This window comes from Adiantum capillus-veneris, chromosome 23, assembly GCF_014529385.1.
Source record: "Adiantum capillus-veneris isolate H3 chromosome 23, ASM1452938v2, whole genome shotgun sequence".
Taxonomy (NCBI): domain Eukaryota; kingdom Viridiplantae; phylum Streptophyta; class Polypodiopsida; order Polypodiales; family Pteridaceae; genus Adiantum; species Adiantum capillus-veneris.
The window spans coordinates 135,338,905-135,462,948 of record NC_140953.1 but is presented as its reverse complement, the minus strand read 5'-3'; the positions used below and the strand labels follow the sequence as shown (position 1 = coordinate 135,462,948).

The following is a 124,044-nucleotide window of genomic DNA, read 5'->3' as shown; positions in this document are numbered from 1 at the left end:
TGCATAAATGTCATAAAAAATTATAGTAAAATTATCCATAACAGGCACAACATTAGAAAGACGTGAAGGAGGAGTGACAAGAGAATGACCATACACAATTTCAAATGGAGATTTATATGTACCAGAGTGAGTGGTATTGTTATAGGAAAATTGTAAATACACAGGTAATCACCCCATTTCTTTGACTGAGAAAAACATAAGCTTGCAGTAAATCAATGATGGTACAATTGATTACTTCCATTTGACATTAGACTTAGGATGGAATGCAAAAGTAAAATCAAGTGTAGTACCAAGATTTTGAACAACTATAGTCTAAAAAGCACTACGAAATTTGAAATTTCGATCAGATATTATATCTTTCGACAAACCATGAGGTGGAAAGACAGCTTTTAAGAAGTGACGGGTTGATATTGAATGTTAGATTGAAAACATTGAGTGAAGGAGGCCCACTTAATATGCCTATTATCTGTTAAGGATTGCAATGATAAATACTTGATACTTGTTGATCAGTTTTGGTTATCAAAACACTCATTAAATAATGCTTTCAAAGATTTAAAGCATGTGCTACAACAATTAATTGTTTGTCGTATGTACTGAATTTTGATTCAAAAGGTTTAAACTTACGACTCTCAAAAGCGAGTGGATAGTTATCTTGCATAAGAACTGCACCGATATCTTATTCACTAGGATCAGTGATGACAACAAAGAATGGTCTATAAAAATCAGGCAGTTAAAGCAATTTCAAACGCAGTGAATGAGCTTTCTTGTAAATAATTCTATACATAATGAGTGTTTTTCTTCAACAAGAGAGTCAAAAAATGAGAGATAGAAGCAAAATTCAAAACAAAATTCCCACAATAATTGCAAAAACCAATAAAAGAACATTGCTCATGCACGTTTTTGGGTATAGGCCATGACTGGATAGCTTCAATTTTCTTTGGGTCTACATGAATTCCCTTTTTTGATAGTATGTGTCCCAAATATTTAATCTCAGATTGATAAAATGAACTTTCTTTGAGATTCAAATACAAGTGGTTTTGTGAAAGCAGATCAATCACGTGTTAAATGTTCTTTATGTTCTTGTTTAGATTTACTGAACACTAGAATATCATCAAAGAAGCCAATACCAAAATCATGATGGTCAATAAAAATTATATTCATCATACGTGTAAAAGTTGCTAGTGCATCTGTCAAACCAAATGGCATGACAAAAAATTTGTAGTGCTCAGTTTGTGTCCTGAATGTAGTTTTGGAAATATCTTCCTGAAACATTTTGACTTGATGATACCCCAATTCAAGATCAGTTTTACTAAAAAATGTTTGCCCCTCAGTTTGTCTAGTAGATCATCGACTCTTTGAAGAGGAAACTTATTCTAAATGGTGGTCTTGTTTAAAGCCTTGTTGTCTATATACATATGAAAGGTTCCATTTTTTTAATTATTAACAAGAAGTATTGGAGCTCCATATGGTGAACTACTAGGTTGTATAAGTTTTTGATCAAGGAAGTCAATGATTTGGTTTTGTATCTGCATGTGTACACTTTGGTTTACACAATAAGGTGCAATACAAGGAGATTCACAATCGCGATTGTGTCAATTTTATGGACTTCAAGACATGAAGATGAAATTCAAGGAGAGGAAAATTATGCATGCAACAATCCTTAAACTATGAGAGAAATTCATAACGTGAAGAGTGGTATGGAGTTTCAGTTTTAACAGACTGTGTCTTTACAAAACACTAGGTCCTGCTTTCTAATGGTTCGTTTGGCTTGAGTAAAGAAGTGGATTTTTTTCATGTTCACGTGTTGCTTGGATAGAGAAAGTTTTGTTTTCATGGATGAGAGTCAATGTGCATGTTTTGTAGTTAATTGGTGCGTTAAACTCATATTGGAAAGGCATTCCTAAAATCATATTAATACCATGCAGTGGTGCGACAGAAAATGTATGTGTCTGTGAAAATTTACCAATGCAAACTTCAATGGTGACTTGATTCTTATCGTTGAAATGTTGATTATTAAAAACAATCTTTGCTTTGTGGGGTGAAGTGTATTCAGAGAAAGAGAGAGCTGTTATGCTAATCATGCACCAATGAAATCATGACTACTGCTATCATTTAAGAGAATTGTGGTATCTTCAATCTTAAATGTGCCCTTGAATTTAAGTAAAGTGTGTGGAGACATAGAAATACATGAAGAAGGGTTGTCATTGACATCGTTGCCTTCATCGTAATTGCCTTCAACTTTATGGTCATCGGGGAGAGCATCTTCGATGAAGTTAATTGTTGCACCATTTGGGCGGTTGTTGTTGAAGGGCCTTTGGTTGGGATTACGTGTGACTCCATTTGGTTGGCCATTGTTTTTAGCAGTATTGTTTGGACACTTGCCTGCATAGTGACTAAACTAAAAACCTTTCAATCATTTCACCTTTTTGATATTATTGGAATGTTGAGCAGGATGTTGACAACAGTGCGAGAGAGAAGTGGCGATATAGAGAAGCCATTTCGGCTAGCGAGCAAGTAGAGGAAATCGTTCAGCAGTAAAGGGCGCCAACAAACCTGCCCGTGAACAGACCCTAACAAGGTGTGACTGGTGCCTTTTTATGGTCGCTAGCACGTGTCAAAAAGGATTGGAAGGAAGTGAAAATTAAGGCCAAACAATTGACACGTCAGCGCCTCCAATTTTCGCGTCGCATGTCGAGCTCTCTGCGCAAATCATCGCCATCTCCCTCAATTCTTGCAAGCGTTTTGCATCAGGATTTTTTTATCCTCTGCCTTTGAGCTGAACTGTGGGCTGATCGCAGATGATCATGAAAAGCTTGTAAATCCTCTGTGTATATTTCGTCTGAGATAACAACTGCGATGAAGGGAATTTTTAAGACCAAGCCGCGCACCCCTGCAGAGCTCGTTCGTAGCACACGGGAGCTTCTTGCATATATAGATATGCCAACTGCATCCCGTGATGGAAAGAAGGAAGAGAAGGTACGCCTATGGAGCTTTTTTCGTAGGTGCTGTGTGTGTGTGTGTGTGTGTGTGTGTGTGTGTGTGAGAGAGAGAGAGAGAGAGAGAGAGAGAGAGAGAGAGAGAGAGAGAGAGAGAGAGAGAGAGAGAGAGAGAGAGATTTTCGCTGGTTCCATCCTTACATGTCGGCCTCTTTTGAGTTAAAATCCTTTTTTAATGCTGTGGGTTCAGATGGCCGACTTAGGGAAGAATATAAGAGAGATGAAGGTTATCTTGTATGGGAACTCAGAATCTGAACCTGTTCCAGAAGCTTGTACTCAATTGACTCAGGAATTCTTCCGAGAAAATATAATGAGGCTCCTCATTGTGCTGCTTTCTAAGCTTGATTTGGAGGTATGAAAACCAAACAGTTTGTTGGTACCTACACCAAAGCGTGCCACATAATGTCTGGCATGTTTTTTTGGCAGACACGAAAGGACACTACACAGGTTATTGCAAACTTACAACGTCAGCAGGTCCATTCCCGCCTGATTGCAAGTGACTATTTAGACTCCAATAAAGATTTACTGGATATTCTTGTTGCAGGGTAAGTGGCATTTTTTAACAGACAATATGATACAATTTGGCTTGCAATTATTACAATTGTTGTTCTAATATTTTTGATTTGAAGGCGGATTCTTAATAGCGTCACAAGTGTCGTAGCTCAGCTAATATTTCTTAAATAAAAAAGGCAGCAATGATTGGAAAGAAAAAGCCAATACTGGGATAGTGAAAATGTGATAAGGACTTTATTGCACCGAATTCTTCAGGTAAGACTTGTGTTTCCCATGAAAGGGTCAGTAGTGTTGCAGGTTTGGGTTTAGGGTTTCTGCGTCTAGGTCATGTTAGAGTTTTGGAGATCATCTCCTGGGTTTCCCGACTAGATCTAGTTAGAGAGGGCTTCTTTGTGGCTGTGCCTGGCCTTGACTAGTGTTTAGGGGGATTTTACCCGGAATGTCCCTTGGTAGGCCATGTTACAGAGGGGCTCCTTTTTTTTGGTGGTGGTTTAATATTTACACCTTTTATTGATTGTGGGGAATTCGTGTGGAGTTGGGCAGCTATTGAGCACCTCTATCTTGGGGCGGGGGAGGGGGTGCCTGCATATGGTCGGTGTGCGCAGAGCATTTATACCTCTTTTATTGAGAGATTGCCCGCAGGGCTTGTGCACTCTTGAATTGCATATTGTCAGCCAGCACGTGGCTGCATTTTCATCACATAGACTCTTTTCTACCTTGTGTTTTTCATTGAGATGGGTTGACAGAGCTATGCTTTGATTTTGTCCTGAAGAACACTTCAGAACCTGCATTTTCAGCCCGTAGACAAGGGAGGAGTGCTGTTTTTCAGTGAGTAGTTAGACGAGTTTGTGGCTGCATCCTGAAGGAAAAAGGGGTTTTGTGTGTGGTGGTTCCTTGGTACCTTTGTTCTTTTCAACCAGCCAGCAAGAGCGTTTTGTGCGGCAGGGGGGACTAATCTTGGATCAATTTCAGCCTAGTCTATCGGTCCCTTGTAGAGGAGGTTGTGGATCTCTTCAAAGGTGGTTGCTTGCAGCCTTGAGCATGTTGTGTAGTCGTCTATGGAGGATTCTCTTTTGACGTTGGAGCGTCTTGATCGGGGATGAAGAGACGGATGTTGGAGAGGTCTTTTGGTGGAAACAAAACAATTGATGACACGTTGAATGATTCTTTGGAGCATTTGAGATCTACTCATGATACGGAGCTACATGAGTTACTTGGCAGGAAGGTTCCGTGGTGCCAGTGTTTGTAAAGGATCAAAACCTTGATACCCCCAACTACGAAGATTGGAAAGTGCTTATGGAGGCACTGTTGGAGACCTATGACCTTATTTTGATGGTAAATGACGAGATTGATCGACCAAAGGCTCCTATGGGCTTAACCCTCTCTGCAAAGGAGTTTGTCACAAACTGCTAACGTGTCAAGTTACTGAAGACCTCTAGGGCTAGGCTCCCTGAGCCTAACCCTAGCCAACTTGACGATTCTGGCCGAGGGGCCTAAACCCTAGCAAGATGAGCAGAAGCAAAAGAAGAAGAAGAAGAAAGTTTTCCCAATTTATGACACCCCATGGCATGGCATGGCAGTGTACGGACACTCGAATTTTGTGTCTACTACTGGCATGGCTGTGAGGGCCATGCAAGGACCGCCGACTGCACAACCTTCAAATGGATACACCATGATCCCTGACATTCCTCCCGCTTGAGACCGACACCAAGACGGGACGACTCCTGCTCTTTGATGCAAACTCAAGGGGGTGATAACATTCATTCTTTTCTCATATGGAACGCTTAACCCTCCATTGATTCAACTTTCAAATCAAAGCCACAATACTAATTTTGAACTCTACCTTCCAAGTCAACTGGTGAGAGTTCTCTAATTGACCCTTGGTTCAAGGTCACTGACGCTTTTTTCCCGGTTATGACCGAGCACAACCGTCATTACGTTCCCCTAAGATGAGTGTATTTACTAATTACATGAATTCCTCGTTCCCAAAGTTTGAATAGATCGAAATCCTTTTCCTCGTTATTGACGTAACTTAATGGACAACAGAAAATTGGGTTTAACTTTCCGGCCAACAAATTAACCTTCCGGAATCCACCCTCTTACCGAACCGTTTGATAAATGCACCTTTCCAAGGTAGAACTATAATATTAGAAAACAGTATCCTAAACATGTTGAACAAGAATAAATTTCAAGCATTTGAAAGCAACATACGAACTATTGCATACCTTTGTAAGTAAGCTTTGTGGCAGGCTGGAGTGTAGGTCGCCTCTCCTGCATCACTATCATCCTACTGGTGGAAGATAGCTCAAACTGAAGTACCGGGCCCGTGAGGGTGGACCAAGCCTGTTAGGTGCAGCGGAATGAATGTTGTATTTTCTCAAGATTAGTGATCTTTATTGCTCAAGGTTCCTTTTAGTTCTTAGGGAAGGAGAGAGCCTTCCGTCTTTATGGAGAGTGCTATGATCACGAACAAAGTGAGTTGATATTGTGCGTGCAAGTGAATGAGACTGAGAGAGAGAAGAGATACGACACCCGAGAGGTTGTAAAACCCTCCTCTGAAGGCCCCACTCTCGTCGGCGAGAGTGGTCTACTTTGATTGCACAAAGGTGTACAATGTGTATGCAATGGACTGATGCAAGTTGGACTATGCCGATGACGACGACGGTGGTGATGACGGCGATTTGATGGCTGAAATCTGTGATCTTCTAATCGCTGAAATTCATGGCTGTTTCGGTGTCTGAAAATGACTGTTTTGGCTGCGTTTTTATGGCTGAAAATGGGGGAACATCTGCAACCAATCTGGGGCTGATTTGCTACTGTGTCATAGGCTGAAAACACTGTGGTTCTGATGCGGTAAGGGGCTGAAACTGAAAACGCTGATGAGTCCTGCCGCTAGCCAAAAACGCTAGGCTGATCTGAATCTACAACTCAAAAATGCTGATGGGCTGATGTGGAAAAACGCTAGCAATGCTGAGGAATCTGTTGGCGATCACAGGGATCTGCAAACGCTAGGGTGCTGCTGTTGATGGCGATAGCCTGTTGTGGAAGGGAGCGCCAATGATGGGGTGAGGATGCAAAAACGCTAGAGGGTCATGAGGGGGGGTACTGCTGAGAAGTTGCCTGTTGAGCGGGAAGCTCCTGCTGCCTCTTCTGCAAGAAAGTGCTAACTTGGGTTTGCTTATATATTAACTTAGCAAAATTGCCCTACCTACTTTTGTTGGAAAGTCACTTAAAAATAATAAGTGAAAGTAACCAAAAATAGGGAAATAGGCTAAATGCACTGGAAAATTCTCCTAACTGAATCTGATAGATCCTGAAGGGAATATTGATGATCATGCTGTGTGCAACCGGAGGATATGCATCTATGCTAAGTGACTGGGCATGCACGGTCTACGAATAGACTCACAAAAGTGCCAGATCACTGCTAAATCTAGACTGACTGGACTGAGTGAACCCTGTTGTGGTGTAGCTTGTCCACGGACACATAGGGTTGGGATGTGTCACGTGACATCCCCTCCTTTTCAAAGTGAGGTACTGGTACCGAACTGTATGGCGTCGAGGGAGATCGCCAACAACATCCGGAATCCTTGAAGGGACTCTTTGCCGGCTCACTCTGCTGTGGGTCGAGCGGTACTTGAACTTCATAAAGGTCTGCAATGCTTGCTTCTTTGGGCCGCGCCGAAAGCGACACAAGGTCTTCTGAATCTCCTTCGTTGCTTCAACTTCTTCTAGAGTCCGGCTTCTTCCGTCTTCAAGAATCTCCATGGTTGAAAATTCTTGAAACCATCTCCAACACAAAACCATGAACATACCCATTCCATGTAAAGTGAAGGAAAAAAATCTTGTCTTGTCTAAAGACTGTGTATGCAATGTAGATGAACATAGAGACGGAGTGACAACTCGTTCATCAAACACATGCAAACAATGCGGTCGAATCTTGTCTGTTTGATCGAAATTAATCAACTGTGGCAAATCACAATAAAAATGCCCATGCTTGGTGCTCATACTATCATGTGATCTTTTGGAAACTGTGTCATGCCAAGGAAGAGACATGGAATGTGACTTCCTGACATATAAACTCTTCAGCTTTTCATGAACAATCCGCATACATTCGTGTTCATCCATGAGAGAAACGTGCTTAACATACAATACGTCATGCCTAGGAAAAGGGATCACATAACGATGTTAACTAAAATACAGGAAACGGTCACGAATGGAACATTCGAACAATGCGTGCATATCAATCATGCGAACACATAATACTTCCTGTGAGGGTTCTTTGGACCTAGGCTGGAGAGCAAAGATTGATTCTTCCTGATTGATCGAATCGTCCTGTGGGGGTTCTTTGGACCTCGACTCCAAAGCCAAGATCGGTTCTTCGTGATTGATCGAATCTACAACGAGGTTAGCTTCGCTAGAAAAAGCATCCACTAACACATCATCCTTGTGAACAATCACATCTTCTTCATGCAACTCATCATGCTTATGAGAAATCACATCTTGATCATGCAAATCATCATGCTTGTCATTGTCATCCAAATCATTATGCAAATCATTGGCATCCAAATCCTCATGCAAATCATTATCGCTTATCATTGTCGTTCAAAACATCATCATCATGCTTCACACAATCATGCAAATTTGTGTGTCATGCTTTGGAGAAGAAGAGACTGAGAGAGTCTCCTTTTCCCGAATCTCTTGCATCGATGACTGCACTTGAGAAAAGAGTCGCAACATCTCTTGCAGTCGTGCTTTGTTCTCGCGATAAAATTCTGCTTGTCTTGCTTGGTTCTCTGCGTGTCCGCGTTTCATTTCTGCTTTTCTTTCTCTGAATTGATGATCCAATGTGGCTTGTCGTTCTTTGGCTTCCAAGCGTGCTTGCTCACGCTCACGCGCTATGGCTGCCATTCTTACTGCATTTCTTGCTTTGCGTTGTAAATTTTGTTCCATAAACAACAGCTTAAACTCCTCCATTGGAGTTAGTGCAATCGGTGTCATAGATGGGGAAGGGGTCAGAAAAACCTCCTGGTGGGGAAAATTCTTCTTCGCCTCTCTCATGCTCATCACCTCCAGGCAAAGTATCCATTCCGCTTTGAGTGATGACCATTCTGCAATTGTGGGTTCTTGTGGGTTCTTGGGGTCTTGGGTTCTTAAGTCCACGAGGAACTTGGGTTCTTGGGGGTCTTGAGGTTCTTGAGATCCTTGATTCGTGAGAATCTTGGGTTCTTGAGGATCTTGAGGTTCTTGAGGTGTTCTTTTGCTTGCAAATCGCGTTGGAGAAGGATCTTCTCTTTACCCGAGTTCTACTCTTTTTTGCGGGCGCACCCCTTGGCGGCCTTGCGCTCACACCAAGGTTGCTTTTTCCCACCTCACGTCGATTGGCCGGCCGCTAAGTGCACGGTCCGCTCTCAATGAGTGAAAAGAGACACATGGGGAGGCTGGACAAGCCCTTTTTTCTTGGGATTCCTGTCACTCTTCAACAAAACACGATAAGGAATCGCCACGCCCAAGTAAACTTGGGTTCGTGCGATCGCAACAAGCAAAAAAATTCTTGTGGTTCTTTCCTTGAGTAATGCAGAACACTTCCAAAGCTCTGATACCAATGTTAGGTGCAGCGGAATGAATGTTGTATTTTCTCAAGATTAGTGATCTCTATTGCTCAAGGTTCCTTTTAGTTCTTAGGGAAGGAGAGAGCCTTCCGTCTTTATGGAGAGTGCTATGATCACGAACAAAGTGAGTGGATATTGTGCATGCAAGTGAATGAGACTGAGAGAAGGAGAGAGAAGAGATACGACACCCGAGAGGTTGTAAAACCCTCCTCTGAAGGCCCCACTCTCGTCGGCGAGAGTGGTCTACTTTGATTGCACAAAGGTGTGCAATGTGTATGCAATGGACTGATGCAAGTTGGACTATGCCGATGACGACGACGGTGGTGATGACGGCGATTTGATGGCTGAAATCTGTGATCTTCTAATCGCTGAAATTCATGGCTGTTTCGGTGTCTGAAAATGACTGTTTTGGCTGCGTTTTTATGGCTGAAAATGGGGGAACATCTGCAACCAATCTGGGGCTGATTTGCTACTGTGTCATAGGCTGAAAACACTGTGGTTCTGATGCGGTAAGGGGCTGAAACTGAAAACGCTGATGAGTCCTGCCGCTAGCCAAAAACGCTAGGCTGATCTGAATCTACAACTCAAAAATGCTGATGGGCTGATGTGGAAAAACGCTAGCAATGCTGAGGAATCTGTTGGCGATCACAGGGATCTGCAAACGCTAGGGTGCTGCTGTTGATGGCGATAGCCTGTTGTGGAAGGGAGCGCCAATGATGGGGTGAGGATGCAAAAACGCTAGAGGGTCATGAGGGGGGGTACTGCTGAGAAGTTGCCTGTTGAGCGGGAAGCTCCTGCTGCCTCTTCTGCAAGAAAGTGCTAACTTGGGTTTGCTTATATATTAACTTAGCAAAATTGCCCTACCTACTTTTGTTGGAAAGTCACTTAAAAATAATAAGTGAAATTAACCAAAAATAGGGAAATAGGCTAAATGCACTGGAAAATTCTCCTAACTGAATCTGATAGATCCTGAAGGGAATATTGATGATCATGCTGTGTGCAACCGGAGGATATGCATCTATGCTAAGTGACTGGGCATGCACGGTCTACGAATAGACTCACAAAAGTGCCAGATCACTGCTAAATCTAGACTGATTGGATTGAGTGAACCCTGTTGTGGTGTAGCTTGTCAACGGACACATAGGGTTGGGATGTGTCACGTGACAAAGCCGCTGCTCCCAAAGTGTACTATCGAGCCGTGGAAAGAGCAGGCATCAGCCGAAGAACTCGAAGCCACACCTGCTGTGCCGAAGGGCAGTCCCAAAGACAGTGACGCTGACTCTCCACAAGATGGTCACAAGCTGCACATGCGGTCGAGAGACCACTATGTACTAGCCAGCTCCCAACTGCTGTAGCTCTGTGTGCGACCAGCCACTGAAACAAGGTGACTCGCCTCGGCTGTCTGGAGTCCCACAACCTCTCCCAGAAGGCTGCCAAGAACTCAGCTGTGAGACCCTCCTCTTGCCAATGAGGTGCTGCAGTGGGGCGGGCCTATCTCTGTGCTGCTAGTATATGACGTCCCAGTCGAACAATGTACTGAAGGAACGGGACACCTGGGTGGTCTGCAGAAGAGAAGGGGTCCCTCCAGAGCCACTCACCAGGATCCCACTGTACTCGTGCCAGTGGACAGCACTCCCAAGCCCACAGCCTCCAGTGTCCAGTCTCAAGAGCTGTTGGGACGGGATCGACGAGACAAGTCCTCCCATAGATGTCCACTACTCGGATCCTCTGAAAATGACACTGCCACCTGCGGGGCCTCTACTGCAACTCGTAAGCGTCCCCCACCCTGAAGCTCGAAGAAAAGGGATGGAATAGTCTCTGAGCAGGCCCTGACTGAGATGAGAACCTCCAGTTGTGTGAAGGCTCCCATCCACTTGGGTGCTACTGGCTCAAGAGGCGTGAGCCACTCAGCTGGAATTGCCTCTAAGATGTCCTGGCACATACTCTGCACCCCTCTCATGCCCTGTAGCTGGAGACCTTGCACCTCCTCTGACAAGCTTGTGAACTCTAACCAGTCACCTAAAGAGCGCGCTGGACCTGCTGCCATGGGACCCCAGGAAACATAAGGCCGACTACCAACCAAGGGGTTCCAGACAAGGGGTTGCCATAGGCGCTCCTCCGTGCAAGTAGGCTGTCTCTGCTCCAGGCCTCGCCGCAAGAGCTCCCAAGATCGAAGCAAACTCACAGCGAAGCGGTCCTCCAGTCTCTTGCTCAAACCAACTCTGCGCATCTCTGTTAAGATCCATCTGGTCGAAGGTCGCCAGGGGCCTCCAGCCTGAGGCACCCTAGCACGAAGCCGCTGTAGCAAGAACTCCTTCCAGGGCTCCTCACCTGGAAGAAGTCCTCTGACTATGAACTTTTCCAAGAAGGGCTCTGCTCTGCTGTGCTGGGTCAATGATCTCAAGCCCTCCCTATGAACAAGGAAGAGTGATGACCTGCCAAGCTACTTTGGCTCGGGCTATCTGAGTGTCACGTCCTGACCAAAGGAAGTTCCTGACCAGCCTCTCTACCTGGCTGATACAAGAAGTGATGTACCACATAGTCGCCAACAACACCTGGTTGGCCACTATTGCTCTGCCAGCCAAAGAAAGTCGTGCTGAGCTCCAGTGTAACAACTTCCTCCTGATAGACAGGAGGAGAGGAGCAATCTGTTGCTCGAGGGACAAGTCTAAACCAACGTGACAGCCCAAGTACTGAACTGCAGTCCTTGGGGGAATCCACCTAAAGCCCTAAGAGCCGTGTGCAACTCCTCAAGCTGAAGTGGCAACTCAAGCTTCTAATGCATCTCCTCTGTCACAAGACAAGGCATTTGGCCCAAACCTGCTCCCTGCATGCATCCTGACGCTCTGATTGAGGCTTTGCAGACAACAACTCACGGTAAAAGTCAGTAGCAACTGCACGCATATCCTCAGGCTCAGAAGCAACTGACCCGTAAGGCCTATGCAATGGATTGACCTTGGCATGCGAATGCCGAGGTCCCACTGCCTCAAAGAAAGCAACAATCACTCTGTCGCCCACCTGTGTCCACTGAGATGCCTGTCGGTGGAAAGCAAACTCGTGTCGCCTCTCCTCTGTGCTAATAAGCTCCTGTCGAGCTTGCTGTAGCTGCTCCTCCAACCAAGGACTGTCTGGATGCTACTCCTGCATTGTCTGTAACGAAGCAATGCCCCGTCTGAGGCGTTGCTCCTCCTCTCTCACTGCAGCCCGGCGAGCCAAAGACTCCTGGAGAAAGAAACGGCTAATCTGAGCTAGTCCTGAGGCCACTCTGTTAGCAGGAGAATCCTGCCTGTCCAAGCTCTCTGTCCAGAGAGCCTCTACTCGCTCTTTGAGTGCAGAGTCCAACAAGACCCTCTCTGGGATGCAAAGCATCATGCTCCCTCTCCTCTGCCTGTCTGCCACTGTGAGGATCACTGGTGCATGGTCTGAGAAGGAAGTCCCTACCAGAATGCCAACTGTCCCTCCCAAGTCACTGAAGTGGTCACCAGTGTAGAAGCGATCTATGATCTATCCGCGATAGATTCACTCCTCTCACTCTGCGGTCCGAACGAGAGAAGGCAAGGCTATCTGGGGGCCTCACAAAACTAGAGTGTTGCCAAGCATCCGAGACCCTCAGAGTCATACAAAACCTCTCCCAAGCTGCCAGCTCAACCCCATGCACAATAGCATGGCTACCACCAATCTTGTCAGAAGGGTCCTCCAACATGTTGAAGTCTCCCCCTATACACCAGTGTTGCCTCAACTATCTGTGACCAAAATTCTGCACGAGCACTCGCCACATTGGGCGCATAGATGTTCAGGAAGCCCACAAGGGAACCTTGAACCTGCATAGTAATCCACTGAGCCCTGCCTGGCACAATAATCCCTCTGCCCACAATGGCCTGCTGCAAAGAGTCCGCAATAGTCATACATACCCCACCCTGGATACCTCCAGGTCCAAAAGCAGCTGACCAAAAAGTATCATATCGTCCACGCAAGAGCTGACCACAACGTCTAATGCGGCTCTCACACAGATGGTGCTCCTGAAGCATGAGGAGATCAATCTCTCCTCCCACAAGGCAGCGCTGAAGCTCCTGACGTAGTCGGCCCCGCTGTCGCTGGAACTGGGGCCCACCAAGTCCCTCCACGTTCCATGAGACGATCCTCATGGGGAGCGAGAGAGAACAGATGCTGCCGTAGCAGCTAAACGGGCTATCTTCGAGGCTGGCTTGGATGGGGAGTAATCCGCATCCGAGCGTCCTCTAGATAGACGTGACTGCAATGAGTGCCTGGCCCAAGCCCAAGCAGAGTGAGCGTACGCAAAGCAACCTTCTCTGTCCAGGAGTCCTCATGAATGTGCACATAGCATGGCAAACATTGTGTATCGGCAAAGAAGTAAACCACAATGTGTCTACATCCTGCTGTATTTGGAGGTGTCACCGCAAACTTGGCCAATGGCCACAAAGTCTGAAGCATGTCTGTGACTCCTAGTTCTCCCATGTGGTGAGAGAACTCTAGGACCTGTGTGTGCAACCATCCCAACACTGAGTCGAGAGTCCACTCAGTCTGGTCCCTGCCGCAAAGGGGAAAGGAGAAGCCAACTGCTGAGTCTAAGGCCTCTGTTCCCCTAGTTGCAAGGAACAAAACATGGACCCTGAAGCAGGCTGCCTCATGGTCTGCTGAGGGGTCGCCGAGAAAACGAGTAAAGCCGAGAAAACGAGTAAAGTCGTAGTCGAAGAAGTCCCATCGGCGCTGGATGTCGATGCTTGTCAGACCACGAGGGATAGCTGCAAGGGGAGACGTCTCTACCTGTAGAGGGGGTCGCAAGAAAGGCCGTCCCTCTCTCGCCAGGCGACTCGTGGCAAAGGCACTGCCAAGAGATCTCCTAGCAGCCGGAGAGGGCCCTGCCCCCTGGGTCAACTGTGGAACTGGAGCGGGAGGGGGGGGGAGGAGCAAGGGGGAGCGGTGGAGAAGAGGGGCAGGGGGGAGCGGCAGAGGTAGAGGGGCGGGGGGAAGAGGCGGCGGGAGCAGGAGGCGTGGGGGAGGATGATGAGGAGGGGGGGAACTCTAGGGGAGGAGGGGTTGTCGAGGGTGAGGCTGGGGTGGGGGCTGGAGCAGGGACCTCATCCTGCTCAAGAGGACTGAACCGGCTCCCCGTCGGAACCCACTGCTGTTGGGTAGGCGCCTGAGGACCACTCTGAGTGCCAGGCTGTCGCTGTGGCCCCTGCCGTCGTCGACCATGGGCCTGCTGTCATCCCTCCTCCGTTGGAGCCCCAGGCTCAGAGGGCAGCTCTGCGTGTGTGTGCTGTGTCTCTGTCTATGGCTGCTGGCTGGCCCTTGCAGGCTGGGGCTGAGTCTGTGGTGTAGGTCGAGGTCTCCTCCGTGGACAGGCCTTCGCAAGATGGCCCATCTGTCGACAAATGAAGCACTGGTTCGGGAGGCGCGAATACTCCACTGTCACGTGACACATCCCAACCCTATGTGTCCGTGGACAAGCTACACCATAGCAAGGTTCCCGTCAGTCAAGTCAGTTTAGATTAGCAGTGATCTGGCACTTTTGTGAGTCTATTCGTAGACCGTGCATGCCCAGTCACTTAGCATAGATGTATATCCTCCGGTTGCACACAGCATGATCATCGAAGTTCCCATTTGAATCCATTAGCATTAGTTAGGGGAAATTTTCATTGCATTTAGCCTATTTTCCTATTTATTGGTATTTTCACTTATTATTTTTAAGTGACTTTCCAACAAAAGTAGGTAGGGCAATTTTGCTAAGTTAATATATAAGCAAACCCAAGTTAGCACTTTCTGGCAGAAGAGGCAGCAGGAGCTTCCCGCTCAACATGCAACTTCTCAGCAGTAACCGAAGGGGGAGGGACCAAAAACGCCAGCATAAGGCTGATTTGAAAACGCTATGATGGGGCTGATCTGCAGGTGGGTAAAACGCCACAAGGTGGAAGCTTCAAGGCGATGTATCTGCTGCTAGAGAAGGAAACCCCAAGGGAGGGGTGGTGATGGCGATGGATCTGATGCTGAGGGGGGTTAGCGTTTTTGTCAAGCAACCACTAACGCTAGGACTGCTGCCTTGCAGCGTTTTTCAGCCTTGAATAGCCCTGCCGTTGCAGCGTTTTCAGCAGGTACAACAGCCCCTAAAAACACAGATTTCAGCCATTGACAAACACACATTCCCAGCAGATGAACAGTAGCAGATCAGCCCCCCGTTGGTTGTAGAAGTCCCCCCAACTTTAGCCCAAGAAAACGCAGCCAAAACAGTCATTTTCAGCCACCAAAACAGTCCCCTAATTCAGCGATTAGGAGATCACAGATTTCAGCCATCAAGTCGTCATCGTCATCGGCATAGTCCAACTTGCATCAGTCCATTGCATACGCATTGTACACCTTTGTGCAATCAAAGTAGACCACTCTCGCCGACGAGAGTGGGGCCTTCGGAGGAGGGTTTTACAACCTCTCGGGTGTCGTATCTCTTCTCTCTCCTTCTCTCAGTCTCATTCACTTGCACGCACAATATCCACTCACTTTGTTCGTGAACACAACACTCTACAAGACAGAAAGCTCTCTCTTTCCCTAAGAACTAAAAGGAACCTTGAGCAATAAAGATCACTAATCTTGAAAAAATACAACATTCATTCCGCTGCACCTTACATCCACACTCTATCTAAACCAACCCCCACTCACCCGAGGCAGAAGAATGACCTTCGGGAGCGTGTGTGTCTCTGACCAAAACGCGAACCGAGGGAATGCCAGTCGCCTTGGCAGCTACTGAGGCTGCCGTGCGAGGTGTCTCCAGGACAGTCCCAATGCCTGAGCCTATCATGGACAAAAGTGGTAAGTACTCCCTCCGCAAGCCCGGCAAGCAGACGGAGATGGGGATGTCTGCCTCCTCTACTAGAACATCCGAGGTAGGGTCGAAACCATGTCTCCACTGTCGAAAGTGGGCTCGTGCTGCTTAGATGGTCAGTGGACTCATGGCGATGACCTTGGATGCCATCTCGGAGGTCTCAAACTCGATCTAATAGTAACCTCGTGCGAGTATCTGTACGTCCAAGATCTTGCCCACCTCTGCGAGAAGGCGGGCCTGGAGAAGGTCACGCAGCTCTCCTCTGCTAGGTCGGGTGCCGAAAATCTTGCAGATGACAGAAGTCGCCTGCAAGCGCTCTACCTCTGCGGCAAGGCTCGCTTGCTCTGTCGGTGAAAGAGCAAGTCGAATGGTGGGCTCAGCGGGGTCGAGCGAGAGGGCTTCGGACGAGTCTCTTTGCGGCGGAGCTGGAGCCTCCATCTGCGTCTACTGCTGTGGCGAAGAAGCGAACGAAGAACAAACCTCTGCAACCGAGCGCGCCGAGCACTGTCCAAAGAAACAATGCCGCCAGAGCCAATTGCAAGGAGACTTCGGGAAAGAGGAAGGCGGGGGGGGGTGGGGATAAGGTGGGTTGGGGGGTGGCAGTTCAATAGGCAGCGGACGGAGGGGTGGCGGCGCGAGAGGGCAGCGGGGGGGGGGGGGGGGGGGGGGGGGGGTGGGGGTGGGCAGCGCGAGAGGGTAGCATGCGGGCTGGGCTGCCGCGCGCGAGGACAGGCGGGAGGGGGCAGCAGCGCGAGGGTAGCAAGAGAGGGGGGGCAGGCGAGGGCAGCGAGGGAGGGGGGGGGGGGGGGGGGGGAGGGGTTTAGCAGTAGCGAGCAACTCGATAGGTTATCAAGTTATCTTTCAAGCAGTCATATATACTTTTTCAAGCATATTGCTATCCTTGTCTCAGGACTCGGGTATCCTATCTCCTCCGCTATGCGTGGAGGCGGCACCTTCACATAATTTTCAATTTTATTTGTCTTTATCTTGTTTGGGAAAGGCTTACAAAATTAATCTACCATAAGTTCTTTTAGATAAGTATTTCGAAAAGCAAAGCAAAGGTCCTGCTGATGAGGACAATTGCGGAATAGTTAATTTAGGTTCTTAGCCTTCCAAGGTTTCCCTTTACCAAACAATTAGAAGAATTCCTTAATTAAATCACATCTTCCTCCCATATCCGATCCTTTCTTGGATCCATTTTTATTCGTTTTTTTTCCATCAACATTAGGTCTACCCAGATTAGGCCGATTTCCAGACGCATTTGTGGGTCTCACCACCCGGTCGGCACTCATTCCCATCCAATCTCAATTCCAGGATATTGAATGAACCCGAGTTCAAAGTATAGACCAACGGGTATCAATCCTAGCCAGAAAGCACCATCCCTCGTTGCATCCCACAAGTAAACACCTGCGCCGGCCATTTTCCAAACATATAAGACAAATTTCACACTTTTGACTTCTATGCTATGCTAGGGCTATCCGCGTCAAATCTTCTCGGTAAAGTTTTTAATTCTAATTGAATTTAGATTAGGATCATTCAAGTTATAATACCTTAGTTCTTATTTTCTTTTAATTTTTACTCAACAAGACCTTAAAAAAACGAGTCTCTTGGAAGTTAAGGTTTTGTCTTAACATAAGTTTCAAATTAACTCCGTCTTATACGAATCCCATTTGTTTTTTTTGCATCATTTGCCATCCACGAAGCATCTCTATGAGGTGATGGTAGTTTTTATGTTCAAGCAACACGGTTGTTACTTCCGTGAAGCTATCCACTTACTCTCCCCTTCTTCGTAGTTGCACCCTTCTTCGTAGTTGCAAAACAAACTTGAAAGTAGACACTACAACGACCTTTGCTTAAGTGTGAACCAGGAGTAGTAAACACAAAACTTTAGAATGTATTAACTTGTAATCTTAAGGAAAATAATCTTAAAAGTTCCTTTGATTGAATATGTAAGAGTAAAGATTGATTATGCAAGAATAGAACCCTTCAGTGAATGGTAGTGCAAGAGTAAAAGTGCAAAACTCCTAGGAGTGAACATGTTAGTGTAGTGAGAAATGCGCATGCAATGAAGTATGAATGATTAACAAGTTCTTCTTTAAAATGGGATTTAGGCATACCTTACTACCGTGGAGAGGATTAATTCCATAGCTGTCATAGGCTTGGACACGACACACGAGAGAATCACTTAAAATACTTCACAATTTTAAAACTTGAGTCGACACGGCCCAACGGAGTTTCGTGTTCAAACTTCAAAGGTATTGGCCCCAAAACCTGGCTCCCCTGTCAGTATTTCTTTGTTATATTAATGTTTGAGCAAAGTAAAACGTTAGAAGGGGTGCTTTGGTCTCAGACTCTGTGTCTAGATGCTCTGTAGAGTGAGGCCCCTAAGGGTTCGTTTATTCTTACAAGGGATGCCAAAAGTAGAGCCCCAAAAGCATTCTAACTCAAAACAATTGATCCAAAAAGAACTGGCTCCAAAATCTGGCCCGAAAAGCCTTCAATTTGCGGAATTCTGTACAATTTGAGATGTCAACACCTTGTCAGCGCGTTTTATGGGCGTCCATACAGGCCGCTTGTCAACACGTTTCACAAGCAGTCCGTACATGTAGTGCGACGTCATCATGCCGTACTGTCCTGCTGCCACGTCAACGTTTGTATTGCCACGTCATCGGTTTGTGACAGTAGCTAGGAGTGATTTAAGGATTTGGGGTTTTCCAATTTGACAAGAGGGGAAGGAAGGATAACTCTACTTGGAAGGGAAATCTGTCACAAACTGATGACGTGGCATGACTACCCGAACAATACGGATGTTGACATGGATAGACAGCACGGACTTCCGTGATCTACGTTGACATGCTGACGTGGCTGCCGTACGGCTTCTCCGCAATTCGCGCTGACATGGTAACGTGGCCTGCAATACGGATTTTCACCGATTGTGTTGATTCTTTTGGGGACAATTGTAATTTCCATGGCAAGCATTTAAGGATACCCAACTCTGCCTGAAGTTGCTGTAACAAACTGGGACTCCCCAAGTCGAGATTCTACTGCGACACAACAGAGATTCACTTCAAAATAATTCACAGATCAAGAACCGCCTAATCCCTTTACCTTTTATCTTTCTGGCCAAAATCTGTTTTGGAACGAGTATCTCCTCGCTTTTCTCCACTTCGGGTTGCTCATCAAGCTCCCCATCAATTGGCACATCACCTTTAAAAGGCTTCAATAGACTCACATGGAATGCATTGTGAATCTTCCAAGTATCGTGCAGCTTGAGTCGAAAGGAGACATCATTTATCTTTTCTTTTATCTAGAAAGGGCCATAATACCTCATGCTAAGCTTTGGAAAAAGCCGCTCCTTTCCCTTTCGCTTTCTTAGGCGGGCCTTCTCAAAGCGTAAGAGCACCCAATTGTCGTCCTTTAATTTCAAATCTCGTCGATGTCGATCTGTTGCCTTCTTATGTCCTTCTTGAGATTTCGCTAAAGCCTCCCGAACCTTGGCAAAAGCAGTGTCCAAGTCCCTTGTGTACTGTTCGGCTTCAAAAATCTTATTTTTAGTGCTAAGGAAGGGTGGAACTTTCGGGGCACCTTCAAATAATCTCAAATGGCGTCTTCTCCATCGAAGAATAAACCGTGTTGTTGTAGGCAAATTTCACCAAAGGCAAATATTTTTCCCATTAAGTCTTTTAATCACAGATGTAAGACTTTAATAAATCCAAAACAATTGAATTTGCAATCTCAGATTGCCCATCTGTTTGCGGGTGGAATGATGACGAGAGCTGCAACAGTATGCCAATGTTCTCCCAAATAGCCTTCCAAAACAAACTCGTGAATCGAGGATCTCTGTTGGAGACTATTGTCTCAGGCATCCCATGTAGTCAAAAAATTTGTGCAATAAACAATCTCGCTAAATGATCCAGCTTGACTGTTTATGAAGTGAGCTTGCTTGCTAAATCTGTTGATGACAATCCAAATGCCATCATACCCACTTTGTGTCTTCGGGAGATCAAAAATGAAATCCATTGCAATACTTTCCCAGGGGCGTGTGGAAATGGGTAAAGGTTGTAGTAATCCCTGTGCCTTATGCCTGTCAAACTTGACCTTCTGGCATACTAAACAACTGCGAACAAAGTTGTCCACATCCTTCTTGAGTTGCGGCCATAAGAGGTAATGCTCCACATCTTTCAAGGTGGTGTCGATGCCACGGTGACCCGTAAAAGGTGGACAATGGCACTCAGTCAAAACCTTTTCCCTCAACGGGTGTGTGATGCACAACATCGTTTTCTTCATCAAGTAGCCATCCCGTATGGAATATCCTGCTACTACCTCCCCATTCTGTATTCGAGTGAATACATTGGAAAAATCCGAATCTGTGGCGTACTGATCAACCATATCCTTGAAGTTTTTATGATGAATCGCGGAAATAGCCAAGACTAGGGGCTTCCAAGACAATGCATCTGCCACCAATTTTTTTTGTCCTCGAACATGGACAATCTGAGAGTGAAACTGTGACAAGATGTTAGCCCACCGCGTCTGCTTTTCCCAAAACTGCTTTTGTGACAAGAAGTAGCGTAAATTCTGATGATTAGTAAAGACCGTGAAATCAGCTCTGAGTAGGTAATGTCGCCACTGAGTAAGAGCATGGATCACTGCCAATAGCTCTTTCTCATAAATCTGTGCTGTCAATTCTGGCCTTGAAAACAATTGGCTTTCATAGGCAATCACATGGCCTTCTTGCATTAAGACCGCTCCCAGACTACGACCACAAGCATCACAATTTACTTCGAATGACTTTTGGAAGTCTGACAAAGTTAACACTTGTCCAGTAGTCAAGAAGCTATCTCTGCAAACTTCCGAATGAACCGCCGATAGTAAGAACACAAGCCCAAGAAGCTTCTAACTTCGTGAACATTCTTCAAATCTGGCCAGTCACGTATAGTCTCAAGCTTGGCCGGGTTCATCTGTACTCTAGCTGCTGAGACGATGTGTTCCAGAAAGTGTATCTCCGGCAAGAAAAATTCACTCTTTTTGGCATTGATAACTAATTTGTGATCGCGCAATGCATGAAAGACATGTAGCAGATGTTGTCGATGTTCTGCTTCATCCTTGGAGAAAACTATAATATCATCAAAGAAAGTGCCCACAAAAGATCGATGCTCTTGGAAAATCCTATCCATCATTCGGTTGAAAGTTGCTGGTAAGGTCAAAAGGCATCACCAAAAATTCATATAAACCGAAACTTGTTCGAAAGGATGTCTTTTAGACATATCCCGGAGCGATTCTGATCTGATGATATCCGCGTTTCAAATCAATCCTGTTGAAGAAAGAGGATCCCTGAAGCTGGTCAAGAATATCATAGATCCTTGGAATCGAAAATCTGTTCTTGATAGTGATTTTATTGAGAGCTCTATAATCAATGCACATTCTCCAAGATCCGTCTTTCTTTAATACCAACACTACCGGAGAGCAGTAGGGTGAAGTACTCGATTGGATAAGACTCTTTTCAAGAGGGTTTGTCAAAAACGTAGGTTGGGGCAGAAAACGTGGATGGCAAAGAAGGGTATCTCCGGCGATGAAAAGATCCGAGGACGCCAGCGCTAGGTGCCAGATGACTGATTGCCCTTGGTGGGGGCAAAAACGGGGGTGGCTGAACAAGTCTCAAGACCATGAAAAAGCTCACTACTGATACCATGAGAGAGAGAGAGAGAGAGAGAGAGAGAGAGAGAGAGAGAGAGAGAGAGAGAGAGAGAGAGAGAGAGAGAGAGAGAGAGAGAGAGAGAGAGAGAGAGAGAGAGTGAGAAATGAAATGTATTGGGACCTAGGAGAGTGGCATTGGCCTCACCCTAAGCCCACCGGTGCACATGTATCATTCTTTGAGTACACTGTCAGAATTGGAAGATTCGCATTGATGAGATAGCAACCAGAGCAGCCCACTCGTATGCGTTTCTGGTTACATTCAGGTCTCTCCCATGCCTATCTACAACAGTTTTGGTCAGCCATCTGGGATCTACATGTGGCTCTCCGTATTTCTTTTTTCATGTGGATGATTGCACATGCAGGACTTCCAGTTGGGACTTGGCTAGCTTCTATGGGTCACAATCCGTTATGTACTCGCTGTCCTCTGCGACTCCCTGAGTCACCTGCACACTGTCTTTGGTCATGCTCGTCTTCTCATGTAGTGTGTCTAGCAGTTTGCTCTTTACTTAGCAGAGCTGGAGTTCAGCATGGATTTCTCACTTGGGGATCTGTCTCGTGGTTGATGCCGATGCCCGGACCGCATCTTTTCTACGAGGGCTCAGACACAGATCTAGCTCTTATGCTTAACTCGACTGGTTACCGGCGAGGGACTTTGGCTATGTTACCACAGATTGCTTAGCAGGGGGATCCTCAGACGCGTAATGAAATATTCTCAGTTATCACTAGCATTGCACTATGGAATGTTTGGAGAGCTCGTTGTCTTCACATTCTCAGTGCGGCTCCACAGCTCCTTCCGGATACCCTCACTGCCATTTGGCTGGACATCATTCACACCCTCATTTGGCAGTGGGATTCTTCCTCAGGTACATCTAGAGCAGCCGAGGCTCGTCGATTTGACTTCCTTCGGCGTTGGGCTCGATCTCCACTCTTCTTCACACTTACAGGTGGACAGATTACATGGCATTATACACCTCCTCAGTGGTTTCTCCTCCACTCATCATATAGACCACCATGAGATTGTTCTAGTAGAGTTGTCACTATAGTGGCTATCACCCTTACATTCAGCTTGTACACCCTACGTGATAGGCTTTTTCGGCATCCGCTGGGGATTATATTGTACTCAGTAATATACAGCCCTGATTTTTCCCAAAAAAAAAAAGAAAAAAAAAGAATGAAATGAAATGAAATGTTATATTAACGTCTTCAAAAGGCCAAAATGACCTATGAGACCAATGTGTTACAAAATGGTGAATCTAATACCATGTCTGGGTACAAAAGAACTAGATACTACTACTAGAATCCATCCTAATTTGCACTCTGGATATCGAGAGTATGGCTCGAATCCTCTGTTGTAGTCTCCGTCGATGCTGTGTAGCCCCTATCCTCAATCGTGGCCGTCTTGATCTTCGTAGCTCCAGTGCTCGGTCGATGAGAGTGCCGGTAGTGGCCAAATGAGTGTGGGCCGAGCTCTGCAATGATGACTGCTCCTCTGGCTGTACCATATCTAGTGAAAAGAAATTTGTAATCTGTCCCTGGGATTATTTCTCTCTATCTCTCCCCAGTAAAGTGTCTCAAGTAGATATGGCCGAAGACATCTCTGATCCTCATAACTCATGACTCTAGAGAAAGGACCGAAACCCTCTCTGAATAAGCAATGGAAACGGCCTCGTATCTCATAGTACACTGTGCAATGACATGTAATGTAGCTCTGTCTCTGGCTCTAACTGGCATAAGCGGCATATCCTACTGTCTGCTGATATCCCTCTAAATCTACCAGTCTCAATCTCCAGCTGATGTGAGGATGTGCGTATTTGACCAATGGCACACCGCAAACCATGAGACATATGTGTGTCCATGTAGCTTGGTCGAATCACAAACCCATCTCCCGTGAGGTGCCCAACTCCTGTGGCGGCTCTATCCATGTCCTCCTGGTATCCAGCTGGATCAGGTTTTGATGAATGAGTCTAGTAATCTCCACCCGTGTAAGAGACATCGAGGGTGCGTGAAGAGAGTACTGGAAAGGGGGCAGCTTGTCCATGGTGAAACCATGCATCTGAAACCATGATGTCATCTGTGCATACCAGCATGAAGTGTCCCCCTAAAGAGCTAATTGTCTGGAAGACTCAAGGGCCAGTCTAGCATATCTGTCTCTAGTAGTATCCCACAAGTTGTACACACAGGAGACTGATCTGGTAAGCGCCTCAATCTCCATAGGAGGGGCAGCTAGCTCTGCTCGAATGATAGTGTGGGGTACGGAGGCCTTGGCTTTGATCAGTCGAGAGATCATAGATACCAAGGGCCTCTCCATAGGTCTCCAACCATCCTGGCCTACAGAAGGTTCCCATGTCTGCACCCCATACAACATAGCTGAGGCTACTAAGGTATCAGAGAGCCATAACTTTGTCCAAGGTTCCTGGAACTGAACCTGCGAACACATCCTCTCCAAGCCTCCCAAGGCCGCAAAAGCTCTAGTCAGTCTAGTCTCTGCTGCTCTCCCCAAAGAAAACCTCGGCCCAGTGAAAACAACCCCAAGGTAAGTGTATGCATATGTATACTCTACAATCTCTTGACCATATGTGAAAGTCGGTGCTGATCTCCTGATCCACTGTGGTGTGGTGTTAAAACACCATAACCTTGGTTTTACCAAGGTTTACAGACAATCCACTATCCTCTGCAAATTTGTGTAATGCATCCACTTGTCGCTGCATACCCTCTAGATCAACACAATATTATCAGAATATAACAAGAATGGGATCCACGTCCCTGCCAGCTGGCCACCTCAATCACCCTCTCTATCAATGTAATGAGACACCTCATCAACACACATACCAAATAGAGTAGGAGACAATGGGCAACCCTGTTTCACCCCAATGGTGGAGTGAACTGAATCAGATATCCCCTTCGGAGTGCGTACATGTCTCATCATTGATCTGTATAGAGCCATAATCCCGCAAATCAACACTATGGGCACCCCCATCTCCCAGTCTGCGCATCAATCGAGCTCTTGGTACCATGTCAAATGCTTTTTGGAAATCCACAAAGCTACAATAAATCCGTCTCCCATGTGACCTGCCCTCCTCAATGATGCTCTGAGTGTCAGAATATGATCAAGAGTGGAGAAACCCCTCCTGAAACCGGCCTGGCCCTTTGCTCGGACACCCTCACCCTCTACCCAATTACTCAGCTGTTGCTTAAGAATGGATGCATACAACCGTGCCAATGTGTACCCAACCATAATAGGGTGGTAATTCCCAGGCTCTGTAGGATCACCTGCTTTGAAGATAGGCACAATAGTAGACAATCTCCAAGTCTTAGGTAACCCCTCACACATGGCACGATTGAACAACACTGCAAGAACCTCTACCAAGATATCTCTAGCATGTGTAAAGTGCTCTGCTACTAGACCATCATGATCATATACCCTGCTGGTTCTCATCCTATCAATGGCTCTCTTTACCATCTCAGTGGTAAAGAAGGTGCTGGTAGGTGGGCATGGCTCTGTAGGATTTGGAAGGGGGTCCTGTCCAGGAACCGTATATAACGATGAGGCATACTGGCCCCACACATAAGGAGAAGTAATCATTGGGGGAGGGGAGTGCTCATGAAAGAATCGCCATGCCTCTCCTTAGTCTCTACTAAAAAACAACTGATACAAGTTTTGCTCCATCTGGGCCAAGTAAGCTCGTTTCTTCCGTCCCACAAGGCGTCGGGAAGCAATCGGGGAGATTGTCTGTAAGTGATGACTCCTAAAAGAAGATCCCTCTGAAGCTGGGCTCTCATCTCTCTTCACTCCTCATCATACCAACTATTCTGGGGCATGCTCCCAGAATATCATCTCCGACCCGGCTGAGTGTGTGGGTATGCCTCTAATGCTGCACCATGCGGTGTCTCAGTCAGTAAAGTGGTGCACTCCTCCACTGAGAGGCCAAGACTAGTTGTGCATAGACCGCTATAGATCTCCTCTGTATAAACTGAGTCAGTCTCTGGTGTAAATGTATAACGGGTATGTGACCTACCTCCCGATGTCTGGGCTGTACTATACTGAAATGAAACGGAAAATGTCAAAAGTGCATGATCCACTGCTATGCCCACTGGTCTGGCTCCCACTATGAAATCCTAAATACAAGGAATAAAGCTCGGCTGTGCCATAACATAGTCCACTGTACTGGCCCCGTGTCTGTGTGGAAAGCATGTGAAACCGACTGCTCCAGGAAATCGCTGTAAGCCATTAAGAATGGCTAACCCATGTGCAGTCGTCATCTCCGTGAGGTATCTCCCATACTCCGTCTGCTCTCTATCATGTGAGCATCTGTCAAGCCCCAACTCACCCACATCCAGCTCTCTAAGCATCTCATCTGAAGTGTCGTAGAAGACTGTCTGAAAGTTGCCCGTTCGGGCATTGAAGTCGCCTAGGAGGATGATATCACAATCCCTAGAAAACTCCCATATATCATCATCTAGTATAGAGAAAGGTGACTGTCCTCTGGATGCAGCATATAGTGTCGTATTGGGGGGGAAGTAACATATGGCAATGTATAGAAAACGGCCTGTGTCAACTCTCAGCCTCACCCACATGTAACTAGCATGATCATCTCTCCGTACAATATGTAGTAGTGGCTGTGACTCCTCCCTAAATAGCACTGCTACTCCTCCTGAACCTCTACTCCCATGCTCAGATTTCGCGACTGTCCTGTGGGCTGTCTCTTATCTGTATCCCACCACATGTGGCATAAGCTGTCCGCGGGCGTGTTGCGTCTCTGGGAAGAAAACAATGTCCCTGTCTCTGAAACTGTCCTCAAAGGCACCAACGTCCAACCTCATAGATCCATTACAATTCCAAGTAGCCATCTTCAGTGTGGTCCCATAGGTCTCACATTGTCATGTAGACCGCCACTCTACAATCATCGCCCGACCATCTCTGTAAAAGGCCATCTTTCCCTTCTCCCTTGCCGCTGTAATCTCTGGCATTACCTCTCTCGTATGCGCAAGCTGTGAGAGAGTGAGATCATCACCGAGAAGAATACCTTTCTTCTTGAGAGTAGGCCTCTTTCTCAAGAATTTCTTCTTCTCTTCCAAGGACTCTCCATGCCTTTGTGTGTGAAGGCTTGTCCACCCCCATCATGGATGTGAGACTTGTGACCTCTTTTTCCACATTGTTTATGTCCTTGAGGCGGTTACCCTCACATGTAGAGCCCGCATCCTCCTCCTTTGTTCCTCTTCGAGAGTCATGTTAATAAGAGTGGGTGTACAAGGAGCTTCTTTACCTTTCCCTTTCTTGGCAACCTCAATCCATTTTTCGGCCTCCTCTACTTTCTTTTGTGCTACGGAGATGACCGCGCCCATGACTTCTTCTCCTCACCTTCCTTGATAACCCGTATTTCTTCTCTCATCGTATTCAATTCTTCCATCATGGATGGCTGAACTTCGCCTTCTTCGAGCTGCCCACTTTTTGCTTGTAGATTTCGGATGATGGAATCTTGGATGACCACTTTCTCCTCGAGCGAAGCGATCCTCCTACACATGCCATCTCTTTCTTTGGTCCATCTTTGAAGAATAGTGCTCCTCTCCTTCCTCCACTCTTCAACTTCGTTTTTCCATTCTCTCATTTCCTTCTCTATTGCAGACATCCTTTTCCCTGTTCGCATGAAAGAGGCTTTGTGGGCGGCCGGTGAGGGATGCGTCTTCTTACACGTGGGGAAAGCCGTTGGCACTTCTTCGACGCTTCCCATGATTGAGAGAGAGAGAGAGAGAGGAAGAAGAAGGAGAGAGTCTAAAACAACGAAAAATTATTGAAACCCTAAAAAACAGCAAGAAACGCTTGTGAAACCTTAAAAAAACAGCAAAACATAGATTTGAAACCCTAAAAAACAGCAAAAAATAGTGGCAAAACCCTAAAAAACAAGAAAAAAACAGTTTCGAAATCCTAAAAACAGCACAAAAATAGTGACAAAACCCTGAAAACAGCCAAAAGGCAATTTTGAACCCGTAAAAACAGCAAAGAAGTGGCGAAACCCTAAAAACAGTGAGAGATCCATGTGAGAGAGAAGATGATACACACATGATTGGGGGGAGAGAGAGAGAGAGAGAGAGAGATAAAACACAAAACGTTGGTGTGGGGGGGCACCCTAACTACCAGAGCATGAAAGACCTGTCAATACAATGTTAGTCTATATGAAGCCCCCTGGCCCCATATATATGAGTGCCCAAGGGGGGTCGAGCAGCCCATACTTAGGTGGGCGACCACCAAATTGGGCGGACGGACAAAAGTGCAACTTATACATGGGTGGCCAGCCCGGAGACATACAAGCCGTACAAGTATGCCGTAGACCTATGTGAAGCAACAGAGTGGTGTAGATCTAACACGTGAGAATGGTAAAGTGATGACCTGCTAGGACACTTTGACCCTGGCTAATTGGGTGTCGCGCCCTGACCACAAAAAGTTCTTGATCAGCCTCTCCAGCTGGCTGACACACGAGCTCGAAAAGATCCTGCAAGACGTGATGCACCACATAGTAGCCAAAAGCACCTGGTCGGCCAATACCACTCTACCAGCTAAAGAGAGCCGTGCCGAACTCCAATGAAGCAGCTTCCTCTTTATGGAGAGGAGGAGGGGAGGAGTCTATTGCTCCGGAGACAAATCCAAGCCAACCTGACAGCCAAGATAACGTACATAAGTCTATGGGGGGTTCCACCTGAAGCCTCCACCCGGTGACTAGTCTGGCGTAGGAGCACTGCCAACCCAAAAAGCCACAGTATTTCTCCAGTTGATTAGTGCCTCTGATGCACAACAAAACACCTCGAGAGCCTACTCAAACCTGTGCAGATTGGCCTCATGGCCCTCCAAGTACATGCCTGAGTCGTTAGCAAACTCAACGTCAACCAAACTCGTCTCCCCTAATCTCCTGTGAAGTGAAAAATCCTCTCATTGCCTCAGCATAGAAGAGAAAAAGGAAGGGGGCAAGAGCCCAACCCTGTCTAACCGAACGCGTGAGCATGAAGCGTTCCCCTCTCCCCCCTACCAAGAGCACCTGGTTGTGCGCACACCTGCAGAGAGCTGACACTCCTATGCTCCAAGTATTTGAAAAGCCCATCCTGCGCAGAGTGCCCTCCAGGAAGTGTAACAAACTGCTGACGTGTCAAAGCCTAAAGAATGGAGCCAACTTACAGATGTCGCCGAGGGGCCTAAACCCTAAGAAGAACAAGTAACAGAAGAAGTGTCACAAAGTGATGACGTGGCTGCCCGGGAGCAGAAACCCTAACCCTAATTTTTGCCAGAAATCCGAATTCTGAAAACCCTAACCCTAAAACCTGCAAACCCTAATTCTGAAAACCCTAACCCTAAAACCTGCAAACCTTAATTCTGGAAACCCTAACCCTAAAACTGAAAAACCCTAACCCTAACCCTAAGGGCAGCAAGGAGATTTTCGAAAACTGCGCTGGTTGATGACGTGGCGGCTGTACGGATTTCCGTGATTTACGCTGGCAGCTTTTTAGCTTTGCTTTTGGACCAGATGCTTTTAAGTTTGAAGGTTTTTCACTGTAATTGCTTTTTAGGCCAAGGGCCTTTAAATATGAGGTTAGGGCTCATTCTCTGGGATGTTTCCTGGAGAAGGTGCAGAGTCTCGAGTATCGGGTTGTACTGTGTTGATGCAATATAAAGAAATACCGAAAGGGGCGCCAAGGTTTGGGGCCAATACTCTCTGGGGTGGAATTCCGCCACTCCGTGCCGCGTGTCGTCTCTCTCTCTCTCTCAATTCAGTTTTTATTGAAGTGCTAAAGGTCTGTTCAGTCTGTTATTCTCTATTGGCATGTGGTGCCCGCCTTGTGACAATGGTATCAGAGCATCAAGCGCGTGCTTTTCTAAAAGCATACCGGTCCTACAAAAGAGCAGACAGAGCTATTGGAATTATTATGTGAGGTATCTTCGCCCTCCAACCCGGACTTATTAGCCACTCCCACCCTTACTTCATCGCGCATCGGGCGCGCTCTCGTCTTCACCGCTCATGTCTTACAGGGCATAAGCCAATTAAGATCACTTGCAAGAGAAGGATCCAGATTTGTTTCAAGTCATTGTTTTTTTTCTCTGAAGCAGTGCCATGCAGATGTTGATGTCTACAGCTACCAAGCAACATACTCTATGTACTTGGCAAGCTTTCAAGAAAAATTTTGCCCGAAGTTATATGGTTTCTGACATCTTCCTTCGAAGTGCAACTTCTGGCAGAATGGGGTATCCTGAAATGCTTGCCATGGAAACCCTAGCAGATTATAACTTGAAGTTTCTCGACATCTCCCAGTAGATGTCTCTTCACATCAAATGACCTTGGAGGTCTAGTGTGATTGCTATCTCTTGGGACTACCATCGCCGCCAAAGAAACACTGTTTGTCCAAGAGCTGATGGACCATGCTGTGCTCGGCTACGACTTCATGGAAGGAACCTAATCCTAATTTTTGGTGCAGGTTTTAGGATGGAAAGTCAGCCGACTTTTTGAGCTCGACTGATGTCGAGATTGCTTTTAAAGTTTGAGTTCTGTTTGATCTTGTTTGGTGATCTTGTTTGGGATTTGTTTGAAATGGACGGTATCTGTTTTGAACCTGTCTTGGTGCCGATTTGAATTGTTTGACTCTGGTTTTAATATTGGTTTCAATGATTGGTGATTTTACTTTTGGGTGGAGTAGTGAGAAATATACTGTTTTGGTATTGTTTGAACCTCGGAACGACGCAGGTCGATGCCTGGGGAGCATTTGGTCGTATACTTGTAAACTAATTGTTGTTGTGACTCCCGGCCTGGACCTGGATGGTTATGCGGGAGGAGGATTAAGAAGTCTGAGCAGTGGCTACTCTCAGCACCTCCAAACGACGTAGGCTGCGGTCTGGGGGGCGTTTGGTTGTAAAAGGCCTCTATATCTCCCGGCCCGGACCTTTTTAGGTTATGCGGGAGGAGTGATGGGGGAGTCATTGAATATCTCCTGGCCCGGACCTTGTTAGGTTATGCGGGAGGAGTGTTCATCGGCGGCTTTATGTTTCTATGTCTTGTAACTTGCATATGTGAGCATTTGTGTTGCATTGTGATGTGCCAATTACTGAATATTCCTAATTGGATGAGATTCCCTGGGTATGTAATTTTAGTGCATCGCCACCCGTGGATAATCAGTACGGTCTGGGTGTGATGGCTACTTTTACTATGCCGGAATATCAAGAGTTCCGATCTGGACGAAAGGAGAAGCTAACTCCTTGATCAAAACAGCCGAAAGGAGAAGCTAACTCCTTGATAAAAAGAGCAAACTGATTGTCCCTCGGAATGTCCCTTGGAAATTTTTGCTAACTTGAGTTGTTTTGCAGATATGCAGTAATTGTGGACGATTACTCTCTTTCAAGAAGGGGAGATGTAACAAACTGCTGATGTGTCAAAGCCTAAAGAATGGAGCCAACTTACAGATGTGGCGGAGGGGCCTAAATCCTTAGAGGAACAAGTAACAGAAGAAGTGTCACAAAGTGATGACGTGGCTGCCGAAGAGCAGAAACCCTAACCCTAATTTTTGCGAGAAACCCTAACTGCTGAAAACCCTAACTCTAAAACCTACAAACCCTAATTTTGGAAACCCTAACCCTAAAACTTGCAAACCCTAATTTTGGAAACCCTAACCCTAAAACTGCAAAAACCCTAACCCTAACCCTAACCCTAAGGGCAGGAAGGAGATTTTCGAAAATTGCGTTGGTTGATGACGTGGCAGGTTGTACGGATTTCTGTGATTTACGTTGGCAGCTTTTTGGATTTGCTTTTGGACCAGATGCTTTTAAGTTTGAAGGCTTTTCATTGTAATTGCTTTTTAGGCCAAGGGCCTTTAAATATGAGGTGAGGGCTTATTCTCTTGGATGCTTCCTGGAGAAGGTGCAGAGTCTCGAGTACCAGCTTGTACTGTGTTGATGCAATATAAAAGAAATACCGAAAGGGGCGCCAAGGTTTGGGGCCAATACTCTTTGGGGGTGGAATTCCACCACTCCGTGCCGCGTGTTGTCTCTCTCTCTCTCTCAATTCAGTTTTTTTGAAGTGCTAAAGGTCTGTTTAGTCTGTTCTTTTCTATTGGCACGTGGTGCCCGCATTGTGACAGGAATTGCCAATCAACTCTGTTGTACGCCTTCTCCAAATCGAGGAGTATCACAAGATTCTCTCCTCGAAGACGTGCAAGGGTAGATGCCTCCCAAAAGGTAAAGTTGTTGTCAAGGATACTGTGCTCCTTGACAAAACCTGTTTGAGTCTCATGTATAATAATCTCAAGTAGCGATTGAATTCTCAAACTCAGATCCTTTGCTAAGATTTTGTAGGCTGGGTTGAGAATAGTGATGGGCAGCCACTGTTGAATCTCATCCAAGGAGCCTCCCTCCTTGGGAATAAGGTAAATCAGACCCATTCATGCTGTGAGGCATCTCATCAAGAGCAAGATGTGCTGGTAGACGCTACAAAGATCCGAACAAAGTAGCTCCTAGTACTCCAAGAAAAAACTGGGAGTCAAACCATTCTCCCCTGGGCTCGGGGGAGTGCCCATGGGGCTCCTCTAGTTGGAGAGGCATCTCGAATCTCTCTGATACATCTCCTCAATAACTAGGCAAGGCATCTGTGCCCAAACCTGCTCTGTCAGCTGAAAGCAACTCACGATAAAAGTTAGTACCAACCGCACGCATATCCTGAGGCTCTGAAGCAACTGACCCATGAGGTCTTCTCAACTGGCTAACACTGGTATGCGCATGGCGAGGCCCCACAGTCTCAAATAACTCACCAGTAACTCTGTCGTCCATTTGGGCCCATTGAGATGCCTACCGATGAAAGGAAAACTTGTGACACCGCTCCTCAATGGTGGTCAGCTCCTATCGAACTTGCTGCATCTGCTCCTTTAACCAAGGACTTTCAGGGTGGCGCTCAAGCTTCCTACATCCATTGTAAGGAAGCAATGCCTCGTCTGAGCTGCTTCTCCTCCTCCTTGGCCGCAGCCAAGCAAGCTGTAGACTCATGAAGGAAGAAGCGACTAAGCTCAGCAGGTCTAGTGGCCATTCTGCTAGCAAGGGTGCCCGGAGTGCCCAAACTCTCTGTCCAAAGTGCCACCACCAACCCACTCTCTGAGCTCTGTCTCTAGCGAAATCCTGTCGGGGATGTGCAACATCGCATTCGCACTCCTTTGTCTATCATAGTAAGAATCACTGGCGCATGATATGAGAAAGTAGTCCCTGCTAGAATGCAAACTGATTCTGTCACAAACTGCTGACGTGTCAAAGCCTTGAAGAATGGAGCCAACTTGCAGATGCCGGCCGAGGGGCCTAAACCCTAAGAAGAAGAAGAAGTAACAGAAGAAGGAAGTCCCACCAACTTATGGGAACGCCGTCTGATGGGGCCTCAAGTGACATAAAGGATTAAAAAAAAGCAGGACCCGCACACATGCGTAGCAGCTAATGGTGTGGCAGTTTTTGGATTTTCCGTTGACAGTGCTGACGTGGCAGTTGTACGGAATTCCATGATTTACGCTGGCAGCTTTTTGGCATTGCTTTTGGACCAGAAGCTTTTGAGTTTGAAGGCTTTTCATGTAAACTGCTTTTCATAGGCCAAGGGCCTTTAAATATGTGCTAAGGGCTCATTCTCTGGCATGCTTCTTGGAGAAGGTGCAGAGTTTGGAGTACTGGCTTGTACTGTGTTGATGCAATATAAAGAAATACCGAAAGGGGCGCCAAGGTTTGAGGCCAATACTCTCTGGGGTGGAATTCTGCCACTCCGTGTCGTGTGTCATCTCTCTCTCTCTCTCTCTCTCTCTCTCTCTCTCTCTCTCGGGTTGTTATTGAAGTGCTAAAAGTCTGTTCAGTCTGTTTGAAACCGGCCCGTAGGGCGGTAGACTTTGGCTTTCACACGAAACTTTACTTTAACTTTACAAAAAAAGGAACTTCACGAATAAACCTGTGACTAGAATTCAACGCTTCAAGACATTTCACGACTTGGTAGCTAGAGCGCTACCAAGCAGACAACGACACTGTGTTGGCCCCAAAGACTGGCGCCCCTTTCGGTATTTCTGTGAAAAACGTGTAAACTTCTACAAGCTGCCCCACTTTTATTGGGCTTAAATTCCTCTACTCTAAACCGATGTCGGCAACATAACCACAATAGAAGTCTCCACGGACAAAATCCCAAGTAAACAGTGACTTTCCACGCACTTTAGAGCACTTTGCAAAACTTGGCGAGAAATTACAGCTCGCTTAATTCTCTGTTTTGGTCTTCGATTCGCGTGCCGATCACTTCTGTGGATAGCTCTCGAGCTCTCGCACGTGTAGGGTCACTTGCCCATTGAATTAGACGAGATTCCTCGCGGGACCTCTCTCTAAATTGTCTTGTACAAGCACCCAATGCTTTCCCGAGGCTCCCCTGGCAAATAAACGATCCGAACGCTTGCACCTAACCCTCACCAAGTGTCACAAACGGGAGCGCATAACAATATAAAATACATTCGGATAAATAGGATTTATCACTCATTACTGAAGCCAGAGGATATAGAGAGAAATAGATAGAGAGAGAGAGAGAGAGATAAAGAGTGAGAAGATTGACACATTACTGGGGACTAGAAGATGGGCTGGTCCCCTCCGTAATAGTATCTTTATTACTGAGGAGAAGTCCATACAAGCACTTGAACCGAACGTATTACCACGTTCGTTCTAGAATAAGACTTGATGGTTCCTGGAAGCCTTGGCTTCCTATTCCTAGGGCAAAGCCCTATTCGAAGGAACTTCCGTTCCTTATTCCAAATCCTCGAGAATCAAGGTTCTCGCCTCTGGACCTCACCGTCCAGACTCAGGGCATGGCATCCCTGCAACTCTTTTCTAACTCTATTTCCAAAGTCCTCTTCTCGCAGAACAACTCTGCTTTCCCGGACGCGAAGTCCTTACTTGGGAATCTGAACATCTGGATCACAACTCGAGAGACTACCTCTCTCCGATCCGTGGATCTACTTCCCAAACTTGGATACGAAACCCTTGGGTTGATCTGGCTCTAGTTCCTCAGAGCGCTTTTCTCCTGCAGAGGCTCATGCCTTCCTCTGCTCCTACTCCCTCACTAAGAGAAAGTACACCTGCAAACAAATACTCTTGAGTTCATAACATGAAAATTGTTACCTTCAAAGTCTCAACACTCGAAACGCAACTCGGTTCTCGAAAAGCAATTCCCCGGAAGAGATCTCTATGTAGAAAATCCTCTCTTCCAATCCTACACCCAAAAGAGGTGTGTTCTCGGGTTCCTTCTCGTAAATCAGCCCCGTCTACGACGTTTATGGGCTGAAAACAGAGAAAAACAGCAGCTTGTCGCGATGGAAACACGCTCCGTAGGCACTTCTTCGCGAGGGAACTCGCGCATTGGGTCTTGGTACATCTGGTACACTTGGGGCAGCCATGGATACCACCGGCAATCGTCTTCTTTGCGGTTGAAATCTGCAGCAGCATCTCCTCCTGCGAAAACTGACCTCTTCCTTTGAGTGAGGGCATATGATGCTTTTATAGCTCCTGGCCACGGGCACGAATAGCTGCTCGCGTAGAGCAGTTTTTTTTTTTTTTGGGCGCTGTTCTGCCAGAGAAAGAGAGAGAAAAATCGCTAGCTGGTTTTTATTGCTTTATTTAATCATAGGCTGCCCACTTATTAAGTGGGCGGCCGGTCACCTTTAAAAATGGTGTGAATCTGCCCAAAAAACTCAGTAAAACCTTATAAATTAAAAACAATGCTTTCACAGCACTTCCCAGGCGTCCCTGGATGCAATCACATGCACAGTTGCAATGCACACATAGACTTCCTCGCAGGAAAGCATCTGCTTTCTCGAAAAGCAATCCCGCTTTCTCAAAAAGCATCCGTTTTTCCTCAAAGTTTCCTTTGAACCCATCTTCATTTTAGTGCTCGCTTTTCTTAATTCTAACACAGTTCGGAATTTCCTCTCGACTATATAATCCCCTTTCCGATGCACCTGTCACCCACCTTGTGACGCATCAGGAATACACATCACCTGGTCACTTCCTACCGAACTTACGGTACAATTTCCTTCGCGATGCTCTATGTCACCCATCCTATGACGCATCAGAGATGTCCGTTCCCGGATGGTCGGATACTTCTTCCCAATGCTCCCTGTCACCCATCCGATGTGACGCATTAGAAGTACCCGTTCCTGGTGGCCTTACAGATATTCCCGTTCACAGTGCTCCCGTCATTACTCTGAATGACGCACTAGGAATACTCTGTACTCGGATGTCTCCAGTGAGAAAAACCCTCTCACTTAAAATTGCAATAATTCATTTAGAATTATTTTTCCTTTGTGCTCCAAGTGAGAAAACCCTCTCACTTATAAATCCAATAATTCATTTAGAATTATTTTTTTGTCAAATAAAGCCAATTTAGCAACGCCAAGCTGTCCAAACCTGTCCATGGCTGTAATTGCAGGTTTTTGACCCGATTTTGCCAGCATAACGGCGCAAAAATCCCTGTAGGTCAAAAGTACACGTCAAGGACAGTTACTCTTACGGTATGGAAGCTTTCGAGTGAGCTGCAGGTCAATTTCAGCATGCTGTAATTTTCTGTTTTGCCACTGCTAGGTGCCTATTGCCCTGTACACACATCCCAAGGCCTTTCCGAGGCTCCCCTCGCAATTCCTTGCAGTTTAGGTGCTAAACCCTAAACCTACAGAAAAAACACAGCAGGCTGTAATTCTCTGTTTTGGACCGTTTCGAGTAGAGCGAGCACGCCTACGCGTGTCTCAGGTGCTCCCGCACGCAATGGGACAGTTCCCCTGTAAATTGAACGAGTTTTCGCGCAAGAAAATTCTCCGTTTTTGCATTCCTTCGTGATGGAACTGTGCGTACCTGAAGGGGATTAGTAATTAGCTAATCCGGTTCGTGTGCATAAGGCTCTTGCCTTGGGAAACGTGCATAAAACCCCCAAAACTGCACATGGTCATCTGAGAAGCCCAACTAGTGGGGCATTACATATGTGCAAAGGGGGGAGAGAGATGCGCGAGAGCAAATCGTCGCTACATAGAGCAAGGGAGAAGGCAAGCTTTTTTTTTAAAGCTGTGAGCACTTGCAACCACTACTCACACACACTGTAGCTCTCACTTATGGGCTGAAATCAGCCCCCTCTCTTGAAATGGGCGTCCCTTCTTCATGCAAATCTGGCAGATGCATCAGGAGCCACCATGTGTCCCTTATATCTCTTTTGAGTTAATTTCCTAGTACCCACCAACTCATAAGTGTCGCGAGGGGCCTAAATGACTTTGAATTGAGCCTAGACATCCTTTTATTGCTCGGATTCCGGTGCCGATTGGCCCCACCAACTCGTGCTGACCCGCCCTTCCTGACTGCGGGTGAAACTCTCGGCCGTCGGCCGTTTCACACTGGCCATACAATGTCCGACCATTTGCAACTTCAAAAAGAGGGTCCCAAAAATTAATCAAAAATCATCGGAAAGAAACCAACAACTCAAGCTAGCAAATGCCACGTCCTCGTGACACTGTTCTTTCCTATTGGCACGTGGTGCTTGTCTTGTGACAGTGGTATCAAAGCATCAGGCGTGTGCTTTTTTGAAAGCATACGAGTCCTACAAAAAAACAGACAGAGCTACTGGAATTTTACTTGAAGTATCTTTGGGTCCCGACCCCATACTTAATAGCCACTCCCACCCTTCATACATCGTGCATCAGGCGCGCTCCCGTCTTCACCGCTCATATCTTACAGGGCATAAGCCAAAAAGATCACTTGCAAAGAAGGATCCAAGATTTGTTTCGAGTCAATGTTTTTCTCAAAAGCAGTGCTATGCAGATGTTGATGTCTACAGCTACCAAGCCGCACACTCCAAGGACTTGGCAAGCTTTCAAGAAAAATTTTGCCCAAAGCGATATGGTTTTTGATATCTTCCTTCGGAGTGCAACTTCTGGTAGAGTGGGGTATCTTAAAATGCTTGCCATGGAAACCCTAGCAGATTATAACTTGAAATTTCTCGACATCTCTTAGTAGATGTCTCTTCTCGAGCAGATAACCTTGGAGGTCCAGTGTGATTGCTATGTCTTCAGGCTACCATCGCCACCCAAAGGACCACTGTTTGTCTAAGAGCTGATGGACCATGCTATGCTCGGCTATGACCTTATGGAAGGAATCTAACCCTAACTTTTGGTGCAGGTTTTAGGATGGAAAGTTAGTCGACTTTTCGAGCTCGACTAATGTCGAGATTGCTTTTTAAGTTTGAATTCTGTTTGAACTTGTTTGGTGATCTTGTTTGAAAAATGGATAGTATCTATTTTGAACCTGTCTTGGTGCCGATTTGAATTGTCCGACTCTGGTTTTAATACTGGTTTCAATGATTGGTGATTTTACTCCCGGGTGGAGGGTGAGAAATGATGTTTGAGAATGCTTGTTCATACTCATGGCCCTGACCCTTGTGGTTATTTGTGGGGGAAGTATTAAATGATTGAAAAGTGCTGTTTTTACTCATGGCCCGGACCCTCGTGGTTATTTACGGGGGGAGTATTGTTGTTGTTACTCATGGCCTAGAACTGCATGGTTATTTAGGGGGGAGTATTAAGAAGTCTGAGCAGTGGTTACCTCCAAACGACGCAGACTGCTGTCCCGGGGGCGGTTGGTTGTAAAAGGCCTTTATATCTCATGGGCTTGGACCTTTTTAGGTTATTTGCAGGAGGAGTGATGAGGGAGTTGTTGAACAGCTCATGGCCCAGACCTTGATGGTTATTTGCGGGGGGATTGTTGATCAGCGGCTTTATGTTTCTATGTCTTGTAACATGTATATGTGAGCATTTGTGTTGCATTGTGATGTGCCAACCACTGAATATTCCTAATTGGATGAGATTGCTGGGGTATGTAATTTTAGTGCATCAAGACACCCGTGGAAGATCCGTGCGGTTTGGGTGTGATGGCTAATTTTACTACGCCGGAATATCAAGAGTTCCGATCTAGACGAAGGGACAAGCCAACTTCTTGATCAAAAGAGCCGAAAGGAGAAGCTAACTCCTTAACAAAAAGAGAAAACTGATTGTTCCTCTCGGAATGTCCCTCATAAATTTTTGAGCTAACTTAAGTTGTTTTGCAGATATGCTATAATCGCGGACGATTACTCTCTTTCAAGAAGGGGAGATGTCACAAACTGCTGATGTGTCAAAGCCTTGAAGAATGGAGCCAACTTGCAGATGCCGGCCGAGGGGCCTAAACCCTAAGAAGAAGAAGTAACAGAAGAAGAAGTCCTACCTACTTGTGGGGACCCCGTTCGATTGGGCCCCAAGGATTAAAATAAAGCAGGACCCGCACACATACGTAGCAGCCGATGACGTGGCAGTTTTCGGATTTTCCGTTGACAGTGCTGACGTGGCAGATTTCCGCAAAACGCACTGACAGTGCTAACGTGGTAGTTGTACGAAATTCTGTGATTTACGCTGGCAGCTTTTTGGCATTGCTTTTTATAGGCCAAGGGCCGTTAAATATGTGCTAAGGGCTCATTCTCTGGCATGCTTCTTGGAGAAGGTGCAGGGTTTGGAGTACCGGCTTGTACTGTGTTGATGCAGTGTAAAGAAATACCGAAAGGGGCGCCAAGATTTGGGGCCAATACTCTCTGGGGTGGAATTCCGCCACTTCGTGTGTCATCTCTCTCTCTCTCTCTCTCTCTCTCTCTCTCTCTCTCTGAGTTTAGTTGTTATTGAAGTGCTAAAAGTCTGTTCAGTCTGTTCTTTTCTATTGGCACGTGGTGCCTGTCTTGTGACAGATCCTCCCATGTCACAGATGCGATCACTTGCGTAGAAGTGATCTATCTGAGATAGATTCGCTCCAACTACTCTGAGGCCAGAGCGAGAGCGAGAAAAAGATAAGCTGGGCCGCACAAAGTCTGCGTGCTGCCAAACATCTGAAATCCCTCCCAAGTTACCAACTCAGCCCCGTGCACAGTAGCATGGCCTATCTGAGGAGTCCTCCAACATGTTGAAGTCTCACCGATACACCACTGCTTTGCATGAGGCAAAGGCAGTGCAATATGTGACCAAAAGTGTACTTGCCACATTGGGCGCATAGATGTTCAGGAAGCCCATGAGGCAGCCATGAACCTGCATAGTAATCCACTCGGCCTTGCCTGGCATAATACTACCTCTGCCCACAATGGTCTGTTGCCATGAGTCCGCAGTAATCATACTTACCCCTCCCTGAATGCCCCCTGACCCAAAAGTAGTTAATCAAAATGTCTCATAGCGGTCACACAGAATCTGACCTCATCGTCGAATGCAGCTCTCACAAAAGATGGTGCTCTTGGAGCATAAGAATATCAATCATACCACCCACAAGGCATCTCTGAAGCTCTTGACGCAAGCGGTCCCTCCGGCGCTGAAACTGGGGCCCACCTAAACCCTGCACATTCCATGAGACAATCCTCATGGGATCAGTGAGAAAAGACTGATGCTGCAACAACAGCCAACCTCGCTATATTCGAGGCCGGCTTGGATGGGGAGTAATCCACATCGGAGCGACCGGTAGACAGACGTGACTGTCCCACCCAGCCCCAAGCAAAGCGTGCAGTCCGTAGGGCTACCTCCTCTGTCCAAGAATCCTCATGTACAAATACATAGCAAGGATGGCTCTGAGTGTCAGCAAAAAAGTGAACCACAAGGTGTCTACATCCTGTTGCATCTGGTGGCGTCACACTGAACTTGGCTAGAGGCCAAAGTGTCTGTATCAAATCTGTCACCCCCAGGTCCCTGTGTGGTGTGAGAACTCTACTGCCTTGACCTGGAGGGAGTCAAGAACTGTGTGCAAGGTCCACTTTGTGTGATCCTTGCGACACAATGGAAAGGAGAAACTGTTGTATCCAAAGCCTTGGTGCCTCTGGCTGCTAGGAAGAGGACGTGAACTTTGAAGCAAGCTGCCTCAAGGTCGGGAAAGGATCACCGAGGAATTGGGTGAAGCTGTAGTCAAAGAAATTCGCCCCGTTGGCCAATGTCAAAACTGCTCAAATATTTGAAGTGTGTGTGTGGATGCATCATTGCTTAGTTGTTTGTTGTAAAATCAAAAGTTTCAATCGTTTAATAGAAATATCAACAACAGTGTCTTGACTCTTTTCTCACATTTCGTTTCAAACAAGTGTGGCTTCATCTTCACATACTTATCTTTCCAATGTATGCTGATGTTTGTTTCATGTGTGCGTTACATCTCTGAGAAAGGGTGTCCAAAGATGAGTGCGTAGAGGGGAGCAGAAGAGGTGCGAGGAGCTAGAGTTTTGAAAAGAGGGGGGGGGGGGGTTATTGGGAGGCCAAAGGGCGAGGCAAGGGGCAGGATAGAGTTGGGGAGGGAAGGGAAGGAGGGAAGTGGGGGGCTGTAGGGAGGATTGCAAACAGTCTTGGTCGCACATGGAGGTGGCGAGCAAGGTGAGGCAGGTGACGCAGCGGGATAGTGTAGCTAACTGACGTCTTTTGCATGTGTGTACTCTTGGACTGGCCTACTAGCATTTTTACCTGATGAAGGTTTGCTGAGGCTCTCATCTTCTGGATGTGACATCGACATTAATCAATTAGTATTTTATTGAACAATTTCATCAGACAAGGTTAGGCTAAGGTTATTTCAATGGGTTTTTAGCATGATGTAGAGACCTGTACAAAGGCTGCCGAGGAGAATGTGAAAAGATTGTTTGCTTATGAAAGAGTATGGTTAAGCTAGGATGTTTTGACGATGTTTCAGAAGAAAATGTTCTTAGGAAGAGCAAGAAGTTTCTTGGAACAGATACAAGGCTACCGCCAGTAAGGTGTGCGTGCACAACACATACTTTATGGTTGCCTGCATTGCTGGAGCTATTGTGTCAGGTATTCAAATGGGTTTTCACTCATTATGGGACAAGTATGTACTAGAGTGCCAAGGAGAGAGTCCACATTGGCTCACCTCTTGTTCTGCTCCAAAATAAATAAGCCTTTTATGTAAGAATAATTGGATGGCTGGTGCTTATTCTCTCTTATCAAATTGTTTCGTCCATTGAGCCTCATGAGAAGCTACGTTGAGGCTACAGCCCTGTTACTGTCAAAGATGTGTATTAAATGAGGTTAAAGCAAAAGTTTCTTTTGTTCTCACGCATCAATTTGTTCAAGGTGCTCATTCACTGTTCATGGGGTAAATTTCAGCTACGACAACACAGACATGGCATTGCACTATGGTACGATGCTTCGAGAGTGCATAAGACATCAAGTAGCAGCAAGGTATTTTTGTTGAGCTTCTTCAAAAACGTGCTGTAATTCTCGTGTGCCGTGCATGCATTTGGGTGGGTGTGCCTCACGGATTTTTGGGGGGCACATGCACTTGCCCATCACTCATGTGCTTGAAGCCAGTGGATTTGATCCTGTAGCTTGCATCGTTTTGGCGTAATGTTCGTGGTTAATGGTTGTGTTTTATGGGCTTTTATCAGGTACGTTTTAGAGTCTGAAAACTTGAGAAAGTTTTTTGGCTACCTGGAAATACCTAATTTCGAAGTTCAGTCTGATGCTGCCGCCACTTTTCGGGTAAGTAAAATACAGCACCAGTTCTCAGTGACGTTTCTTCTTCTACACGATCCGTGTTTTGTTTAGCTAATCAAAAGGTAGATTCATGAAGGCAAAGATGGTGCATGCTCACACATTTGCCCATGTCTGCCCTGTTGATTCAATGAGTGGGGACTGCGCGAGCTGCATCTGGACAGTTCCTCCTGTGCCTTATACGTTGGGTGCAGGACAGGTACAGCCTAAGCTACAAATGAAAGTATATACACCCTGCAGGACCTGATTATTCAGTTCATATCCTGAGCAGTGGCTCTTTTACTGTGGGCAGGGAACAGTCCCTGCCCAGTTCTGTTTGTGTGCCTACCAATTACAAGATTGTTTAGTTGAGCCCAGAGTGTAACCATGAACCACCCCATCACACACTTTTCAAGCTTTTTGATTACAGCCGGTCCGTCTGCAAAGTTTGTAACCAGCCCAAGTGTAACAAACTTGGACACTCCAAGTCAAGATTCTACCGCAACACAGCAGAGATTCACTTCAAAACAGTTCACAGTTCACAATTGATTTGACATGGCTCGGCGGAGTTCCGTGCCTAGAGATATTGGAATTTGGCCCCAAAGACTGGTGCCCCTTTCGGTATTTCTTTTTGTATTAAATCTGTGCTCAAAGTACAAGGGAGTGGGAGGGTTCTCACTCTCAGACTCTGCGTCCAGATGCTGTGCAGAGTGGGAGCCCTACCCACACTTATAAAGGTTTACAAGGGGTGCTAAAAGCAGAGCCCCAAAAGCTGCCAATTAAAAGCCTTTTTAAATAAAGCAATTCATCTCACAAGCTTCATAAAATAAAGCAATACTTCAAAAAGCTCTTTTTAACTTTGCGTAGGATTTTCAGCCATGCTTTGCGTAGCTTTTCGGTACACTGCCTGCCAGCGCTTTTTGCGACGTGATTTGCGGGGGTGCCCTGCCCACACTTTAAAGGTTTACAAGGGGTGCTAAAAGCAGAGCCCCAAAAGCTGCCAATTAAAAGCCTTTTTAAATAAAGCAATTCATCTCACAAGCTTCATAAAATAAAGCAAAACTTCAAAAAGCTCTTCCCAACTTTGCGTAGGATTTTCAGCCATGCTTTGCGTAATTTTTTCGTACACTGCCTGCCAGCACTTTTTGCGGCGTGATTTGCGGGGGTCCGTACGGTAGTGCCACGTCAGCCTGCAGTGCGAATTCCGGGTCTGCTGCCACGTCACTGCCACGTCAGCCAGCCGGGGCGTGTGTGTGTGTGTGTGTACAGGGCAGCCACGTCACCAGTTTGTGACACAAGTTGATGATTCTGGATGAAAGCTTGGTGCTGTGAAAATCCTTTCAAGAAAAAAAGGTTTTAAGACACTGGTTTGATTTTGTTTGTTTGATTGGTCCACTTTTTCCCGGGTCTTGCAATTAATTAGCACATAGAATAGATTCAATGGATACTTGTTGATTTGCTTGATGACTTATATAGTATACAACTTACAAGGGTAGAGATCTTTTCTAGCTTGCAGGATGTGCGAGTGTTCTTCATGCATGTTGCAATCTTACTTTAAAAATTCGGTGTTGTCCTTTTTTTTTACTTCTGGTTCGCAAGAAGTGGATACTTATTGTATTATCAGACCAATTAGCCAAAGCTTTCCTTGCACAATGATGTTCTGCATATGCAGATTGTTGTATGGTGGCTAATATGGGAGGATAAGGTTCTAGGTATTGTATGCAGGGGCTCTGCATGCTTAGTAGGGGGGTTGCTGAAGCACGGGGGACTGCTTGTACTGGATAAGCAGGTGGCCAACTTCTTTACAAAGCAAGGGTGAGTCTTGCATGGAGGAGTGAAAGGGCTGTAGGGTTGATTCCACATTTTCTGCATAGAGGTTTGACTTGTGAAAACCTTCTCAGTTGGTGGGGGGAGGACAAGATGATGAAACTACCTTCCACACTCCACGGAAATCGTCCCAATGCTTATCATCAAAGTATGAGAAAGATAGCTCGATGAGATGAAACCATTTATGAAGACACACAAAAACATAGCATAGGTTTGTACCTGAGCTTGGCCCCCATGTTAGTGTCTCTTAAGTGATGTGGTTGCTACCAGTGTTTCAGAAAGCCAGAGCTCAGTATGTGGTAACTGCATCTGTGAACACTTTTTTCTCGAGTACAAGTGCTTGAGATTGAGACCCGGCAAATAGTTCAATTTGGTCTCTTGAAATTGTTCCAACCAGGGTTGTCTATACCCCACGAACAGACCCCGCATCCGACCCGACCTGCTCTGTATAACCACCTGATCTAGTACGCTAGGTGTCCGCAGTTTGACTGGCTGGACTGGCTGTTGTTTTGGGCAAATATGGGTTTTTTGGGCCACTACTGTCACATGGTCCATGGGCCAAGGCCCACATGGGGCCGAAGTTCAAGCTGGCTTAGTCCATTTGGTACAGTACTAACATCGGACTGTACTAGCGTCAGACACTTGGACGTCTGAACCCTGGTTCCAACATTAAAATGATATCTTTCTTATAGCATCCCCTATGTTCAGAGGATAGGGGAGGAGGAGATGGGAAACTTTCTAATGGTAACACATCATGCCCCCACCAACTTTCTAATGGTAAGATCAATAAGGAGAAAAACCACTTGTGTTCTTCAAGCAACTGAAATTTGGGTGATTAGGCCTCTGACTAGGAGTTTGCATAGAGTCAACAAAACATATAACATCCAGTTCGACAAGCTCTATTAGCATCAAAGAATGTCCTTAATGTTAGTTTTTTGGTCTTTTTATTGGCGCTCACTATTTGCAGGACTTGGGTTACTACTATTATCATTCTCTGGTTGCTGATGGTGAATATTATTGATCTCCTCAGGAGCTCTTGACAAGACACAAATCGACAGTAGCAGAGTTTTTAACAAAGAACTACGACTGGGTAAGATCAGAATTATGATACACTTTCTTGCCTGTTTTCTTGTCTTCTTATGCTAAGCTAAGCCAATGGTAGCTGCTTTACCCGACTTGGTTATAGACAAGGGCGAAGAGAGAATTAAAGCCATGGAAAGCTTGAATGTTCCTTGTCTGTAAAGCTTCTTTAGGAGGGCTTCACCAACATATTTTCTTTGCACTCCTGCTTTCACAAGCAACAGAGCGCGTGTATTTGTAGTATTGTCTGAGTCACGTCAGGCATGTTTCAAACAGAACAGGTGCTTTTCCTCTATTATATTTGTAGTAGTGCAGAAGGTTCTAAAACGAGAACAAGTGATTTTCAACCTTTTTCACAAGGGAGGATTAACAACCCTTGTGAAATGGAACACACCCTTTCAGGGATCACATCACAGCATTCCTATCCAGTCGTTTTCCCATTCCCATTCATTGCAGTCGTTACACCCACTTTCATGATGCGGATTTTTTAGACCACACCAGAATCTGTAAGTCCTGAAAGTGGGCTTCATTATTTGCCTTCTGCTTTTCAGTTTTTTGCAGAGTACAATAGCAAGTTGCTCAAGTCTTCCAACTACATCACCAGGCGACAAGCTGTCAAAGTAAGTAATACAATTGGTGACAAAGTTTTGGTTTGTTAAATTCTCATAAGGTTTGTGCCTGCAGCTTTTAAGTGATATGCTACTTGATCGAGCAAACGCAGCAATCATGATGCGATATGTCAGCTCAAAAGATAATCTAAGGATTCTCATGGATCTTTTGAGAGTCAGTCTTCTCATCTATTTCTTCTATTTTTGAATGGCTCTAAACGGTCATTGTCTATAAGTTGAAGCTTTTTGTTTGTTTTACAGGAACCTAGCAAAAATATTCAGGTGGAATCCTTCCATGTTTTCAAGGTAACGGGTTTCTCAATTAAGAGGCAAGATCCTTAGAAACGTCGTTGCGCAAAGTTGTCTCTTTTGTGAGTCTGTTCTCAGCAAGAGTAATGTGTTTTGGTAAATAGATCTTTGTTGCTAATCAACATAAACCACCCGAAATAGTTTCCATTCTGCTGGCAAATCGAAATAAGCTACTCAGATTTTTCAGCGACTTCAAGACGGATAAAGGTAACTTTCTGAAGAACATGGTGCGCCACAGTGGGTGCACATATTGCTTGATTTGTCATTGTTGTGTAAGCATTGCTAGTGGGTGAAACTCAAGCATGCATATAATGATAGAGAAGTGTTTTATGCCAACAATGTTTGTCTTGATATATTTATATGTGGGTTTTGAATTCCTTAGGTTCAAGTGATGGCCTCTTGTTTAGAGCTTTAAATATGTTTTGCGGTGCTATTTTCCATTAAATTGTTAACTTCATGGTGTTGCAGCGGACGAACAATTTGACAATGACAAGGCCCAGGTTCTCAAGGAGATATCTGGATTGGAGCCCAAGGAGAAGACTTAGTGTTAACATTGTAGGCGGAAGTATATCTTAAAGACGACACATTTCGTACTGTAGCATAAAGACTTGATCCATTCCTTTCGGGGTTCAAACATTATTACATATACAAGGCCCAGGTTTAAGAAGAGCTCACGAATCTGGTATTGAAAGAGAAACCTGGCTTGTATAAAAAACAGCAACATTTGCTACTGGCTTGGTTGGCTACTGTACTGTTCATGAGAGCTTACCCTATTGTGCTTCCAATGTGTGTGTGGTAAATGTGAAGGTAAGATATGCAGTCGCAAAAAACAAGGGAAAAACAAACGGTAGGGAAATGGAAACAGAAAGAAGTTGATGAATTATTAGCTTATTCCCCACCTCATCTGAATTATTAGCTTACTGCCCACCTCATCCGAATGATGTGGAATTCAGCATATTGTACTCAGGTTCTTTCTTAAATTTTTTTGATGGATAAGTTCTTCCAAATGATTGACTTCCGGCCTGATACAAGGGAAGAGTCGTAGGTGATTGTTTGGAAGTTTCAAATCGCTCACTTTTTGGTATTCAATAAATTTATGCATTTGTTTTAAGATTAGAGGGGAGAATGAAATGGGAAAGGTGGTGGTGAGAAAATTAATTATTATCGGCGGGAATATATCCTTTTAGCTTAGATAAGTAAAACCAGGACTCATACAATAAACAAAATTACATGGTACTTACATAGTGTCCTGTGCAAAGGAATCCTTTCATGTAAGAGGCTTGAAGTTTTAAATTTCTTTAAAGCAAACCTTTTGCCACCTATTGGAATTGTGCTTAAGACCTGGTAGAAGGCATTAGTCGCCTATCATTGCAGGAGAGGCATCTTGGGGTGGTCAATATGAAGAGAGAGGCATGTGTTACATAGCATGTCAATCATAGTGGGCGGTATCGATGTCTAAATGGAGACTCTTGGGAGCAGGAGGGAAAGCTTCCATAATTATGAATGAACGTCTTGTGTAGTAAGCATGACAAAACAAATTGCTTTATTAGAATGTTGAGATAGCTTTCCTTGGCTTTTTGGTAATAAATGCTAGATGATGAAGTGTCCGTTATATTGGAGAGTCAAGTATTAAAGCTCTTTGCCAACCTATGAGAGAAGTATGGATATCGAATCCATTCTGAAGCAATTTCAAAATCCTTTCTCATGTTTTGAGTGCCAAGAATACTTCCAATTTAGTAAGACATATGGATGCTATAGCACTGCATGAAACCTTTTAAGACATCCTCAAGCTTTGAGTGCTAAAATTGTTCCACCGTGTCTCATGGCAGTACTTCTTGATTGTACCCTTCAAGACCATCATCATAGGGACATATGAAGACCACTAAAAATCCTGAAGTATTTCAAGTTTGTATCATGTAGTCACACATGTAGAGTGGTTACAATACTTGTTCATGAAATTTAGTAGGTGATTTCATGGTCATGGCTTGTGTTGGTCGCCTCTTTTAATTGCATCTCTTTCATTTGAATCTCTAGCTCTTCAAATAGAGTATTTGTGGGCCTAGAGTTGGTTGTGTTGCTTGTAGCTGTCTTGTTCATGTGTCTTCTCTAGCATCTCCTATAACTTTTCTAATTGTATCGACCTCTCCATTTTTTTCATTCTCACCAAAAGATTATCTATGCTTCAAGTTCTTGGGTGATATCTTATTCATTATTCTGGCCTTGGCCTCGCTTTCTCTAATGTTGCTTGCGTTGCAAAAATCATTTCATTTTAGCACCTTCCTAAGTCACAATGATGACCATATCTTTATGTATTCTTCATACAAATGGCACACATATGAATCTTCTATATTGTTTTTTTGGCTCATGATTGTAAGTGCCTATTCTAAAGAGGTATGCACACTAATTGACACCTATCTCATTTGCACTTTCATAACAACGCACATACATTTTCTTGGGTAGATTTCCCAGTGTAGAGATGAAACATGTCGATAATGGGCAATCGATGATACAAATGAGAAAAACAACATAATATCCACAATATTGAATAGGTCATGTCTTGAACGTACAAAAATGTATAATAATTATTGAACATTTTGTTGCTGTGTGCTATGGCGCATCAAACTTTGTCTCTCCGCATTAAAGCCTTGAATACTCAGATGATGTCTTCCAGGTCTAAGGGATCAACCGCATGTATGCATATTTTCTTCTACCAGAAGCCATATTTTTTTACCCTAATAGTGCAAACAAGAAGACCATGCTAGAGTGTAGACTTCCCTTCCTTGGCTAGTCCAAGTTTATTTTGATTTCTAATGGGATACATGGTGGTGTTTCAGGGGTGGGCGGGGTTGGGGGGTCCGAACCAAGCAAGACTGTGGCTTCCCCTCTAAAAATTTGGTGCTCCCTCTTGGTGATGGTTCCCATTTTAGACCTTTGTTGCAACCCCCTAATTTCTACTCTAGAGGTATTAGTGAGCGATGTTGCATCCTATTGTTTGGTCTCGGTTGAACTAATCTTTGGCATCGAAAGAAAATATTAGTTAGTAAATACTATGGTTGTGGATAGGTCAAAGACATGGGGTTGTGATATGGTAAAGGGTCCTCGATCACTACATAGTATATGTGGGTATTCTGGGTAGGGACTACTGAGCTAAAGACTAGGATGCTATCATGCTTTTGCAGTGCTTGCATCAAGGTCCATTGGAGGGCTTGTTGTAACAAGTATGTAAGGTAGCGGGAACATAAGGCGCTTTGTTCAACTATTGAGGATGAGATACCTATAAAAGAGATTGCTGATATTTGGGGTATGGTCGATGATGGAAAATAAGTAGATATATAATTTTGTTTTGGATTCGGGCGATGTGTGCAAAAGTTGCTTTGAAAATCTTTACATGTTCTTGTACAAGACACATGTTCCCCATCACGCTAATGAAAATTTTGACATGTTTAATGAGAAGTTATGCCTTGAGAGGATATTGGAATCCTCACACATAAAAGTGGACTTGGGAAAGAGCTCTTCAATGTTTCCTTTTGAGGCACTCTAACAATCAACGGTGTTTGTGCGATTAAAACAATCTAGCAACCGGCAAAGTCATAAGGGAAAAAAAAAATCGTTCTCTTGAAAGGATACCTAAGTGCTATCTGAGTGAAGGAGAAATATTTTGATAGACATGATCAAGTAACTACTTTCAAATGGCCATATCAAATTTTTGTGAAGTTGAAATGGGGTTTGTGGAGGATATGGTGGATGAGCACCATTGCAAAAATCATCTATTAAAGATGAGCAGTTCAATTAACTAATTAGATTGTTTGAGTGTTACAAAAGCCTGTTGCCTAATTGTATCCAACATATGAGACTACAAATGCCCATATTTTTTAACCACAATCCCATTGTGAACAAGAACCATCCTTGAGAGCTATGAAAACCATATGGTGTAAACTTTAATTTGGTGGAATGAATTTAAGATTCTAAAATTTGTAACTGTGTATCAGGTTTTGGTCTATTACGGCGAGTCCTTGAGAAGAACAAGTGGGTTCAGGTCCATTTTGAAAGAGTACAAGAATGCCGCATTAGCTCACTACATAGATTGTTTCATTCATAAAAAGGTACCACCATTTAAAATTTTTAAAAATAAAAAATCACTTAGTACCAATGGCCTCATTATGTGGAGGCAAGTCACACAAAGATTACGTGCCATTCTTCACAATAGCATAATATTTAGATTGCATGTAGCCAACCAATTTTTTGACTTTTTGCTTTATCAAACGATAAAATTTATTCCTCATCGTACATACTAGACATAGCTAAAAAATAACCATCTAGTCCATAAGAGGCTTGGTAAGAACCTGAACAAGTACGACTAGAGGTGCATTCAATTTACTACCTTTGCAAAGTCTACACAACCATTTTTGTTAGATGTTTAAGTTTAGTAAGAACCGAGATTAGGGTTAGGCTATGTGGGCTTCACTAAGCTACCCTTGACGGTTTGTTATTCTAAACATGAAGATTAACATAGAGGGCAAGAAAGACACTAACTAAAAAGAGATAATGCATAGGTGAAGAGCTAGCTAACTAGGATGATAAAAGTGAGTGCAAAGGGTGATTGTAAGACAATAAGCTTTGGACGACCTAAGCAATGATGTAAGAGTCTAACAATAAATTCAACCCCCATGATTCTAGCCACATCGATGACTTTGTAGGATTCTTTTGGACCTTGTATACGGTTTTCCCAAATATTGTATCTACCTTATACATTTGCCTTAGGATTTATATCCTAAGACCATACAATGTTTTGGGAAAGGCTAGTTGGCCTATTATTCTAGCACCTCGTACAAGAAAAATACGGATAGATTCTTAACAATAAGATCAAAACTTCTAATCAAGGCTTGAGCAAGGTTTATGTTTAGAGTGGATACATATCAATGATGAATCATTCTAGGTTCTCTTGGATACATCTAGCAATGGTTCTATTGATGTTCAATACAAAGAATACATGCATGCTGTAGGAGCTATGGTGGTCAATACAATGGAATGGAAACTTGCTTGATTGATTGCAGAAATAAAGAGAGCAATACAAGCGTTGCATGGTGGCTTTGTAGGCTCACAATGAAGGGTGGTAATAAAAGAGAGATATGCACCACATATGGTAGAGGGCAAGTAGCATGTGGCTACAAAAAGTATCATGCGGGGTTACAATGTGTAGCATGTGTGCAGATCATGAGTAGCATGTGTTAGAAAATCTATGTAGGAGGTTGTCTCCATGCAAATACGAGTGCATGCTTGTATGCTTGGGTTTAGGGATTGGTCACATTAGAGTATAAGCTAAAGGTGTACCCCAACAACCACTCTCATAAGCTAAAGCTTACACTAGAAGCATGGATTCTGATCATGGAGCCGAAAATGGATTACATTGGGTAACTACATATGGTTCATAAAGATGAATCTAATGCAAGAGGGTAGGTCTTACCACCAAACATTGGATTTGGGGTAGTGTCTAAACCCATTACAATACATCCTCATAGTAGATAGTGTTGACATGCCCTTCTTCTTCTTCTTCTCTTTTTTCTACCACTATCTATTCTTTGCGATTTGCACGCCTCCATGATCTAGAGGAATGCCGAAGAGGCCTTGTCCATAAATTTTTCTCTACAACTACATCATATGCCGGATGAAAGCATTTGCCTAGATAACCTTGGGATCACATTATAAGAATGTGCAAGAGTATGAATTTGAAGATGCTTACACTGGTGGAGCAAGATGCTACTGCTACTACTACATATACCTTGCTTGGGAATCTCTAGGATTTCATTGATTTTTAGTATTGTCTTTGAAGAAACACAGGCTAGGTGCATGTTTCTTCTTCTTGCAATGAGGGCACGCCATCTTAATGGGGAAGCAATCTTGTCATTTATGGTTGCTTTCTCCACAACGCGAGCAACCATTTCCTTTGACAAAACCATTGCACTATTTTGAGACTTTGTGTAAGTTTTATGTCCTTTCTCTTACTCTAGAAGTGAATCGATTACATCTTCAATTGCAAAGATGGGATCCTTTTCCTTTAGCATAGTGTGACGTTATTAAAGCTACTTGGGCTTTAAAGAGGGTGAGTATTTTGTTCTTGTCTGGAACTTGTACGTCAACATTAACTAGTTGGGTTGAGATAATCTTAGTTCTTTTGAGAAGGCTAGTGACATCATCTTGATCTTGCATAGTGAGACAATAAAGCTAGATTTTAAGGTTCATCTTGAAGAGCTTTAACATCTCGCAAGATACCGCGTAATGAAGCAACTCAAAAAGGATTGAACAAACCTACTTAATGAGATCTTTAAGAAATACATCCATACTATCCTCTTTGTGCATAATTTTTGATTCTAACTCCTTACATAAATAAGAAATCTCATCCAGATTAGGTATTGCATGTAAAGAAGGTAGTCTATCCATGCATGCTTGGTTATTTACTAGTAAAAGTGAATTTTTGCAAGCACATAAAGTATCACAATATTAAACATTATGCATCATAGGTACATATTAAGAAATGTAAGCTATAGGAAAATCCATAAGACTGTCCTGAGATATCCAAGATAAATGCACTTGTGTTAATTGGTACGTGAAAGGTATTTTTGCTTTGAGAATAGGAGTTTCACAAGAGCCACATTTGAATTTTCAAAGGACTCACCACATTTGGGGTTCCACTCAAACAACATAAGAGACAAATACATTGGTGATATAAACAACAATGGAAATTTTTGGCTTGGTTAGATTTATAAATTCTATCCATATCAATGCAACTACCATGCTTAGAAACATTGTGACCAATATTTTGCCCTGTCAAACCAGGAATTTAGAAATTTTGGGGTTAAGACAGATTCTATAAAGCAAAAAAAGAAAGATAGATTCTATAAAATGCACCATTAAATGAAAATGAGGATCAAAATGTGCAATGTGATGTCTTCCTTCCTTAAAATGCACACAGTGCTAATCCATAAGATTTTGAAATAGTTTTACAAATATTGCACATCACATTATCCATTAAAAGTTGTTGGTGCAATAATACACCTATATGGTACAAAACTACCAACAAATATGCACCACTCTATCATAATGGTAGTTGTATACTCAAATTTTGGTACTACAAACACGTGATTGTAGACAAAGAAGCCATCTATAAAACTACAGGCCTTCTTCCTTGCTATGTGTTCTATTGCATGGTTAGTAAATGGGAAGGGATAGTTAGCACGGATGTTGTAGCATTGTCTTCCTTTTTAGGTTGATGAAAAATCAAACTATGCTAGGTACAAAGACAATAGACACAAACTCAGTAGGTGTATCAAAGATGTTCAATTTTATAAAGGAACTCTACATAAATTAATCTAGCAATTTCTTCCTTGTCACTAAGTTATAGTATCATTACATGACACAAACTCAACCTATGTAAGTTCCATGTCCTTCTTCTTACTCTAGAAGTGAATCAATTCAACTTCAATTGCAAAGATGGGATCCTTTTCCTTTAGCATAGTTTGACGTTATTAGAGCTACTTGGTAGAGCTTTAAGGAGGGTGGCTATTTTGTTCTTGTCTGGAACTTGTATGTCAACATTAACGAGTTGGATTGAGATAATCTTTAAGTTTCTGAGAAGGCTAGTGACATCATCTTGATCTTGCATAGTGAGACGATAAAGCTAGATTTTAAGGTTCATCTTGGAGAGCTTTAACATCTCGCAAGATACCGCTTAATGAAGCAGCTCAAAAAGGATTGAACAAACCTACTTAATGAGATCTTCAAGAAATACATCCATACATTCCTCTTTGTGCATAATCTTTGATTCTAACTCCTTACATAAATAAGAAATCTCATCCAAATTAGGTATTGCATGTAAAGAAGCTAGTCTATCTCATGCATGCTTGGTTATTTACTAGTAAAAGTGAATTTTTGCAAGCACATTAAGTATCACAATATTAAACATTATGCATCATAGGTACATATTAAGTAGTGTAAGCTATAGGAAAATCCATAAGACAGTCCTAAGATATTCAAGATAAATGCACTTGTGTTAATGGGTACGTGAAAGGTATTTTTGCTTTGAGAATAGGAGTTTCAATAGAGCCACATTTGAATTTTCAAAGGACTCATCACATTTGGGGTTCCACTCAAACAACATAAGAGACAAATACATTGGTGATAATAACCACAATGGAAATTTTTGGCTTGGTTAGATTTATAAATTCTATCTATATCAATGCGACTACCATGCTTAGAAACATTGTGACCAAGATTCTGCCCAGTCAAACCAAGAATTTAGAAATTTTGGGCTTAAGACAGATTCTATAAAGCAAAAAAAAAAAGATAGATTCTATAAAATGCACCATTAAATGAAAATGACGATCAAAATGTGCAATGTGATGTCTTCCTTCCTTAAAATCCACACAAACCTAATCCATGAAAGTTTTGAAATAGTTTTACAAATATTGCACATCACATTATCCATTAAAAGTTGTTGGTGCAATAATACACCTATATGGTACAAAACTACCAACAAATATGCACCACTCTATCATAATGGTAGTTGTATACTCAAATTTTGGTACTACAGACAAGTGATTGTAGACAAAGAAGCCATCTGTAAAACTACACGCCTCCTTCCTTGCTATGTGTTCTATTGCATGGTTAGTAAATGGGAAGGTATAGTTAGCACGGATGTTGTAGTATTGTCTTGCTTTTTAGGTTGATGAAAAATCAAACTATGCTAGGTACAAAGACAATAGACACAAACTCAATAGGTGTGTCAAAGATGTTCAATTTTATAAAGGAACTCTACATAATTTAATCTAGCAATTTCTTCCTTGTCACTAAGTTATAGTATCATTACATGACACAAACTCAAACTAAGTAGGTGTATCAAAGATGTTCTATATTGTAAAAGCACTCTACATAAAGTAATCTAGCAATCTCTTCCTTGTCAGTAAGTAATAGTATCGTTACAAGCATAAAGGAAGAATTGCTTCCTTACCCTACTTAATGATATTGTGTGTTAACAAATAAAAAAAATAAACCCACTTAAGGTCCTTGTATGACCCAAAAGAGACATCCTTATACTCTTTAAGAGTTAACATTAGTTGATTGGAACCCCTTATTTCATCCTTTCCTCCATGCATAGAATTAGTCAAAGAGAAGGATTGACAACATCTATAGAATTAAGAGGGTTTGAGATTGTCGTTTGGTAAAAAAACAAAGGTCATATGTTTTGTAGATCATCCTTAGATCATCAAGTTTGCCTTAGGGTAGAAGAGTTAAGGAACTTTAAATTGTGAGAGCTAATTTAAGGAAATTCAAATGTCAAACCTAAATCTCCTGTGAAATTCCATGGATGAAAATGAAAAAAAAATGCCAGAAGGTAGTTGATACGAAACTCTTCAAGCACTAAATGCCCGTTTCATCATGTATTCCAATATGCAGAGAGGATAGGATAGATTTATTGATATAATCTACTCACCATTGTGAGTTTTGAAAAAAAAGGGATAGGATGGATTTATTCAAACCTTATCCTAGTTTTGGGACCCGTCCTTTTATCGACTCCTCTACCCAACCTTGTCAACTAGCACCGTGCTACAAAAGATTAAAGAAAATCCTCCATGAAGCCTCATATTTTCCTCTTTTTCTCCACCTTGACAGGTGAGGTCATCTTGCTTAGCCATCATAAGCAAACCCCCCGCGCCCCCCCCCCCCCCCCCCCCCCCCCAACAAAAAAAAAACACACACACACACACACACACCAAAAAAGAAAAGGAAAAACAAAACCTTAAAGGCACTCAACTTAAATTTCATCCATATCAATGGCAAAATCATGCTTAGAAATATTGTGACCAAGATTTTACCCAGTCAAACCAAGAATTCAGAAATTTTAAGATCAAGATACATTCTATAAAATGCACCATTGAATGAAAGAAGGATGAAAATGTGCAATGTGTCCTCTTCCTTCTTTCGAATGCAAACAAAGCTCATTCATGAAAATTTTCAACAAGTTTTGCAAATATTGCAGGGCACATTATCCATTGGAAAGTTGTTGGTGCAATAATATACCTACACATGCCAATAAACTATTAGCAAATATGCTAGTTGTATATTCAAATTTTGGTACTATTGACATCTGATTGTACACAAAGAAGCCATCTATTAAACTACGGGCCTTCTTCCTTGTTGTGTGCTCTATTGCATGGTCAGTAATTGGGAAGGGATAGTTAGCATGAATGCCATAACATTGTTTTCGTTTTTAGGTTGCCGTAAAATCAAACTATCTTAGGTATAACAACAACCAAAGACACAAACTCAGTAGGTGTATCAAAGATGTTCACTTTCGTAAAGGAACTCTACATCAAGTAATCTAGCAATCTCTTCCTTGTCACTAGGTAATAGTATCATTACAAGCATCAAAGGAGCATCGTATTAAAATAAGCAATTTTGACAACATCCTCACGACTCAATTTTCCTAGTGTAAGTTTCTAGGTTGGCAACAAAAATTACCAGTTATTCACTCCACTAAACCTTGATTTTGAAAGTCTAATTTTGGGAATTCATTACATTGATTCCTCATAAATGCCTTGAATTTTTGTATAGATCTGGGTTGTGTACTTATTTTTTCTATACAATTTTTAAGATTAGAAAAAAAAGAGTTGATGTACATGTCAAGCCTTAACAATCTGTTAGGAAAAGGAAAAAATGCCAGTGAGTTGTCTGTCTACCCCACCACCATCAAGAGTACACCCCATCAACCTAGGTTATGAGAGGGGTCTAGTTTAATGACCTAGCCTCCAATCTCATGGCCGACAAGATCGAGTGCTCTTGCTTTTGCTCCCTTAACCTCTTGCCAAATTGTGTTGAGGGGATGCAATATTGCTATGCAAAAGGATGGTTACTTTAGTAATAGCTTTTATGTTGCAGCCTAGTAGGAAGCATGACTTGACAATCTATGTTTTGGATAAGGATAGGAGCCAAAGAGGTGTTTGTGGGCTAGGGGGAGGAGAGAGAGAGATCCCTACGTTTCTTCAACATTATTGCTCCAAAGGGGGTAGGGATTATGGCTTTGATTTTGAAAAAGATTAAGAAAAGCTTGAAATGACAAGGCTTGACTTGGCCTTTTTGGTCACTAGAGTTAGTCATTCATAAAATCAAGATCCATAACTACCAACAAGAAATTGTGGTTCTCCCATTATTTTGTACTAAAGTCATTAAAAATGCTTATCAGCTTTTGAATCTCCTAATACTTTAAGAGATACTTGTGATTCATAAAGAGTACTAATTATAACCCCACTCACCAACTTTTGATTTGAAGAGACTCTATGCAAGATTTTGTCCTTTGCGAAAAAAAAGAACCAGTTGTAAAACTAGTAAAATCTTGAGCTTCAAGATGCTGTTTTGTGCTCTTCAAATTTTAAAATGGTGGCTATGTAGAATAGGATAATGTTATTTATTCATTAAACAAAAAATCACATTATTCATTGTTATTTATTCATTAAACAAAAAATCACATTATTCATTGTTATTTATTCATTAAACAAAAAATCACATTATTCATTGTCATTTATTTTACATTAAACAAAGATATTTGGAGAGCCGCTTGAGCATCACAACGTATCAAAATCCCTTGTAGCTTTAGCTTAAGCTAAGCTAAGCCCAAAAAGTGTGGGAGAGGTGGTGAACAATGGGAGTGGTCTTCTTGCGAGATGCAAAATGCTTGCTAAGGAGAGAACAAGGATGAGGAGGTTAGGGAGGAGACATGGAGGGCAAGTGTGTGTGTGTGTGTGTGTGTGAGTGAGCCTCATGGGCGTCCGTCCACCACCATGCAAGCAATTGCGAGAGACATAGTCTCTATGTTGGGAGACTAGTAGCACATATCAGCAGGAGAGGAAAAGGGAGTTGACTTTGGTCTAGAGCGATTGAACTATTTTCAAACACTCCCCAAAGGTCGTGGGTTCAATTTGCAAGAAACCATAGAGCGGGTGAGCGTCGTAGCCAATCGGTCACACAGAACGGAGTAAACAGAAGGGTAAAAGTCACAAAAAGTGACTGCCCTTTTGCCGAAACGATCAACCACCACTTGGTCTAGAGCGATTGAACTATTTTCAAACACTCCCCAAAAGGGAGTTGACTTTGTGGTTTTGGGGGGGGGGGGGGGGGGGGGGGCACACTGCCAAACATCCACCTCGCCCTGATGAAAACCAACACAATGAACGTATACCTAATGAACTTCCAAACAAGGACCACATTTGCTCTTTCTTTATAGACATAATAAATGGCTATTATTCAAAACCACCGAAGATATTTTTTCCCAATTTCAATTTCTACCAAAATTAACATACAATCAACTAGAAAATATTTAAGCTCGATTAGACTGTGTTTAATCATCTGAATGCCATCTCTCTTTATCTAAACATAGAGTACTTTTTAGGATGAGAAAATAAAATTAGACTTTTAACTGAGGGAAAAAGTGTAAGCAATGCTATGGCCTTGCCTTGCCTTTAGGGGAAAGCCAAAAAATATTACAATTTTATGAATGTGCAACTACCTCAGAAATGCATACGAAAAAAGAAGTAGAGACTGTATGAAAAATAAGGATTGAATCGTTTTAACCTTAAAAAGAAGGTTTGAAACTCAGAGCCAGTTTTGAGTTAGAGGGTCTTAATCAAACATCCTGAGGAGATTCAGCTTGCTCTTTAAAGCAAAGACAAACCCATTGTAACCAAATAAAAATAGATTTCATTATAGTGCAAGGACACCACAATTGGCAGCTGAGAGATTATTTTACATATCAAACATTGTATTAAGTTTTTCTTGAGGTTAAGGATGAGATCCATTCTTCTAATCTGTCTCCCCTTTCAAGAGAGAGGTGGTGCCCCTTGGGTCTTGCTTCTTGGTTATGCAAATATTTAATTGTGCCCATTTCTGTTTGTTTGTTTTTTTTTTTTGGGGGGGGGTTATAGGTGCTATTCATTTTTGTGTGAAGCATCCCACGACTAGAATTTGAGCAATAGTTACATTGTCTATCGTCCCTTCTCTCTCTATCTCTCTCTCCCCCCCCCCCCCCTCCCTGTTCTGTTTGCTGCCATCTGTGATTCTTTTAAGTTATAGAAATCAAATTTCAATGTCAGTTCTCTGAGATGAACTTGAGTAACACCTTTTTCAATGTAATCATGCTATGCTTGGGGTGTTCTTGCCTACCATGTCAAGGATGCTACAGGGTAGAAATGGTGCAAATTTGATGCATGAAAACAATCCTATGATGGGAGAGGTCCAACAAGGAAAACTCTCTCTCTCTCTCTCTCTCTCTCTCTCTCTCTCTCTCTCCTTCCTGCCATCTATGATTCTTCTAAGTCATAAAAATCAAATTTCAGAGTAATTGTAATCATGCTATGCTTAGGGTGTTCATGCCTACCACGTCACGAATGCTACATGTTAGAAATGGTGCAAATCTGATGCATGATAACAACATTATGAAGGGAGATGTTTTAACAAAGAAAACACACACACACACACACACACACACACTCTCTCTCTCTCTCTCTCTCTCTCTATGTTTGGTGCCATCTATGATTCTTCTAAGTTATCAAATTTCAGAGTATTATGTGAGGTGAATTTGATTAATACCTTCTTCGATGTAATCATGCTATGCTTGAGGTGTTCATGCCTACCCGTCACGAATGCTACAAGGTAGAAATGACACAAATTTGATGCATGACAACAACACTATGATGGGGGAGGTCCTAACAAGATAACCACACTCTTTCTCTCTCTCTCTCTCTCTCTCTCTCTCTATATATATATATATATATATATATATATATATATATTCCTTACCTACTTAAATTTTTTTTGTTTTGCACAAAATTGTGACAAGTTAATAGTCTATCTTTTAGTAATACAATGAGAGAGTGACACCAAGCTAACTCTAAAGGTACGTGGAGAGAAATTAAATAAGGCAAACAAAAACTTTTACACCTTTCTCTTTATCATTTATCATGTTGTGGTATGCTCCCTAGGTGAAGCCTCACATAAGGTAAACTTTAAAGGGGGCAATATAAGGCCACTTAAGAAGTGAACCGATAGAGGGACATTCAAATTGGAACGATTAGATCCTATGCTAAGATTGACAATTTTAAATAAAGTTGATGTCAAACAGTAAAAGGTGATAAAACCATTAGGTTGAGTTTAATTAGAATCAGTGTCTGAGAAAGGGTTGTTTCAACTTAGCCTTGAGCCGATCGAAAATCGAGATTGGTTTCTTGCAAACCATAGTAAAGAGAAGAAAAAATGGTGAAATATGTGAGAAAATAATTTAAATTTTTTATAAATTTTATTTTTTTGATTTATTTTTTTGCGAGAAGAAAATTGAAACGACGAGACCGTTTAATAAAAGAGACTTTCCCAAACACCAACTAAAATTAAGCTATATAGAAAACAAAAAAAAATCAAGCCATATAAAGTTATGAAATGAAAAGTAAAATTAAAAAAATTAATATATTTTATATATATATATATATATATATATATGTGTGTGTGTGTATAATATGTATGTGAATTTATTAGAATTATGCAAGGTGAAGTTTCACTTTAGCATTCTTAAACAATAGAATGTAAGAAAAGTAAAGACATGCAATGATGTGAAATAAAAGATTCATTTGATAATTTAAAATCGAAATAACATTTAAGGTAAGTTTCAATCATCACTCATCACTGAAAACATTAAAAGTATGCCTGACTCAACTTTCCTCCGAGGCTTCTTTTAGAAAGCCAAAAAGAAATTGAAAACAAAGTCATGTGAGGAGGAGACCCATGTACTTACAGACTAAAGAATAGAGCCTTTAGGAGATATAGATATTTACAAAAAATGACTAAGACCAAGAGATGAAAAAAACAAAATTAACATTTATTCATTTTTATTTATGCAAAATATTTGAAAGTATTTTATTACCAGCGGAGACCAAGCTTATATCTGCATGAACATTAGAAGTTTGGAGGGTTCCCAAGATCTCAAGTATTGGCTCATTGACATTTTCCTTAATATTTTAATTTGTAAAAATTTCCTTTTATCATAATCTATGCTTATTAAGCCTACTTTCTCTTCTTCTTTCTTTCTTGGGGCTCAGTGCGTCACCTGTGAAGAGCTTCTCCTAACCCTAGCACACCTCTACTCCGCGTCAACTGTAGTGACACCTCATTGGGTGGGGCCCCTGAAGGAGGGGTGTTCATGGGATACGAGCCGGGTCTGTGATGGGTGCAACGTGGGGTTTTGTTGATGTGCTGCTTTTGGGGAGGCGTTTTGGACAGGGTTAACCCTAGGAGGGGGGTTGTCGGCTGCCCTTTCCTCTTCAACAATGTTGGGGGATGCAGATCGGGCATATTTTTGCAAACTGGGGTAGGCCTTGCCTCCCACTTCCCCATGGTGGCTCTTGGATCGGTTCGATGGTGGGATCAACACGGGTGGCAAACCTGCTTGCCTCGGTGGCACTGTCGGGTCAACCTTCGAAGGTGAGAGGCTCTCCTTGAAAGCTCGGCCATGGTGGGAGGTGGTTGGGTGATGCTGACCGTTCTCTTTTTTGTGCTTCTTGGCCCAATGTGGTCAATGATGGGGGCTTTGGACCCCCCCCCAGATTCGAAGTGCTATGCTCCTCTATTGACTTTGGAGGGAGGGTTACTGGTGGTGGTTGAGGACTCTCCCCTGGCATTTGAGGTATATCTAGCTCTACTCTTCGGCTTGCTCTGATGCGATTGATTATATATGCTCTGTCACAGTTTTGTATGTTTTGTTTTGCTATGTATGTGTTTGGGGGCTCCTTGTAAAACCTCATGGACTAGTTCTGTTGAATGATGTCTCACTTGTGGTGGTTGACGCCCTAGCTCAATGTGAGCAGGGCTTGCATAGTAAATTGTTTTGGTTTTTAATTTATCACTCACTAATTGCGAGTTCTGCCAAAAAAATAGTCTGCTTTTTCTTACAAGAGCATTAAGATATTTTTTGCTTTAGTTTGTCAATGGGTGCCTTCATTTTATTCTTTTACTTTATTTTGTTTTAGAATGCCAATGTGAATCTTTTACTTTGCTGTTTAAGCAAGGCCCTTTGTAATATGTAAGACATTTGTGATTATATGTGCATCATGGCCAATACAATTTTATTGTCCGGTTTTTTCAAGGCAGGCTTGGAATCTAGCTAACATTTTTCAATTTTACCTAGTTAAAAATATACTAAACCCTAGTTTTTGCAAATGTTGAAAACATATAAAGATACAATAAAAGATTTTCAATTTTTAGGTCAAAATTTGAAGAATTGTCAATATTTACACTAAAACTTGCAAAATTTTGCCAATTTTCAAGCTTGGAATCTAGCTCGGATTTTGTAAACTTATCTAGTTACAAATACACTAAGCCCCAGTTTTTTTGTGGAGATGGGCCTCAAATAGCCCCAAAATGGAAGGGCATGATGGATATAGAAGAGTTGAAAGCTTAGTACATCCATTGTCACTCTCTCACCACCCCAAAGACAATATGTGACGAAAGGAGGGGTGCACTTGTCAAAAACTTATTACATCCTCAAGTGGGCACCAACATGAGAGAGAGAGGGCGATCTTTCAGCAGTACCATCGATCGCGATCCATCATCCAATATAAGGCTTAGACGGGCTAGACCTATACACCTTGGAAGAAACATATTTACTATCCCTCTAAATGAAGTAGGTTAGGGTTAGGTCACACCGCTCCTAGGCCATGGAACAAGGGCATGAGCCTGACTAGTTTTGGTATTCATTGACGATGGGATTTTTTTCGATCTACGGCTTTACACGCTTTCTTGGCGGCCCTCTTTTAATCTTGATGCAATTTTCTTCAGAGTTCATGTTCTTTTCCTAGTAGCCAAGGGTGTAAATGATTTGGACGCAACGATTGATTTCTCTTTTCAATTGTGTGGCAGGGATCACACAAAGTGGACTATGCATAAAACACTATATTGGCTACATGCCCAAGCCCTTGAGTTCTTCCACCACACAGGAGACTTGGGAGTGACTGATTTGATATAGACCCTTTGGTCGCTAGCCATGTTTTTTGTGATGCCTCTTGATAGATCTTGTAGACACATTGTGGTATACTCTTTTTTAGACACCGAGAGTGCGCCTTGCCATGTATACATACATGAGGATTCCTAGACAAAGGATGTAGCTATACGGAGTGCACACTCATCTTGGGCCCAAGTTGGATAGGCTCTCCACACAAGGGTAGCTCCAATGCAGACTACTCTCCCTCAAGCCGCCATCATCGAAGACCGAGGCAAGTTGGCTGCGGCATCATCACTTCTCGATCCCTGACCCCATGAGGATTGTATAACCGACCAATACACAATAGAGGGCAGTACTGATTGAATTACCTACTAATTTCACATAGAGGATTGAGAAGAAGAGAGAGCACAGATGCATCCAACAACTAGATTATCACTTCGTACACGAAGACTCACAATCCAAGTGAAAGATATCTGTTAGAATACCATAACACCCCTAAGGGCATACCTGCTTGGAGAGGTAGGTCGTCAGCTCTCCACCCAACCATTGGGATACACCCAACCATTGAGATAATGAGGAGTGCTCCTCACTAATACAATTACCTACTAATTTCACATAGAGGATTGAGAAGAAGAGAGAACATAGATACATCCAACAACTATATTATCACTATGCACAGGAAGAATGACAGTCCGAGAGTGAAAGATACCTATTAGAATACCATAACAACAATACGGACGTACCTGCCATATATTATCACTACGCACACAAAGACCGACAATCCGAGTGAAAGATATGTATTAGAATACTATAAGACCCCTACGGGCGTACTTGCCATGGAGGGATAGGTCGTCAGCTCTCCACCTAACCATTGAGATAATGAGAAGTGTCCCTCATCCCCATACCTTAGAGATGTGTGGCCTACCGTCCACATTGGTTTGGCCGCCTGGGCACTACGACCACACAGTCTCCCCTTGAACCCCGTCCTCACGGCTCTATGGCTAGAGGACGATCGACCTCGTCACAACCATTATAGGCTACCTGACATTGCCCCCCCTTTAAGAAGAGTTTTTATCCTCAAAAACCAAAAGGAAAAACCTCTTGGAAATTGCACATCGGCGTTCCCAAATAGCTGCTACTTTGTCATTTTGGTTAAGATGTTCACTACCACCCACACTGAGCCATTTCCTCGACTGGTCTTGGGTAAACCGGTAAAACAATCTACGAGAATGATTTTCCATTTACCTTGAGGAATCTCTAAAGGATGGAGTAGTGCTCCAACATTGAGACGTGCATGTGTATTGACCTGACAATTATTGCATTATTGCAGGACGTAAGTCTTGGACGTCCTGAAATTGTAAAGGGTTTACAGACACTGACAAAGATAAAGGGGGTGCTCTTAAAAAATATTATGTGGAGCATTGTAAAACCTCCATCCGGTTGGAGGCAAACCTCCACACAAACCTTGGGATCATCATCATGGCACTCGAAGACGACTTCATTCACCACACAGATGATGCTACATCCACGTTTCACGCTTAGAAAGTCCTAGAGCTTCTTTTTGGTGCTCGAGATAAGCACTCGAAAATGAGCCTCAAAATTCAACTTTATGGTCTCGCTATGCAAGAGCAAGATTTTCTTGCTAGCCTCATCGACAAACTTAAGACCATACACCAGTGATTCTCACTGTGACAAACAGACATAGGAGGAGCACGATTCTACACATCCCCGAGAGGATCTTGCTGGATCCAGACTCTCCTAATGAAAAAACAAACTATGTACAAAGATGGCTAAATCAATAAATGGGAGGTGGAAACAACCACACTGGTGGTGGTCGGTGCTGGCATCTAAGCACGCCATGAACCATGGTGAAGAAGAGTCCAAGCCGCCATCTCATGGCGCTCTCATATGCAGTCCGAGCTACACTAAAGCTGCTCGAACTGGGAGATTTTGCTCGAGTTGAGATCAGGAAGTAGAGATTCTTGAGAAGAGAGTTCGTGGCCAAGAAAGCAGAGTTGATACTAAGATCTTTGTGGAAAAGGACTTTGGGAATAGACTCCAAATAGAGTTTATAGGGATGCCGTGCCACGAGTCTGGGAGGTGCGTTCTAGAGGTGAGAACCTTGGTTTTCGAGACCCATGAGTAAGGAACATAGGTTCCTAGGTCTAGAGTTTTGCTATGAGAATGGATTCTTAGTACTATCTAGTCTAATCTAGAACGAACGGGATACTACGTTCGGTTCAAATGCCTGCTATTGGGAGCGGAGGAAAGTCGGTCAGCATGGACTTTATATTTGTTGTTGAGGGTAAGGAAAGAGCAAGTGATTCTGAAGCTATTGGTTGCGGTTCGGAAAAGATTTTAAAGCCGTCCTCTTTTGGAGTGCGCTCCCTAACACGAAGATTTTGCACGGAGTGAACCTATTCAGTCTGGAAAAGGGCAAAGACGGGTTCGTAATGCAGGCCGACCTTAGTCTCGAGCTTGTGATGCAAGGCCTGGAGACGATATCTACTCGCTCAACGGTCCTATTCTTTATGGGCCAACTTATGACTTCTCAGGGTTTATGGGAATGGGCAACAATGGCTAATAACAACAGGAATCTTATGGCAATTGTCAATTTTGCAACCACTCACAGCCCCTCCTCTTCACTCTGAAGCTCCCTCCCATCCACCAACTCTCTCTCTCTCTCTCTCTCTCTCACACACACACACACACACACACACACACACACACACACACACACACACACACACACACACACACACACACACACACACACACACACAAATACCATCCAACTCTTTCTTTCTTTCTACAACGACCCTTCTTCCCTCCTCTCTCACCCTGGACTGCATGATGGATGGTTAAGTCACCTCTCTCTCTCTCTCTCTCTCTCTCTCTCTCTCTCTCTCTCTCTCTCTCTCTCTCTCTCTCTCTCTCTCTCTCTCTCGGTGTGGCTGCCACCAATCCCATGCAATGGCTTTTCACAATCTCCCTCTACAACCACCACACACCAACCTCTTTCAACCAATGCTTTTTTCTCACCCCAGTAGCCTCTCTCAACTCTCATATGCCCACCACCACCCACTTTCTCCACTTACACCACCTTTTGCCATTCTCCCAACGTTCTTCCTCAACCAACTACCTCTTTCTCTCATTTCTCCCCCCTGTGCCCCCCCCCCCGATGGCCTTCGCGTGCCCCAAAAACAAGATTGCAGATTTCATAGCCAATGTAAGAAGATTATGTGAGCTTAGGCTGCGATCTTGGTGATGCATCGTGCGAAGCTATGGCAACGGCATTGGCTACTGATGAGGAGCGTGACTTTGAGTCTCTCGGACCCTCCACCCTACCATAGCCTCCCTCCTTCAAATTTGATCTAAACAACTCATCCTCACATAACCTTCTAACCTGTGCTAGCTCAAGTTATGAAAGTCAATATGGAAGCATGTTTGGAAGCAGGTTCAGTCTTATGGATGGATCTGGGGTTTTATTTTGGCTTTGACTATTATTGCATCAATTATTGCTATAGTAGGAATTGTTCTTGTGGCAGCGATCATTACCCTTGCTATAGTGTTTTCTTCTTGCGACAATCGCTCTACCATGACCATGCAAAAGCAACGTGATTTTTTGTTTTTACACCAGCTTCCTCTTTAATATAACACTTAATACTATTCAGGATCGGGTGGTTCCCTTGCTACGTGACTATTATATGCTTGATTATGTTCATGGAGGGAAATATTCAAAAGAAAAACATTTTTGCTAGTTCAGCTCAAAGGTACTTGAAGACCCTAAGTGTGCAACAACATGAATGTGACAAAACAACTCTATCCAACGCCTTTTACTACACTCATAGACCCTCAATGATTCTCGACTTTTGGCAATTGCCCACATCTCATACTTGAGACCATTGGCGCTTAGAAACAATGGACTCCCTAAGTGTTCATCCTAATTCTTGTCACTAGCCAACACTTGGACTTTTGGAAGCTTGATAGATCTCACTAATAATACTCCTATAATAAATAAAACTTTGAAGTGAATGATTAGGTCTCCCCAATCTCAAAAAAATAAAAATTCTTTCAAAACATATTGAGTGTATAAGTGAAGGGTGAGTTTAGGAAATGAAAAGAAAGACAAAGGTGGAAAATAAAAAGATATGGGAAGGTCAAAAGTCAAAAGTTCTTTTGTGTTCATATATAAAGAGGTGTTTCTCTTTTCTTTCATTTTTTCTTTAACATTTTTTTCTCTTCTCTTTAGCGTTTTCCTTGCTCTCTCTCTCTATGTTGTATCTGTCCTTCCCAGCTAATACTGTTGTAAATCTACGTGCTTCGTCATTGCCCATTGTTACATGCTATAGACTAGGACATCGTTTTTCTTGTTGTTGAGGGAATCTTTGAATTAGGAATATCTTTTAATTTTTTTGAAGCCATTAGGAATACCCTTTGATTAGGTCTCCCCAATCTCAAAAAAATAAATAAAACTTTCAAAACATATTAAGTGCGTAAGTGAAGGGTGAGTTTAGGACATGAAAAGACAGATGAAGGTGGAAAGTCAAAAGACAAATGACGGTGAAAAGTCAAAAGACCTTCTGTGTCCATATAAAGAGGTGGTCAGCTTCACATTGGTATATATTTGTTTCTCTTCTTGTTTATTTTTGCATTAGCATTTTATTCTCTTTAAAGTGTCCTTGCACTCTCTCTCTCTCTCTCTCTCTCTCTCTCTCTCTCTCTCTCAATGTTGTATCCGTTGTTCCTAATTGATACTATTGCAAATCTACATGCTTCATCATTGCCCGTTGCTACATGTTATAGACTAGCGTACCGTTTTTGTTGTTTTGAGGGAATCTATGAATCAAGAATAGCTTTTAATATTTTTGAAGCCATTAGGAATGCCTTTTAATTTGAAGTGAATGATTATCTTGCTTATGTATTTCATTTTTTGTTCATCCTATTGGGATCATACATTAATTCTCTTCAGGTTCTTGACTCTTAGTAGGCATTGCTAACATACTCTTATAATAAAGAAAACTTTGAAGTGAATGATTATCTTGCTTATGTATTTCATTTTTTGTTCATTCTATTGGGATGATATATTATTCTCTTCAAGTTCTTGACTCATAGTAGGCATTGCTAACATAAACGCTAATCTCTATATATTTTATCATTGACAAATATTATTTTTGAATCCCGTTAAGCAAGAATAGCGTCTATATATAGAAATTTGGATATCTTATTAACTTACATGTATTTCAGGCCAAATTTCATTAGCGACATAGAATTTTTGAGCAACAAAAATTAGACTGTATTAATGTGAACTTACAACTCTTTACTAAATATAAGATAATGTATCGGCATGGTCATACTTAGGAATGGAATTTTTTTAGCAGTTGTCTAAATCAAGCATCATGATTATTTTTCATTTCAGTTATTGTTTGAGTTCACTATTGCTTTGGCACAATCCCGATATCTGTTGTCTATCTAACTTCAGAAAAAAAGAGAGAGATAAAATCTCCAAAGTTTTTTCTATCATTGATTGGCTCACAACCTTCTACTTACAGATAACCAGTTTGGATATCAATTTTATCATTAAGGACTTCCAAAGTGTTTATCTATCCTTACCTGAATCTAACACAAAATCATCTTTAGTGCTTTGTCTTTGAGAAACCCTTTTGCAGATGAAGCTAATTGGGTGAAAGCATAAATAGGTGGTGCCACTTTTTGCACTTTTTGGTAATACCCTTAAAAAAATGGGGACCGGTTTTGTTTTAGCAAAAAAAATCAAAACTTGTTGGACTTTAGTATACTTTCAGATTTTACATGAATAAATCTATCCATTGATATATAACCTTCTAGTTTATTTTAAATGTAACACATGAAGATGGGGCTTATAAAGTGCTACCAAAGGACTGTCTAAGACACCCCTTTTTGGTACCACCAATACATGCTTTGGCCCAACTACAATACTATCATATTAGAGAACCTCCAGGTATGAAATTTCTCAATACATTTTAATAATATACATCGAGCAAGATCATTTCAAATTATTTTTGATGAGTAAGCTCTCTCTCTCTCTCTCTCTCTCTCTCTCTCTCTCTCTCTCTCTATGTATCTTTAGACCCAAATACCATATATATTATACCATCCTAGTGCTTCCTTTCTTATCTTAAGATCCCCAAATTCCACACCAACTTTTACAACATCTTCTTATACGATAAACCCCTAGTTTAACATACTCCGTTGATACATAAATGCTCATTTTATTTAATTTCTTTTAAGTAACTCTCTTTACAGATATTCTTATCACACTACACTCAAGTAATTTTGCAACAAGCAAGAATAGAAGACATGGTTTTTTTCAAAAACTTACCTACATTGTGTTATAAGCTACAAAATCAATTTTCTCTACTATCATGGCTTGTACTTACATTGATTGGAACCTCTAATGAGATGATTTGTTATACAACTGCTTACGTGAGCTCATGTGATTTTTCAGGTGACAAGTACAACATGTGACCGATGCACTAGCTTGTTTGTCCCTTTCTACTATTTTTCTTTTTTCTTTACCTTTGGTGGTTTCTTTGCACTATTGTATTTCAAAGCCTTTGCCTTTCAAGCTACTTCATTCTAATTCTTCAATTCCTTTTGAATTGCTTTTGCCTCGGAGAGTGTTTTTTGAACTTCCCTCAAGTCTGCCATCATCTTCTCAAAAAGCTCCACTTTCCCCTTCTTCTTGTCCTCCATTCTTGCCTTATGTGTAAATTGAACAGGGTGCTTGTAAATGCAATGGAGGTTGAGTCATTTATATAACTCACCTAGTCAAACACATGTCATATCGTGTGGTTGAGCTTGTCTCGATGATGGGAAGTGTACCAATATAAATGCAATCATCAAGAGAGCTAGAATGACATTGGTTGAGCTTGCCTCGAAGGTGGACAACCGGTGTTACTGCAATCATTAGAAGAGCTCGAATGACATGATGGAATGTTTGAAACGTCTATGAATATGAGATTCTTTCTTCTTCTCCTCATAATCTCAAGTCGTATCCATAGCTTATCTCTTCAGTGCCCTCACCTTTGTAGGTTTTATTGCTTCCTTTCACAAATGGATCTCTTCCTGATTGAGATAGAGGAGGAGCTGCCTTGTTGGTTGTAATGAGGGACTCAAGGACAAGCTCTTCCATTTTTTTTACCAAATTGGCCTTCAATAGTGGGAGTTAGTATATCAAGCCAATTTGTAATCCTGTCTTCTCATTGCAAGAGTGGGTGGCTTATGCAAAAACATTTCCTTGCAATATTTCTTCAGACCTACCAATAACAGACAATGAACGACACATTTGAGTTCGAGGATTTTTGATAATCAATAGGCTTCATGAATCTTCCATATTGCTATAGGACACAATTCTTTGGATTACATATAGAGGCTCTGAGGGAACATCTTTAATGTTCTACAGGGAGAACCTAGCTAAAGACTTCAATTTAGCTATGAAAATATAACAGGGGTTAGACTCAAAACCATTGTACATGGTATCCAGCCTTTGGATCCAAGCAAACCAAATGTAGACATTTTTCCATAGATTCCACAATGGAATAATATCTTGTTATAATTGTCGAGAATCTACAAAAGGATGACATTATAATCGACCGTGTCGATGATAAGTATTTTGTTATGGATGCTCATGTAAAAACGGGTGAGTTTGACGAACCAAGAAAGGCACTAGCAATGGTATAGAAGGATGTATCTAGGATTGTGTGCATCTATAGGAATTCCCATGTAACTACCACTTGTGGACTTTGTTAAATACAAAGGTTAAGTTGTAAGAAGAGACTTATACAACTCATGTTAGTACTTGTATATTACTACATTTAACAATTTATGGTTATTAATCTATATCATTCCCCTAAGTTTCTATTAATCTATATCATTCCCCTAAGTTTCCTAATTGACTTGCCTAATTAGCTAGTAGCTATGTTACTGTGGCATACTCTATTTTTAATTGAAATTAACTTTGATTTACATTATACAACATAAATATACAATATAGCCAACTTTTGCTCCCCTCCATTATCAATGTTTAACTTGGAACAGTTACTCACCACAAAAGTTCCCTATATCTCATGCATTCATGAGATTTATTAAACATAACCCTATCTACATGTTCTATTTATGCCATGGTTGTCTTTTAAACATAACCCTATCTACATGTTCTATTTATGCCATGGTTGTCTTTTAATAACCCTCATCCCCCTCTTACGGTACTGATAGTATCCTTTTCAAATGTATATATAACCCTCTCCAATCAATCGATGTGATATGCTACACGTGCTGAAAAGTTATTGCCCTCATATTTTGATGTCTGATTTGGTGCAATGGTTAAGGCACTGTACAAATAGAAGCACATCCAATTTCTCTATAATTGAAATGGAAGCATACAGACATGAGACACATAATTGTTATGCCTAAGAAGTTAGGGAGATGGATGAGAGTGTAGACAAATTGGACATTCAAAGGATTCCGAGTAGGTCATATATAACACATGATTAAGCCCAGTGCAAGGCATCTTTTGACCTATTTGACAAAGAATATATGATTCCTCTTCTCCCATAGTTGCCTCTAAGAAAAGACATATCCAACTGGAAAAACCTATTTATTGATCCCCCCCCCCCCCGCCGCCCCTCTTTCCTTTTTGTTATCTTCTATTCTTTGCATTGACGGTGAGGATTCCCTCGTCAAATGTTATACACCGTATCATCATGTTGAAAAAGAATAAACTCTCTCTCTCTCTCTCACACACACACACCCACCCACCCACCTTCAACGCTTATAGGTTATCTTTTGTGGTGAAAATTAAGCATCACTTGATATGAAAATAAGTGACTAGTGTGAGTAGATAAGGGTTAATGGATTCAAACGTGTAGGGGAAAAAAATTACATAATGTTAGCCTCTTGCTTTTGAAGGCTTTTATATTCTGGCCAAAAGGACTCTTGTTAAGGCAATAAATGAGGCTAGATTGGCGTTTTGGACCTATGATTGTTGTGATTGATTGAGCTTAAAGGTAATTGTGGGTGGTAAAAGCTAAGCAAAAGGAATTTTGATGTGGTGCAAGGTGGGCAAAAAGGTGGTCATGATGTGCATGTGAGTAAGAACACCAAAGGAATGTTGTGTGTGCCAAGTTGTGGGGGGGAAAAGAGGTGTGCCAAGCAAAGAGATGGGAGTGGTACAAAGAAAGAACACTAATTAGAATCCACGGGGAAAGGAATGAATAAAAGGAACAGTTGAAATGAGGTACTCTTGTGTGTGTGTGTGTGTGAGAGAGAGAGAGAGAGAGAGAGAGAGAGAGAGAGAGAGAGAAAATGTGTGTATAGAGAGAAGTGAACGGCCGATGCATGGATGGAAGGGCCATATGGTAGTACCATGAGGAAGGCGTTATACTATCAATAAAGCCCACTGCTAATAGTGCCACCCCATCAAAACCTACTTCCACTTGGAAGGAGGCATGCGACAGGAAAGGGCTCTAGGGTGGTGGGGGAACGGGTTACCCATTTTAACCCCAGGTTAGCGTGTGAAATTGTAAAAGTGGACGATTCTAACCATAGAAGGGTTAGAAGCACGGTCATGGAATCTGTGCGTGTAAGTGCGGGATGATGGGAACATTAGCTTCTTTCTCTCTCTCTCTCTCTCTCTCTCTAGTGCATGTGAGAGAAAGCAAGGTACAATGTAGTTACAGAACACATCACCTTTCCCAAAAGGTTGTCGACGTTGGAATAGAGCATGAGATCCTCATTGGCCTTTGCTATGCAGAGCGACAGCATAAGCATATGCTTGCTGGCGTAGTGAAGGTCCCATTAGCAGGAGATTGAATTAAGGTTAACCTCAGTGTGTTTGTCGAAGAAAAGAAAAAATATTTTCAAAAGCATTTATGGTCCAAGTAGGAACAGGGCTGATCCGCTGATGGAAGGAACAGGGAGTAGGTCTAGTAGAGTGGAGTAATACTGGTGCTCCTGAGGCAGGCAGAGGGGAGTGGGGAACCCATTTTGTTGACCCTAGGCTCTAGCCGCCCGGTATCTTATCATTACCAGCCCCCTATTAAATCACCAGCTGCTCACAGCAGAAGGGCAGAGGAAGAGCAAGCCTCTCTCTCTCTCTCTCTCTCTCTCTCTCTCTCACACACACACACACACACACACACACACACACACACACACACACACATCTACAGTAAGAGGCGCACACGGAGCATATGCGTATATAAGAGCCAGCTTGCGGAGCTGCAAAGGCACGCACACAGCTCAAGCTTATACGTGTGTGCGCTCGCATGCAAAGCAGCTCTTGCTCTCCCTAAGGAGAACGATCACCGCCAGCCAATAATCACATGGCTGCCCGTGATCAGCGACAACTGTGCGAGAACTCCCGTCAAGCAGGCGGAATGGGTGACGCTGAGAAAGAAGTACGAAGGGGTTCACACGGGGACGAGGGAAAGAAAACCAGCTGCCCCGACGTTGCAGCAGCAAAGGACGGCGTTTCGCCAACTTTGGGGGCGCAGAAGGAGGGAGCGGAGGGTCACACGCGCGAAACGCATGAAGCAGGTGCTCTTCAAGTTGAGGCGCCCCCAGGATCCGGGAAAGAAGACCTTTTGAATAGTAATATGAGGTCCCCATCCGACCAATTGTCATCGCCCGGGCCACCGCCAATCAGCTGCGTTGTAGATTTTTCACACATGCAGCTTCCTGTGGGTGCCCCTCCGCCTCCCCATAATTATATTGAGGATGGATATGCTTCCTACATTGCTTCCAAGCTCACTGTCACTACTGCCACCAAAGCTCTTAGCGTTGAGCTAGCCGGGCCCCCTGCCCCCCTTCCTCATCCTGAGAAGCTTAAAGTCCTCCAACTCTCTCCCCATGACCACAACCATGGCAAATCCTCCTTCTTCCAAGCTACCCTCAACTGTCTTAGCTTACTCTATGGTATAATCTCTCTCTCTCTCTCTCTCTCTCTCTCTCTCTATCTCTCCCCAAAGAAAAAATCTTGCATTTTAATCTACACTCCACCTCTCTTTGTGTTTTCCTCATCTTTATTAAATTTTCACACTTCAATTCCATACCACTTAACAACATAGCTACCACCACAAGCTAGGCATGTTTATCGATTCATTTGGTAGATTTGGAGTTTATCAATGGGAAGAAATTCCTGAAATTTGGTGAAGCCAATCATGGATAGTCTAGATCATTGGTTCAAGCTGGTGAACTAGGGTGGCCTAGCTCACCCCTAGCTAAACCCATTTTGACTCGTGATCACGCAGCCTTGGCCCACACTACCCATGATCCATGAGGTGTAGTCTCAACCATAGAGCCCTCGTACAACAACCCATGCGGTCTAGGGATGTAGGTGATCATGGGGGCTGCATGTACAAGGCACTTAAGTGTCTTATGGTGATTGCTTACTTTGTTGCACAGATAATATTTGGATTTGATAATCACCTTAAACAATGTCATAAGAATATAAGAAAGAGAGAGCCAGTAGAAAGGTTCAAAAGATTGAAAGCCTAGGGACCTAGATGCTTCACAAAACAATTAAGGAATCTAACACCACCATCATCTCTTTTTAACTTAAGGAAATGCATTTTCCATTTCTTTTTAAGACTCTCCAAGAGTGCCTTTAGGCTTGAGACTTTCAACTAAAAAGTAAAGCCTTCATGGAAAGCGCGATAGAATGAATCTACCCGTCGAAGCACAAAAGCATAAGCCTAAATGGAGCGGTTTGCCCCTTTGTATACAAGCTCTACCCTTGGAAGAAATCAACAAGGATATTCTTATATTGAAAGGAAAGGCATTATTATCAGCTACTTTTGCTGACTGACCAAACCTAAGAATTTAGTGCTACTACTACTATTGGCTCAGGTTGATAGGAATATGCTGCTTAAGTGTCTACTATACAATGCTTTTTTCATTTTATGGTTTTGAAGAGCTGCAATACGTTCCATTATTCAGATTGACTATGGCAAGGTGAGGCCCTAATTCGCTTTTATTTTGGATTGTTACTGACATGCTGTTTCCCTATTATTGGTTTATACACAGGTCTGGGCATACTCTCCTCTCCCTATGCAATTGCAAAAACAGGGTGGATGGGGGTAACCATCTCAATCATGATATCCACATCATATGCATACACGGCCTACCTGATGGCACGATGCATAGAGTTCGATCCAGCTTGCTCCAACTACCAAGACATCGCGAAGCTTGCCCTCGGAAAGAGGATGAGGAAAGTGATCACTGCTCTCTTCTACATGGAGTTAACGGGAACCCTTGTGGGCTACTGCATTTCCATGGGAGACAACTTGAACTACTTCTTTCCCCATGTGGGATTTAGCCTCCCAGGCTTAAGCAACAGGAACATCATGATCTGCATCGTTACTCTCATCATCCTGCCCTCTGTTTGGTTGCGCGACCTGAGTGCCCTCTCTTTCACCTCGATGTGGTGCATTGTGAGCTCGGTGCTGCTGCTGGTCGCCGTGATGGTTGCCGCAACCGTGAATCATATCGGTTTCACACATCCGCTCCCTTTCCTACGCATCAAGGGCGTACCAGTGGCAGCGGGGCTGTATGCCTTCTCATATGGGGGCACCAGCGTGTTCCCCAGCATTTACAAATCCATGAAGGACCCTTCCAAGTTTCCGCAGGTCCTTGCTGTGAGCTTCTTCATCGCTACCACATCCATAGCTGGGTTGGGGGTAGCAGGCGCATACATGTTCGGCGAACACACAGCCTCACAGGTGACATTGAGCATGCCGGTGCACTTCATAAGCACAAAGATAGTGCTGTGGATGACCATCCTGACACCCATCTGCAAGTTTGCACTCCAGCTATCACCTATCACGACAGCAGTGGAGGTGCAACTCAACAAGCGATGCGCCAACATGCAGAAGGGCGGCATGAACAAGACCCTGATCTTTGCCGCGTCCACGCTGATGCGCTCATGTGTGTTGGCCCTCATCGCCATCATCTCCATGATTCTGCCCTACTTTGAGTACATCATCGCCCTGGTGGGCTCATCAATGACCATCGCAATTTGCATGATCTTCCCCTGCCTCTTCTACCTCAAGCTCTACTGGAAGCGCCTCCCCTCTTTCACCATCGTCTTCATCACAGTCCTTATTTTACTTGGGGCCATCGTTGGTGCTTGTGGTACCATTATTTCCTTTCAAGGCTTGGTCAATAGCAAAACTAGCCACCACCACTCTAGTTAGAAAAGCAAATGTCACTTTAATTAGGAGTAACAGGTGGAGCTTGTGGTACCATATTCCTTCCTTGGTGAGGAGCAAAACTAGCAACCACCACTCTAATGAGAAGCAAATGTAGCCACCATAGTCCAATCTAAAGCCCTTCTTTGTCTCTAAAACTCGTACACTTGCACCTTCTTGTGCGTTCAAATTGTAACTGATTAGATGATCTTGTCAAGCAAAACACACACACACACACACACACACACACACACACACACAAATCACAACAACAATTTGAGAGATCCCCTTCAGTGAAACAATGAATTGACCTAAAAAGAGCATATAATTAAAGGCAAAAAAATTGTTTTACTATCAAAGTATTAGCATCCTAATTAGAAAAGCTTTAACCCTTGCCATGCAATCATGTAACACTTCGTGCCAAAGTTGTTTACAAAAAACCCATGACAATCAACATGTTGGATGTGTATGGCTACCCTCCCCCCTACCTCGGGGTGCACTATATATTTCGTTACCTTAGTAATTCAAATTTTCTACTTTCTCTCAGGAAAAAAGGTTTTTTACCTAAGGAATATCTTGATATTGTGCAAATTCAAAAATCGATCACTATATAACTATATATAGAAAGTAACTTGAACACAATCAGTTGTTAATCTTGAGTTCTACATTTATTTAATTTTTGTTATGAGAAAACAAAGCATCAACCACATAAGTCCATGTAAATTCATTTTTCACAGTTTTTTCTGCATTTGTCCCAAGCATCTTGCTCTCATGTCTATTGTGATGCTTTCATGTGTCTATCACAACTTATGTTAAATTTGTCAACACTTTGATGCTGAACATTTATTAAAACCCAGAAGAAATCGCTAAGACCACCCAGTCCATCTCGCTCTCATGTCTATTCTGATGCTTTCATGTGTCTATCACAACTTATATGTCTATTAGCACTTTGATGCAAGACATTTATCAAAACCCAGAAGAAATCATTAAAACCACCCAGTTGAACTATCCTTAACCTGGTTGTCATCGTTGAAAAGGAATTTTCACTCATATGTTCGTCGCATAAAAGTTTTCTCCTACACTTTGGAGAGGTCAAAGGCTTTGATGTAGAACCATTATTGGAAAACAAAAATTTTTTTTGAAATGTGGATGAGGACTTGGGCTCGTGACCCACGGAAGGGGGGGGGGGGGACCCTTACTATACACAAATGAGTTAGGCCATTGCAGGAGAAATATTATTTTTACCAAGTGAGCGCTTCAAGGAGGAACAAAGAACAATGCTTGATACAATCACTAATCCAAGTGCCAATTTGATTCTCTTGCTCTGCAATATGAAGAGTAGCACATTCTATAAGGAAAAAATATAAGGGAGGTTCAAGGATAAATGTACCACAATTGACATCTAGAGATGTCTCATTAATTTTCATCCTTTTAATACAGTTTTTAACGTTGAGCCTGCTTCATTCATAACTCATTGCACAACAAGTAAAAACTACGTTTTAGAGATGTCTCCTTCACCTTCTTAGATATGACGTCAATATAGTTTGATCACCTATATTAGCATTGACCACAATGTTAGTCCCTCATTGAATCCATCATGCACACATGACATGACACAAGCCATACAATATAAACAAGCGTAGAGAGCAGACAATAGGCTCACCTCCTAGCCATAGATCCAACACAGGCTACTTGGGGTAAGAAGCCTTTTGAGACCGTTTGACTTTTGATCAAGAACCAATTCAAGTTCACGTGAATTGTAACAAGTGGTATCCTCGAAATTTGGGACTTCCTTGAAAAGGGACAACTTGTTCATTCTATCCCAACCACTTGATGGACAATCATGTCAAAGGGTAGAGCTAGTTTGAAGAAATATTACTACTCTAGTCGATAATTTGGAATGGTCCACAATATTACGAAGGTAAGTCCTCCAAATTTTGGATTTCCTCCAAAGGGACAACATAATTCATAGTATCCCAATCGGCTTACAAGATAGATAGTAATGTCAAAAAGTGGAGTGTTTTATGCTTTCCTATGCTCATGCTTGAGCTTATGCTCATAGCATACATGACAACATTTTGCATGTTTCTTGATTGAAGTTGTTGTATAGAAACCCAAAGGAGATTCTTGAAGAAGATGAAGTTGAAGTCATGGAGTCAAAGCAGATCTTATTACATCGCTTTCAGCATGGTTCCAAGAAGCAAGCATGGCAATACTTTTTGAAATTCACGGTTTACGGAAGCCATGAGGCAGTGTGGGTTGACAAAGATATCTTCACAGATTACCTAGAGTTCTTAATGGACTAGAGAGAAGCCATGCATCTCGATAATAGTACATCACCTTAGAAGAGGGATGTCACATACACATCTAACCCTATGTGCATGTGGACAAGCTGTAACTCCTACTTCTAGGGTTTAGGATAGCCTAGGAAGTGTTTTGGCACCTTTGTGAGCCTGGTCGCAGGACGTGCATGGCCATGAACTTTAGTTAGTTGCATACACTCTGATTGCACATTAACATTTGCTAGTGTCTTCTCTGTGTAGACACTAGGGAGTGTCAACATTATAGGATACCCATTTTTAGAATTGCCTAGTCTTAATACATATGCAACAACTCATATTGATGATGCTACTATTATTAGTAAGTGACCATCAATTAATGAAGAAGTGGGGCATCAATCTGGTCCCTTGCATTACTGGAACAAACTCCTTGCACTATAAAGGTGACCCCTTGGGTCACCATTTGATCAATCAGTCAGTATGCAATGCATGGGCAACAAGTGCTAAACACAGTCAACAACACCTTAGCATTTTTGCTCTCCCTCAACAACTTGGCCTTTGTTAATCCATCTACAGCCTTGGCGTTTATGCATCAACCTATTTGCATTTTTAGATTGGAGATCAACGTTGGAGGTTTTGCATCCCATCAGCAAAGTGCTCAACCTTAGCATACAGATGAGCCAGAGTTCTCAAATTTCAGCCCATCATCATCATCCTCAACATTGGCATTAGCCAATTAGCCCATAGCCTCGTCATAGTTGCACATCCAAGTCAAGTAGCCTAGCATTTTTTGTTTTCAATCCTTAGCCTCTCAGATCCAAGCATTCATTATAATATCCTTAGCCTCTCACATCCACCAACATATCAGCATATAGATCCACTGTATCAACATTTGTGCAATCTCAAGAAAATACCACTCTAGCAATAGATTGAAGGGCCCTTAGAGGGGGTTTGGGATCCCATCTGGTGCTAGTCTTCTTTCTCTCCATATTACTCACAAAACCTTCACTCACAGTTCTATTCTCTCTTATCTCTCTATTCTTTGTATATCTCTTATTAAGTAAAAGGAATCTTGCGTGCGTATTGAATACTCATCCTGAGCTATCACTAGCAACACTTCCATCACACCTAACATTGGCCGGCTTGATGTCGATCATAGCATCACTTCTTCTTTTGATCCTGGGCATGAAAAGTCTTGCCTTTCCTTTTTCCTTGAATTTCTTCCATAGAGGTGTGATTCATTGATTTGAAGTTCTTGAACTTTGACGTTGTCAGACATTTTTTGGGTGGAAATGAAGTTGCTAATCCATGCTAAAGAGCTTGCTCACTAGCCCCGAGTACATAGATGTACATAATGCTTTGAGTTTTTTGGAGTGCTCTTGTAAAATTTATGTACAAAGGCTTGGTTTTGGTCAAGTTGTTGGTTGAGTCTTGGGTTGGTCGATCTTTCAAAAAATAGTTTTTAATGAGGATTCCTAGCCGTGCTTGATAGCTTGCAAATCGGACTCCGACATCATGAGTTACACGCACTCGAAGTGGATGGTTTTTTCACTTAAAAAGTGGCGGTCGATGCACGGGGAAAGACGGCAAGTGGGCCGTCTTGATGGTTTTTTTTAGCAATGGTATGTTTAGAAATTTTTGGAGTTAGCCGGGGTAATAAGCTCCAAGCCATGCTTTACGGCGCTACAGTTGGTGGTCGGGGTCACCCGCTACACCTCCGAGAAAATGACTCAGGTTGGGGGCAAAACAAAAATTTCAGATTTGGACATGGAGAAGGAGGATGGTGCCAAGTGGCAATGAAATAACCCCACATGGGGGGGAGCAAATGACAAATGGAGGGTATATGGGGGGGAGTGGGTGCCCCCGTGTATCAAAGGAGTTAATGGAGCTTCTTGGGCTTGCTTGAGAGGGCTCGTGGACTTTGGGGAGAGGAGGGGGCGCCCAATATGTGTTCCCACTGCCTGGACAGGCGTCTGGCCCATTTTTTGGTCCTCGGACACTGTCCCCCCCCACTTGCCTTGGTCAAAAAGTGGTCGACAATCCATTTTTTACCCAAAAAAGGCTCAAAATGGACCAATAAAAAGGTGCCTAAAGGGGGAAATGAAGTCGGCTAAGAGGGGAGAGAAAATCCCTTGGGATAAGAGCCAAAAAAATCCCCATTTAATAGCTGCATTTCTCTGTACACCTGCAGATACTTTCCAGAGACCTCTTTTTTGGAGCTTTTTGAAAACCCCCGAACTTCAAATGCTTGTAATTTGCTCATTCCTTATCGGAATCAAGCATATGGATGCTCTACGGACATCTAAACGAGCCAATCTACACACTCATGTTCTCTAATTATTCTAATTCCAAGTGTGGTTTATGCTAGAACTGTTCTTCTCCAAGCTTTACAGGTGCTTAACACAGGTGAATTTGACGGTGCAGCTGTTGTTCTTTCCAACGGTGTGATCGGTGCAAAGCTATAGGGGCATTCATTTTCATTTTTGTTTGCACTCCACAATGTTGAGGTGCCCTCATTAGAATGTGTCATGTGCAGAACTAACCCTATATGCATGTGGACAAGGTAACTCCTACTTGTAGGGTTTAAGACAACCTAGAGAGTTTTCTGGCACCTTTGTGAGCCTATATGCAGGGCGTGAATGTCCAGAAACTTTAGGATATTTTCATACCATCTGATTGCACATGATCGTTGAAGGGGAGGTGAGAGCATACACTATGTGTGGGTGGATCATGTCCCTTAAGAGGAGCTCCTTACTAGGTTGTGTATGCACAACTAATAAGGATAAGTGTGGGTGATGGGTGGTTGGACACCAGATGCCGACACCGAGCAAAGGCACGTCACCTTTACCCCAGCAACCTCCACTTAAAGACGGATGTGTCAATAAGTGAGTGGATTAGTGAGGTCAGTGGGTAGCGGACACTCGACATACGTCCTAGGGCAAGACACATGCCACCTTTACCCCAGCAGGCTCTCACTTAAAGGCGAAGGTATCAATAAGTGGGTCCTACTAGCTAAACTACTAGTATGTACAAGAAAAGAGGTGAGAGGCTCTCTTAATCTATGACCATTGGCTCAGTCACTTGATCTATATAGAGTCTTATCGGCTCTAGTGATAGGCGAGCGTGTGTATCCATGCTAGAGCCTATATGTACATCCCACATACATCTATGTATGGTATGCATAGCTCCACAAGGCATCATGCTAGTTTTGGTCATTATACGACTTACAATCCCTGCTGCAAATGCTCCCAATGCAATTGCTAGGTCGAGACTTGACACTAGTAGGTCATACATGACACCACTAGGTAACGATAAGCAAACATCTCCTTCACCTGGAATGTCAAACTCCAAACCATTAGCCAAGTGTACATGACCAAAGTTCCTACTAGAGAAAGTTCTAAACCACTCACAATGTGGTGTGATGTGGAAACTTCATCTGCATCTAGCAACCAACGAGGAGAAGTACCATCTCTCAAAGACATGTAAGCAAGAGGAATCCTAAAGGTGATCGTGACATCACCGTCACTCGCATATAAAGCCACCACTCTAGCATGTGTCAAAATCATCTCTGCATCTCACATACATTGCTATCGCTACCTTATACGTTGAAAGCAATGACACCTAATGTGCCATATGTGACCACAGTGCCAACAACGCAAGTATCAGCATAAATAAGACCTTTGTCTCTCATGAGTCCTGTTTATAGACTTTGAAACGTCACACAAATCTACTATATAGATGCTAAGAAACCAAAACTAAGGTGAGAAATTATGGGAAAAAAACCAGTAGAGTCTCCCCTGTAAACTGTGAAAAAACTCAAGAAAAACTTAAACCATAAACATGCCAAAATAATAACAAAGTGAGAGATCACTCCACCACTACATCAAGCATAGCCATGATCAACGCATCAGTCTGAAGCTCGCAATTGTACCAAAATGGCAACAAAGTAGGTGATCACTCAACCACTACATCAATCATAGCCATGATCAACGCATCAATCTTATGCTTACATATGTGTAAAACGGCTCTACAATAAGTATACAACATAAAGTCCACAATCTGCATGCATAAATAGTATCACTAAACCAACTGAGCCCAATTTGGGACAAACAGCTCAATCGAGCATAAATCGCATAACCATATCTGCACGTAGTAAGCAAGCACAATGCTCAAAACACAACCCACAATAAATCTATCTGCAAAGATCTAACAACGGTTTTAAAACCTATAGAACTTGTAAAGCCTATGACTACCTAATCTGTAGCCACATGAGTATATGCAACTCTCACTCTTGTGAGAGTGGATACATGAACAATAATATGTGTTCCAAACTAACAAAACCTGTCAAAGTTAGAATGAAAACTCAATCACTGCTAAAGTGGAAGTCACGCTTGACCACTAAACCATCCCATCATAAATTGCAGATACGCATAAAGCATGGCAAGAATTTGAGAAAAATCTAGCAGAGTTTTCCCTGAATCTTGAGAAAAATCTCGCCAAAACTACATTATAAACATGAACAGACACTCATTGTCTCTCTAGCAAAACCACATAGGGTATACATGAACTACCAAAATCTTGGCAATCTAGCTCACTCCTGAATGAGCAGCTCTATGAACAAGTATACCTGTCCAAAATCCTTGTAAACCTATGAATCTGCCACCTACGAGCTATTCATACATAGTACAAAATGCACAAAACCATGCTGGAAATTCTCTTGGAAGTAACCCACATAGTTGTACATGAGACATAACTTGTGCATCATAATCCACACTGGAAAAACACAACCTGTGAGAAAAAGACATCGGCCAAAAAGTAATCCTCGATCGGAACTCCAACACTCTCCACCTGTATTGTTGATGCACAAGATGCAAAAGACTCCACCTCGGAGCAAGTGTGTGCTCAGGAGTCTGTATACAATCACACACACACACACACACACACACACACACACACACACACACACACACACACACACACACACACACACACAGAGAGAGAGAGAGAGAGAGAGAGAGAGAGAGAGAGAGAGAGAGAGAGAGAGAGAGAGAGAGAGAGAGAGAGAGAGAGAGAGAGAGAGAGAGAGAGAGAGAGAGAGAGAGAGAGAGAGAGAGAGAGAGAGAGAGAGAGAGAGAGAGAGAGAGAGAGAGAGAGAGAGAGAGAGAGAACATAGAGTGGGGTGGAGCCGAGTGGCTGACTAAATTACAAAGATTGAAGATGACTATAATGCAAGATGAGAAGCACACACTTACCATCATGACAAGGATAGACATAGGGATCAAAAACCAGACCACAATGATAAATGCAGACACCAAGAAAGGGAGCTCAATCATCACGTTAATTTCAGACATGGGGAGAAATCCAATGATCTGAATATAGTTTTTTCCACTTTCAAAGGCAGCTGTAGATATGGCCAGACGTTCATATTTAGGTGTTTGAACAATATGATGATATGAAGTGTATCCATAAAGATGCTTCTTTCATAGATTTTGGCATATAAAGTGTCTCCGAACTCATCTACTTGTGCTCTTATATGAGGTTTCAGAGATTTTTTGGCAACCATTCTGATATGGTGTTTGCAATTTTTGAGAGATTTCCTTCTCTGATCTTTATGCATAGCCTCATTGCCTTTGAACCTTGTTGACACATAGCTCTTGGCCAGGTTTCCATAGGACAATTTGGCATTGATTTAGTGCTTCAATTTATGCTCATTGGTGGCAATTTTCATATGGTTTTGATGCATGGTTTGTGCCCAATGTTTATGGATTTTGGTGAGCACTTTTGAGTGCTGGTGAGCTCTCTTGAGAGCCTCTTTTTTGCATTGATCGAGTCTTTTGGATTGCACCCCTTTGATGCTTCTTTATGCAAAGACACTCCATTAATGTACGATGAGTGTGGATTGCCATTGTATGTGACATTTTGGAGCCATTTTTGGCGTATCTACTCATTGTCATTGAGTAGTGTTTTGAGTCCTCTTTTTGAGATATTTGTGGTCGAGGTTTAATCCCACTTTTCCATACTTTTTGTTGACAAATTTTTGGTCATTTTGTAGTGGTTAAAATCATCTCCCACTTTAACATCTTGGATATGGTTTTATGGTTGATATCTAAGTTGAACTCATGCTGCTCATAGAGAAAAAAACTATACCAAAATTTCCCTAGGTTTCTCACCTGTCTCACGTAGTGGTCAACTTTACTCCCACATTGATGGGCTTACGGTTGTTTTCAGACACGGATAGGTATTCACATACCCACACTTGCTCAAGTGCATATGAGATGTATACTCGTGTGGTTACTAGTTACATGTAGCTAGACTTGAGCTTTGGTAGTGGTTGGGTCGTTCTCCCACTTGCTCTATAGGTTCTAGGCATAGGTCCCAAGTACATCTGGCACGTGAGATTTGCATTAGTGTGACAATTATAGAGCATAGTGTGGTGAGGTACTATGGGATATTTTATGCGTTGATCCCCTCAAGCACTATGAGTGTTGGTGAGCTTTTTTGAGATCCCTTTCTCCCTGCAAGGATCCTTTCATTTTAGGTTGGTGCACTTCTCTTTGGCATTGGTTTTTGCACACTGCCCTTGTACATGTTGTAGGGCCATAGCTCTTGTTTACCCCACTTTAGCAGCCATTGTTTTGGTGATAGTGGTAGAGTTATAGAGTGTGCTCATTGTGGCTACAGATTATAGGTTATGCACTATTTTTGTTTGATGGATATTTTGATCATGAGTCGAATGCTTATAGATAACAATTACCTTGGAGTCGGGATTGACGCGTCCATGCATGACTAGTTTTGGTGTTGATGCAGTGAGCATTGAGATACCTATCACGGATAGATTGGTAGAGGTACTTGCACATGGAATTGATGAAATTTCCATGCATATGCTGGCAAAGATTATGCGTCTCATCAGCCGTTGGACTCTCATGTATGACATCTTAGTGTCAAGACCCGACATGGCAGCTGCATTGTGAGCATTTGCAGTTGAGGTTGTCAGTCTAGCGATGATGAATGGCACTAGCATGATGCTTCATGGAGAAGTGTGGTCATTAAAAGATACGTGAAGGGTATTCATGTTGAATCTAGCAAAGATATACACTTTTGCACACAGCTAGAGCCTATACGATAGCATGCATTAAGATGTAGTGAGCATTGAGATACCTATCGTGGATAGATTGGTAGAGGTAATTGCACATGGAATTGATGAAATTTCCATGGATATGCCGGTAGAGATTATGCGTCTCATCAGCCTTTGGGACTCTCATGTATGACCTCTTAGTGTCAAGACCCGACATGGTAGCTGCATTGTGAGCATTTGCAGTTGAGGTTGTCAGTCTAGCAATGATGAATGGCACTAGCATGATGCTTCATGGAGAAGTGCGGTCATTACAAGATATGTGAAGGGTATTCATGTTGAATCTAGCAAGGATATATAATTTTGCACACAACTAGAGCCTATACGGTAGCATGCATCAACTTTGATAGAGCCAATGGGTATAGGTTGAAATGAGATCCCTCCCTATACCTTGTGTACATACTATTCGGTCATATAGTAATGCCACTTATCAACACATTCTCCTTTAAGTGGGAGATTTTTGGGGCAAAGACAATGTGTCACTTGCCCCGGTTGGATGCGCTAGAGGCATCTGATTGCCCATCACTTGTACACACCTTATTATTTACTAGATACAATAATAAGGGGCTCTCAAATATTATTGTGGTGAGTTTATTCACCCACATCCTATGTTCAATCTCTCTCTCTCTCTCTCTCTCTCTCTCTCTCTCTCTCTCTCTCTCTCTCTCCCTCTCCACACATATTGTATTTGCGCACCCTTCAAGATATTCTCTATGAATTGGATAAGATTAGGCAAGGAAATCTATATGTTGAAAGTTATATTGAGAAAATAAAAGAGCTCAAAAGAAAAATTAAGGGACCACCATGAGAGAAACAAATGCATGCATGGTTCTTGTTCAGAAGCAAGAAACCTAGAGAATGGGTACCCACACCAACTCAAAAGTTTAATGATCCGGTGTAAAGGGCTCTAAAATTGGAGCAACAAGATTAGAAAGAGAAGGTACAAAGAGGAAAAGAGAGTTCCAAAAGTTTTAGTGATTCATCCATTGAAGGATTGTCAACTAGCTCTAGCTCTTGGGATAGTGATTCAAAAGGCACATCCAAGAGTAAGAAGAAGGGACCTTGGACTAAGAATATTGAGGCATTGTCCAAGCAAATCTCTGATGTCCCTAGGACCAAACCTCTAGTAGGGAAAGTAGAGATATGGTGCACAAAGTGCAAATTCAAAAAACATTGGTATGATGAATGTTAACAATGCACCTACTGCAAAGAGTTTGGGTACCTATGAATAATTGTAAAATCAGAATGCATCATTTCAAGGAGGGAAAATATGTTTCCATGATAGCTCTAACAAACCTAGAGCTAGTTAAATAGGAGAAGGTACCTAAAAACATTGAGAATGGAGCTAGTACCAACAATTTGGCTAGAAGAGGATGCCATCAAAAATTTTATAGTCGGGGAAGAGGTAGACTTGACTTTACCATATGTAGTTAAGGTATATCAGGTTCCTAGGTCACTTTTGTAAGAACACTTAATCATAATCAAAGTTCAGCGCTGCCGTCTACTGTGTGTGAGAGAGAAAGAGAGTGAGTGTGATCTTCATCCTCACACTATGCCTGGATCATTCATTGCATTGTAGATCCGACTTCACCATTGCGCTAGCCTCGGCAAGGGCTACACGACAATGCCAAGCATTCCTCACAGAACAGAGCGAACACGCTTGCGCATCTATGAGCTATTTGCAGCCGTAAGTATATCAAATGATGCATGTTTTCTACCTGCAACAAGTAGTCATTAGAATCGTAGCAACATAAGGTACGCATATGTACTCATAGAGTTCAATTTCTAGCACTTTCAAAATTTTTCTCTGTCTTTATACGCGTTTTTTGAAAATGGGTTTAGAGGTAAGGTTTTGAGTGTACAGGCTTTGGGACAGGTGTATCCTAGTGAGGGGATGGTGTTCCTTAAGTTTCTTACGATTTTGGTATGATTTAGTGAGTTTCCTTTCATTTGTGTGTATTTAAGTAGGTGGTGTAGTTGAGAGTAGTGAGATTCTAGATTGTGGTTTAGTTGGCCTTCCAGAGTGTTGTATGTGTAGGATGGTCTTATCTTGACAAGCTAAAGAGATTTCCTTCGTGTGCCTATCGTGTCATCTGTGTCCTCGATTGACATTATGTTGATCTAGGTTGTGTTGCATGCACTTTATTTTTGGTGTGATTCGCTCTCGCAACATTGGCGCCGCTGCCGGGGATACAAGGACTTAAGTAGGTATTCCTACTAACACTCGTGTGATGGTTGCTTGCTTTAATTTTGGCTAAAGAAAGCATTTTCCTTAGGTGGATCTGGAAGAGGTTATTCCGAGATCAAGTCGATAGCCAGGAAGCGTGTGTCTTGCCGAGGGTCTCTGACTAGGTAGATTTAGCTAGGATTTGTAGATTAGAGTAGTTGTTTGGTGGTCGAGTGATTTGGAGGTGATAAATGCATTTGCTAGTCTATGTGTGGCATTGAAGCATTTTTCTACTCATAGATGCAAAACCCCATATGATTTGTAGGAGTAACTTTAGGTAAGTGATCTGATTTTGATCTAGAGCTATTCATCATTGATTTATTTGCTAAGGTGCTTGTTTGCATTTAGAAACTCTTAAAAGTCTTCTTTTCAGGAAAAATACAATAAAAATAGTTTTGTTGATAATTTTTCATGACTGATTGATGCTGAGTATATAAGAGGGCATGTGCAAGGGTTCTATGAAGAAAAACTAAAATTCTGTAAACTTGGACATCATACACTTATGATGTCTCAAGGGGCATTTAGAGACCAAATTTGAAAAATCTAACTACACAAGAGTGTTCAAAAGGGGTTTTTTTAATCTTAAGTATATGTTGAAACTAGAGTTTTGGCCAACTCTGGACACCCAAAAGACGGAGCGTCTGAAACAGACAATAGAAAAAACTTGTGATTCTGAGCACATTTTTGCATGAAATTTGGTAGAAGTGCTTGAAAACCAATGTTGAAGACTTGGGGATGCTTATGAATGAATTCTGTCCAGAAATTCATCAGTAGACATCATACGCGTATGATGTTCAAAGGGTGATTTTTGCAGTAAATTTGAACTTTTGACATTATACCCATCTTCTATGTGTTGTGTTGAGCACACCCACCAAATTTCATGTCATTTGGACATATAGATTGAGAGTTGAGGGGATTTTACTCTTGCATGGGATTTCCTTGTCAAAAAATGATAATTTTGTGCAATTTTGACACCCAAAATTTTCTATGAATACACTTTCTTGTTCTACACACTAGGGGCACCTCTGGTAGAAACAGAACTAAAATATGAGCAAAAAGACATCATACATGTATGATGTCTTAGAGGCTAGATTTGAAGTCAAAAGTTACAACTGAGTGCACCCTTGTGATCTACAGCATTTAGGGAGCCTATAGGCCAAATTTCATCAAATTTGAAGTATTTTAGGGCTTGCAAAGACCATAAGATGCATCGAGGCAAAGTGATTGCTTAAAGTGATCATAACTTGCTCAAAAAGTGTCAAAATCTAGTTTTGAAACTTGCTATGAGTTGCCAGTGTAGTGAGGAACCTCTAGAGTGAAATTCATTTCATTTTGACCAGTTTGACATCATACGTGTATGATGTTTGAAGGGCACTTTCAGGGACCAAAATTGAAATTTGAGCATACTAGGGTTTTAAGCACCACAAGACAAGCTCACAGACAAAATTTTATCAAAATATGAGCACACAAACATTATACATGTATAATGTCTCATGCCAAGATGTAAAAGTCAAATTTCACTTTTGACCACAAAGGGGGTATGTGTTAAATTTGCTTGCCAAATTTCATCTCATTTGGACACATACTTTTTCATTTAAAGAGATTTTTTTTGCAGATGCAAGAAGGTAAAGGTGAAAAAGTAGTGATTTTGAGCAATTTTGACATACGAAATTTGCTGTGATCACATATTCTTTTTGTGTGCATCAAGGAGTACCTTGGATAGAAATCTAAGTGAATTCTGAGCCAGTAGACATTATACACGTATAATGTCTTGCTGGCCAGATATGGGTCAAAACAGACATTTGAGTATACCTCAGTGTCCTAGAGCATAAAAAAAGTCCCTAGCCCAAATTTTACTCCATTTGGAGCTCATTTGAGCTTGTAAAGGCCAGAAGACAGATCTGGACAAATTCATGCTTGTATTGACCATAACTTGCCCAAAAAATGTCCAAATTGAATTTTGAAAGTTGCTGAGTGTTGCTTGAGTGACAAGGAATCATTGGGATAAAAGTCACCTCATTCTGCCACAAAAGACTTTTTACACGTATAATATCTCAAGTGTCAAAATAAAGGTGAAAATCACAAACTGAGACTTGCAATGGATAGAAGACATTAAGGGGAGTCTACAGTCCAAGTTTGGAGCAAATCTGAGTCAGGAGATATTATACGCGTATAAAGTCTCCAGGCATAGGTTGAGTCAGAAAAAGACTGTTTTGGCCATAACTTGAGCTTCCGGTATAAAAACTTTTTTTTTATCAAAACAAAGCTCCAAAGTAGCTCTATGACTTTCTGTGTAAACCCTGAACAACCATAAAAGACCCCTATGACGTCACTCATTGTTGATCAGAGCTCAAAAAAACATCGTTTAAGGCCTCAAAATTCATCCAAAAGTTAGGGGTGTCCAAAACAGACAATTTAAGGGAATTGTGAGAAAACGGTCACGGTTTTGGACATAGTTTTGACTTTTCTTTAACCAAAGCACTTGATCACATTGGTCCAAGCCTTCTTACATCAAGATAGAGTTGTTAAGCCTAGAAATCATGTTCTCTTTAGAGTCAAACTCAGCTTATACAAGCTTCAGAATCCCAGAGATAGAGGAGCATCCACCCATAATGGATCTTCCAAACTTGGAACTGATAAAGACCAATCTTGTTGAAAGAGTTTGGATAACAAATCATAAGAGTGAAGGACTGTATAGATATATTGATGATAGTGAGGTCAACCTTTATAGATGATCAGAGCCATACCCAGAAGAGCTGACAAATTACAAGCTCTTATATGTCTATACATACGGACTCGATTATCAATGGAAGTCTGTAGTTGTTGACAAGTATGGATGAGAATACATAGCTGTAGAAATCACAAACCCACATAATGCATTAGAAAGAGGTGGATATTTGGTCAATGAAGGACCACATATATCTCCACCAAACATGAATCCCAAAAAGGGAGCCACCTGGATTCCCTTCTAGAGCGATAACGAGAGATGAAATGACTACAGAGATGGCAGACATGCCTCCTAAAGGACCAATTTCCAAGAGAACGACGAATTCATTTGAAGAAGAACCTAGGCATATTGGAAGACCTGAAGCGAGAGAAGGATTGGGAGAGTCTATGGTTAGGCTTGTAGACAATCGACGAGTTAGACTATCCCAAAAATATGCCGAAGATAAAGATCAGAGAGATCACGTAGCAATTTTCAAAAGAGTAATTAAAGCAGAGAAGGATTCAAATTTTCCAACACAGTTTGTGGGATTTGGAATGACTTTGGAAGATGACACGACTACATGGTTCAACTCAGTGGAAAGATGTGATTTTGAGACTCTAGACGAGCTATATGAGATGAGTGAGTCCATTGTAAAACCAGCAGTGCTTATTGATCAAGGAAAGTTTATCAATGAAATGGTCAAGAGGTTAGCTCCTCTTGTAAATTTTGATCCAAGGGAGCTTAAGTGGTGTAAAATTGAGAGAAAATGGACAAACCATACGAGAGAAGAGTGTTACGATAGCATGGAATATGCTAAAGAGAGGTATGTACAACCTATTCTAGTAGCACCTACTCCACCTAGATGCACTATGGAGAACTCGGGGGGTTCACTATGTGTAAAACTACCATATCACGTGTGTTCAAGACATGTTTGTAAAACCCCTTATCTGTGAATTTTTTAAGGAATATAATATACCCTTTTCTTTCAAAATCTGTAAGTTTTTTTTCAAATTTGAAAAAATAATACCCTTTTGTATATATATTTTTGTAAGTTTCAAGAACTTTAAATACCCTTTAGTTGAACTCACGTGATAGGTTACATTTTTATTAGGTGACCTCCCCGGGATGGAGAATGTGCCAGGGCCAGTAGGAGTTTCAAGGCCATAACATGTCTTAGGACAACAACCTCTACTACCAGGTGCTAGAATACCTGTAGAAATGAGATACACGTCGATGATGGAAGAATCCAATAAACAAGCGCTAGTACCAACTACCATGTATTATAACAACCAAAGTGGGTACTACCCTTTGAAGCGACAAAAGATGAGAGAAACACATGGAGTGATGAGGCTGGTACAACCTCCACCTCTTGCATTTTGACCTAAAGAAAGAAGGTATGAAATGGACAAAAGGACATTGAGGTTCATTGCAAATAGAATCTTAGCAATATCAAAGCCTGCTTACAGCCAAGAGGAATTGGAAGAAGAAGCTCCTTAACCAGAGGCATATTGTTACAAAAGTTGTGGCCACTTGGTCAAACAGTGTACTCAGATGGAGATCACACAAGTAAATTCCTATTGTCTAGACTGTTGTGTCACTCACTTGATCCCCGATTGTCCAGAAAACTGAAACCAAGTAAGAAAGATAAAAACGAATGTCTCAAGAATCGTTCAACTACCCAATAGCTTGGAAAACAAAAACGTCGTATCGTGCCAATTCAAGTAGTTAGGAGAGTACAAGCTCAAAAGGAAGCTGATGAGAACCCAAAGATAAAAGAAAACACAAATTGATGGGAGTCCAGTGGACAGGTGAGGCAAAGACCGATGCACCTAGTCAAAAAACCAAGAGCAAACAGTATAGCTGGAGGCTAGAAAGGCTAGGATGAAAGCACATAGGGAACAAGAGTAGAAATCCCTAGCTGAGAAGCTTACCGAAGTTGAAGAGAAGATAAGACAACATGAGAAAATGGTTGCACCTTCTCTTACGAAGGAAAATCAACCTCCAGAAGAACCATCCATGGATGAGAAACCAAGAAGTGCTAGTTCGAGAGGATCAGTGTTGGTCGAGAAGTAGAAGACGAGAACGTTAATGAGCCATTAGATGCCCTCCTAAAAGCCTATGAAACACGGCTCAAAAACAACCAAACCCAAAGAGAGAGGTGGATGACATATTCATACGTGGAACTAGAAAAGGACATGCTTGAAATGTGCAAGAAAATGATTCAAACTATCCAAGCTTTACTAGAACCACAAGTTGGAAAACCTGAGGGTGTGATCCATGTCTCACCTACACCAATAATCCCACCAAACTAGGAACGAAAAGAGCAAGATTCCAGTCTCACGAGCAGGGCTCAAGGACCCCGCATTAGAACCAAGGATAGTGCTGAATACCACAGATATCTCTTTCGAGGGATTTCACATAGCTATACTTGAGAGCTGTAAAGAAATAGATGGTTTTGACAAATTGTGGAAACAAGTCAGAGTGGCCAATGAAGCAAGTGAGATAAGCAGACAAGTAAACCAAATGAGTGATGGAAGAGGACTGTCTCTTCCACCAATAGAGAAATTTGAGGCTGGATCTCAAATGAATCTAGAAGTGGAATCATATTAGGGAGACAAAGGATCTGTACAGTCTGAGGTTATGACTGAGGTCGAAGACTGAGGTTATGACTATATCTACCTGAGACATATGGAAACCACAAGAAGGATAAATATGAAGGACCATAGTTACATAGATGTGGCGAGAACACCTATGGAGGAGTTTGATTCTGCCGCAGAGAGGACATTGATTGTAGTGCCATGGGGAGAATACAAAGCTAGAGAGACCATATTAGGAGGATCTAGAATGGTTAGAATGGTTGTCAAGACTAGATGCATCCAGCCCTCTCAGGTGGCCAAGTGTATACCCAAAAAGTATAGTGGGTCGAGGGATCCATATGCACATATTTTAATCTTCAAAAAAGTGTTGAGGACTGAGCGGATAACAAATTTTCACACTCAATATGAATAATTTGGATTGACCCTAGAAGGAACAACCTTGACCTAGTTCCAATTATTAAACATCCAGGATTTTCCAAACATAGAACACCTTCTACGAGAATTTTCATATGAATTCTCAAAGAGAGGGATTAAGCATAATGCAATGTTCCAAATCTATGCATTTAGACAAAAGAAAAAAGAAAAGGTGAAAGAAGCCTCGCTTCGATTGAAGCAGTACATTGAAAGATGTCCCGCTAGAGAGCTACCCGAGGATGAGAGACTGTCCCTCCTTTTCATAGAAGGATTGTGGAATGAGACTCTTAAAAAAGATCTGCACTTGAAGGCATGTGTACTTAGTATTGAGCAAGTCACTAGAGAGGCATTGTATCTAGTAGACAATTGTAAAGCGTATGGAGGTGACTGAGGATACAAACGAAGGGACAAGTAGCACCTCTTCAACCACTAGTGACTCCACGTTGAAACTCGATGGGCAAAACCCAACTGTGTCGGACGTTGATCAAATGATCGAGGAAGTGATCAGAAGGATGAACCAAGGTAGCTGAACGAACCCAAACACACAAAAACATCCCAAATGGAAATGTGACACTTATGGAGGAGACCATCCGACTCAGTGGTGCAACATGCAGTCGAGGCCAGGAGAAAACGAACAGTGTGTATTGAAGTGGTGTGCTATCGAACAAAAATGGATGAACCATGAGACCCACGAATGTTTCTACACTAGAAACTATGTTAGGGAAAGACCACCACCTCTTGGAGGGCAACATTTTCCACCACCTCCAAGATACCATGTAGGACAAAATAACATAGTCCAAGGGGGTGGGGGGGGGGGAACTCAACCTGTGTTGGGACAACAACCTCCTTTACCCCAGGAAAACAGAGCCATGGTGAGAATTTCACAACCGGTGGAGGTACCTGTAGATCAAAGAATGATGTCGGTAGTCTCATACTTAGAATATTCAGACAACACTTATGAGAGAGGGTTATACAATAGTACCTATGCTTATGAAGGACAAGTTCCATGGATAAATTTTGAGGGGATGACAGAACCATTGTACATAATACAACCAACAAAAAACCATTACGTGGTCGATGAAAATATGCTCATGTTCATGGAAAATCAGAACTACAGACCTAGGGGATATCCTCCTGGAACAGGACAACCAATGGGAGCATGCTATGAGTGTGGAGGTGATCATTGGGCAAGAAGTTGTCCATACAAATAAGAGCACATTAAAATATTTGGGTACTCTAAGGGACGTACAAATGACCACCTAATTCCACACTGCCCAAAAAATCTTGATAACAAAGGGAACGCTACCATAAACAAAATCGAGTAGTGTCAAGGTCAAGTGGTTTAGAAATGGAACCAACAATTCCAATGAATGCTATAACAAGAGCACAAGCCAAGGAAGCCGCAAGGAATATACCTATGGGAGACAAAAACATCCCACCTAGTCACTCTAAAATAGAGAGTTTGCTGATAAGGACCCCCAAAAAAACTTGGAAAACAAAAAGGGACAAGATGAAGGCCAAAAGGATTAAAAATAAATCGGCCTTAAAAACCAAATTGCAGCAAACCAAAGAATAGTTGAGATTGGAAACAGAGACCAAAAAGATCTGATAGTTGAGACACCATTAGATACAAGGAAGCTCTTATGGAACCACATGTCCCGGATGCTCCAAAAACTGAAGTGTTGATCCACAAAAGAATCCAGGAGATGGAGAATTGAAACCTTGAAAACAGATACCAAAAAGATCCGGTAGTTGAGACACCATTAGATATAAGGAAAGTAGCCAATACCACAGATGGGTTGAGCTCACAAGCAGTTATGCCAATACCAAAAGTAGAAGAACCATGGCCACAAGATTTGTGGGAGAATATCAAAAATAAAAAAGATGGAAGTGCGACCCTTGAGTCAGCCCCTATCAGTGAGATCCATCTAGACCATGAATTCTACCCCGACGATATCCGATCACTATATGGTGATGCGGGGACAAAGATGTCAAAAGATAGCAAACCTGAGTCTTTAAAAACTTTACCTTCATTCATCGGCAACCATGAAACAAGATCAAAAATTAGAAAAGTACCATCTCAATGGAAATCTGATCCTAAGATGATGGACACTAAGACTCTTCATGAGCTGACGTCGTCTCCTAACCATTGTATGCTAACTCTATCCGATTTAATGCAGATAAGACCTCTTCTTTGGAAAGAAGTGGGAAAAATTTGGAAAAAATAGGGTTGATGGTTTTGCAACCAATCATTCCTCCAAAAACATTAAACAACCAAACGCCAACACAGACTAAAGCAGAGCCTGTACCACTCAATAAGGTGGGAGACTACTGCGAGGGAGAAGAAGGGAACACTACCTTACCTGTGAAATACAAAGGAGTAAAAATGATTGCAATATGAGACACTGGGGCCAAAATTGCCATAGCAACCAAGGCAATGTTGGGAAAAATGGGGAAAGCCTACTCTAAGGAAAACCCAAATGAAACTGCAATTAAGGGATGGATACGTGCAAAGACTGATTGGCATTTTAGAGCAAATCATTGTATCCTCTTGTGGAATTTCATATGAATACACCTTTTCTAGAATGAATTTTGATAAGAGCGGCAATTTTGATATCATATTGGGAAGACCATTCATGCGTCAGCTCAAAATGGTATATTACTAGGGCTATGAGTATGTCTACTTAAGACACAAGGATGTCACTACAAACATCAGTGTCACAGATCATAGTTATAGAGATGTCGAGCAAACCATTAGGACAGAGTTAAACTCTACAACTAAGCCGGAAGGGTAGATACCTATTTGGACTACAAAGCAAAGTGCATATTTGGATGTGTGGAGCTTCAGAGTGTGGAAGTCTGAAAAAAGAAGATTGCATTCTTGACAGACCAATAAGGCATGAAGTATGTACCAAAGCCCTTTTTGGAAGAGTTATTCGAACCTTTTGGATGGCAGCAGATACTAGCCACCCTTGATGCATGTGTGAATGAGGTGACACTAACCAAATTCTATGATGATGAATAATATAATATAATTCCATTCCAAATGACGAGCGTCATCTTGAATACAAAATCGGGATTAAAAAAACCGACGTAGAAGGAGTCATAAGATTTCACACACATAGTGGACAAGATCTCCATAAGAGACCTTAGCAAAAATGATGAGGAAGTATCCCAAGACTCTAGGGACAAACCTTTAGAGGACGGCGCAGAAGATGAGCGCTCTAGCAGCTCCAATAAAGACATCAAAATCAGGGATCAACAAGCTATTTTTTATGATTTTCCCAACCAAAAACCACAAAGACAACGGAGATACCAGTAAATTTGCATGAACAAACAAAATCAAAGAAAAGAAAAACCTATACCTCTCTTAAAAAACAAAGAATAGTATTTATGGCTGCTTGAAGCAATTGATTGCCTTAAAGACGAGATATCAAAGAGGTTCATGAAACCCATCTCAACAGAAAAAGGAAATCCTAAAAAGAAAAGCCAACCAAAATAAAAAACCAAAAACATCTCTAAAAAATCAACAAAATTACTGAAAACAGAGTGCAAACAAAGATACAAAGAATTGAAACGCAAGAAGTTTGGACAATGGAGTTGGAGACTAAGGATAAATCGGACAATCATAGGTTTGATGCACCTTCCCACTACAAAAGGTACACTATCCAAGACAAAAACATTGTAGTTCAAAAGTCAAAACAAAGACCCAAAGGAACCTGGAACCTCATTTGATGGGCCATAAAAAGACATATGTATAGACCTAGCAAAACCAGGAGAGGAACCTAAGTTGGCATACATTGCCACTGACCTAATGGGAAAAGAGGAGCTATTTATAGCAACACTCTAACAGTATAAAGATGTGTTTCCATGGTCATACAAGGATCTAAAGGGAATAGATCCAAATATCTGTCAACACATGATATCCCTTAAGAGTGATGCCACCCTCGCAGACAACGTCCTTATACATACAATGTGACATTGCCAAAAAGATTAAGGAGGAGATAGACAAACTCAAGGATTCTAAGTTTATCTATGAGAATGGACACACTAATTGGGTATCCCTTATTGTGGTAGTGCCCAAAAAGAATGGAAAGTTACGGCTCTGTATAGAACTTAAACCGGTACATGCTCCTACCACTAGAGACAACTATCCCTTAACGATAACAGATCATGTGATCGAGAGAGTTGTAGGGAAAGAGGCTTATAGTTTCTTAGACCGATTCTCAGGCTACAACCAAGTAAACTAGAAGATCAACATAAAATGGATTTTGCAACAAAGTGGGGCATATTTGCATACAGGGTGATGCCTTTTGGTTTGACCAATGCACTGCCGCCTTTCAAAGACTAATGAGTCATGCATTCAAGGAGTATCTAATGCAATTTTTGGAAATATACATGGATGATCTATGCGTGCATTCTAAGTTGAGGAGTGAGCACATAACACACTTGGAGAAAGTGTTTGAGAAGTGTGCAGATCTTATTGTATTTTCTTAAACCCTGAGAAATGTGTCTTCATAGTAAAGCAAGGTAAAATCTTGGGATAGATTGTGTCCAAAAATGGGATTTCCACTAATCAAGATAAGATACAGGTGATTGATGCACTTCCAAGACCAACTTAAGTAAACTAAGTACAAGCATTTATGGGCCATGGCGGGTATTATAGACGCTTCATATACACGTATGATGTTATAGCTAAGCCTTTGTATGCTCTCATTGCCAAGTTCGAGTCGCAGGAAGAATGTGAGAAGAATTTTTAGAAATTGAAGCAAGGATTAATTTCTGCTCCAATTATGCAAACCCTGACTGGAACAAAATCTTCCATGTCTATGTGGATGCATCAGTCTATGTTGTAGGATGCATAAAGTTTTAAAGGGGGGGGGGGGGAGAGAGAGAGAGAGATGAGAGAGAGAGGGTTTGGTTATATGTACATGTCTTGAGGGAAGGTGCTTTTTAGAGTTGGGTTAATGGGTGTTTGTGTTAGTAGTTAGTAGTTAGTGTTAGCAATTACTTAAAAAAGGTAGTAATTTATCTACAATGGGTAAAATGACTTGAAGGATGAGAAAAGAGGGGTGAATGAGATGGGTGTACCCTTGAGATGGTGAATCTTTGAGGAATCTTGGACTCACCCGTGCGTAGATTATTGAAAGTGACCGCCGTTCTTCTTCTTCTTCTTCTTCTTTTCATGCTGCCGCCATAGTTGAATCACCACAAAGAGAATGAGGATTTTGTTGATAAAAAACCCCATTTTGCAAAGATTATGGTTAGGTTGCTGATTTTTTATGCATTCTTGAAAGGGTAGAATAAAATTGTAGTATGGGAGTAATAGAGAGAGATATGGAGATTATGGATGTAGGTAGAGTTTCAAAAGAGAGCTATGGGTGTGAGAGGGGAGGCTAATGGTGAAGAGGGTGAGAGAAAACCATGGAAGTTGCAGATTTGAGTGAGGAATAGAGAGAAATGAGAGTGTGTGTGTGTGTGGAAGTAGGGAAGGAGGTGAGAGAAGATTATTGGCTACTTGTGAGAAAAGTGGGCTAACTGGGGTCCATAAAAAAAATCTTATCTCACTAGTGATAGCTCCGAAAATTATCAAATTTTTTGAGGTGATTATTCAACTCTTGGTTCACATTTTATCTTTTAATCACCACTTCAAATTTGAAGTGGAGATGGATATAAACAATCCCACCAAATGTCTATTTCTCTTTACAAAAAAGTCTTCACTCGCCCCCTTTTTGTTGAATTTGCATAAGGCTCCAAAGGTAAGCCCTCCTTGCGTAAGAGCATGACCTAATAGATTTCTAGAGGTTTGAAAACATGCATGGTTGTGGATTATGCACAAATATAATATATGGATATGATAAAAAAACAGGCTAGTATATATAAATAATTCATGGAATCTGAAATAGTGTGAGCTATATATATATAGTAAATATATAAAAATATAAGGAATCAAATGAGGAGGGCCCTTGTTTGTTTTTATTGATGTATATTTATTTACAAGAGGTAAGACATAATACCTATAGGAAATAGGAATTTAGTGAAAGGCAATGACTGATGGCGAAAGGTATTTTTGAGGTTTTTTCTTGGAGTGGATTCACACCACCAAAAGTAAGAGAAGCTTGCATGAAATGATTTTTTTATAAAATACTGTTGGAATTAGAGTTGCAGGGAAACTCACACAACTTGGAGAAGACAAAGGGAGCTCAAGGTACACAATAGAGAGTGTTTTACTTAGTGTACAATGTAATGATAGATAGTCCTAGAGTGATGGGTGTATATACAATGCACGGGGGAAAAAACCTCCTAAAGAGGGAAAAAATGCCTCGACGGTCCTAAGTGTGCTCACACACATCACTACCACATGTATATGTTAATAAATCTCCCCTGGAGTGATGTAGTGAACGAGAGCTGGCACATGAGTAACGAGAAGTGCCATGCCCTGAGGACATGATCAGTCCACAAAGAGGAGTAAGCCCAAAGCTTTGCGAAAAGCTTCAAACTTCTCACGATAGTGCCTTTGTGAAAAAATCTGCAGGGTTGTCCTATGTTGGCACATAAACCAGGCTGATCTCTCCTGCTAAGAGCCTCTCCCTGACATAGTGGTAATGCACCTCAATGTTCTTTGTGAGAGCATGAAAAATTGGGTTCCTCGCAATTGCCAATTGCTCTGACTGTCAGTGTAGATACTGTTGGGAGTATCCTGTCCAACACCCAAATCATCCATAAGGCGTCTGAGCCATACACACTCACGTGTAGCTGTGAAGACTGCCCTGTACTCAGCCTCACAACTAGAAGTGGCCATAGTAGGTTGCTTCTTGCTCAACCATGATATACATGAACTGCCAAGCATGAAACAAAAACCACTTGTGGACACTCGCGTGTCAAAATAACCAGCCCAATCTGAGTATGAAAAACCATGTAAGTCTGGCGGCAATGATCCCCCCTTGGGATAAAACAAGCCAAGATGTAAAGTGCCACTCAAGTAGTGGAAAGTCGTCGTGACAGCCTACCAATGCTTAGACCTTGGGCTATGCATAAATCTGCTGACCTATGAGATTGCAAACTGGATATTTGGCCTCGTGTTGCATACATAAATGAGTCACATCAACAGGATCACTAGCATCATGTCGCCTCAATTTCAAACTTGTTTCCATGGGAGTGGAAATATGTTTGCAATCCATAAATCCAAACTTACATAGCAATGTCTCTATGTAACTTTTTTGACACAAGGCAATACCACCATCACATTGCTTAAACTGTATGACCAAGTAATGATGCAACAACCCCATATCTTTCATCTTGAAAGTAGCATTCAAATCAACCTTAAATATGTGCCTCATTGGGACCAATGATCAACAAATCATCCACATAAAGAACAACAATGAGAAGTACATTGCCCTCACCCTTGACATACAATGTGCTTTCTGTTGGAATGTTACAAAAGCCTCGTTTAACCAATTGAGTGTCAGTTTTTTCATACCAAGCACGAGGAGATTGCTTAAACCCATACAAAGCCTTATCTGCACACTTTGTCCTCTTGTCCTTTCTTGACAAAACCACGAGGCTGTGTTACATAAACTTCCTCAAATATGTCACCATTCAAGAAAGTAGTAACAATGTCTGATTGATGTACATCCCAACCAAAATGAGCTGCCAATGCACATAGAAAACAAACAGTAGTCATACAACAAGTGGGAGGAAAAGTCTCTTCATAATCTATGCCTTGTTGCTACGCATAGCCTTTTGCAAACAACAAGTCGAGCCTTATAGCGATCACCTCACCATCCGGCTTGCGTTTCAACTTGTAAACCCACTTTGTACCAATGGCCTTTTTGCCAGGAGGAAAATCACATAAAGTCCATGTGTCATTTTCTATAAGTGCATCATATTCTGATTGCATGCCACCCATCCAATTTTCTGAATTCTATGATTCATCAAAAGACAGAGGTTCCTCAACATCATATAAGCTAGACATAGCCAAAGCATAACAATCTGATGCATAAGAGGCATGGAAAGAACATGAATGAGTACGACTAGACAAAGGTGCATCCAATTTACTGTCACCACGCAAACTATGCACCCACCATTTTGGCATACCTCTAGCCTGCTCATCTGCATCAATAATTGGTTGATCTGTAACATTTTCAGAAACCCCCATAGTCTGTACATTTGCCTCATTGGAATTTACATTCATACTTCCACCACTAACACGAGGCAACAAAGTGTCATAAACGTCATGTTAGCTTACATTACTGTCTCTAGTACATGACAACAAAGGTTGAACAGAATCTTCCACAAACACAACATCACGCGAGACCAAAATACACTTTGTTTGCGAATGGTACAACGTCTAATCTTTGCTTTCAGCACTATAACCAACAAAAATACATTTGATAGCCTTATCATCCAGTTTTTTGTGCTACACTTGTGGCACTAAACCATAATCCAAATAGCCAAAAACACGCATGTGCTCAATAGATGGCTTTCTATCATGCCATGCTTCATATGGAGTCATAGACTGCAATGCTTTTGTAGGACGCGTGTTGAGTACATAAGTCACACACATGAGAGCCTCGAGCCAAAATGGATCCGGTAAAGCTTGACTCTTGACCATACATCTTGCCAGTTCTGTAAGAGACCTATTTTTCCTCTCAACAACACCATTTTACTGAGGCGTATATGGAACTGTACATTGGTGTTTTATCCCACGACTAGCAATGCATTAAATTCATGAGACATATACTCCCCCCCTTGTTCGGAATGGAGGGTGCCCATAGTACATTTTGAGACATTTTCAGCCATAGAAAGAAATTGCTTGAAGCACATGAACACTTCAGACTTAGCTTTCAACGTATATACCCGTGCATGCCTGGAGTAGTCATCAATGAAAGTCACAAAGTACAAGTAATTTCCCAAGGACGGAGTTTGCATAGGCCCACAAACATCACTATGCACAAGCTGCAATCTTCATGTAGCACAAACTGACCCATCCTTTGGAAACTTAGCACACTGCATTTTACCAAAATACAGCCTTCAAACATGTTTGATAGGTGCTTCAAGAGGCAACAAAGAAGCAACCATATCAGAGTTTTGCAAACGCAGCAAATTGGCAAAATTCAGATGCCCAAAACGTGCATGCCACAGTTTTTCATCTGAAACAACCCTTGAATCTGCAAGTGCATTTGCAAAATTTTGTCCACACTTGTCATACAAAGTGAGCTTACATAACCCACATCACAAAAGGCCAGATACAATAATTTCATCACCAAAACTGAGATCATGAACTGTACATCTATCATCCACAAATTTGACTACAAGTCCAAGTCTAGCAAGTGCAAATACAGATAAAAGATTCTTCTTGATCCTAGGTACATGAAGTGTATCAACAATTGTGAAAGAACTGCCATTTGTAGTAATAAGCACAATCTTTCCAACTCCTTGAACAAGATAAGAGGCATTGTTGGCACAAGTCATCGTATTTCCATGAGGGACAAACTCAATAGAGGTAAACAAATCACGATGTGAGGTAATGTGCTTTGTAGCACCACTGTCAAAATACCGCACATGTGAATCTGCAGCAACTGACATACATGCATCCTGGATAATAGGATCATAAGTGCACTTTACACTAAATGCCCATTCTGCATCAACATCAACATCAAAATCTCCTTTGATAGAAAACTCTACAATTGCTGCACTTGTAGTGGACGTTGTAGTGGATCCAACCTCTTTCTTCTTAGCCTCTTTTGCCTTCAATTTTGGACATTGCTTGATCAGGTGATCGTTAGTTAATAATGGCAATGCATCTTCTTTTTGCCCTTATCACCATAATTGCCATACGAAGTGCTGCCAATAGAAGCATTAGGAACATAAGTTTTTCCACTTGTAGTAGAACCATAAGAAGTGGTTACATTGTTGTTCCCACCTTTTCTTTGAGCTGCAATAAAAGCCTATTCAATTGCACGTTGCCTAGTCTTGCTTTTTCTCGAAAGTGACTCTTGCAATAGCAATGTGCATAATGCATCGAGCTTGACAACTTCAGGATTTCCTTGGGTCATAAGTCTCCAAGTACTAGCAAAAGTTTGGTAAGAATCTGGCAAAGCATCAAGAACAACCTTCACGAGTGAACTGTAAAAAATGACTTCTCCTTCAAATATTAGTTGCTCATTAATATCCTTGACACCAACAAGGAAAGTGTCCATTTCATTTTCCTCATGAATAATCTTTGATTCCAGCTCTTTACGCAACAATGCAATTTTAGCCCCATTGCGGCTTGCATAAAGACTAGCCAAAATATCCCAAGCCTGTTTTGCAGATTTTGATGAATGAATATGAGGAGTAATGGTGCGCTTTACAAACAACGCATTCAACACATAAGCCTGCGCATCCTTTACATCTCAATGAGCTTGTTCTATCGTAGGCAAAACAACTCTAACAGTAGCAATCCTTGCAGCAAGACCTACAGCATCTTCAATATCACCTACATCCTCAGAACCAGGACGTACATCAATGCCCTGCACAATATTCTAGACACTCTTTGACACAAGAACATGTTGCATCGTGTAAGCCCACATAGGGTAATTGTCTCCATCCAATTTGTCATGAGCAGCAGCAAACATCTTGAACACATCTGTGTTGTTGTCAGCCATGGTAAATGTTGCACCTGATGTGAAAACTGCTCGAAAAGAGGATAAACAAAGCAAAAACACACGTGCTATATAGCACAAACCGTAGAAGACTGTAAGGGACCTGTTATGCAGAAAACAGCAATGACAAAAATTTTACACAAAATGACAAAATAGCATGTGCAGTATTATCTGTAGTGGAAACCGAGGTCGAAATGAGCCCGATAAAAAATCTGAGCACACTGAGGTCTACGAGCTCATCCAAATTTTTTTTCAACCTGCAAATGCTCTCTAAAGCTCACCGAAATTGAAGAGATTGAGCAGGCATGTGCTGGAGCTGCTGGCGACTAAGCCCGAGAGGACGCAACCTGCTCTGATACCAATTGTTGAAATTAGGGTTGCAGGGAAACACACACAGCTTGGAGAAGACAAAGAAAGCTTAAGGCACACAACAGAGAGTGTATTACTTAGTGTGCAATGAAATGATAGATATTCCTAGAGTGATGGGCGTATATGCAATGCACGAGGCCTAAAGAGGGAAAAAATGCCCCGATCGTCCTAAGTGTGCTCACACACATCACTACCACATGTATATGGTAACAAATACATGGTAATGGTGAGTAAATGTACATAGCATACTTAGGTAAATAACACACACCTAGGCATATATATGTAAATACCAAAAATAAATATAATAAAAGATCCATATATTTAGGCTTTATATACAATGAAATACTTATACACAAAAGGGCCATAATATATTTTGGCTTTTATTTTTATTTATTATTTTGGCTCAGCTAGCTCAGTGACTAGCTAAGTGAGGGTTTTTAAGGAGATATAGGAGAAGTCCCCTAACTCACACACGCCTATGTACAGTGAAAGGGTAAAGATAGCCACAGTGATTGGGTGATTTTGGTAGGGTGAGATAGTTCACTATGGAAATTATGAAGAGCCAAAAAAGGGCTATCATTAGCCCTTCCCCATGATGATGGCACATTCATGTACCATCAAAAGGCATCTTTTCTAATGAGAGTGGTTCCAAGCTATTTGCGAGGTTTTGCGCCTCAAAGAAGTCTTCATTTTGTAGTTCTTCTTTACCTTGTCTTGAACTATTGACACAAACCAAACTACAAGACTTACATGATGACCTTAAAATGTTGATAAACAAGAGCAATATGATTCAATGTAGAGATATCCTTGCCAAGGACAAGTCTTCTAGAAGCATTATCTAAAGGGTTAACCAACTTTTTCCCATTATGGATGAAGTTCGAGTCATGGAATCCCAAGATACTTCCATCATAATCTATGCTCGCTGTTAATGGCCACCCCTTCCAAGAAATAGAGAATCAAATACCCACTTGAGAAGTGTAGTCATCTCTCATGAGTTTCCTTCTTCGAGCATCCCCATCAGAATCATGACCAATCAAAGAACCTACAATGTTTTGATTATGCCTATTCCAAAGCAATTCTACTGCATCCCATTGCACTTTGATGAAATTTGCAGTTACATGTCAGCTGGACCACCATGACAAGATTTGGTAGACAATGAATAAGTGGATTTGCAATAAGAGCCCATGCATAGTGAGCAATAATATTAGCATGGAATGCCTTAACAATGTTGTTGTACCCGGCTTCACTAGAACCAACGACCACCACAAAATCTGGTACACAATTGTGTTCTCGTTTCCTTCCACAAAAGCCGACAAGTTCATCATCCCTTGCATTCCACCTAACCATCCTGTTTATAAGAGACTCATCTTTGGCAATAATAACAGGAACGCTGCCCATCTGGATGTTGTTTCTACCCATTTGATGCTTGTAAAAATCAGCCACGTATGTTGAAATATATCCTCCTTGATCCCTGTTCTATAAAATACGGACTTCCTTGTTGCCCTCATGATGGTCGAAATATGAGGTCCCCCAAGGTTCAAAGAGAGAAAGTTGTGCATTCTTGTACCTCCCCACAATTTAAGAGCCCCAAAGAGACTCCTTGATGTGTCAGAGTAACTCTTCCCTTGGGGATCTCTTTTAATGTTTTGCGAGATATCCATGAGAAATATCCACAATGCTTGCTTTCCCTCAAACAAACCAAGGTTGTGTGCATTGATTATATCCATGCAAAAATTTTTCACATCTCCTCTTCCCAAGGCTTTGGAGATCGTATCATGAAGGTTCCTGACTCTTACACTTAATTCTGCAACTTTGGTTTTTGTGAACCACTGTTGCTTCTTAAGCCTTGGAACTAGGATACACCTAGATAGTGTTGTGCCAAGAATCTCTGAGTTAGTCATGTAATCGAGTCTTCTGCCGAAACTTGTATCTTTAAGCCCTCAACTATGTGTTGCTTGGGATTGGCGATAGACTCTCATCCGAAAATCCCGTTCCTTGGGAATGGAGGTGCAATTTGAACACATTAGCCCATCAAATGGCATTCCCAATATGCTTACTCTGCTACAATTTTTGTGACGAAAAGTCCCCAAGATGTCGATGACGCATTGATCCTTATATAACGTCCTATGGTGTTTGGTTCACAAAACCAATTTGCCCCCCCTCTACTATCATCTAAAAATGGTTTTAGATCAATTGTGTTTCCTTCAAATGTGAATGATTTTTCCCAGAATCCCCAACATAGTGTTGAATATATCTTTTCTTCTATTTGGAGAAAAAGGAAAGCAAAGAACAACAAACTCTTGTTTGATCAAAAACTGCTTCAAAAGTGGTACAATGAAAAGATAGAGAGGTACTTAGAATGGCATATCTTCACCTTCATTTCTTTCTGGAGCACTTGATGACTTCATGGAACGTACTAGAAACGACAACACACATTCATCAAGCTTGTCAACAGAAGATCTTTGAGACTAATAAAAATGTCAATAATGCAATTTACCTGAGATTGGTTTGAAAAATCCAGTCAACTCCTTCTGATGCTCATCAGGTACCGAGAACTTACTTGGACAACCAACCTTCTTTGTCCCTTTATTCAAACTTGGAGCACTAGCTTGAATATGCACATTTGAGGTTGTGTGCTCTATCATGCATTGTTTGATAGACCCCGTCTTTGGAAAGTCCATTTTCCATCAACATTGCACTTATATAAAGACTTTAGAGGTAGACTTATAGTCATCAATTGTCTCAAGCACCAATTTAAATTCTAATTTCCTCTCTTCTGCAAATGCATTGACGTCCTCCATTGCCTCAACCACCTTCTCTTTGTTTCTAGCAATAATCCGATCCTCTAGGCTTGCAGTGTGGGAGTCCAACCTTTTTGCTTCATGGAGCCCCATGGATCGCATGTGATTTATGGCCTTCAAGTGTGAATTCATAAAATTGTATATGGTATCTGGACCTCCCTACCCATATGCAATCCCGCATTCTTTGCAACAGATTTGAAACAAAGCCCTCCCATCTTTATCCTTTGACATTAGAGTAAACCTATCAGAGTGCCCTTTGAATCACAACTTCTCTTTGGCAGTCTTCACATCTCGTTCCCACTTCTTGACTTGGGAGCGTGTAGCAAGAATGCTCTTCATACAAACTTCTCCTTCTCTCTCTTCCACCGAAGCATCAAAAGAAGAACTAAAGGGATATGTCTCACTTGTTGCTGCCTGGCATGTTGAGGATCTCCCATCCACCTCATTGGATGCACCACTAGAATCTACCCTAGGGCGCTTTGTAGGGGATGCAACACCAATATTGTACTCTATTGTCACCTCATCACTGGTCACCTTCCATATCTGCTCTTGTTTTCCACTTGTTGGTAACATGCGCGAGCCTCCCAAAAATCTATAGTCATTTGAAGCTAAACCACCAGAGTCAATCTCTTCTTTGAGCTCCCCATATGTAGCTCCCTCTCTCCCCATAACAAAACTACGTGTGTTTGTTTGCCCCGTCCCTTCATTGAGGTTAATCAAAATCTCTTTGACGGCCATACCTGAGTCTGCTTATCTGTAAAGACAAGACCCATTCATAAACAAGAATCTCTCTCTCTCTCTCTCTCTCTCTCTCTCTCTCTCTCTCTCTCTTCGTGGTAGCACATGACTCAGGTCATAATTTGTAACACACCCAATCAAACCATATGATCATGTGACAAATTGAGACTATTCTATTTGTAAATACATAAATCCATTTTAATTTTGGGTTGCCAAATAATCTACATGTACATTTACAATAGATAATTATTGCTAAAAGAAATCTGCACTCAGAATGTCTGTCTCTGCTACTTCAAAAAGACTTGAAAAGAAAGGAATCTTTGAGTCTTTGAAAGAAAACCTACGGCATCACACACCCAGCTTAAGACTTAATGTACATTTGCTATTGAGTTAATACAATACTACCACTCAAAATTTTGAGTATGACCCAAAAAAAAAAAGATTGAAGCATACAAAACTCTTTAAGACTCGAGCATGTAAAGAAAGGGTTTACAAGCTCCAATAGAGGGCGTTTTCCAAGTTTCCAAGTTCTTTTTTTGAGTATTGGCAATGAACATACAAAAATCTGAATACTTTAGTAAACACCCAGTCCTAACCAATACAAATCCTTTACTTAGCTAGATCAATATTGAATCTTCATGACTCTTTAATGGACATTGAAAATTGAAGTTATGCATTGAAATTTCTACAGACTATCACTAAGCCAATGCTCTTGCAAAATCTTAGCTAGATTTTGAGCTTGCCTTGAAAAAGTATCAACAAAGATTTAGTGCAATTACCAACAAATGCCCACAAATTTGAATTCATTATATACTTTGAAAGCATCACCTGCAGCTAAGGACTCCCTATGTGCAACATAATGAAAAATTAAAAGATGCGGCACATCGTCCAATAGGAGCCATCTACAAATAGATTCCAAAAACAAAGTATAAACTATCTTCGTGACTGTAGAAGATAAATTTAAAATACACAAACAAATCTTTTAGAGTAGAAACACTTGCGATACAACGGTTGAAACAAAAGAAATACATCTTTGATGACAACATCTAGTCGAAAAGAAAGTTACACTTTTGATGGCTAACATCTTGCTACAAGACAAAAGAGTTTAACTCAATAAAAGACTGGCATCATTTCTACCAATGGCCGCAAGCATTTATTCCCATCCAAGTGCATGTGGGTTAAGTCTGCCTACAATTCTTCAAATGATTTTCTATTCAATTCTTGTAGAAGATACCCAACTTTTACAATCTTTTGAATATGGTATGCTTCACTTGCTGAACGAGATGCTAGCCGATCGGTATTGTATTCCATAGACAACTCCCTACAAAACTTGATCATTTGATCAATAAGCCATGCTAATGCATAAACATAAACCTCTCTGGTATACACATGGTTGTTATGTGTGTCCTTCAATAGCTTTGGAGCAATCCAAGGTTTAGGCTTATGGGATTTGCTTTGACAACAATTGAGAGACTCTCGCCTCTTTGATGCATGCCTCATGGCTAATATCCAATCAATGATGCCAACTAGAGGATCGGAATCCCTAGTAAAAGATAACATAACATAGAAAGGATGCAGGTCACATGAACAACGTCCAATTGATGGGCATATGCTATTGTGTGTGCTAAGGAAGCTATGATATTTCGTAGATTGTTTGCAAAGGCCATGACTCGAGTTAATTCTCCTTGATTCAGCTTAGTTAGCTTCTCAAAAGGTAGACTATGCATCATTTTTCCAATGCTTTCTCCATTGAAGTAAGGAAAAATGCTATCAAAGGTTCATTGCATGTATGTGCAATACTACGCACAATCTCCCTGTGTCGACGATCAAAACTGACCTCATCCTTGAGGACTTTAATTTTTGTCCAAGAATTCGTGGATACTGCTTCGTTGCATACATATTTTCACTTGGAAGATACAAAATACCATCAAATCTTACTTAAAAGCATGTACCAAAGGAGCTGACACCCAAGTTCTGTAAATAGGTGATAGTATCATGTGGTATGCCAAGTGTCAAAGTAAACTCCGAGTTTCTTGCAGAACTCTGAAGAGAGTTTGCAATTGGATGTCCATGGCATTCTATCTCTGACACCGTCTTCTCTTGGGCATGGTTTACTTGCTCCCTTCGTAGCTTTTCAGATAACACATATTGTGTATCTATATCTTTGGCACGCTTAGTCTTCTCTCTTTTTGCACGCCAAGCCAAATCCCAAGACTTGAGTGTTATCAACTAAACACCTTCGGGAAGAGATTCATATAAATCATGGGCCCACTTTTTTATGTTACCAATGATATTATAAGCAGAGTGGTGAGCTTTGTCTTTACTTATAACAAAGGTTTCCTTGGAGACCGCATTTACAATTGCTTTTTCAAGCATTTTTTCTATGAGCGTTTCATTTTTCACAATACTTTGCACCTGCTTCTCTGGTAATTCACTAATCATCTTACAAATAGTTGACCTTAGAGACTAAAGAAATGCCTTCTTCTTACCCTATGCCATACTAGCTATATAGATATCCTATGAACAAAAAGAAATGAGAAGTCAACCTACATATAGGTAGATATTTTTGAGTCTATTTTAAACTATCCATTAAGGCTCCTACATTAACCTAATGTGACCCATATATCACTTTGAAAGTTAAAAGAACTGAAGATAAAAATCAATAGCTCAAGATGGCACACCCGGTCAAGCCATATGACCATATGACAAATTGAGACTATATTTGTAATTATACACAAGATAAAGACATTGTCTATGTGTGACACACAAAACCCAAGGTATACTAGACATGTCTTGGCAAGAAACTATAGCGCAAGATCAACACATCCGGTCAAGCCATATGACCATGTGAGAAATTGAGACTATAGAATTTGTAACTACAAAGAAAAGAAACTAACAATCTCAAAATCTATAACACTTTTTATTATAAAAAGAGGCACAACTTAACATTTGGTAAGAATGGATAGCTCAAGAGACTCGGTCAAGATTTATGGATAGCTAGAAGAACTGAAGGTAAAAATCGATAGCTCATGATGACACACCCGATCAACCCATATGACCATGTGACAAATTGAGACTATCTTTGCAATTATATACAAAATAAAGATAATGTGTATGTGTGACACACAGACCCAAGTATACTAGACATGTCTAGGCAAGAAATTATAGCTCAAGATAACACACCTGGTCAAGCCATATGACCATGTGAGAAATTGAGACTATAGAATTTGTAACTATAAAAAAAAAAAACTAACAATCTCAAAATCTATAACACAACCAGCCAAACCGTATAACCATGCAATGAATTGAGACTATTTTAATTGTAAATTCATTTCAATTTTGGGTTGTCTAAAAATCTACATGTACATTTACAATAGATAATTGTAGCTTTAGCTAAGGCAACTCTTTACAAGAAGAAACTCTTGAAAATTTAATACATTTTGGTCTACACACAAAATGACCACTTCTACTACTTCAAGAAAACTTGAAAAGACAAGATAAAAAAAAAACATACGATGTCACACACCCAGCTTGAACATACGAGGTCTCATTCCTTTTTTTTTTGAACACCTAGTCCTACATAATAGAAACTCTATACTTAGCTAGAGAAATATTGAATCTTTCACTAAGAGTCAAGAGTCTTTCTATATGGTAGATAAAGTCGTTATTTAACAAAAAAATCAACATACATTATATGTACGTAGTCCACATTGTTTAGTGGAAAGTTGAACTCTTTAATGGACATTGAAAATTGAAATAATGCATTCTAATTTTTATAGATTATCACTAACTTGCAAAATCTCCACTAGGTTTCGAGCTTGCCTTGAAAAAAATTGCAAAATCTAGCAAGATTTAGTGTAATTACCGATAGATACTTCAAATTGTGATCTAAAAACCAGAATAGTTTTAAGTTTATTATTTGTCCCTATTTTCTTTGGATATGAAAAATGTTTATGGCAAGCCTTGCAATGTGCACCAACCCTTAAGGGTGATTCAACTTTGAAGTACCTATAGTTTTACTCTTAGCTTAACAGTGTTAGAAAATATTCGGGACTCGACGTATTTTAACCGACTAATAGTGTAAAATCCCGGTTAGGTTTTGAGCTTGCCTCGAAGAGAACCAAGAAATTCACATAAGTTTTAATGTATATACCCGGAAAACCCTTCAAATTTTGACCTAAAAAATAGAAGAATTTTAACTCGCCTTGATTTTCTTTTGGTTGGAAAAATACAAAGAGCTCCAATTTCCCACATCCTACATGGCCACAAAGGGCCGCAAACTAATGATGGTCTTCACAATTACTCACGATGCACATTGCACGTTAGAGTTTAATTCAACTTTAGAGAAGCTAAAAATAGAAAACAGATGTATTAAACACTCATAATGCAAATTACCAATGACGTTGTTGGCAGACAAAGACTTGACATACTCATAGGGACATATTCTTTTTTGATGAACAAACTAGTTCATACTGGGACATACGTTATTATATTCATTTCTACATAGATTCCTATGTAGAGTCTCATCGCTCCCCTTCCTAAGACCTCACCTTGTAAAAGGGTGAGGTCAAGAATCGAACTCATACCCGAACAAATGAGCAAAGCGTTTCATCGACTCCTCTAGCCAAGAGCGCCAACAGGTCGAGCTGTAAGTTGGGCAAAACATAAACATGAAAAAATATATAACAAACTATGCTTTTGCCCGCCAATCGGTTCTCCTAATTCGACCCTACCTCAGCCTCCTGCAGCTTCGTCCCTACCTCACCCTCTTGCAATGTATTTGCCTCCGCCTCCTGTTCCTTCTTTCCCCTCCCTCTTCTTCTTCTCCTTTTTTCTTCCGATGCAGTATCGTCACTGATTCACTTCTTTCTTTCTTTTTTTGAAATCGTTGTCACATACTCGTTCCACTTTAAAGAAAATCCAATTTCCTCAAAGATACCCTTGTTATAAGATTAGGCACCGAGAGTCGAGAGTTGATGTGCGTGCCGCAGGCTCACAGCAGGTCATGACTCATTGACCTTGTGACGCAGGCCGTTACCCATAGCAGTGCAACTCTCTCAAGTCGGGACTCGAACGACCTCCACTGTGGTATCTGGACACAATAAACAACAACGACAGTAGAGACTCGAGAGTAGGGGAAAGTGAGATGCATGAGAGAATCTGGAGTTCGAGTCTTGAGCAAGAAAATGTTTTTAGGGGTATGCGTTCACACCGCCGTGGACAAAACCCAAACTTCAAGGTCGATAAGCAAATAGAAATAAGGAAAATTTACAAAATACCCCCCCTCCCCCTTTTCGTGGAAATTTCAAAAATTCCAAAAATACCCTTGCATCTATTTTGGTCGGTTTGCTCAAGATTTTCTAATCCATATTTCTTTTTGACGATTGAGATCTATGTTTAAGTGCTTAACATGTAATTTGTCACAAATTACCTTGCAGAAAAGGAAATTATGTCTAAAAATAAGAAAGCAATTCATCTGCGAAGCCCACATAACCAACTCAAATTCTAGTTTTGATATGTTGTATTGATAGACAATCAGTCTGCTTATGAAAAGCTAAAAAGAATATTATCTTTGGAGAAATTTAATCTCACAACAAGGGGTATTTTGGGAATTTTGGAAAATTTGAAGGGCATATTGAAAATTTATGACAAAATTTTGAGGGTATTTTTAGAATTTTTGAAATTTGAGGGGTATTTTGGCAATTTTTCCTAAAAATAATCATGAATCTATGAACCCCAAAATACCCCTCAAATTGTAAAAATTCCCAAAATACCCCAATATTTTGTCATGAATTTCCAAAATGCCCTTCAAATTTTCCAAAATTCCCAAAATACCCCTGTCGTGAGATTAAATTTCTCTAAAGATAAAAAAGTTTTTTTCGTTTCATAAGAAGAGTGATTGTCTATCAATACAAGATGCTAAAACTAGAATTTGAATTTGTTATGTAGGCTCTGGAGATGAATCGCTTCATTATTTTTGGACATAATCACCTGTTTTGTGAGGTAATATCTGACAAATTACATGTTAACCACTCAAAAATGCATCTCAATTGTCAAAAAGGAATAAAAATTAGAAAACCTTGAACAATCGGACCAAAATAGTTACATGGGTACTTTGGGAATTTTAAAAATTTGAAGGGTATTTTGGGAATTTTGACAAATTAGAGGGGTTTGAGCTTGGCTTTAAGAAAACATGGAACTTTACATAAGTTTTAGTGTAATTATCGATAAAAGCTTCTAATTTGACAAAAAAAAAAGAAGAGAGAAGAAGTTTGCCCTTATTTTCACCACGCCATGAAAGTACTCATTGATGCGCAGAGAGAGAGAGAGAGAGAGAGAGAGAGAGAGAGAGAGAGAGAGGGAGGTTTACTAATGTATTTAAGGTGGCTCAGGTAGTTGAATGTAAACCCCCCCCCCCCTTCTTTATGTATACGGTATGAGTATGAAATAATGAGGGACTACCCCTATTGTTATACGCTTATATACAGAATCCAAAAACCCCCCTATTGTACACTCACGCGGTACCCTACGAAGGAACACAATGAATCCCCCGGGAATATAATAAGGTTGAGGCACCCAACGACTAGGTATAGTGCTCTAGTTAGATTGTAGAAGTATAATAATAAGTACTACAGGACGATACTTACAAAAGAACCACTCATGATCATGGGTAAAATACTTATAGCTAGCAATAAATACTTATAATGTTGATGATTGGGGTAGACCATCAGGTAAATCTTGGTATAAAAAGGGAGCTCCAGCCAGAGAGCAAGCTCTGGCCATAGTCAGAGCATGGCCGTGGAGGAGGAGCCAAGTGGGGGAGGAGGAGGGTGCTAGAGATGAGAGTGATCACTGGGTGGGCGAACTGTGCATGAGCTCATGATCATTGTCAAGGAGGTGGCAACCTTGTAGAGGATAGTGCTATGCAGATCACACAGGTTCGGTGCATGCAAACTTGAAATGAAAGGTCAACAAATGATCTTCATATGTTATTGAGTTTTTCTAAAGATAGATCGGCTCCACGTCTGCTCTTATTGAGCTATTTAATGTACACGAGAGAGAGAGAGAGAGAGAGAGAGAGAGAGAGAGAGAGAGAGAGAGAGAGAGAGAGAGGGAGTAGCCTCAAGATTAGAGTGTTCAAGCTTGCTAAAAAAATTGAGGATTTACAGTGATTTTTTTTTGCACCCTCTCAAAGCTCTTCACCTGCTGCACTGCAATTTCATTGGCATTTTGATTGTTGTTCAGAGACTAGAAGGATAAATCACCTACCAAGAGCATCTAGGGAGAACTATCTCATTTTGATTATTTTGAATCCATTAGGAATACCTTTTGTAACTCAAGACAATAGTGATTACAAGGACTGGTGAATGCATGAGGGATACATCAGCAATGGCTATCATTTTCCAAGGCGCCAGATGAGTGGGACATTCTGGTCCAAATTTGAGTAACAAGGATTGGCGAATGCATGAGGGATACATAAAAAATGGCTTTTATTTCCTTGAGGCGCCATAGGAGTGGGGCATTAATGGCCCAAACTCAAGTAACAATGTGACAAGTGCATGAGCCTAAAATCATTTCATCTCCTCCTATTCCCATAAAGACTTGCAGAAGAACCTTCACAACATGCATGTAAGCACTCCTATTCATGCTCAGTTTTCATCACCAAGCTCTTCCAGTGAGTTCTCATTCTTGATGTAGGGAATTTCTCAAACCTCAAACACGGGAAAACGAGGTGCTATATCTTCCAAAGCAATGCAAGCTTTCTTAGAAGAACAAGAACATGAATTAGAAGAGATAGCATAGAGCTTAGCATAAGAACAAACACAAAAAACAATTTCATTGCAAGTTATAGGCAAGTATTGCTTCAAGTACAGTGAGAGGGAATTGCTTCAATATTGGGCCATTATGGTTCTATTTTGACACTTCCCAAATCTCACCCAATTTGGAGAAAGTGAGTAGGGGGATGTTGGTGACACTAGAAACTATTCTCGGGAGGATGCAAGCTGCTCTGATACCAATTATATGAATTAGGGTTGAGGATGCACACAAAACTTGGAGAAGATGAAGAATCTCAAGGCACACAACACAGATTGTATTGATAAGTGTGTAAATAGAAAGATAAGTTATCCCTAGAGTGATGGGCTAAATACAATGCATGGGGCAAAAACCATCCTAATGAGGAAAAAAGTGCCCCGATTGTCCTAAGCATGTTCACACACATCACTACCACATATATGGTAATATCTTTGGATTTGGACTTGCTTCTCTTTCCTTAGCTTCTTGCTCAAACTTAGGCATTGATTAAAATAATCAGAGTTACGGTTGGAGTATGGCTCCACCTGACCAAAATTCCCCTTATTTCTTCCTCTAAAGGCCAATTTTTATTGATTAACCTCAGTTTGCTAGTCTTGGGGTTGGTCTGTCTGGCTTCCAAGTGCCTAATCTTGCCTATTATTAGGGGTCCCATCATGTGGCTGAACATGTGATTAATTAGGTATTTGATTGGCTTGGCCCCCTCCTTGGCTCTTGCTTGGAGCATATATCTAGTGCTTTTATCCACCAGGTATTCTGTCATATTTGTGACTAGATTTTGCAGATCTTGCAGGTTCATAGTGAGGTTTTCTTTAGACTCCAATTATTCTACCAAAGACTGTAGCTATATTTGTCCACAATAGAGTGTTACATTACATTGTGTACCTCTTTCAAAATATCATTGGCGGCTTGTTTTGGGTCCAAAAGAGGCATGTGTTCTTGGAGCCCTTTGCTGAGTTTGCACTTCTCAACCTTGAGGTTCGAGTTGATCACCTTCAAGAGATGTTTTATTTGTTGCTGCAACTCCTTAATAGTCTTGGTATGCTGTTATCCTCTTTGATCATTATTTCTTTGAGTTTGAGAACATTTGTTTTATACTTGCTGTTATCGATTTTCCCTTGATCTAGCTACTATTGTAGGCAAGCCAAGAGCTTTGAATGGTGGACTACGGCTCTATCATTTGCCCATATCATCAAGAACATTCGTTTTATACTTGTTGGCATTGATTCTCTCCTACTCTAGCTACTATTGGAGGCGAGCCAACAGCTTTGAATAACGGACTACGACTCTATCATTTGCCCCATAGCTTAGATGATGGTGGTCCATCCAATTTGAATCATGCTATACAACCATATGTAATGGTTTCCACATTAGTGCTTTCAAATTCATACTTGACTATTGGGATGTTGTATGCGTAGGAATTAGGGTTGCACAAAAACACACACAACTTGGAGAAGACAAAGGAAGCTCAAGGCACACAACAGAGAGTGTATTACTTAGTGTGCAATGGAAATATAGATAGCCCTAGAGTGATGGGCGTATATACAATACACGAGGGAAAAATCCTCCTAGTGAGGGAAAAAATGCCCCGGTAGTTCTAAGTGTGATCACACACTTCACTACCACATGTATATGGTAACAAATCTCCCCTGGGAGTGATGCGGTGAACAAGAGCTGGCACATAAAGTATAGGGAAGTGTCATGCTGTGTGAGGACATGATCAATCCACAAAAGGGAGTAAGCCCAAAGCTTTGGGGAAAGCTTCAAACTTCTCACAAGACAATGCCTTTGTGAAAATATATGCAAGGTTGTCTTGTGTTGGCACATAAGCCAAGCTGATTTCTCTTGATGAGAGCCTCTCCCTGACATAGTGGTAATGCACCTCAGTGTTTTGTGAGCATGAAAAATTGGGTTCCTTGTAACTGCCAGTTGCGCTGTGACTGTCAGTGTAGATAGTGTTGGCAGTGTCCTGTCCAACACCCAAATCAACCATAAGGTGTCTGAGCCATACACACTCATACTCAACCTCATAATTGGAACTGGCCACAATAGGTTGCTTCTTGCTCAACCATGATATGCATGAGGTGTCAAGAATGAAACAAAAACCACTTGTGGATACTTGTGTGTCAAAACAACTAGTCCAATCTAAGTTTAAAAAGCATGCAAATTTGGCGGTTATGATCCACCCTTGGGATAAAACAAGCCAAGATGTAAAGTGCCACTCAAGTAGAAAAAAATTCTCTTGACAGCTTGCCAATGCTTAGACCCTAGGCTGTGCATAAATCTGCTGACCGATGAGACTACAAACTAAATATCCGGCCTTGTGTTGCATACATAAATAAGGGAGCCAACAACAATTTGGTTAAAAGTGACATTGGCAGGATCACTAGCATCATGAAGACTCAATTTCAAACTTGTTTCCATGGGAGAGGCAATAGGCTTGCAATCCTCAAGTCCAAACTTACATAGCAATGTTTCTATGTAACTTGTTTGACACAAGGCAATACCACCATCACACTGCTTAAACTGTATGCCCAAGTAATGATGCAACAATCCCAAATCTTTCATCTTGAAAGTAGCATTCAAATCAGCCTTAAATTTAACAACATGTTTCTCGTTTGTTCCAATGATTAGAAAATCATTCATGTAGAGAATGACAAGGAGAAGTACATCACCCTCACGCTTTACATACAACGTGCTTTTTGTTGGACTGTTATGAAAGCCTCGTTTGACCAAATTTAACAGCGTGTTTCTCATTTTTTCCAATGATTAGAAAATCATTCACGTAGAGAACGACAAGGAGAAGTACATCACCCTCACGCTTTACATACAACGTGCTTTTTGTTGGACTGTTACGAAAGCCTCCTTTGACCAAATGAGTGTTAGCCTTCTAATACCAAGCATGGGGAAATTGCTTCAACCCATAGAAATCTTTCTTACATTTGCACACTTTATCCTCTTGTCCTTTCTTGACAAAATCATGAGGCTGCATTACATAAACTTCCTCAAATATGTCACCATTCAAGAAAGCGGTAACAATGTCTGACTGATGTACATCCCAACCAAAATGAGCTGCTAGTGCACATAGAAAATGCACAGTAGTCCTATAACAAGTGGGGGAGAAAAAGTCTTCTCATAATCTATGCCTTTTTGTTGTGCATAACCCTTTGGAACAAGTCGAGCCTTATAGCGATCAATCTCACCATCCGGCTTGCATTTCAACTTGTAAGCCCACTTCGTTCCAATGGAGGAAAATCACATAAAGTCCATGTGTCATTTTCTATAAGTGTATCATTTTTTGATTTCATGGCAGCCAACCAATTTTCTGAATTCTATGCTTCAAGACAGAGGTTCCTCAACATCACATAAACTAGACACAACCAAAGTATAACAATTAGCAGATGCATGACAAGAACCTGAACGAATACGACTCGACAAAGGTGCATCCAATTTATTTCATGCAAAGTATTCAAGAGCCATTTAGGCATACCTCTAGCCTGCTCATTCTCAACCCTTTCCTCATCAAGTACATCATGTACATCTGCATCACTAATAGGCTGATCAGTAACATTTTCAGAAGCCCCCATAGGCTGTACATTTTCCTCATTGGAATTTACATTCGAGATTCCACCACTGAAAAGAGGCAACAAAGTGTCATAAATGTCCTATGATCTTACATTATTGTCTACCGTACATGACAGCAACGGATGAACAAAATCTTCCACAAACACAACATCCCGTGAAACCAAGATACACTTTGGTTGTGGATGATACAACCTATAACCTTTGCTTTCAGCTAAAAATACATTTGACAGCCTTATCATCATATTTTTTGTGCTGCAATTGTGCCACCAAAGCATATGCCAAATAGCCAAAAACACACATGTACTCAATAAAAGGCTTTCTATCATGCCATGTTGCGTATGGAGTCATAGACTACAAAGCTTTTGTAGGACACCTGGTAAGTACATAAGTGGCACACATAATAGCCTCAAGCCAAAATGAATGTCGTAAAGCTTGACTTTTGACCATACATCTTGCCATTTCTATAAGAGACCTACTTTTCCTTTCAACAAAACCATTTTGCTGAGGTGTATATAGAACTTTATAGCCAAAAATGCATTCATAAGACATATACTTCCCCCCTCAATCAAAAGAACGAAGGGTGCCCATAGTAGATTTTGAACATTTTCAGTCATAGCCAAAAATTACTTGAAGCACAAAAACAATTCGGACTTTGTCTTAAGTGGATACACCCATGCATGCCAGGAGTAATCATCAATGAAAGTCACAAAGTAAAGGTAATTTCCCAAGGATGGAGTTTGCATTAGCCCACAAAAATCACTATGCACAAGCTGCAACCTGCATGTGTCCCTAATTGAATGACCCTTTGGAAACTTTGAACACTACATCTTACCCAAAATACAACCTTCACAAACATGTTTAACATGAGCTTCAAAAGGCGGCAAAGAAGCAACCATATCAATTTTTTGCAAACGCAACACACTAGAAAAATTCAAATTCCCAAAACCTGCATGCCAAAGGGTACATTTTAAATAGCCTTAGAATCCAGAAGTAAATTTGCAAAATTCTACCCACACTTGTCGTACAAAGTGAGTTTATACAACCCACAACATGTCATAATAACTAATATTTCATTCTCCTAGATGATTTTCTCATGTTAAACTGATCATTTAGTATGGGGAAGTGCCAGGGGAGAAAAAGATAGAATATTGGTTAAGTTGGCAGACCAGCCACAGTAGGGGTCCAAAGGATGGAAAATAGGGATCCAAAGGGGAGGCCATATGCAAAAGAGCAATGTGCAACAATGGGGTTTAAAGACCCTAAGGCACAGCCCATTAAGACTTCCAAAATTCTAAGGTTCCAAAAATCAAAGGTTGTGTCCAATGGTCAAGTTTAGGAAAATTGGATGCTTTGTGTTTGTACCAAAATGTCTTCATGATTCCTACATAGGAGGGGGTGAGCCCTCTAAGTAGGGGACGAGAGAGAAACATACACACACACTCACAAGCTTCCTTTACACAAAGGGAATGAGAAACAAATGTCAGCTCCCTAGCCCAGATGCCCACAAGGTGCACTCAAATTCTATTGGATGGACATGGAGGTGGACCAATGAGAATTACGCTAGAGTAAATCTAGTTTAATTCATTTAAAAGAACCAACAAGAATTAAGCTCTCTAGAAGACTATTGGACAGTCTTCCAAGGGGTCCAATGAGCATTCAGCAGCCCAATGACTTGCCTGATTCCTATTGGCCAGGAGACAAAGGGGTCCAATGAGAGTTTAGTTGCATTAATTAATTACCTAAAGCTCTCACAAAAGGGAAAAGGGGGACACATGTCAGAAGGCTATCATTTATGCTTCTTAAATCCTATTGGCTAAGCCTGGAGAGGTCCAATGATGTGCCAACAAGATGATTTAGCAAGAGGGGTCGACTAAGAGAGAGAGAGAGGGGGCTGATTTTTCAAAGGCATTATTACACACACACTCACACTAGCTCATGTGTGAAGCAATAAGACTCTCTCTCTCTCTCTCTCTCTCTCTCTCTCTCTCTCTCTCTCTCTCTCTCTCTCTCTCTCTCTCTCTCCTCCTCAATCTTTAATGGAAAGCTCATCACCTACTCCAAGCTTGTGAGAAGGGAGGCCTACACCAACAACTCTTGGCTTTGTGATGCAAATCCAACCAAGAGCCAAGCTTCAATGCATGCTCATCTCCTCTACCATGCTAATTACTAAGCTATGCTATGCTAAGATGAGTAATTATGTGAGGAGATGTACTTGTTTCTCGTAACACTACTCCTTCTTCCTCTCAATCTACACTCATACCCCGCTAGCTCTCACCATCTTCAAAGGTGTGTGAGGTCTTGGGTATGAGACCGTGAGGGAATTGATGTTGTGTTTTATAAGTGTTTGCTTAGTGCTTGAAGCTTCCATCTTCATTGCACTAGCTAGTTATTGCAGGAACACAAAGAATTGTATTGTAAAATGTCTCCCTTGATGGAGGAAACCTATAATACAAAGCCTTTTGGAGGGGGGACCGGCTCCATGTAAATCGGGTCCTCAACTGTTGTCAATAGCTTAATTTCTCTCTCTTTTGAAGTATTGTTCATGCCTATCTAACTAGGTGTTATGCTTTTTGTTGCTCTCTCCACCCAAGCACTCTTGTTATGCTCATTAGGAATCTATTCTAATGAAATGATCACTATGTTCATGCTATTTTCGGCTACACACAAGTTACTAGGCCATTAAATGTTACACAACCTAAAATGCCAGATATAACAATTTTATCACCAAAACTGAGATCATGTATTGGACATATGTCATCCACAAATTTGACTACAAGACCAAGTCTAGCAAGTGCAAATACAAACAAAAGATTCTTCTTGATCCCAAGTACATACAATGCATCAACAAGTGTGAAAGAACTGCCATTTGCAGCAATAAGCACAATATTTCCAACTCCCTGAATTGGATAAGAGGCATTGTTGGCACAAGTGACTAAATTCCCATGAGGGACAAGTTCAAGAGAGGTAAACTAATCCCGATGTGAGGTAATGTGCTTTGTAGCACCACTGTCAAAATACCAAAGATGTGAATGTGCAGAAACTGACATGCATGCATCATGGATAGAAGAATCATAAGTGCACTTTGCACTAAAAGCCCATTCTACCAACATCAACATCAATATCTCCTTTCATAGAAGAGTCAACAATAGCTGCACTTGTAGTGGAGCCAGCATTTACAATGGAACTAGAATTTGTAGAGGAACCAGTCTCTTTCTTCTTAGCCTCTTTGGCCTTCAGTGTAGGACATTGCTTGATCAAGTGATCATTAGCTTTACAATAGTGGCAATGTGTCTTCTTTTTACCCTTTTCACAAGAATTCCCAGGCGAATTGCTGCCAACAAAAGCATTAGGAACATGTGATTTACCACTCAGAGAAGAACCATGAGAAGTGGCTACATTGCTCTTACTACTTTTTCTTTAAGAAGCAATAAAGGCCTGTTCAACTACACATTGTCTAGTCTTTTTTTTTTTTGAAAGTGACCCTTGCAACAACAATTTGCATAATGCATCAAACTTGACAACTTCCGGATTTCCTTGGGTCATAAGTCTCCAAGTACTAGAAAAAGTCTGGTAAGAATCTGGCAAAGCATCAAGAACAGTCTGCAAAAGGGAACTCTTAATAATAACTTTGCCTTCAAAAATAAGTTGCTCATTGATATCCTTGACACTAGCCATAGGAAAGTGTCCATATCATCTTCCTCATGCATAATCTTCGACTCCATCTCTTTATATAGCACTGCAACTTTTTCCCCATTGCAACTTGCATAAAGACCAACCAGAATATCCCAAGCCTGTTTTGCAGATTTTGTTGAACAAATGTGAGGAGTAATAGTGTCCTTCATGGAAAACACAATCACTGAATGAGCTTGCACATATTTTACATCCCAATGAGCTTGCTCAGCCATAGGAAAAACAGCTATGACAGTAGCAATTGTGCCACCACTCAAGGTGCATAGGTGGAAGCAAAAAAGAGTGTCTAATGCATATGTCCAATGATGGGACATCCTATATGTCCATACACAAAAATTCATGGCAAAAAATATGTTGTGCAAGAAATATTTTTGAGGGGTTCTTCAAAAAGGTGTTGCTGTAAAAGCATATGTCGTGGTTTTACAAGTTGGAACCCCTTTAAGAAGGGCTTTGTTGTCAAGGATATGTGCTCTTATCTTAGTGTGCATTGTGCATGAGCGTTGAGCTCTACATTACTCCACCATGAGATTAAGTTAATAGACTTTGAGTCTTATGCTCATCTCATCCAACATGAGCGACACGACTTAGATATGCTCAACTCTTCCAGCTTGAGCGTGAGCATAATAACTACGACTCTTAGCACAGAGTTTAATATGACTTGAACCATTGGGACTAATGCTTTGCTCATTTTGTGGCTCAGCATCCCGACTTTGATTATGCCAAAGAGTGTTTTTGCCACCCTAGCACGATGATTTTTCACATTCTTGAGCCGAGTACAAACATTTCCTA

At 41.8% G+C, this 124,044-nt stretch overlaps 2 protein-coding genes and 1 pseudogene across 2 annotated transcripts; all 3 read left to right on the top strand.

The window, feature by feature from the left end:
• Positions 1 to 2,675: 2,675 nt before the first annotated feature.
• Positions 2,676 to 46,777, top strand: LOC147428637 (putative MO25-like protein At5g47540). The gene is made up of 11 exons (XM_086496397.1): positions 2,676 to 2,976; positions 3,187 to 3,348; positions 3,423 to 3,541; positions 41,808 to 41,882; positions 42,089 to 42,182; positions 45,031 to 45,090; positions 45,632 to 45,700; positions 45,765 to 45,863; positions 45,950 to 45,994; positions 46,102 to 46,204; positions 46,466 to 46,777. The coding sequence occupies exons 1-11, from the start codon at positions 2,857 to 2,859 to the stop codon at positions 46,540 to 46,542; spliced, it is 1,023 nt and encodes a 340-aa protein (XP_086352523.1). The 5' UTR covers positions 2,676 to 2,856; the 3' UTR covers positions 46,543 to 46,777.
• Positions 46,778 to 66,313: 19,536 nt separating this feature from the next.
• On the top strand, positions 66,314 to 66,929 carry LOC147428636 (uncharacterized protein At2g39920-like; annotated as a pseudogene).
• A 5,979-nt stretch (positions 66,930 to 72,908) lies between these two features.
• On the top strand, positions 72,909 to 76,826 carry LOC147428635 (amino acid transporter AVT1H-like). Its single transcript, XM_086497095.1, has 2 exons — positions 72,909 to 73,985; positions 75,096 to 76,826. The coding sequence occupies exons 1-2, from the start codon at positions 73,394 to 73,396 to the stop codon at positions 76,262 to 76,264; spliced, it is 1,761 nt and encodes a 586-aa protein (XP_086353221.1). The 5' UTR covers positions 72,909 to 73,393; the 3' UTR covers positions 76,265 to 76,826.
• Positions 76,827 to 124,044: the final 47,218 nt, after the last annotated feature.

What these genes read in the sequence shown, in the direction of transcription:
- LOC147428637 (XM_086496397.1), top strand. Translation starts at nt 2,857, where the DNA reads ATGAAGGGAATTTTTAAGACCAAGCCGCGCACCCCTGCAGAGCTCGTT. An exon ending in TTTCTAAGCTTGATTTGGAG is followed by an intron (nt 3,349 to 3,422) that starts GTATGAAAACCA and finishes TTTTTTTGGCAG; the next exon opens with ACACGAAAGGACACTACACA. An exon ending in CTGGATATTCTTGTTGCAGG is followed by an intron (nt 3,542 to 41,807) that starts GTAAGTGGCATT and finishes GGTAAATTTCAG; the next exon opens with CTACGACAACACAGACATGG.
- LOC147428635 (XM_086497095.1), top strand. Translation starts at nt 73,394, where the DNA reads ATGGCTGCCCGTGATCAGCGACAACTGTGCGAGAACTCCCGTCAAGCA. An exon ending in CTGTCTTAGCTTACTCTATG is followed by an intron (nt 73,986 to 75,095) that starts GTATAATCTCTC and finishes GTTTATACACAG; the next exon opens with GTCTGGGCATACTCTCCTCT.